The sequence below is a fragment of the Lycium barbarum genome, chromosome 10 (assembly GCF_019175385.1).
Source record: "Lycium barbarum isolate Lr01 chromosome 10, ASM1917538v2, whole genome shotgun sequence".
NCBI classification, from domain to species: Eukaryota; Viridiplantae; Streptophyta; class Magnoliopsida; order Solanales; family Solanaceae; genus Lycium; species Lycium barbarum.
Genome location: NC_083346.1, coordinates 118,043,630 through 118,187,808, shown reverse-complemented (window position 1 = coordinate 118,187,808; position 144,179 = coordinate 118,043,630). Strand labels below are relative to the sequence as shown.

The following is a 144,179-nucleotide window of genomic DNA, read 5'->3' as shown; positions in this document are numbered from 1 at the left end:
GACACTTGCAGAAACAGATCTTCCTAATGCTTTTGATTCTCTCGATAGACTTATTTCTAGCTTCGACAGCAAGGGACTTAGCACAAGAGACATGGTCGCCTGGTCAGGTGATCCAAATGTTACTAACATTTATGGTTATCATTCAAAAATCAAACAAAAATGGGATGTTATAGTAAACTAACTAGCTCTTTGATCTCCAGGGGCTCACACAATAGGACAAGCACAATGTTTTCTATTCCGTGATCGGATTTATGGCAATGGAACGGACATTGATGCCGGTTTTGCAAGCACTAGAAAACGTCAATGTCCTCAAGAAGGAGAGAATGGAAATCTTGGACCTCTGGATCTAGTTACATCGAATCAATTAGGTAACAACTACTTTAAGAACCTCATCCAAAAGAAAGGTCTTCTTCAATCAGATCAAGTTCTTTTCAATGAAGGATCAACAAATAGCATTGTTTCGGAATACAGTAACAGTCCTCGATCTTTCTCATCCGACTTTGCTGCTGCTATGATCAAAATGGGAGATATCAGTCCTCTAACTGGTCAAAATGGAATCACAAGAAAAGTTTGTGGCAGTGTGAACTAGTTCTTCCAATATGAATTATTTCTCTTAATTAGCTAGTCTAAGAAGGCTCTTCTACACTATCTAGCTATGTTGGATTTACTATTATACGACTATATTTGTACGTTTGATGTATTGAAGTGTAATCTCAGTTATTCTTTTTTTTTTTTTTTTCTTTGTTATGTAAGATTGATATTCTTTTTTTGTGCAAATAAAAGGTTCTCGTGTCATGGACGTTTTGTATAAAGCTTCATTTACCTTCTTTTTAACCTTTGCCTTTCCTAAGCATCTGTACCTATATCGATGTCACACCCCTATCAGGAGTATGACGGGCTCTGACCCGTAGGCCGGGAACCACCTGACTTATCCGTTACTTTGAACATTATAAACCATAACTCAAAGAACACCTGCACGCAGAAAAGACCCAACATAGAAATATCCGATCATTCAGCACATATGTTCATATTCGAACCGACAAGGTCGCCACAACATAACGTATATCATAAAGCCGGCAAGGCTAACAGTAAAGTATCAAGAACTCAAAATAAGGCCGACAAGGCCACCAAAATATTATACAACAATATGAACCGGTGGGGCTATAAAACATCTAACTGTACACACACATCTACGAGCCTCTACATAGAATACGATGATCATAAGGACAATACCAAATAGTCTGCAGCTCCGAAGTAAGTGGAGTGCTCATGAGAATCCGCTGATAGAACACCTACGGGTCTGATCCATCTCCCTGCCTACCTGCGGGCATGAGCGCAGCGTCCACAAGAAGGGACGTCAGTACGAAAAATGTATTTAGTATGCAAGGCATGAATAACAACATAATATAGATATGGAAGGTAACATGGAATAAGAGAGATAACATGTACATCTGGATGCCTCATAAGGCGGATGTCATGCATGCTCAGCTTTTAAAAAAAACTTTTTCTTACATACATATATATAATATCATCATCATAACGTACCCAGCCCTTTCGGGACTCGGTGTGTAACGTACCCCGCCCTTTCAGGATTTGGTGTGTAACGTACCCGGCCCTTTCGGGACTCGGTGTGTAATACCAACTGATCAGTGGTTGCACAATAAGTGTTGTACCCGGCCGACTATAGCGCGGCTCGGTGTAGTAATATATATATATATATATATATATATATATATATATATATATATAAAGCATGCATGAGATCCAAATAAAAGCTACAACTACTTCGGAGTGACGTAAGGTCGGTAACCTCCGATTTTCATTATGTAATTATCATCATCGCTATATCTCACTTTGAAGGATCAATTATTATAAGGTGAGATCAACAACAATGAATAAAATCGAGAAAATCATGAAATAACTTCAATAATATCATAATAGTATTAACATCATAAGCTTTGGAATTTCTAGAATTAAAATCATCATCATCATAATCATCATAGAAACATTCTCATCTTTAACATCGTCATTCATATTGTAAAAACATGTCCGTTGTTGTTGTCATAAATGCTTATAGAAACATAAATCTTTGACTCGGAAAATAGGGACATTTTGGAAAATATTTATGGATTATCAAGAAAGAAGTCATGCCTTTGAATCATGAACTCTATGAATCATGAATTTCTAGATTTTGAGAATAAGAATATTCTTGGAAAACATTTATGGATTCACATAAAGGGATCATGGGACATTTGGAAAACACCTATTGGATTCATAAGAAAGGAATCATGCCTTTAGAAGAAAGGGACTAGCCTTAACATACCTGGAAGATAACTTCTCGACTTCCAACTTACTTCCTGTCTTGCAATTCACTTTAGATCATTCGTAGCCTCGTAATCGACATATACAACCATTCATACTATTGTTAGGATCTTCGTCATACGCTGGTCTTAAACTCTTAATTTAAATTCATTTAGAATCTGCCGAAATTCGGGCAACATCTCCCCTGTTTATATGCTTAGCTCGAAATCACAATCCAATAACCAACAACAACAACAACAATACCAACATTACAACAACATTATCAACACCAATAGGCTCCATAAAACATCTCACACGATGTTTTCCAAGTTTCTCAACTATCCAACTTATTATACGACTATGTAATAATTTTATCTCCGTAAATAAACTGAAATTAATATTAATAAGGAGAGATTCATACCTTATTCTTTCAAAAGCAGAAATATGTTCAATATTTACTTTGAATCCAAGCCAATTCCGCTGCAAGACAATACTATAATCACAACCGCACGTTACTCGGACCTCGATTAATACTTCGTCACTTAAAATTACTCAAAATCCTCACTTTTGTGATGTATATTTGCTCACTTATGCTTTCTGATTTTTCTGGAATATTTGAGAGATTTTTATGACCAAAAAGAGGGATTATAACCCTTTTATAAGTGGGTAAAGTCGGTGGCACTGTAGCAGCACTGTAGCAGCGCTATTTCTGCTCTGTCAGCTGAATTTGTAACGTACATAATTCTCTACTCCGATGTCGTATCGACGAGCAGTTTATTGCGTTGGAAACTAGACTCGACGAACTTCATTTTAGGCTTTTGAAACACCTTAAAGCTCCCCATATACCTAGACATATACCCCTCCAAATTTGATCCAAAATTCTGTCCTTAATTCTGCCAACTTGTTTCAAATTTTTGACAAACTTATTTTCGTTGATTTGCTTGGTCCTGGAATCTTCCACAACTCCCCCTGCATTATATTTATCATTTATTATACTTGATAATGGCCATGTTCTTGTGTTTCAAAATAGTTTTTCCCGATTACGACTTACGAGATCGTAATTCATCATTTACTTCATTGTTACGTACTTCCCATGGCTTGTACCTTCCAAAACATCATGGGACGTCTCCGATACTCCATTACTACGGTGATGTACGTGGCATGCTCATGCTCTGAAAGTGCGGGGTGTAACAATCGATATGTATACTTATTTCTCTTAGATAATTGGGTCGTCTTCCAATTTTATTTCTCTTACATAATTGTTTTGAAAATCATGAAATTTTTTTAATCCTTTAAAATTCGAGTATTTTTTTTTAAAAAAAATTAAAACCAGGGAAAGTTCGTAGGGTGTTGTACATATAATAGTGAGCTACAAATTAAAATAGAAGGGGATTTAGCCTGACCTTTGGTACACAACACAAATTGTAATAACACAAAAAAAAAAAAAAAAAAAACAAAACAAAACAAAAAGAAGAAGAAGATGATACAAATGTACAATAGCTTGCCTCCAAGAGACTAAGGATTAAATTAACTACCAAAAAATTAGCCTTGTCATAAGTAAGTGGGCCCTTCAAAGGCGTTGGTCTTTAATTTTTGCCCCACAAATTGTTGATCTTTAATTTTTGTCCTTCACTTAAAAAGGTGGCCGAAAACACCCCGAGGTTTTAGGTTTGAATCCCCACTCAATAAAAAAAATCACAAGGCATAAGCTCATATGAAATTATGCCTATTTGCTATGTAGTTACATAGAAACTATACCGGACACGGCAAAGGTTTCTATGTAACTACATAGAACCTATGCCTCAAGGCATAAGTTTATATGAAACTATGCCTATTCGCAATGTAGTTACATAGAAACTATGCCGGACACGGCAAAGATTTCTATGAAATTACATAGAACCAATGCCAATAGGCATAGTTGCGAAATTAAGGCAGAACTTCATTTCCACGAACCTTTGTCGGACAAGGCATAGATTCTATGTAACTTCACCCGAATAGGCATAGGCTCATTGAAACCTATGCCTTGCGAAATTATTATTATTTTCGACTCTGCTGGGGATCGAACCAAAAATCTCTGGTGCGAAAATGATACTTTAGCCCACAATTTTTTATTAAATGAGAAGTAGGGACAAAAATTAAAGACCAGCCAATTGAGGGGCAAAAATTAAAGACCAGTCTATGAAGGGAAATCCACGCAATGTTTTGTACCTAAATCGTATACTAGATATTTGTCAACTATCCACTTGAAGGAAAAAAAATAGCTGTTGGAATGAGTAGAAGAATTCCTCTCCGTCCAGCTGTGTAGTACGTAGCTAATTTTGCCAGACCATCTGTTATTTGATTTGCTTCTCTATAAGATTTTGACAGATATTTGGTCCAAAAGTATTTTTCAATAAGAGTTCTTAATTTCCATTGATGCCTTTCGGCAGTTTGGCTAACATGTTGTTTTTTTTTTTTAGTCATCTCCAACTTGGAGAGTGCCTTTCTTTTATTCATAGCAACATCAGCCCAAAACAATAGGGAAAGCAACCCCCTGCACCTACTTGATGGAACAAACTCCATCTCATGTAAGTAGGATTTCATCTAAATATCACAAAAAATCTATGTTTGAGTAGATGATACATCTCCTCAGTTCCATAGAGACATCAGGGTACATCAAACAGATAAGTTCTATACATTGTTCTATGCACATAAAAGGAGTTTTTAACTACAGATTTCCTGAAAGAGGTTAATTGCATCTTGTCAACCCTGACATCTCCTTTGGTAGTTTTTGGGAGATCCTGGAAGCTGTTCATGCAAGTGCTACATCCACTACTTAGTCCCCAATTTGCCAAACTGTCTGCTGCCCTATTGCATTCTCTGAAGCAGTGTCTGATGCTTAGTTGTATAGCCTCAAACATATGTTGGATTTGTTCTATGGTGTCCAACAGTGGCCATGGGGGCTTATATTTGTTCAAAATCCAATCCACCAGACTCTTTGAATCACTTTCCAGCTTGTTTACTGCATTATTCAGACACCACTCCAAACCAATCTTAAGGGCTATAGCTTCAGACAAGTTGTTTGTGATATTGCCTAAGTAACTGCATAAGCATATATAAGATCTCCTCTTTGATTCCTGACTAAACCACCTCCTCCACTTGGTCCTAGGTTCCCTTTCGAGCAACCATCAGAGTTCAGTTTCAGTGTACCAACTTCTGGAAAATGCCACTTCACAGCAATGGTTCTAATCAGAGGTTGTGAATTCTCAATAAACTTCAAAAAGCTGTTCCATTCCATAAATGGAGGGATATCTTTATATTGCTTGTGTGTGATCATAACAATCTGTTGATAAGAATTGTTGATGATTTTTTATCTTGACATATTGAGATTCTCAAATCTGCTTTTGCACCTTTCTTTCCATATTTGCCAAATGAGAATGCTTGGAATTATTTGCATTACCATGCCTTGTATGGGATTTTTCTCTTTTGTAAGCCACCATGATATCACTCTTTGCTTGATGTTCCCATTTCCTTAATGCCAAAAAGCTGTGTAAAATGCTACCATATATCCATGCTGATCATGCTATTGTTGAATAAGTGCTCATGTGTTTCTTGATTACCAGATCTGCAGCATGAGCAATTGGAAGTTAGATGTATATTAATTCTTTTTAAATTATCATCAACTGCAATTTTTCCTCTAAAAAGTCTCCACATGAAAAAAGAAATTTTAAAAGGTAATTTCTTATGCCACATGTTTTTGTTCGAAAGAGATGACAAATGAGGTTCTCGGGTTACTTCCCTAGCTGATTTACAGCTGAAGCTACCATCTGCCGTGATACTCCAAATAGGAGAGTCCTTGATATCCTTAGAGTGGATCTTCACTTCTTGAAATCTATTCACCACATTCATAGGCAGAATATTCCTCAGCTTGTCCAAGTGCCACTCTTTTTCACTAATGTATAGATGGATAGGGTTGTTAATAGAAGTATTAGTCCCAGTGGATCAGATGATCCACCTTGTCTCTGATTTTCATAAGTCTTCTCCAAGTGTGAGAATGGGTGTAATTATATTTCCTAGCCATAGAATGTATTCTTAAAGAATACTTAGCTCTCATGAACCTAGTCCACAGAGACTCTGGTGTTCTAAAGATCCACCATAATTTGGCTGAAAAGGTATCTGCAATCTCTTGTAAAGATCTCACACCTAGACCTCCTTCATCTGTAGGATAACAAAAGTTAGACCAAGAGGACCAGTGGTATTTATATTTTCCATCACATTGCCCCCAGAAAAAGTTAGCAAATATGCTTTCTATTTGTTTAAAAATAGTTTTAGGAGGCATGCAGATGGAAAGCAAATGAATAGGAATAGCAAATAAGACATGTTTGATGAGAATCATTTTGCCACCAGTAGACAAAGTCTTGCATTGCCAAGAGTCTAATCTTTGTAGGATTTTGGTGGCCATAAAACTAAAATATTGAATCCTTTTTCTTCCAACAAAGATTGGACAACCAAGGTAAGTTATAGGAAATTCAGCTCTCTGGAAATTCAGGATTCCAGCTACAATGTTGATCCTTTTGTTGGAAATGGAACTGTCCATCAGGAAACAGCTTTTATGCATACTAATGATTTGTCCAGAGTTTTCCTGGTATTCTTTAAGGCAATTCATGATCTTGGTCAAAGTATAGGATTTCCCAGAGGAGAATATAATAATGTCATCTGCATATGACAGGTGATTGATGGCCGGGCCATTAGAATGCATGCTAAATCCATTAAATTTGTGATCATCATACAACTTATTAAGCTTTCTTGATAGAACCTCTGCAGCAATAATGAACAAGGAAGGTGATATTGGATCACCTTGCTTGACTCCCCTTTGTGACTTGAAAAAACCATTTCTCTTTCCATTAATGTTGATAGAATACCAAGCATTTGACATCAGATTCCATTTGATGAAAATCCAGTGTTCACTAAAACCCATCTTTCTCATAATAGCACGTATAAAATTCCAGGAGATTCTATCATATGCTTTGTTCATGTCCAGCTTTATTACCACATTACCTCCCTTATTAGGCTTCCTGATCCCATGGATAATTTCTTGAGCAAGGAGAACATTCTCCCCAATTACTCTACCTTTCATAAATCCACTGTGATTCTGGGAAATGATGTTTGGAAGGATTTTGGATAGTCTGTTATTCAGAATTTTGGAAACTAGCTTATTAGTGACATTACTGAGACTAATAGGTCTGAATTCTGAAAATTCTTGAGGGTGTTGCACTTTTGGAATCAATACGAGTCATGTACTGGTGAAGTATTTTGGCATTAGAGATCCTTTAAGGACATCCTTGACCATACTAACCATGTCTTGTTCCACAGTTTTCCAACAACTCTGGAAGAACAAGCTTGAAAAACCATCAGGGCCAGGTGAGCTATTTCTATCACTACTAAAAAAACGGAAAAAACCGTTGACAAAAACCGACGGGAAACAGACCTTTTAAGGTCCGTCGGTTTTCATAGCCTCGCTTTTGGAAAACCGACGGACCACGTCGGTTTTTTCCGACGGACTGCGTCGGTTACGTAGTCCGTCGGGTTTTATTCAAAAAATTTAAAAAAAAAAAAAAAAAAAAAAACCGACGGACAGAGTCGGTTTTATTAATTTCTGATTTTTTATCTTATATATAAATAATATATATTTTATGAAAAAAGCGACGCACTGCGTCGGTTTTTCATATAAATTTTTTTATTTTAATTAAAAAACTGACACAGTGCGTCGGTTTTTTTTATAAAATTTAAGAATTAATTTCCAGAAAACCGACGGACTGAATCGGTTTTCTGGAAAATTTCGAGCATGCAAATCATGCATTTTCTGCAACCACACCTGCATAGAAACCAGTACCAAAAGTTGCTCAGAAACCAGTAACAAAAGCTGCTCAAAACTAGCATTAAAATGCTCCAAATCAATTCTAAAAGAGCTACAACACATAAAATAACCCTAAGTAATAATAAAACACATCAAACACTATCTAAACACATCAAATACGATCTAAATAGACCTTCAAAGTTCAGAAATATTTAAATGTCCAACCAATTCTAACTTTGAATTCTCAATAACAATTCTAACTTTAATAACTTATGGATTCTAACTTTAATTCTAAAAATTGAAAAGTAAATCTAGTTAAATAAAGTCTACATTTTAGTTTTGAGGTTATAGAAATATTATAACTTAATAATTCTAACATAACTTAATAATTCTAAGTTTGAAAAGCACAATTCCAACCAATTCTAAAAATTGAAAAGTAAATCTAGAGAAATAAAATCTACATTTTAGTATTGAGGTTATAGAAATACTATAACCTAACAATTCTAACTTTGAAAAGCACAATCCCAACCAATTCTAACTTTGAATTCTCAATAACAATTCTAACTTTGATAACTTATGGATTCTAACTTTAATTCTAAAAATTGAAAAGTAAATCTAATCAAATAAAGTCTACATTTTAGTTTTGAGGTTATAGAAATATTATAACTTAATAATTCTAACATAACTTAATAATTCTAACTTTGAAAAGTACAATTCCAACCAATTCTAAAAATTGAAAAGTAAATCTAGAGAAATAAAATCTACATTTTAGTATTGAGGTTATAGAAACACTATAACCTAACAATTCTAACTTTGAAAAGCACAGTCCCAACCAATTCTAACTTTGAATTCTCAATAACAATTCTAACTTTAATAACTTATGGATTCTAACTTTAATTCTAAAAATTGAAAAGTAAATCTAGTCAAATAAAGTCTACATTTTGGTTTTGAGGTTATAGAAATATTATAACTTAATAATTCTAACATAACTTAATAATTCTAACTTTGAAAAGTACAATTCCAACCAATTCTAAAAATTGAAAAGTAAATCTAGAGAAATAAAATCTACATTTTAGTATTGAGGTTATAGAAACACTATAACCTAACAATTCTAACTTTGAAAAGCACAGTCCCAACCAATTCTAACTTTGAATTCTCAATAACAATTCTAACTTTAATAACTTATGGATTCTAACTTTAATTCTAAAAATTGAAAAGTAAATCTAGTCAAATAAAATCTACATTTTAGTTTTGAGGTTATAGAAATATTATAACTTAATAATTCTAACATAACTTAATAATTCTAAGTTTGAAAAGCACAATTCCAACCAATTCTAAAAATTGAAAAGTAAATCTAGAGAAATAAAATCTACATTTTAGTATTGAGGTTATAGAAATACTATAACTTAACAATTCTAACTTTGAAAAGCACAATCTCAACCAATTCTAATTTTGAATGATCAATAACAATTCTAACTTTAATAACTTATGGATTCTAACTTTAATTCTAAAAATTGAAAAGTAAATCTAGTCAAATAAAGTCTACATTTTAGTTTTGAGGTTATAGAAATATTATAACTTAATAATTCTAACATAACTTAATAATTCTAACTTTGAAAAGCACAATTCCAACCAATTCTAAAAATTGAAAAGTAAATCTAGAGAAATAAAATCTACATTTTAGTATTGAGGTTATAGAAATACTATAACTTAACAATTCTAACTTTGAAAAGCACAATCTCAACCAATTCTAATTTTGAATGATCAATAACAATTCTAATAACTTATGGAATTTTAACAAAAAGCATAATCCAAAAAAAAAAAAAAACTAGTCAAATAATTAAAGTATACATTTTTGCACATATTCAACATCAATAATATTACAAAGAATGATAACTAAGCTAACACAAATACATTGACAAAGAACATGAAATATAGCACAATCTCAAGCCAAAAAAAAAAATGACAATTAAACTAGTCAAATAAAGTTTACATTTTTTTCACAAATTCAACATTAATAACATTGCAAATGATGTTTAACAAAGCTAAATAGATTAGCATTAGGCCTAAAATCTACAAATAAAACTAAAATTGAAAGAATTTTAAAAGCCCTAATTTAAGAGAAACTAACCTCAATTAATTAACTTCAAAACGGGTCTGGGGTTGGTGGGGACGGGCTGCGCAGGCAGCGGCACTGGGCGGCAGGGAAATGGGTGGCGGGGATGGACGGAGGGGAGGGGGGCGGCGGGTAGCTAGGGTTTGAGGGGAATGGGAGTTTAATTGGGAAGAGGAGAAGAAATGGGTATGAAAACCCGTCTGGAATAATGTTTTTAAAGAAAAACCGACGGACAAAACCGACCCTGTCCGTCGGTTTTTCCCGCACGTTTGACCAGATTTGACCCAAAAATTAAAAAAAAAAAAAAATAGGAAACCGAACCTGTCCATCGGTTTCCTAAAAAAAAATTGTTTATTATTTTTTAAAAAAACAAATTGAATTGCATATTAGTTAAAATATTTTTAAAAATAAAACCAACGTCGTCCGTCGGTTTTATATTAATTATTATTATTTTTTTTTAATAAAACCAACGTGGGACGTCGGTTTTTTTTGGCGGATATATAATTTCAAAATTTTGCAGAAAAAACCGACGTTGTCCGTCGGTTTTTTAATTAAAAAAATAAAAAAAAATTAGAAATACACAAAACCGACGCACTGAGTCAGTTTTCCGTCGGTTTTTCAAAGAGACGCAGTCGGTCGGTTTTTTGTCAGTCGAATTTTGCCAGTTTTTTAGTAGTGTATCAATATCAAACATAGCCTCCTTGACTTCCTCATTAGAAATATCACCTGTAAGCATCATGTTATCATCATCATTGACCATTTTAGGAATACAATCCAGTATGCTGAGGTCAATATATGTATGATTTTGATAAAAAAAAGGTTCTGATAGAAGTTTACGGCAGCATTAGCAATATCTCCCTCATCTTCTATCCAATCTGTTCCATTCCTGATCCCGTGGATCTTCATATGATGTCTCCTACCCCTGACCACAGAGTGAAAGTATTTAGTTTTTTCATCTCCTTCCAACTGCCACTTAAGATGGGCCTTTTGCCTCCAAAATGTATCAACAATCTTAAGATGAAGAACTAAATCAACTTTAGCTTTATTCAGAGCCATTCTGTCATCTTGATCCAATGAATTAATATACTTATCCTCACAGATCTTCACCTGTTCCTCTAAATGGCTAGACTTGATGAAAATATCACCTATTTTGTTCTTTGACCACTCACTTAGAGCTTTGCTAACTCTTTTAAGTTTTTGTTGTAATATCCAAAAGGAATTTCCTTCAACATACTGATTCCATTGATTTTTCACAATATCCTGAAATCCTTCCTGCTCAGCCCAGAAATTCAAGAACTTGAAGTATCTGATGGTGTTAGAAGGCTGATCCGTAAGAGTAATAAATAAAGGACAATGATCAGAACTCACTCTAGCCAAATGTTGGACAGAGATAGAGGTAAATTTGGCTCCCAATTCATCATTAGCAACCATTCTATCCAGCCTTTTCCATATGATTTCTTCCTCCTTCCTTTCATTACACCATGTATATGGACTCCTATTATAGCCCATATCTGATAAACCACAATCAGTTAAACACTATATAAAGTCTAAACTTTTACTCAACTTATGAGGCACTCCCCCTATCTTCTCATTAGGATCCAATATGCAGTTAAAATCTCCACAGATCATCCATGGATGATTTATAGCGGAAGCAAAAGCTCTCATATGTTCCCATAGCTGAATTCTACTTGATGATCTGGTTTTAGCATATACAAAAGATATAAAAGTTCCAGAATCAGCTGGACTAACACAGACCTTGCAAGTAAGCATCTGAGCATCATTTGCAAACACATCACATTTCACCTCAGAGCTCCAAAAGATCCAAATTTTATTACTAGAATTCACAAAACATTCTTTCATACCAAGTTTTTGTTTGTAGAAATCAATCTTTTCTTCTTTGACAAAAGGCTTCTGTACGGCAACTAAAGAGATTTTGAACTGTTTTATAAAAGTTTGAAGTCTTTCAGTAGCAGCTTGGGACTTCATGCCCCCTAATATTCCAGCAAATCACCTTAATCATTAAGGATCTTTTTGGAAGGATATTTTGGAATCTTTGTTTGGCTTCTTGTCATGTGAGCCTTCTGGCCAGTTTTCCTTTCCTGTTGTATAAATAAAGGCACAAAGTCTGGATCTTCTTTACTACCAGACTCACTTCTTTCATCACCTTTATTCTTGGCAGTTTTAATAGAGTTGCAATCCTGATCTTCATCCTCTAGTTCATGAGAACCATCAGATGAATCATCAGAAGTGTTTTCTTCTGTGGAAGCTCCTTCTGCCCATTCATCAGTAGGATTTTCGTTTATGTTTCCTTCTTCCCCAATATTTTGTCCATGATCAGAGTTGTCAAGGGCATCAAATCTATTCTGATGCTTTTCTATATCAATGCCCCTTATGTTACTTCCTTCCCCTGATTCAAAGCGTTTCCTACCTTTTCTCTGTGAATTCTTTTTCCCCCTGCCACTAACAGTTTGCCACTCCTCTTGAAATAGGACTACTTGTAGCTCATTGGATTTCTGAATATTGTAAGTAACTATTTTAGGGATCTCTTTGTGAGTCTCTACTTCCTCTAGAGTTTCCTCTTGCTCAACACATAGATTAATACCTTCATCAACATCAATAGTATTGTCTTGCATAGTATCAGAAGTAGCTATGACATTTTCAATAGTGGTGCATATCATTTGCTTATTTCCTCCATCATCATCCTGCTTCATAGTAGCCTTCTCAATACTGTTCACCTCAATGTTCTCAGCAATCATACTCTCATCTTCCTGATTTAGACTCTTATCATTTTCTTGATTGTTTATATATGTTGCAGGATGTGGCTTGTCCACTCCAAAGATTGCACCCGTTGGCTTGAAAGTTTGTTTAGGAGGTGCACTCTTTCCTCTATTCTGCTTAGGTGGAGCACTCTTTCCCCTTTGGAATTTATCAATAATATTTCTGTGAGCCATTCTACCTCTTTGATTAATCTGTTTCTCCTGAGCCATTCTATATATATATATATATTTGATTAATCTGAGCCATTCTATATATATATATGTGAAATTTGTCGATAATATGTTGCTAAATAGTCTGTACCTAACAAAAATTTTTGCTAATCCGTCACTAAATAGAATTAGCGATAGATTTTATTGCTTAGCCAGAAGATGTAAGTCGCTACTTCCTAAATTTTCTTGTACATTTATTAACCTCCAAGAAGAAAAAGAGATTTTAAAAGAAGGACTACTATGCCAAACCATGTTGCTAATCCTGTTAATTTGTTTGTGTTCTCTCACAATATGCCAGGACTCCTTTCCCAGATTGTCCCAACAAAAATTATAGTCACACGCTTGTATCTTGATCATATTGCTTTCAACTTAATTGGCACTTCATACTTAATTTTTTATCCTTTTATACTTCAGAAAAAAATAGTCAGTTAAGTATAAAAGGATCGAAAACCAGTTAGGACGTTTCTTACTATACATGTATCAATTAAGTGTTCAGAATAAACTTTGATCGATAAGCAAAAATAGTCTTGGAATAAAAATTTAGTACCATCTTATCCCACATTTGGTTGGGATCAAGACACGGGATAACTACTCCCGGGATTAGTTTTCCCAGTATTAGGGTGTTATTTTATCCCACATAGAGGGTGGAATAACAATCCCGGAATAACTAATCCCGGGATTAGTTATCCTGGGATAACTTGTTCCCCAACCAAACGAGCCCTAAGTGTATCAATTAAGTGTTCAAAAAAAACTTCAATCGAAAACCTTGAGGGCTTGTTTGGTTAGGAAACAAGTTATCCTGGGATAACTGATCTCGGGATTAATTATCCCGGGATTGTTATTCCACCTTGCATGTGGGATAAAAAAACACTATAATACCGGGATAACTAATCCCAAGATTAGTTATCCCGAGTTTTTATTCTAACCAAACGTGGGATAAGGCGGCACTAAATTTTTATCCCAGGACTACTTTTGCTTATCCATCATACCAAACGAGCCCTAAGTGTATCAATTAAGTGTTCAGTATATACTTCGATCAAAAAACAATTAGGAAATTTCTTGTTCAGAATATATATATATATATATATATATACACACACACACACATACACACACACATACATACATACCTACATACATACATACTTCTTTAAAATTTCTAAAAATTGCTTTCATCCTGTTCAAAATATACTTCTATAGATGAAAGCAATTTTTAGAAATTCTAAAGAAGTGTGTGTATATATATTCTGAACAAGAAATTCCCTAATTGTTTTTTCCAATAAGGAAAAGCAAACTTGACATTTAGAAATAGCTTTTATATGAAACCTTTAGAAATTCACTTAATGTTATCGTTCTATTATCATTGCTTTTTTATTTTGGGTTCTGACATTTAAATATCCTTGATTAAACGACTATTTGAGTCTCATTAAATTATTGTCTAGGAAGCTATTTTATTCTTGGTATTTTCATGGTCCTATTAGCTTCTAATGGTGTGTTATAAGAGTGCAATTAACATTATTAGTGGTTTCATTAAAAATATTTTCAAATAACTAGAAAAATATTTTCACTGAAAATCTTTTTTTTTTTTTTTGAACCCCAGGGAAACCCGCAGCCGATATCCTTCTAGTGCGCACTGGGTAACATGCTCATTGTTCAATAGCTCGCAAACCACTTAGGAGATGTAAACCGCACTAGACAAGCTCGGTGTGACGAACTTTGACTAAGAAGGCTGCTGGTGAGGGGATTCGATCAGAGGTCTCCCACGTGAGAAACGACTCACCCAACCAACTCAGCCACGGGTAACTGAAAAAATCTTATACCTATAATAATAGAGCAAAAATCAGTAAATGATAGTAATATGGTGAAGTTACGTTGTAAATCATAATCAGTGTTAAATCATTATTATCTTATTTATTACAGACTCTATATTATAAAATTTCTACCAGCTCCTGGCTCCTTTGTAGGGGTGGGCGTTCGGTTTTTCGGTTCGGTTTTTTCTGTTTCGGTTTTTTGAAAGTGGACACCGAACACCGAACCAAATTAGTTCGGTTCGGTTCGGTTTTTTGAAATTCGGTTCGGTTCAGTTTCGGTTTTTTAATTCGGTTTTTTTTTTTTGCATGGACCTAAAATGAGATATTTTCTGCTTGTAAAATGGACTTTTTTTAAAATTAAAAATGAGCTATTTTATTGTTTTTAAGTATATGCTTACCGATTCTATAATGCGAAGATGTAAGCTAGATCATGCAATACATAAAGAACGAAAATGTACACGATGGGGGAAAAGAGAAAAAGTCAGTAGAAGCTTAGGATCAACACCGAATATCTAATTAATTAAGCTTCTATTTCAGAACCAGTCCAAACCTTGCTCAATTGTTACACCATCCCTCTGTCGTTAATAAATAATTAACATAAAGGTACTATACATTTTAGAATCAGTAGTATCCTTGGAAAAGTATAACTAGAACTATTCATAGCAATTAGCAAACATAAATAAAGTATAACTAGAAGGGGTGCAGCAAACTGAGAAAACTGGAAATTGGAAAAGACATGAGCAATTAGCACTGTAGCAGCAGCACTGTTCGGTTAAACCGAAAAACCGGTGAACCGGAATCGAACACCGTACCGAAAAACCGAAAAACTGGTGAACCGGAACCGAACACCGTACCGAAAAACCGAAAAACCGAATTAATTCGGTTCGGTTCGGTTTTCGGTGTTTATGCCCACCCCTACTCCTTTGAGCTCAAAAATCGAAAGGAAGTTAAGAAATATCACATTGGTGTTGGTAAAATAAACTAAAAGATCACGTTTCGATTAAGAATACTAAATTCAATACATGTACGAAGCTTATGATAGGAAAAACACACCAAAAAAATGGAATAACACTTTGTTGTATTTTATCCGTAAGAAGTGAAAAATGATCGGGTTTATCTCAAAGGCGAATTTAGGAAAATCTACTGACCGTTTGAGTTATTGGATTCAAATTTAATTTAATATTTTCACTTAATTAGTCAATTTTTTACTATATGTAGAGGATCTAAGTTTAAACTATTGGGGTTCGACCGAGTCTGTTGTTTATATTGTACATCTGCCTCTGATTCGACTTATGTACATATGTAGAGGTGTATTTATGTATGAGATTGTGGGTTCACGTGTACTCATGCTTTTTTTTTTTTTTCTAAAATGCTACAACTTAAATATACACGTGCGCGCCAAGCCAAATGATCCTATGGTACAATGATTAATTGATTATTAGGTGTGCCTCTACAAGCTAGTAAATTTGGGAATTTGAAAAAAATGGTATGCATTTACCTTAAATTCGTATTTTTTTTCTACAAATAGAATGTCTATGTAATAATATTTTTTTAATTTATTTATTTAAAATGTTAGACTCGTGAAAACTAATAAGCAAATGAATTTGGAGCTTAGATGGAAAAGACAATATTAAAGCACACACCTACGTAAAGAAAACATGATAAAGACAAAGTAAAATGATTCACTTTTTAGAAACAATAGACTGTATTTTGCTAGCTGGAAAAGGAGTACTTTTCCTAAATAAGTATCTTAAGTACCATTGACAATTGACCTTTGACATTTCAAGTTATCCTCTCATTTTTCAAACAATTCAATTTATCCTTTGTTTTCAAACATTTCCTTTAATATTATCCTTTGACTTCCCTTTTCATGCTAAAACTCGATTACTAATAATTATAAACTAGATATTTAATCATTTGAGCGAAAGGTACTACTCGCCTAAATCGAACTGGATTGATTATTAATTTATTTGCTGAGAGTTAATTTGTAAAGATTTAAACAGAAATCACATCCAGAAATCTTTTTACTGGATTGATTATTAATTTATTTGCTGAGAGTTAATTTGTAAAGATTTAAACAGAAATCACGTCCAGTTTTTTTTTTTTTTTTTTTCACTTTAAGTATTTACATATTACATAGATCATAACGGATATCTTTTGCATTTTGAAAGGACTAAAAAGTACTGACGAAAATACTAGTTATACTTTAATTAATTCATTTGACTATTGCAGACTATCTTTTTCTGTGAAAAAATATTATTAATTACTCACTGCATTCCAGTTTATGTGTTATCATATAAAAAAGGACAGCCCGGTGCACTAAGCTCTCACTATGCACGGGGTCCGAGGAAGGGCCGGACCACAAGAGTCTATTGTATGCAGCCTTACCTTGCATTTCTGCAAGAGGCTGTTTCCACGGCTCGAACCCGTGACCTCCTGGTCACATGGCAGCAACTATATGTGTTATTATATCTTCCTCTTTAATTTGTTTCAAAAAAATGCCATCTATATATTATTAATTTTGAACTTATCATTTTACCCTTGATGATATGGTTTATAGACATACAAATACACGTGACTTGTTTTAGACTACAAATTTTAAAATTCATTTCTTTTTATTAAAGCCCACGTTGAGTTTAAAAAAAAAAAAGGGCCGACTGGTGCACTAAGCTTCAGCTATGTACGGGGTCCGGGGAAGGATCGGACCACAAGGGTCTATTGTACGCAGTTTTACCCTGTATTTCTGCAAAGGGCTATTTCCATGGCTAGAACCTATGACCTTCTAATGATATGGCAACAATTATACCGATTACGTCAAGGCTCCCTTCAGATTGAGAAGGAAGGAGTACGCCAAATATCTTCAGCTTCAAACTGAATCTCAAAGACAAATCCTTTTACGTTAGATCTTTTCTATCCTAAAGGTACAAAATAAAGCATGATGAATTCATGCAACTGAACAAGATTTGGACAACGTCAAAGCACCACATTTTAAAATGTCGGAATAATGTTGCCCATTTCAACATTAGCTGTTAGCAGAATTTTTTTTTTTTTTTTTTAAAAAGTAGAATTTTGCAAAAACTTAATATGCAAAGGATTCATCTGAATCTCGTACGTAATTTTGGCTTAGATCTTATATACTCCCTCCGTTTCAGTTTATATGAACCTTTTCGAAGTACAAGGGTCAAACTTTATAATTTTACCATGAATTTTGACATAGATTTTTTAAGTTTGTAAAAATAAAATTTATATATGTAAAAACTTCATAAAAAGTATTATAAGTCACGATACTTTATGATTCAAATAATTTAGAAAAAATATAAGAAAAACATGGTTAAAGAGCCACATCGAAGACTCCCCAAATAGTAATGGGTTCACATAAATTGAAAGACAGAGTATGTATTAAAAGCCAAAATATTTTTTGATATATAGTATACATCTTATAAACGAGTACTCCAAATACTCCAAATCAATCTTTCACAGCTACGGCTGCTATATTTTCTCTTCTTTTGTTTTCATGCATGCAATGCCATGCACAGCACTCTGCGACGTTCTACGATAACACTTGCCCTAATGCACTCAACACAATTCGGACCAGTGTCAGGCAAGCAATTTCAAGTGAACGTCGCATGGCTGCTTCCCTTATTCGCCTTCACTTTCATGACTGCTTTGTTCAGGTTTATTTATTACAAACTCTATATTGTGAACTTTCTACCAGCTCCTGGCTCCTTTGAGCTCAAAAATCGAAAGGAAGTTAAGAAATATCACATTGGTGTTGGTAAAATGAACTAAAAGATCATTGTTTTGATTAAGAATACTAAATTCAATACATATACGAAGCTTATGATAGGAAAAACACACCAAAAAGAGGGAATAACACTTTGTTGTATTTAATCCATAATTGATTATTAGGCGTGCCTCTACAAGCTAGTAAATTTGGGAATTTGAAAAAATGGAATGCATTTGCCTTATTTTTTTTCTACTAATAGAATGTCTGTGTAATAATATTTTTTTATTTATTGATTTAAAATGTTAGATTCGTGAAAAGTAATAAGCAAATGAATTTGGAGTTTAGATGGAAAAGACAATATTAAAGCACACACCCACGTAAAGAAATCATGATAAAGACCGGGTAAAGTGATTCACTTTTAGAAATAATAGACTGTCTTTTGCTAGCTAAAAGGAATACTTTTCCTAAATAAGTATCTTAAGTACCGTTGACAATTGACCTTTGACATTTCAAGTTGTCCTCTCTTTTTTCAAACAATTCAATTTATCCTTTGTTTTCAAACATTTCCTTTAATATTATCCTTTGACTTTCCCTTTTCATGCTAAAACTCGATTACTAATAATTATAAACTAGATATCTAATCATTGGGGCGAAGGGTACTGCTCACCTAAATCGAACTGGATTGATTATTAATTTATTTGCTGAGAGTTAATTTGTAAAGATTTAAACAGAACTTACATCCAGAAATCTTCTTCTTCTTCTTCTTCATCTTCTTTTCTTTAAATATTTACATATTACATAGATCATAACGGAATCTTTTGCATTTTGAAAGGACTAAAAATTACTGACGAAAATATTAGTTATACTTTAATTAATTCATTTGACTATTGCAGAATATCTTTTTCTGTGAAAAAATATTATTAATTACTCACTCCGTTCCGGTTTATGTGTTATATATATATATATGTTACTAATTTTGAACTTATCATTTTACCCTTGATTATATGACTTATAGACATACAAATACATGTGACTTGTTTTAAAGCACAAATTTTAAAATTCATTTCTTTTTATTAAAGCCCGTGTTGAGTTAAACCAAAAAAATGTGGATTGGCGTACTAAACTCCCGCTATGCGTGGAGTCTGGGTAAGGGTCGGACCACAAGAGTCTATTGTATGCAGTGTTACCCTGCATTTCTGCAAAAAGGCTGTTTCCATAGCTAGAACCTATGACCTTCTAATGACATGCCAGTAATTTTACCAGTTACGTCAAGGCTCCCCTTCAAATTGAGAAAGGAGTACTCCAAATATCTTCAGCTTCAAACAAAATCTCAAGGACAAATCCTTTTACGTTAGATCTTTTTTATCCTAAAGGTACTAAATAAAGCATGCATGATGAATACATGCAACTGAACAAGATTCAACGTCAAAGCACCACATTTTAAAATGTTGGAATAATGTTACCCATTTCCACATTACCGGTTAGTAGAATTTTCTGGAAAAAAAAAGTAGAAATCTGCAAAAACTTAATAGTCAAAGGATATGTTTGCTCATAAGGTCTTTCCTTTTTTCACCCTCGGTTTTAATTTATAGAAGTTACATATTACTTCCGATTATACCCGAGGCGGATCTCGGGAATTAATATGCAAAGGATTCATCCGAATCTCGTACGCTAGTTTTGGCTTAGATCTTATATACTTTTTTCCGTTTCAATTTATGTGAACCTTTTCGGAATATAAGGGTCAAACTTTATAACTTTGACCGTGACTTTTGACATTGATTTTTCAAATTTGTACAAATAAAATTTATATATTTAAAAACTACATAAAAAGTACTATAAGTCATGATACCTTATGATTCAAATAATTTAGAAACAAAATAAGAAAAACATGATCAAACAGCCACCTCGTAAACTCCCCAAATAGTAATAGGTTCATAGAAATTGAAATAGAGAGATTATATATTAAAGCTCATTAAAAAAAAGTATAAGTAATAAATTTTGAACTCAATGAATAGATGGAGTAGTAGAACTCCGAATCCCAACTCATAAAATTAAAATATGATACAAAGACAATTAACCAAGCCAATATTAAAGAATAAGTCAAGGTATCAATCGAGATTTTCTAGTAGCATAGTAACGCGCAATAGCAGCCATTAGTGACCATAGAACTTTTGTACTCTTAAAAACTACGTGTTTCAGTGCCTATAAATTGAGTCCCTTGGGCACCCTTTTCCATCATCTTCATTTCTACTAATCTTTTTCTTTTATTCTTTTATAAAAGCCAAAATATTTCTTGATATATAGTATACATCTTATAAATGAGTATTCCAAATCAATCTTTCACAGCTACGGCTGCTATACTTTCTCTTCTTTTGTTTTCATGCATGCAATGCCATGCACAGCTCTCTGCGACGTTCTACGATAACACTTGCCCTAATGCACTCAACACAATTCGTACCAGTGTCAGGCAAGCAATTTCAAGTGAACGTCGCATGGCTGCTTCCCTTATTCGCCTTCACTTTCATGACTGCTTTGTTCAGGTTTGTTTAAAGATTACGTCCTCTGATTTCCTTGATCAGTTGGTTTGTTTTTTCAACTAATTAATGATTTACATGGTGTTATTCGATTTAGGGTTGTGATGCTTCGATCTTACTCGATGAGACCCCTTCAATCGAGAGTGAGAAGACTGCCTTGCCAAATCTTGGGTCAGCAAGAGGTTATGGAATCATAGAAGATGCAAAGAGAGAGGTGGAAAAGCTTTGTCCCGAGGTGGTTTCTTGTGCTGACATACTCGCTGTCGCAGCACGAGATGCATCAGCTGCTGTAGGTTCACATAATTTGTTTCTCCAAAATTCTCTTGACTGCAATAACGAAATCATTATACCGGTTAAATTAATACGTATATATATTATTATACTATAAAATGAATTAGTAATCCTATGCGAAAAACAATATCAGGTGGGAGGCCCTTCATGGACAGTAAAACTTGGAAGGAGAGATTCAACCTCGGCAAGTAAGACAATTGCAGAAACAGATCTTCCAAATCCTTTTGACCCTCTGGATAGACTTATTTCTAGCTTCGGCAGCAAGGGGCTTAACACAAGAGACATGGTCGCCTTGTCAGGTGATCCAAATATTAACATTTATGTTTATCATTCAAAATTCAAACACCAACATAAAATTTTATATGAAATTAATCTACTCTTTGATCTCCAGGGGCTCACACAATAGGCCAAGCACAGTGTTTTCTGTTCCGTGATCGGATTTATGGCAATGGAACAGATATTGATGTCGGTTTTGCAAGCACTAGAAGACGTCAATGCCCTCAAGAAGGAGAAAATGGAAATCTGGCACCTCTGGATCTAGTTACACCAAATCAATTAGATAACAACTACTTCAAGAACCTCATCGATAAGAAAGGTCTTCTTCAATCAGATCAAGTTCTTTTCAGTGGAGGATCAACGGATAGCATCGTTTCTGAATACAGTAATAGTCCTCGAGCTTTCTCATCCGACTTTGCCGCTGCTATGATCAAAATGGGAGATATCAGTCCTCTAACTGGTCAAAATGGAATCATAAGAAAAGTTTGTGGCAGTGTGAACTAGCTCATCCAATATGTACTATTTCTCTTAATTATTGTAAGAAAGCTCTTCTACACTTAGCTACGTTGGGTTTTGTATTATTATACAAAGAAATTCGTATGTTTGATGCATTGGAGTGTAATCTCGTTTAATTCTTTTTCCTTTTCTTATGTATGAATGATGTACTTCTTCTTATATGCAAATAAAAAGTTCGTGTTCCATGGTGCAATGCTTCATTTACTTCTTTTTTCATAACCTTTACCTTTCTTAAGCACACACATATATATATGGTGCATTAGCTGTATACTTATTTCACTTAAATAATGGAGTAGTCTAAGCTTTAAAAATCATGAAATTTCAGAGCCTCAAAATTTGAGACTATTATGGTGATTCGAAGATATTATTCTTGATATTGGAGCTGGAGGCATTATCAGGGATAGTAATGGGCGGATCATCATGGCTTTTGCAAAATTTCTTGAAAAGGAAAGCAGTAATCTAGCAGAAGGAAAATCATGGCTATCAAAGGAAAAATGGTGCATCTCTAATGACTATAGAAACATCATTTTGGAAAATGATTCTCTCATCATAATCAACATGATAGAAGGAAAAATCAACATTCCTTGGCAGTTACAAGACTATTAATACAATAAAATAATTGCTCTCTCAGACAAACTACATTGTTTATATAATGCATCTGCCCTTGATTTAACTAATATTCCCTCTGTTTCAATTTGTTTGAATCTATTTTCTTTTTAATCCGTACCAAAATGAATGACCTCTGTCCTAATTTGAAAATAAATTCACTTTATGAATGATTTACAGCTACATTTTCAAGGCTTATTTTGAATCACAAGTTTTGAAAGTCTTCCCTCTTTCTTAAATGTCGTGTCCCATCAAATGGGTTCATATAAATTGAAACGGAGAGAGTATATACATATGTATGTTTGTAATTTTAAAGACAGTAAACGTGTGTCACATCCTAAAGTATCCCTAAATGTAATTGGCACCCGGCACGTGCTACCCGCAAGGCGAATCAGAATTTACTACACACTTAGCATATGTACACACTAAGAGAAGATAAATGTAAGTTCAAACACATTTAATAATTTAGTATGGATTTGATTATTCAAATAAACCCATAAATAAATTATGAAAGTATAATGATATTGGCTAAAAAGTATATATTTCAAGTACATTATCGCCTCATATCTTGATTATCGCTGTGCGGTTTATGTATTATTGGGTTACTTTGAGCTTATTATGTGTTTTATGTGTTTAGTAAGTGCTTGGGATTGGAAAATCCACAAATGAATGAATTGACATGAAATTGAAGCAAGAACAACTGAAGCGAACGGAAGGAGGTCAACCTTCTCGCTTCGCGAGCCAGGCAAGCATGCTAGTGATATTAACACAAATCAGCGAAGTCGTGCCAAAAACGTCCCCATAGCGTGCAACTGCGGAACATTGGCAAGATGGTGCTCGCCAACCTCCTCATAAAACGATCCCATAGACGTGCGACTTCTGTTTTTCCTGTCAAACTTTGGACGGGCCTAAATGATCTCCAATAAAACGTAGGTCATATAAAAGTCCCTAACGACATATTTTTTAAGAGGGGAAATGCACAAACACATTATTTTGGAGGCAAGAACAAGCATGGAGCGGAAGCGACGAGATTCGGCTTAGAGTTCCAATTTCTTCCATTATTTTACTTGTTTATTATGGAATTCTATGCTATGTTCTTAAACAATATTATGAGTAGCTAGATTCCTTATCTAGGGTTTTGATGGAACCTTTTGTAGGATGAATTTTTTATTATGTTTTTATATAATTGAACCGTTGAATTTTTCTACTTGTTCAACTACATGCTGATTTCAGTCGATTGAATGGATATCGATTGACCGTGCCTATTTAGTATGTTTGAGAAAGAATGCATAGTTAGGTTGTTGTTGAACAACGTCACTCCTAGTTATATGAGAGATCAATAATGTGGGTTTAAAAGCGGGGTTAGAGATAACGAAACTTTGATGTGGTCATAGTGAACGGTGAGAAATTGCTAGCTAGAGTAGTCCGAGAGAATACGTCTAGTAAATTATTGTGATTGCTCGAGAGAGAATTATGGTAAGTTGAGTGCTCATGATCCGTAGAGAATAAATCTGCGAGATTGTAGATAACATTGGGATTCTGATAATTGAGAAATCATAACCCTAGACCTCATTAATCTTGTTTTCAACTTCATCCTCTTTAATTGACAATTTTTATTGCTTTATTATTTATTAGTTAATTAGTTTAAAATAGAAATCTTAATCTTTATAATTCAAAATATTATTCGAACTTTTTTTCTTAGTAATACTGGACATTTGTCGCTAATGTTAGTTCTCTGGGGGATTCGACTCCGGACTTATAGACCGAATTATATTTACAGCAACCGCTATCCTTTTTAGGACTAGAATTGGACGTGATCATATAACCAAACCAAATAGATGAAACTCTAGTCCAAATATCAATCTAAAGACTACGGAGTATCTAAAGAATTACAAAAGTCTCAAAGTCAGGTGTGCAATCCCCCCCCCCCCATCACCACCCCACCACACCAAAAAAACAAAAGAGCAAGTTGGTGCTCACCTCAACAACACGATCAACTCTAGCGAAATCATCACCCACCAACTTTATCATCAACAACAGTATATGCATAGACATGCAGGTAATGAATGAGTTATACATAAATATAACCTAGTAGGATCCTCGACCCACTCCGTTGAATACTCCTGAAACAATTGTTAACAAATACAAACATAACAACAAACATAGAAATAATATGCACAATAATTATATGCTTATATAATAGGTAAGTTGATTCTAACTAGACTAATTAAATCATTCAACAAGGGCAAACCACATCTCATATAAATTTATACGAAAGACTTATCATACTCAAAATAGTTAAATACTTAGTAATCTTAACGTTAACGCCAATTAGATTGGCCAGTTCCAGAAAACCTAGAAATCAATAGGAAAAACTCAAGTCTTTTAGCTACCCATTAGCACTCATTTAATTATGTCAAAAATTATTCTACAGACTAGTGAGTAGGCCTGTACTTCGCGCGGTAATAGAAAAAGTTCTTTAAATTTTTAACATAATTATTTTTATAATAATGAAATATTACAATTATATATTTTAAAGAAACGCCTTATTTTTTTTCAATTCAAATAAATTAGATTAGATGTGTGTGTTTCTCTAAAGTAAAATTTTGTATTAATAAAATTTAGGTGAAGATAAATTTATTTTCTTTAAAAAGTATGTAAAGGAAGAAACAAACTTGAAGAAGAATACGTCAATATTTCGTACTTCTAACACTGTCTCCTTATTTAAAATCGTAGAAAAGCGAAAAAACTAAAAGGTAAAAATGGAATAAAAAATAAAATTAGATCTTCCATTTATTATCTGCCCTCCTCTTTTGTGTTATATCCTTTTCATATTTGAAAATTAAAAATAACTAAAGACGGATTCTTGTGAAATATACTCCAACTAAAAATTAATATTGAAAATGACCAACAGCAGATTCTTATGAAAAATTAGAAATGTTGAGATAACCCAACATAAAATGAATCATTTAGCAACGTCACATAGTCAAGTAGTACATATCAGTTTTTTAATCTTCTATATTTCTATGATTGTAACATTTGCCTTTGTTATATATTTTTGTTAACATATGATTATGAAAAGAAAAACTAATCAGAATTAAAGAATTACTTTGTAATTGCACCATAGTGGAGTCCCAAAGGAGAAAATGTGTAACATCGTCTTGCCACACTAATTCATGAAAACCTCTCACTTTATTGTGCACAACAAACTTGGTCATTAGGAAGATGTTGTCAAGTCTTCTTTTCAGAATGTATATTGTGCATTGAGACACATGAAATGTTAAGCTTACAAAACAAATATAGTCAACGGAAGCTTAAATAAAAAGACAATTGTTGAAAAAAGATAGAATAATACTTTTACATAACTTCTTCACTAACCTCCAAAGCTCGTGCAATCGGTTTGGTGACAGCCGCTACAGTTGGCCTGCACTTTGATGGCATATTGAGATCTTTTATAACTGAGGAGAATTTTAAGATATTTCTTAGTAATAGTTTATGCAAAGTAATGAGCATAGTTCAGTGGTAGCAAACTTAAGGCCATATATGCTTATTTGGTAGGGGCGAAAATTAAAACAGGCCTTTCAGTAAGTACCTTTTGTAGATGTTCGATTTTTTTTTTAATAAATAAATGATTTGATGTGAATGTGCCCTCCAAACGTGGGAACATTGTTTCAATTCCAACGGCATCCAAGAAATCTCAACAATTGATGGGAAAAACTCCCCTGATGTTGCAGGACTACGTCATCGAATTCTAAAAGAAGCTCATTACTCTCGGTATTCCATTCAGCCAGGAGCAACAAAGATGTATCATGATCTTAAGCTAATGTATTGAGGGGTTGGTGTCACGACCCAACCCCGTGGGCCGTGACTAGTGCCCTAACTGGACACCCATACTCATTCACTTACCAAATTGACATATCAAAGACTTATTCATATTTAACATACGTTATTTAGCACATATACTGAGAACAAATATCATCTTAAGCGGTCACCTGTAACAGAAATATCATACAAAGGCCGGAAGGCTGGCGAAATACACATCGCCCGAATATATATACATATACAAACATATGGGTCGTTTCAGCCATAATAGCAAACGGGACCGCTTAAGGCATAAGTCACAGACATAACCGAACAAACATGACCCATGACCCACATATATGTCTACAGGCCTCTACAAATCATAACAGAACATGTGACGGGACAGGGTCCCGCCGTACCCCAGATAGTCATATATACAGAAACATGTACAGCAAAAGATATGTACCAAAATATGGGCTCCAGATCAAAGGGAGCACTCCAAGGTAGCAGAATATGTATCCTACACTGGCGGGTCACCAGAACAAACGTCTGTACCTGCGGGCATGAAACGCAGCCCCCGAAGAAAGGGGGTCAGTACGAAATATGTACTGAGTATGTAAAGCAGGAAATATAACAAATAAACTCATAATCGGAACCGGAAGTGTAGAAGCATAACAGACAGAACTATAATCAGAATCGGAAGTACTGGGAATACTTACCTCATGCAAACATAAAAATACTTACTTTCACACCCTAACATGCATGCAAGATCATATGCAGAAACAGATCATAGATAACAGATAATAGATCCCGGCTCTCCAGCGAGGGACGCGGTAATAGATCTCAACCCTCTTAGTACGGGACGCGGTGGACAGACAGATCATATGCCATCCTGGCCACCATCCCCATATCATCATATCATATACATAAACAGAACCCGGCCCGCACATCGAGGGACGCGGTGAACAATGTAGTGGAATGCGCACGATAACATATCCTGGCCCGGGCTCAGCGAAAAGGCATATTGAGGCGTCCACGAACAGATTGATGAGAAACCATATGCATATAAATCTCTTTCTAGACTCGATGAAGCAATCCAATCGACAGATCAGTTCGAAGGAATCGGACAATAGTCATATCGATTTTCTTTCGAACAATGTTCGGAAATATACCAACTAGAATATTCGAACATCATAAATATGTATCAAGCCATATGAAATAGCTTATGGAAGTCAAAGAGGTTAGCCATCCTAGTGGCTCTAAGAGTTAGATTTTTTTTATAAGCAGACATATACATTTTCGTTCATTTCAAAAGAGTCATGCCAAAAGAAGGAAAGGTAGGCTTTACATACCTCACGTCGTTCAAGAGCTCAGTCCATCCAAGAACTTCCACAATTAATATGATAAACCTATAATCGTAAGAATACGCACGTGACTTAAGAAGGCCTTCGTATATCATATATATTAATTGATGACTTAATTCTAAAACAAAACGGGCAGCATCTCCCAACTTGGTATATCAGCCCAACAACAAATAAATCCCAAAAACACAACATGCATGTCCATAACAACTTCATAATACTCTATAACGAGCGACAAGCTCGAATTACAATCCATATACTCCATGGCACCTTTTCGTATGTTTTCTTCTTAACCTTAAAAATATTCTCAATATGATAAGGGAATCATTTACCACAAATCTTGGCTTCATATCATATATTTACAGCAAGAAAAACAGCCCACAACTCCAACTATATCAATTGACAATTCTACTCGTAAGTTCGCCTTTATTTCATCAATTCCTATATCGATACTTGTATACACTTCTTTATTTTTGTATATACATAGTATAACAACAAGCAGGATAATAATAGCTGCAGCAATTTCACGATATTCCAGCTCACTAAATAATTTATAATAACCACCAAACAGTCCATATGATAACAATAACCATTTATCCGATTTCCCGCAATTAATTTCGTAGTTCTCGTCTCCCAATTTAACTATGACCTGGACGAATTTAAATATATCTAGTAGAGGAGAATTCTTTCCTCATTTGCCAAAAACTCCTCTCCTTCTCCTCTACTTCACTTTGAAGAAATTCTGAATTTAACAACAAGACAAAATAGAACAATGAGATTGAAGGGGTATACAAAAACCTATATGTTATCCTTGGTAAAAAAAATATTACACTTCGCTTCTTTAAAATTGTAGCTCATGTTTCTGTTTTGGGTGTTGAACGAAAGAGAAAAAGAAATGTTGTCCACTGCTAATCTTCCATTAACTAGCGTAAGAAGAAGGTAAGAAATGTATATCTATCCTTACTATTTTAGATGAATTGGTGTTGTCGTGAAGATATGTGTATATTTACACCAAAGGAATATAAGAGTTGTGTAATATGTAGTGGGCATGTAGTGGATTGTGGGGTCTAATTTAAAAAAAATAAAAGCCCCTATCTTTAAAGGCCACCTACCCGTTTTCATGCTTAATCATCTTCAGCAACTTTGCCAAGAAAGTCACGTGTCAAGCATAGTCAACAACTTAATATTTAACCCTTTTTCCATTAATACGTCTACTATGCCACTAATAGCTATCCAATTATAGTCATTCATTTTTTGTCTTCCACTATAATTCTCCTCGTAATCAATCCCACACATAATTAATTCTTTGATCTCAATTTACTTTAATACCAATTATTTTAATATAAAAAGTAAAATCATAAGACATAATTTCATACACTAATATTTTGATATTTCTTTGAAATACATAAATTCTAAAACTTTTGTTATTGAAATATCATATCAACTTAAGACATACACGTATTTCACAAAAACTAATACATCTAGAAATTATGTTTGTCAAATTATAATTCTTCCTCAACCTAACATCAAGAGTACAAATTATTGTACTATCAATTCTCATAATGGAAAAAGATAGCTTTTCATAAGAGAAAATAATTTATGTACCCATAACAAATAAAATCTCATTTCTAAATGTCCTCATACCACACATATAATTAAAAATGTATCCCAGAAATAGTAACAGTAATAACTATAGAAAATCATACTTATCAAATATTTACTAAAAGGGGTTTACTTAAAAGAAAATACCATATCAAGACCATATATAATTGTTTCAAAATGCATCAAATTTATTCTGTTACTAATGACATTGAACTCGTACGCTTTCCAACTTGTGAAAACGCGGGATGTAACAGTTGAAATGAAGAAAGACATGACAGAATTTGTAGCTCAGAGTCCAAATTTCCAACAAGTGAAAATTGAGCATCAAAAGCCAGAAAGACTGTTACAGGTCATGGAAATTCCAACCTGCAAATGGGAAGTGATTAACATGGATTTTATTGTAGGATTGCCTCTCTCCCAACGCAAATATGATTCTATATGGCTGATCGTGGCCAGACTGACGAATTCAACTCATTTTCTTCGAGTCAAAACCACATATTCGGCAGAAGATTATGCAAAGTTGTATATTAATGAGATAGTGCGATTTCATGGTACTCCTATGTCTATTATTACTGACAGGGGAGCATAACTTTCAGCTAAATTCTAAAAGTCTTTTCAAAAAGATTTGGGTGCTCAGGTAAGGCTTAGAACAACGTTTCATCCACAAACTGATGGGCAAGCCGAACGCATCATTCAGACCTTGGAAGATATGTTAGGGGCATGTATGCTAGATTTCGGTGGTAGTTTGGATGACCACCTAACTCTTATTGAGTTTGCATACAACAGCAATTATCATTCCAGTATTCAGATGGCCCCGTATGAAGCTCTATATGGAAGAAAGTGTATATCCCCAATTGGGTGATTTGAAGTAGGAGAGGTGCAACTAATAGGTCCGGAGTTGATTGAACAAGTGGGGGGAAAGATCAAGGTTATCCGAGATCGAATGTTGACAGCTCAAAGTCACCAGAAATCTTATGCAGACAACCATCGACGAGACTTAGAATTCCAAGTTGATGATTGGGTATTCCTGAAGGTATCACCGATGAAGGGCGTGATGAGATTTGACAAGAAAGGAAAATTAAGTCATCAATACATTGGACCTTATAAAATTGTCTGCAAGATAGGCCAAACAACTTATGAACTGGACTTACCCTCATATTTTGGATCAATCCATCCAGTTTTTCACGTATCAATGCTCCGTAAATGTGTCAGAGATCCTACTAGAATTGTGCCAGTAACGGATGTTCAAGTTACAGAAAAGTTAGCTTATGAAGAGGTACCCATTACCATATTAGACAGGCAAGTACGGATGCTTAGAAATAAAGAGGTAGCCTCAGTTACGGTCTTGTGGCAAAATAATAAGCGAGAGAAAATGACTTGGGAAGCGGAATAAAACATGAAGTCCAAGTACCCACACTTATTTCCACCCCCGTAAGAGGTTGAAGATTAGACGCCATTGTCCCCAAGTATGCAGTGTTTTACTTTGATTGCTTTTGAACCGTGTGTGTCCATGTTGTATGTTATGGTATTGTATCCCTATGTGGCAATGTAATTTTGGGTTGCTGTGACAGGATGGCAATGCCTTATTACAGGAAAAACTCTGGCAAAATTTCTGTAGAATCCTCGAGAGTTTAACATTCGGGGACGAATATTCATAAGGGGGGAGAAATGTTACACCTTGAGAATTTCTGCGTCGATTATGTCATAAGCAAACTAATGTAAGTCCAGAGAGGCTATGATACCCCTATCAAGTTAAAGAAAGACTTTTGAGAATCATTAGGCGCGTACCCTAAAGGTTCTGAGGCTAATATAATCAAAGAAAGTACTTTTCGTGAAAGTTTGTTGACTGGGCAGAGATACGGCCCAACATACGGACCATGAAAGTGACATACGGACCATCTGTCATGTCTGAGAGGCCTAAAACAATATCAGAGAGTTTTACAGAATTTTGACCGACATACGGACCGTAAGTATGACATACGAACCATATGTCACCGTAATTTTCTATCGATGGAAAAGTTCCAAGTTACATATATTTGGCCCACTTAGTTTTTTTCCTATTTTTCATCACCAACAGACCCTAAATACTTCTAAAAAACCCTCTACACACCTCTAGAACCTTCTCCACACTCCATGTACATAAATCCAAGGCAAATCAAAGATCAACATCATTAATCCAAGGAAATCAAGTGCAAGGAAGCTCTTTAGGATTGCTAAAAGTCAAGAATTTCTTTGGAAGAGGAGCTATGGTTTTCTTCAAGTGAAGCATTTCCATTTAAAACCCATTTCTACACAATCAAAGGTGAGTTTTATGATCATTTCATATTATTTAGAACATTGAAGGTTTGAAAGACTTGGAGTATGGAAAAAGGTAGAAAATGGATTACAAGTATAAGAATAGTGGTATTCTTGAATAGTAGTTTGACATGGATCATGATTCTTGAGGTAGTATGAGTGAAATCTTGTTGTAAATGATACAAATGATGTTAAAGAGGTATTATATGAGAACTAATACGATGTTATGCCATAATTATGGTCATGAATCATTTTGGTAAGGAATTTTGGGAATTGAATAATATCGAACTTGACAAAGTTATTGATTATGATATTATGAATGTTATTATTGATGTTAGGAGTTGTTATAGCATATGGAGGAAGTTGTAAAAACAAAGGAGATGATGCCTAATTTTCATTAGCTTTAGCTTAAGCCTAAGCATGTTCCAATTATCTAATCTTAGTACGAATTCTCTTGAAGGTGGAATCGTTAACCTTGGAGAAATGCGTTTAATTGATAAAGTTGGAGAGACGTAAAGGTATGTAAGGCTATTCCCTTCTTTTTATAATGCATGATTCATATTACATGACTTCCTTTATTTTTTCCATGACCTTCTTACATTTTGGAAACTATGAGCCCACGTTTATAAAGAGCTTTTCATGAGATAAAGATACAAGATATGTTATGAATACGATAATGATGATGATGAGTCTAATTCTAGAGATTCTAAAGCTTATGCTATGATATAAATATAACCCTTATACGACTCTTTAATGTTATTCATTGTTGCTAGAATCACCTTATAACGCTAGTTCCTTCAAGGTAAGGCAGGACGATTATTACTATTCGATAATGGAATCGGGGGTCCTCGACCTTACGTGACCCCGATAGAGTTATAGTTTGTATTTGAGTTCTAATGCACGTTTTGTGATAAGTAAATGATGGTAAGATTTCACCGTGCCTACATGTCCGGACATGTCACTGCGAAGGCGGGCTGCATATTATTACACCATGTCTCCGCGAAGGCGGGCTAGATATGATTACACCGTGCTTAAATGGCCAGACATGTCACCCCGAAAGCGGACTGCTTATGATTACACCGTTCCTAGAGGGCCGTACATGACACCGCTATTGGGCGGTATGCGATGGTTACCTAGACGCAGGTTAACAACGATGGTATATGCGATATGCATAATATGTGTTTTCCTTTAAAGGTCAAGCAGGTTATATCTTCGTCTTATGTTTCATGATGTTCTTTGTGGAGCTAGTATTATTCATGTCGTACATACTCAGTACAATGTTCGTATTGACGACCTTTCTTTTTGGATGATGTGTTCATGCCCACAGGTAGACCAGGAGGCGGCCCAAATTCCTAGGAGCTACTCAGCAGATTTACAATAGCACTCCATTATTACGGAGGTGCCATTTTGATGCATTATTTTGTGTACATATATTTTGGGAATGACGGGGTCCTGTCCCGTCCGTAAGTTTATTACTCTAGTAGAGGCTCGTAATGCGTACATGTGGGTAGTAGATGTTCCATGATGACTACGTTATACTGTTGTATATTAATTTTGTAGTCGTGAGAGCTTATGTATATAGATATGTGTTGCTTTAGAGATTATATATGTTCAGGTTAAGTAAGATGATTAGTCTAATGAGTGGTGCTCGATAGCCAGCTCCGGGTACCCGTCATAAGCCCCTAGTCGGGTCGTGACACCTATACAGGATTCACGGTCAAAATCTGATAGTATTTAATAGATTTTTTTTTTATATATATATATATATATATATATATATATATATATATATCAAAGAAGATGAACCTGCTGCTAACATACTATATGTGTAATATGGCCTTCATTTTGATATAGGTATAAGACTATTAGCAAGAATCCTGGTGAAAGATTGAATTTGGGCACCAATTTTTAATATATGTGGTGAATACATTTGTTCATGACATTACTCATGGCATCACAAACTTGGAGACCAAGTACTTCTTTCTATAAATAGAAGAGTATTCCATAGTTGAAGACTTGCCAAACAATTTGAAGAGCTTTTCTTTCTCTTTGTATTTTTCTCTTCTTTTAGAATATTATTTTAAGAGAGTTGTGTGTTGGGAAAGACTTGTGTGAACCCTTTTTTGGAGTGATCTTGTGATAAGTCTGTCAATTGGGCCGGGTTAGCCCAGGATCGACCCACCTAACTCAGCCCATAATCGGCCCGGCCCCCTAACCTGGTAAGCGGATGGTGTGTTGGGCTAGTGGAAAAAATTAGGGGGATGGGCCGGACATGCCATTTAGCCCGATATCCCGACCCACCAACAGCCTAGATTCTAGCCCACAGGGGGCCCGGACCATCCTACTTCAAATTAGTTATTTAAAAAAAAAATCATAAATATGCATTTTTACATATATATGACAGCTTTCGTAACTTCCATCATTTCTTCTTTTTTCTCCTATTTGCTGAAAAAAATAAGTTGGTAACACAAAAAATTATGGCGGTTGAGAAAATGTCTTTTCGTGAACATAATTCGAGAAAATTAATATAATAACACTATTGAGCATCATGGATATTATTATAAAAATAATCAATTATAAAAAGAAAGATAGTTATGTCAAAATGTTGTGTCATCAGTCATCCCTACTAATACCTGAGTTTACAGAATTGTTGAAATGAAATAAAAGGATCAACTCACAGAGAAATTGGAAGACAAATTGTGATGAAGTACGAAATTATAGAACAACCAATGTCTAAGATCTTATTAGTTTCAAATATTTTATATATAATAATAACTAAATATTTTTTAGCATATTTGAAATGTCTCCGCCGATGATGGAGAGGTGACAATCAACACCTGACATTAAGACTTAGGATCAGATGAGATAATTAAATTAAGAACTTTGGTTTAGTATCAAAACTCATGTGCATTGTTCCCATTTAGTTACTGCATGATTTCATTTCAACCCTTTTTTCGGGTTAAAAATATTAGTTTACTTATAGCAAAAAAAAGTTCCTAATTTATGTATATCTTGCATATGTTAATAGTATATTTGCGGCTATTTAAGTGCTAAAAATTATAAAAAGTTGAGAATGTGATACAAGACTGCATAAGTAATTTAAAATAAAACTTCAAACTCAAATTGATAACATTGCAAATTCAAAACATACAAACTTGAACGGTTAACTTATTACAAATGAAAAGTTCAAAACGCTAGCATCGATGGAAAAATTTAAAGAAGAGATAAACTTCAAAGTTTAATTTTGTGCCTTTTGTCCAAGTGCCTACGTAACAGACCCGTACCCCCAAAAACCGGTTCGGACTTATGGAGATATATTTGACCACAATATTGACATTTAATATGTTCCTCATTTATTCGCTCAAAATGCAACCACACCGGACTTAAAATTGATCTTTGGACTGGAGGAGGAGGTGGAAGATTATCATTATCTATTAAATTTAAATTTTGAAAGTTCAACTTGGAAGTAGGAAAGAGAGAGAGAGAGAGAGAGAGAGATTTAGATTAGTAGGAAATTTAGGGAAAGAGGAGAGTAGGGACTTGTGAGATAATATGGAAAAGACTGAATGATATTTATAGATTGAAAATAGGACTAAAGTATAATTTAAGGAACTTGATGGTTAAAATAAAGTTGACAACAACTAGATTTTAAAGTATCAAACTTAATAAATTTTAGTATTAGAATTTTTTTAATAATTAAAATTCGGCCCAGCCCACTAACTAAAACTAGACTTGGCCCGGTCCAGCCCACTTTGTACCCCTACTCGGGTAGGGGTCTGGGTCGGACACCCCTGTCCTTCCTCCAAACCAGCCCCCAACCTGGCCCACTAACTATGGTCCGGCACGACCCAATGTGACCCGCATTTATATGGCCTGACTCGGCCCGGCCCAACTCATTTGAGAGGCTTATCTTGTGATGTTATTCTCTTGGGATACTTTTGGAGTAATTAGAGTATTCACTCTAATTTTGTACTCTTTATTGTACTCTTATTAATATAGTGAAATTGCTCCTCTCCACTTGTAGACGTAGGTCACACTGACCGAATCACGTTAAATTTGTGCCTCATTTTTTTCTTTGCTTGCCGTTGTTATCAACTTACTATTGTCATTATAACGTTGCTTGGCTAAATTCCGTATTACCCGGGTTCTCGATTCTAACAATATGTAAGACCACTGACAGGCTTTGAATGGGGATTTGAAGAAAGAGATGAAGGTTCTCAGGAGTGGATTTGAAAAATGCCCAGATCATTTGAAAAAAAAGGATGCGCCAGTCACGCATCCTAATTGGTGAGCTCATACCGGTCATAGTTTTGTTCTTTGTGTTTACGTGAACCTGTAACAGAACCTCTAGATCCACCCCTGGCCTAAATTTATATTTTCTAGAGAAACAAACTAATAATCGGCTAAGCAATTGGATTCGATCGATTTTAATGTGAATATTTTTTACACATTAATGTGAATATCCATTCACGCCTCTAATCTGAATATTTTTTACACAATTAGAGTGTGAACTATGTGGGTTTATTGCATACAAGATACATCGTGGAGTATGAAAGACTTAGACGTAAAGTGACCTTGATAAACTTGATATAATATTATTCTCCAAATACAATAGATATTAAAATTATGGGGTCTTTGAAATCATCAAAAGAAAGATAAACCCATCCAGAGTTTCAGAAATCCAACATCTAAAGCCTTCAAGAGGGTTTCGATGTAAATTCTTTTCGTCTGCCTAAATATTGGTGGACGATTTTACTCTATCTATACGTGTGCTTACCTAATGAATTTATATTTATATATAATATAAAGTTAGACATATACAAAATGATGTAGCATCTCTTTTATAATCACAAAATATCAAAAACTCTTTTGATTCTTTACTTCTTATCGAATTTAATTCTTTGCAGAGAGTAATTAAATTATAGCGCTATTAATTTGGAGCACTAGAAAAGAAACGGACATAAGATGTTAATTGTAATAAATTCATTTGATTACTTGGCGTGATTCCAATTGAATTAAGAGTGGCACGTATTATTCCAATTTAATTAAGAGCTAACAATTATAACTTTAATAATATTTCATTTCAGGTACCAACAAGGTCGGAAGCAACATTCATTTTTTTAATTGATTACACTACCAATGCATATGCAACTGGTAAAACGGAAGCTAGAACATCATCATCAAAATAATTTTAAAAAGGAAAATTTGTATATATCCACCGGCACAAGACTAGAAAGACCAAGATGTAAGAAGGTCATGCATGACACTTTCTATCAAACTACTAAGAAGGGGATTGAAGCAGTAAAAGACAAACTAATGGGTTATACATCAGAACCATTTCAGCACTTATAAGAAAGGTAAATACTTGGTTCCAATTTACATATGCATAAGCATCTTCCTTAATAATGTTTCATTGGTTGTTATTTACATATTTCTTATTCACAAAAAAGTATATAAATAAGAAAATACATGAGTATGTATCTCAACTAATTATTGTTTCTACCTATGAGCTGATTTTCCATACACAACGACTTATTTGTTAATGATTAGGGAGGGAGTGGAAGTTTGCCAAAGAACCTGAGGAGCCTTTTGATATTAAAAATAAATCTGATCACCAAAAAGGAATTCTAGTAATGTCATACGGTCGAAAGACAATGTCATTGAAGGGCATAATATAGGACTGCTCACCTGCGTAAAGACATTGAATTAGTTCTCAGTGGAAAAGGTCTCGAGTCAAGGAAGAAAAACCAAACTCTGTCAGTCAGACCTCCTCAGAAATACGTGATTTCGCCTTTCCAACCAATTGATGCATATGCTTGGATGGAGAATCACAAGCAGCTGATATCCTGAAGATCGTGTGCCACATCTATGATACTTCTTGATTCTGTTTAGAGAATTCTTTGGCTTTCGTTTTATTTTACGCACTTATACGGGTAAAATTGGAAGAGATGTGGCCAATTATAATTATTGTGGCGCTCCAATAACGGAATAAAAAACTTTTTTACAATCGTTGCTTAAGATATACAAAATATTTAAAAGGATTAATCTTCTTTGTTAAGATCTGATCTTTCGATAGATTTGGTACTATTATAAATTGAAGCTACGCTGAAATGTTGGTTAGCGATACTTCCATATGGAGGTTATTATTTTATGGACTTAGTCTTATATCTTTCTCCAATAGTTTTCATAATTATTATATAAGTGTATTTCTCGTCACTGTACTATAACCACTGTCATAGTACTTTTGGAATTCGTTTGCCTTTTTTCTTTTCCTATTTTAGCACCTTATGGCTATTAACAATGTTGTCGACTTTTTGCAGAATTCTAACTGTGCTTATATTGCTGAGGTAATATAATAGTTCTGCTTTAAGTCATGGCGATATTGTCTTCATTTCAAGTTTAAGTTATATTATATATTATCAATGTAAAAAATTGTACAGGTCACCAAATGGATATTGATTAGTAATTTTTCTTAAAATGTGTGATTTGTAATTTTTAAAATGGAAAAGACCCATATATGCCCGTCAACCATACGAAATTGCACGTATTTGCCCGTCGTTTAAAGGCCAGTTCACTCATGCCCCTAACGTTACAATATGGGCTATACATGCCCTTACACTAACAGAACCCATTAAAAGGTCGGATCCCTCTTTTTTTTTTCTTTTTTTTTTACCCAAACCCGCGATCCGCCCTAAAATTAACCCGACTCCCACAAAATATAACCCATCCTCCACTTTATTTTCCCCTCATTCCTTCTCTCTCTCTTCTGTTAGTACGACTAGGGTTTTGGCACCGCTTCAGATCGCTGTGATCAAAGAAGGGTTGTTGTTGCTGTTTTTGGTGGTATTAGTTAAGGTATGAGTTTCTATGCATCTATTTCTCTTTTGTATGTTGGTTAAGGTTTTTTCGAACTATTTGTGTGTGGGTTAGTTTAGGGTTTATATTCTATGCTAGAATCAAGTAAAGCATTCTTCTTTATAGTTGCTTATTGTCACGATCCAACCCGCCATGACTGGCACTCACACTAACTCCTAGTGGGCTAACCAACCCATAAGTCATCTATTCATTCAAGTCCATTTTTATATTAACCAATTCAATTAGTTATTAACCATTCAAGCACAAGATCAATCAAATTAGGTCATGCCATAAACAATGAAGTAAATGCGGAAGTCCTAACTATTACAACCCCAAAATTCGAAAGTCACCATACAAGAACTCTAATCTAAAACATGTCTAAGGAATATAATCTGTCTAAATAAATGACCAACAAAGTCTAGAATTAGAAATAGACATCATAAAAGAAAATCTTTGGGCGGCCTGGAATGGATAGAAGTTCACCCTAAATCTGTCAGCAATTGCCTCAACGCTAGATATGAGGTCGGGTAGTAGTCTCTAGATCAAAATCTGCACTCAAAAGAATGCAGCAAGGTAGTATTAGTACTAACACTATGTACCGGTAGATATCATAGGCCGACTAAGATTATTATTATGCATATCATAAAAATCAATAAAATAAGCAGGCCAGCCAACAACACGAAATCAATAATCCAACAACAAGTCAACCGAGGATATTACAAATCAAGTCACCCAGAGATATCAAGAATCAATCAACAGAAACAACAAACGGGAACAAGTCTACCAACAATAACCATAACTTCGTTGTACACACATGCTAACTGATGTCATTGCTCAGTAGTCATGACCTATAGGGGACCTATGGTGTCCATGTACCACTCGTTTCGAATACTCATCGGACCCGAGCCATAAATCCTCCGCTCCAAAAAGAAACTCAGACGCGGTCCATATCATATGGAACTCGTTTCCGGAACAAACCTTAGACCACGAGCTCATAATCTAGATCACATCTCCTTTCGATCAAATGTGCCTTTTCATATATCTATACATAATAGTATTTCTTGCCCGCTCAAATCATCATTTTGTATCACAATTTCACCGAGAAGATTATATTAACTTATCATCACAACAACATCAACTGTAGGTTCAATACAATGAATAGTGGTATGAAGCCCACATAGTCACTCATCAATTTCAAATAGGAGTTCAACCACACACACATCATCCATGAAGACTAGACATGCCTTCTCCTATCGAATTCACGACACATACAATCAACTAATCAAAGTTTAACTTAAGTAAACCGTAACGTATCAAACGTAGAACTGGAACAACACGAATCACTCCGGTACAACTTTTCCCTTTTGTAAAGCCTCGAAACGCTCAAATTCTAGAAATTAGATGGTCAGTGAGCCATACTTACTCTAGTCACAAAATCAATTCAAGAACACCCTTCCCTTTAGCCTCATTCTCGTGGGCAAATGATTTCTAGGTGTAAAATAACCTAACAATGGCCTTAGTAACCACTAACCATCAATCTATAACAATATTTGATCAACACATCAATTACAAGCAATTCCCATGGTCAAGCTACCATTTTTGTGAAACCCTAAGCCTCAATTCACTTAGTTCCTGAATCTAATGGTTTAATTCATGATTGAGAGGAGTTAACCCAAGCCATTAGATGATAAATAAATGATAGCAATCATAGCCCATCAATTATAGAAGGTCTATTAGGCTCTAGGATTACTATTACTAATTCGTCATTGAAGACCCATGAAAGGGATGATAATCATGAAGATGATATGTAATGATTGAAAGGGATGGATGAGACTTACCTCTCACGAATGTTCTTGCCCTGGCTTGGAAATTCGCCTTAAGTGCTTGCGGGGAACTGTTTTGGAGTTTTATGAATAAAGAATTCGAAACTAAGTGTTTAAAACCCGAAATTTTGCTCCTGTCAACCACTACGGCAGTCTAATCACCGCTGCAAATATCTCGCTATAACGACCGAGTGCCCACTATAGCGGACCGAAAAAATCCCGACCTCCGCTATAGCGGGCCAAATCCCGCTATAGCGGCATCACCAGAGCAGGACATTACCCGCCACCGCGGACACAACGAACACGATAGACCGCTTGTAGCGAGGGGCTCACCACTATGGCAGTGCCGCCGTAGCGGTATCTACCCCGCCGCAGCGGTACCATTGAGGCAGCAAGTTCGCAATTTTTTTTCAGTTTTTCACTCTACCAACCAATATTTCATCTGAAGCCTCACAAACACAAACAACCATTCCCATAAACATAAAAACACCATATGAATCCACCCGTGGCCTCAAAATTTCCAACGGAATTCTAATTTTCTACGTCACCCCCCAATGGACTCAACACAAGCAAACATCAATCACAAACAAGTCAAGTTTTCCATTTTTAGACTTATACAATCTAGCTTTTATTAGCTCGTTCTACCCTTGGAAAGGTTCTATTGGGTGGGGTGATCCTACATTTTCTATAATGATCGGGAGGGTCGTTACACTAAATACCAATTAAAATATCGTTCATCCCCGAACGGACAAAGATCTGAAATCTAGGAAAAGTTACCTGGCGCGACAAAAAATTGAGGATACTTTCCACGCATATCAGATTCTTTTTTCCAAGTAGCTTCCTCCACCGGGCGGTTCTTTCACTGAAATTTCACGGAGGCTATTTCCTTGGACCGCAACTTGCGAACATCCCTATTTAACTCATACGTCAAGTTTTCATCTAGAAAAATCGAATCCCAATAGATTATGTACAAACCATCGCAGTGGTACCTCTTTAACATCGCAACGTGAAATATCAGATGAATTCCTGATAGACCCAAAGGTCAAGCCAACTCATAAGCTACCTTCCTCACACGCTTGAGAATCTCAAATGGCCTAATGTACCTCGAGCTAAGCTTGTCATTCTTTCCAAACCTTATCAAGCCCTTTATGAGAGAGACCTTCAACAATACTCGTTCTCCCTCTTCAAACTCAAGATCTCGGACCTTATGATCCGCTTACTCCTTTTACCTACTATGTGCTGCTAAAAGTTTCGCTTAAATGACCTTCACCTTCTGTAGGGACTCTCTCAGAAAATCAATACTCCAAGGTCTCACGCCAAACGCATCAAACCACCCAATAGGAGACCTACACCTCCTTCCATACATTGCCTCAATTGGAGCCATATTAATACTCGAGTAGTAGGTATTATTATATGCAAATTCAGCCAATGGCAAGAAGTGATCCCAATGACCACTAAATCCTATCACACAAGCCCGAAACATATCTTCAAGAACTTGAATAGTCTGCTCAGTCTTCCCATCAGTCTGAAGGTGGACATAGCTCCCATACTAGCCGACTTCTTGCTCAATGCGTCAGCCACTATATTTGCTTTAATAGGATGATACTAGATGGTGATGTCATAATCTTTCAGCAGTTCCATCCATCTCGACTGTCTAGAGTTCAAATCCCTCTAAGTGAACACATGCTGCAAGCTGCGATGGTCAGTGGACACCACACAAGTAATGCCTCCAGATTTTCAATGCGAACACCATCGCTGCCAATTCTAAGTCATGAGTAGGATAGTTCTTCTCATGCACTTTTAACTACCGAGAAGCACAGGCAATCACTTTCTTTTCCTACATCAAAACAGCACCCAAACCAGAACGTGAAGCATCACAATAAACAAAAAATTCCTTGCCTTCCACTAACAATTCTAGAATAAGTGTTGTAGTCAACAATGTCTTGAGCTTTTGAAAGCTCTCCTCATACTCATTGGGCCACTGAAACGGTACGTTTGTATTAGTCAAGCAAGTCAAATGAGAAGCAATAGAGGCGAACCCTTTCACAAACCGACGATAATATCTAGCCAGACCTACAAAACTACGGATCTCGATCACTGATGTGGGCCTAGACCATTCCCTGGCTGCTTGAATTTTTTGTGGATCTACCATAATACCCTCTTCGAAATCACATGCCCTAAAAAGGACACAGAAGATAACCAAAATTCACACTTGTAGAATTTAGCATACAACTTATTTTCTCACAATACCCCAAGAGCAATCCTTAAATGTTTCTTATGCTCCTCCTTACTTCTAGAATGCACCAGGATATCATCAACGAACACTATTATGAAAGAGTTTAAAAATGGATTAAATAAACTGTTCATTAAATCCATGAACGCAGCTGGACATTTGTAAGCCCGAAATACATAACCAAGAACTCATAGTTTTCATAACTGATCCTGAAAGCTATCTTAGGCATATCCTCTGTCCGAACCTTCAAGTAATGATACCCTGACCTTAAGTCAATTTTAGAGAACACAGAATCGCCCTTTAACTGATCAAACAAGTCATCAATATGGGGGATGGTATACTTATTTTGGATAGTCACCTTGTTCAGCTGACGATAATCAATATATATACACATAGACCCATCCTTTTTCTTAACAAACAACACAGGAGCACCCCAAGGAAAGGCACTTGAGTAACTAAACCCTTTACTCAAAAGATCTTGCAGTTGTTCTTTTAATTCCTTGAGTTTTGCCGGCACTATCCTATAAGGTGGAATAGAGATAGGACAAGCACCACGGTCTAAATCAATTCAAAAATCAATGTCATGGTCAGGTGGTATACGTGGCAAGTCCGCAGGGAACACATCCCCAAACTCACGTATCACTGGAATAGAATCAATAGATGGAGTATATGTACTGGTGTTATGGATACTTGCCAAATAAGCTAGACAACCCTTCTTTACTAGTTTCCTAGCATGAACAAAGGATATGACTTTCTTAGGGAGGGGACTAAGGTTACCCTTCCGCTCAAGTCTAGGAGCCCCGGGCATAGCTAAGGTAACGATCTTAGAGTGACAATCAAGAATGGCATAATGCGTGGACAACCAACTCATGCCCAAAATGACATCGAAATCTACCATATCTAGGATCATCAAATCCTCCCAAGTACTATATCTCATAAACGTAATCGCGCAAGAAAGGTAGACTCTATTTACCACCACCAAATCCTCAACCGGCGTAGATTCATAAATAGGGGCATCAAGAGTATCACACATCATATCCAAACCCACAACAAAATATGAAAACACATATGAAAAAGTAGAATTCGAATCAAATAAAACAAAAGCCATCCGGTCATAAACTGAGATAGTACTTGTGATGACAGCATCGGAGGCCTCAGTCTCGGGTCTACTTGGGAAAGCATACAAATGACTGCGCCCTCTTATAGCCTGTGAACCACTGGGATTATCCAGTCTGAGCCCCTCCCCTGCCGAGCAGTTGCCCGCCTCTGCCGAGCAGTTGCCCTCCTCTGCCTGCCTGAGGCCCGCCTCGGTTAGGTTGGGCGCCACTCTTACCCACGGTGTAGCCGTCCTGCCTTACCGGTGCACGATTCTTACCTCCTCTATCTGGTGCAAATGGAGATCGGGGAGCCTGATACTGAGTCCCCTGTCCACCTTGTCTGAGCCTAGGGCAATACCTCCAAATATGCCCTACCTCACTACACTCGTAACATGCATGGTCCAGCGTAGGTTGCTGAACAGAAGCTGATGAAGCAATATAACCCCTATGCTGACTAGAAGCCTGATAATTTACCCCTGATGGGCTCCCAACAGACAACTGCATAGCGGACTGAACTGGACATCCTGAATACACCTGTAAACTTTGACCCCTCGAGAAAGAATTACTAGAATTCCCACCCCTTCAGGCCTTCTTTTGTATCTACTTTGCATGACTCTCCTGTCTAATTCCCTCAACAGCAAGGACGTGCTCCACTACCTCCTGGAATGAAGCCCTAGTGGCTACAAACTGAAGAGTTGATAGCTGAAGTCCAGTGTTCAATACCTTCATGAAATGCCTGATCTTTTCCTCTTCAGTAGGCAGCAACTGAAAAGCATAGCGGGACAAGGAATGAAAACGAAACTCGTACATAGCAACAAATGAGTTTTCGCTGATCAATATTAGCAAACTCATCCTTTCTTCAGTCCCTTAGAGTGTGGGGGACATACTTATCTAAGAACACTAAATAGAATAGACCCCAAGTCAACGGAGGTGACCCAACTGGCCTGCACTCCACATATGCCCTCCACCATAACTTGGCATCACTCAAGAACTGAAAAGTTACAAACTTCACACCATACTTGTCCACAGCCCCTATCTTATGGAGCCTCTCGTGACAGTCTATAATGAACTCGTATGCATCCTCTAACTCGGTACCATAGAAGACCGAAGGTTTTATTTTAATGAACCTCCAAAATAAATCATACTCCTCACCAGTTATTACCGGCCCTGCAATTGGTCTCAGAAAGGCCTCAAAATTCGAAACTTCATCCAAGCGAGGTGCCACTGCTGCGGCATACTGAACTCCCGGAGCCTGAACTCTATCCGGACCTGGGGTTGCTACCCCTCCGCCCCTACCTGCTGGAATAGCTGCTATAGCCCCGACTTGTGTTAATCCATGCAACCAATTCAGCACCTGCGTCATCGCATTTGGTATACCAGGAGCAACTGCAGCACCTGGCGGGACTGGTATTGCCGCTGGCTGGAATGGTGCGGCTGCATCTCCTGTGGCCTTATTAGGAGCCATTAGAGGCACGGGATCAACTACTATAAGAGAAAAGGAACATAGAAAAAACAGGTTAATTCTCTGGAAGAGAAACAAAAAGGTTGTTGAAGATTTTTACTGTCATTGTTTAGAAAGTTTTAGGAAGGAGAAGGCATAAAATACAGAGCAAAGTATTGTGATTTGAGTTCTGATACTATGATAATTAGTTTGTGTATTTCACTATTAAAAATACACTAACCTCATTAAATTAAAGTATATAAAATTCACGAATCCCCCAAAAAAATGTCGAGAGGTAGAAAAAAAATGTGAAAAGATTTTAAAAAGGATAAAATCAAAAAAATGAAACAAAGAAAGTTCGTATAGAGTTCTTATGGAATAAAGTCATAATTATAGTTTATTTAAAATTTGAGATGAACTAATATCAAGAATTTAAATTCATATAAAAAAACAAATAATTAAAATTTTGAATTAGCTAATTGGAAAAAGGATTCCATTTTATTCTTTTTCAAATTCTTCACGTTGCTAACCTTATTTTTTAAATTGACAGAACTCTTAATTATATAAATTTATTAAATAAGAAAAATATTAGTGGTGAAATAAATTAGAAATAAAACAAAGTCGATTATAGTATAATGTTAGATGTCAAATTGGCAAAATGCAAATTTAAAGTAACATATTCTAAATGAATTATTAATGTTATTTGGTACACCTATTCTCACAAATGAAAACTTACAATATTCCTTTGTATATTAAGCTATTTCACTACTAAATTCATATGCATTATGATGAAAAGTTAAAAGTTAAATTTATCGCTAATCCTATAAAGCGACGGATAAGTAACGAATTGTCAAAAACGTTTAACTTTAAATAATTTAGCAATAGAATAAAGATGGAGTTTGTAGCCGAGTCCAACTTCTTTTTATAGTGTGTGTCGTCAAATAAGATATCCATTTTATCCACGCGCAAAGCGCGTACTCTAGAACTAGTTACTTTAGTATCCCCCGGTGGAGACCAATAGCACATTTGAGACAACTTTTTTTTTTTAAAAAGGATACAAAACTATTTGAAGACTTTAGTAGTGTTAAGGTTGCTTCTTATGTTAATTTTCTTTCCAGAACAATTATTGTTAATACTGTTAAAAATATAAAGTAATCTCGACACCTCGAGTATTATTTCATGTCAACCTTACAAGGTCTCTAATATAACGATCATCATCTAGCCTGTAGTAAAGTTTTAGGTCCACGATCTCTCAAGAACTCGTTGAACTACTCACCACAAAAGAATTTGAATTTGTGGAGATTGAAAGTTGCAATTCGAGGAGGTTTTAGTTCTCGCTAGTTGTTAGAAGAGGATAAAACTTTCGCGAATTGCAACTTTCAACCTCCACAAATTACTCACTTTTTTGTAGTAAACAGGTCACAACCTCATATTAGATTATACTTCATCAGGTTAAAAAAGAATGTCTACTTAGTCTATATTTTTTTTAAAAGTACATGGTGTGACCATAGAAGAAAAGAAAAAAGAAAAAAGGACCCAAAAAGGCCCCATTTTAAGCAAATGATCCGAATTGATCGTTCCGCACAAATTAATGTCAAGCGCTAACCCAACCCATTCACTATTTATGGCGATTAAAGTCACCACAAATCAAAAAGTCGCCACTAAAGATCGATGAAAAAAATTCATATTGAGCCTTCAAAAAACTCCCAAAACATGTATAATATGCGTATAATTATTAAGTATACATTAATTATATATTTATTAAATAGAAGTTACACACCAATGATATATTTTCTAATTAAACGTTGATTATATATTTATTATACACAAATTATACAACAATGATATATTTCTATACATATAACTTTAGGGAGACATATTCTATACCATAATGATATACTTTCTATACGTATGATATATTTTTTTAATACGTATACTGTTGTGATACATGTTCTATACAACAATGATATAGTTTCTATTTGTATCATACATTTTCTATACATATACAATAGTGATACATATACAACAATGTTGTTGTTTATACACACATGTTGAAACTAGTTGAAAAATGGCTAGAAAATAGAATTATTTGAAAATGTTAAAAAATGACTTTTAAGATTCTTGGGCTACCAAGTGTCAATAGTTTCACCCGACTGGCTATTTGTGTCCTTTTCCCTTTATTTTTTTATTCAAAAAGAGTATCCACCTATTAAATCAAGAAAAAATTAATATTGCTTTTTCAAATTTAAACTTATTAAGTGTTAAGTGATCAAATCTCAATACCTATTTAATCAGGGGTATTTTATTCAAAATTTCCTTTTTTTTGAAGTTAATATTTTTTTAAAGAGTGTGCAAATAGCTAATTGAACACTCTTTTTGAACCGTAGAGATCATAAATTTAGAAGATGGATAGAATTAAATAACTAAAAGAACACACCTCGATCGAGAAAAGAAATATCACGATGAGGTTTGGCCACCTCGTGAACTTAATTAAGAGAGGCAGTCCTTATTCTATGGATTGATCAACTTGCTTACTTGACATATTTGATATCGACGTATCCTCAAGGTAGCTGGCAGTATTAGGTTAAACGCCTGATTTTGCACGTAAAGTTGTCTGGTGACTATTATACGTATATATAAGGGATAATATGTAAGTTTTGTAGTCCTCTTATTGACCATTCATATTGCACAAGTGTGTTCCAATTGCACATTGGTTGGTTAATTCCAATTTTTAACACTAATTATTTTTCTTAAGTTCGTTTGATTATCTCTTTAATTTGTATATTGATATTGTAATAAATTTTTGTGCTTTTCTTTCCCTTTACTCCTTCAATTTTATATTATAGAGCAATATTTTTAACTTTTATACTTAGTTCAAAATAAATATTACTATTATATATAAGGGATAACTAAGGGGCTTTTATAGTTCTCACAAAAGTTTTCAATAAAATGTCAAACGTTTCAATCAATTATTTCTAGGTCCTAATCTTATTTTTTAGAATCAAATTTACTTCTGTTCTTAAGGTCTACTTTTCAAAAACTGTCGAACCTCCTACCTCATTTTTTCTATTTTTTGGTTTTATATCTGGTGTCTGGTATTCGCATTTGAGCCCGATTAATTTAGATAATTTGAATTGTATAGCCCGGGAAAGCACTCCCTCCAAAGATTTTTTTCATACCCTGGCTCGAACCTGTGGCCCCTAATTAAGGGATGAACAGCCCCATCCGCTACACAAATTTTGTATTTGTCTTAAAAGCTCATTAACTATGTATAGATTATTAATGAACAAAATAACTTGTAAAAATTAGGATTCAGAACTCATGACCGTCAAATTCTGACTCCGCATTTAATTTGAAGTAAATAATTTCATCAAAATGAAAGTTAAAATATTAAAGGAGTGCAATGAAAATTTTGTTTTATATATTAAAAATATACTTATATGAGATTTAAATATTACTAACATAAATTATATTTCTTTAATTAAAATATTTATTTTTATATATTGAGTAAGTCCGAACCTCACCGAATTAATATAAGAAGAAAGACAAAAAAGTGAAAAATTGAAAAAGGGAAAGATATAAAGTAAAAGTGTCAAAAATATCCAAAAAGTGGATATCCAAAATATCCCAAAATATCTCAAAATATCTCATGTCCTGTTTCTCTATAAATAGGATGCACAGATGCAATGTTGAAAGAGCAGAAGGAATAGAATCTGATATCTCTCTACATATTCTCTCTACATATTTCTTCTGTGTATTTACTTCATAGCTTTATTTTATAACACGTTATCAACACGAGACTCTGTTATCTCGAGCAAATACTTCAAAACCTCAAAGGTATTGATTTCTTCGTTTTCCTTTACTAATGGCAAATCTTACTAAATGTGAATTTGTAGCCTTAGATATATCCGGTAATAGATATATGTCTTGGATTCTTGATGCCGAGATTCACCGTAATGCGATGGGTCTGGAAGACACCATCAAAGATAAAAATGAGGCATCAAACCAAAACCGTGCTAAGGCAATGATATTCCTCCGCCGTCATCTTGATGAGAATTTGAAAATGGAATATCTCACGGTTAAAGATCCTCTTACGCTGTGGAATGATCTGAAAGATAGATATGATCACCTGAAGATGGTCATACTTCCACAAGCACGTTTTGATTGGCTCCATTTAAGGTTCCAAGACTTTAAATCTGTTAAGGCATATAATTCTGCAATGTTTAAAATTATTTCTCAATTGAAATTATGTGGTGAAAATATTACTGATGATGATATGCCGGAGAAAACATTCTCCACTTTTCCTGCCTCGAGTATGCTCCTGCAGCAGCAATACCGAGAGATGAAGTTCAAGAAATATGCTGAACTAATCTCACATCTTCTAGTGGCTGAACAACATAATGAATTACTGATGAAAAATCATGAAAGCCGACCCACTGGTACTACCCCATTCCCTGAAGTGAATGAGGCAAATTTTCGCCATTCTAGGCGTGGAAGAGGTCGTGGCCCCAGTCGTGGTCATGGTCGTGGTCGAGGAAGAAATTTTAATCATGATTCTCGTTTTGCACCATATAATACCCTTCACCACCAGCAGTGTAAAAGGAAGGATGAAAAGCATGAAGTTGTGCAAAAGAAAAATTCAGAAAATAATTGCTTCCGGTGTGGAGGAAAAGGACACTGGTCACGTACCTGTCGGACGCCAAAGCACCTTATTGAGCTATATCAAGCCTCCCTCAAAAAGGCAGAAAAGGATGCCGAAGTAAATTTTATTTCTGAAGATAATGTTGAGCCCATGCATCTAGATGTGGCAGATTTCTTTGAAATCCATGAAGGAAAAATAGATCATCTGATGATGGATCTATATTAAATTAGATATTTCATACATGTCGTTTGTATTAGCTAATGTGGTAATGTTTCCATATATAAGTAACAAAGTGTGTGAAATACTTTGTCTAATCAAAATATCTACTTCGATGTTTACTTTGCCTATTTTTTTCGTTTTGAAGAATATATGGAAAATCCTCAAATATTATTTGGATCAATGACAAATCATGAAGATATTTGTGTGATTGATAGTGGAACAACGCATGCTATATTCAAATATGAAAAATACTTTTCTCACTTGCGTAGAAAAAGGGGAAATATTAATACAATTTCTGGCAATTCGAAATTAATTGAAGGCTCCGGAAGAGCTACTGTATTTCTACCTAAGGGGACGAAACTTGTTATAGAAGATGCATTATTTTCTTCTAGATCCCCAAGAAACTTGTTGAGTTTCAAAGATATCCGCCGAAATGGGTATCACGTCGAGACATTAAATGAAACAAATGATGAATATCTTATCATTACAAAAAATATCTCCGGCCAGAAATATGTTTTGGAGAAATTACCAACTTTGTCTTCTGGCATGTACTATGCAGAAATTAGTACAGTGGAAGCACACTCAATCGTAAACCAGAAGTTTAACGATTCAGGAACTTTTGTGCTTTGGCATGACCGAATGGGTCATCCTGGATCAATAATGATGAGACAAATTATTGAAAATTCAAAAGGGCATCCACTTAAGAACCTGAAGATTCTTGAAAGTAGTGAATTTTCATGTGTCGCTTGTCATCAGGGCAAATTGATAACCAGGCCATCACCAATGAAAGTTGACATTGAATCCCCTGCTTTTCTAGATCGTATACATGGGGATATATGTGGACCTAGTCACCCATCTTGTGGTTCATTCAGATATTTTATGGTTCTACTAGATGCGTCTTCGAGATGGTCTCATGTATGCCGCATATCGTCTCGCAACCTGGCGTTTGCGAAATTATTGGCACAAATAATACGCTTAAGGGCACACTTCCCAGATTATCCTATAAAGGCTATACGTCTTGATAATGCTGGAGAATTTACATCCCAAGCTTTTGATGATTATTGTTTATCAGTTGGGATAAAGGTTGAACATCCTGTAACACATGTTCATACCCAAAATGGCCTTGCTGAATCATTTATTAAGCGTGTGCAATTGATAGCAAGACCATTACTTATGAAAACACGGTTGCCTACAACCGTCTGGGGTCATGATATTTTACATGCAGCATCTCTTGTTCGTCTTAGACCGACTCATTATAATAAATACTCCCCGTCACAATTAGTATTTGGTCATGAACCAAATATTTCTCATCTCCGAATCTTTGGCTGTGCTGTATATGTGCCTGTAGCACCACCACAACGCACTAAGATGGGCCCCCAAAAAAGGTTAGGAATATATGTTGGGTTTGAATCACCCTCCATTATTCGCTATCTTGAGCCATTGACGGGAGATTTATTCACTGCCCGATTTGCAGATTGTCGATTTGATGAAACAAATTTTCCACAATTAGGGGGAGAGAGAAAATAAATCAAAAGAGAAATTGCGTGGAGAGTTCCATCACTATCTCATTTTGATCCACTTACCCCTATATGTGAGCAGGAGATCCAGAAGATCATCCACTTACAGAAAATAGCAAATCAAATGCCAGATGGATTTACTGATTTGAAAAGAATAACTAAGTCGCATATCCCTGCAGAAAATGTGCCTATTCGAATTGATGTTCCAAAGGGACAATCTACTAGTGTCATAGCCTCTGAATCTCATCCACGCCTGAAGCGTGGTAGGCCATTGGGCTCCAAGGATAAAAATCCAAGAAAAAGAAATACAAACAATGATCAGAATGACACTATGAAAGGATCTCATGAAGAGATTCAAGATCTGATTAATTCTGATATTCCTGAAGAAATTAGCAAACCCGAGACTTCAGTGAGTGAAGAACTGTATCGTTCGAAAATTGTGGTGAATAGTATTTTTGCATATAATGTTGCACTAAATATTATAAAAGGCAATGAGGATCAGGAACCTCAATCTATCGGAGAATGTCGACGAAGATATGATTGGCCAAAATGGCAAGAAGCAATTCAATCAGAATTAAATTCACTTGCTAAACGTGAGGTTTTTGGACCTGTATTTCAAACGCCTAATGGTGTAAAACCAGTTGGTCACAAATGGGTCTTTGTACGGAAAAGAAATGAGAGAAATGAAATTGTGCGATACAAAGCACGCCTTGTTGCACAAGGATTCTCTCAAAGACCCGGCGTCGACTATGAAGAAACATATTCACCAGTTATGGATGCTATAACATTTCAATACCTCATGGGTTTAGCTGTCTATGAAACCCTTGAAATACATCTTATGGATGTGGTTACAGCTTATCTTTACGGTTCACTTGATAATGAAATTTATATGAAAATTCCTGAAGGATATAAAATGCCTGAAGCATTTGGTTTAAAGTCTCGGGAAATGTATTCAATCAGATTACAAAGATCATTATATGGTTTAAAACAATCAGGGCGTATGTGGTATAATCGCCTAAGTGAGTACTTGATAAATGAAGGATATATAAATGATGCTATTTGTCCATGTGTTTTTATTAAGAAAACAAAATCAGGGTTCATTATACTTGCTGTTTATGTTGATGACATAAACCTCATTGGAACTCCAGAAGAGCTCCAAAAGGCGATTGAATATTTGAAGAAAGAATTTGAGATGAAAGATCTCGGAAAGACAAAACTCTGTCTTGGTCTGCAAATTGAACATTTCACAAAAGGAATCTTTATCCATCAATCTGCCTATACTGAGAAAGTTTTAAATCGGTTTTACATGGACAATTCGCATCCTTTAAGTACTCCTATGGTTGTTCGCTCACTTGAAGTGAGCAAAGATCCGTTCCGACCTCAGGAAGAAAACGAAGAGCTACTTGGTCCTGAAGTACCATATCTTAATGCAATAGGTGCACTTATGTATCTTGCTAATGCTACAAGACCTGACATAGCATTTTCTGTTAATTTGCTAGCAAGATATAGCTCTTCTCCTACACGGAGGCATTGGAACGGGATTAAGCATATATTGCGATATCTGAAGGGAACTAGCGATATGGGTCTGTTTTATACTAACAAAGGTAGTACAGATCTTGTTGGTTATGCAGATGCAGGTTATTTATCTGATCCACATAAAGCTCGATCTCAAACGGGCTATCTGTTTACATGCGGAGGTACTGCTATATCATGGCGATCAACCAAGCAGTCCATTGTTGCTACTTCTTCAAATCATGCTGAGATAATCGCTATTCATGAAGCAAGTAGAGAATGTGTGTGGTTGAGATCAGTGATACATTTCATCAGAGAAAGATGTGGCTTGAAGTGTGATACAAAAATACCAACAGTATTATATGAAGATAATGCTGCATGCATAGCTCAATTAAAAGGAGGTTTCATAAAAGGAGATAGAACAAAGCACATTTCACCAAAGTTATTTTTCACACATGATCTCCAGAAGAATGGTGATATTGATGTGCAACAAATCCGTTCAAGTGACAATCCTGCAGATTTGTTCACTAAATCTTTGTCAACTTCAACTCTTGAGAAGATGATATTCAAGATTGGAATGCGAAGACTCCGACATCTGAATCTTGGTCTTCGTCAGGGGGAGTGAAATACGTGTTGTATTCTTTTTCCCTTAACCAAGTTTTGTCCCATTGGGTTTTCTTGGTAAGGTTTTTAATGAGGCAACTCTCAAAGCGTATTATTAGATATGCGCACTCTTTTTCCTTCATTAGGACTTTTTCCCACAGGGTTTTTCCTAATAAGGTTTTAACGAGACACATCATCTATTAATGGATATCCAAGGGGGAGTGTCAAAAATATCCAAAAAGTGGATATCCAAAATATCCCAAAATATCTCAAAATATCTCATGTCCTGTTTCTCTATAAATAGGATGCACAGATGCAATGTTGAAAGAGCAGAAGGAATAGAATCTGATATCTCTCTACATATTTCTTCTGTGTATTTACTTAATAGCTTTATTTTATAACAAAAAGAGATTTTTTAAGTTCAAACGTAATTAGTTGTGTTAAGTTTAATTGGAAGTGACACATGGATAATTTAATTTACTTTTAGCCTTGTTACCCTCAAGCGCTTCACAAAAAGTGACTAGTGTACGAAAAACTTTACAATTCATAAATATGACATGGTGTGTGTGAGAGTATTTTATTATAATTGTATTGTGGGGCCCATCACTTTATGCTCTTCCTTCTCTTTCTTCCTTCTTCCGGGTTTTTTTGTCATTTTCTTCTCCTCTTTCTTATTTTTCTCATTTTTTCATTAATTTTAAAACCAATTCTATTATATGTAGATCAATTTTTTTAAGATATTCTTCCGTTCTTATTATTTATATATTAAATTTTTTTCTTAAAAAATCAGTTAAAATCCGTACAAGTTTAAAAGAAAATAATTGGCACTTCAAAAAAATGTAAAAATTGATAACCAAAAATGAATACAGGATGCTTTTAGAAATAAAAACACCTTAGGAAATTTAGGAATTCTTTTTTTCCTTTTCTTTTGGTATATATTATTCAAAGTTGCTACATTCTGTACCTGAGAAATTCAAAGATCTAAGTGCCATCAAAGTAGACCTTGAATTTAGTGGTGTGCAAATATCGATTTAATCGATAAACTAAACTGAAAAGAAAAAAAGTTATTTGTTAACAATCTATTTGGTTAATGAATTTTTAAGTTTTATGGACTACCGACTCGATTTCAAATTTTATGTTCTATTAACAGTAAAATCGATAACTCAATGAGGACATAAGATCTTACTAAAATTACCTTTAATAAATATGTTTTAGTGATATTTTCTCAGTGAAAGATGTGAGAGGCCAAACCAATTGTGTTTGAAGACAATTGGTTTAATCGGTAAACTGAACTAGTAACGTGTTTGAACCTATGTCCTTATTGGGTTATCGTTTTAACCGTTAATAGAACATAACAATAGAAATCGAACCGGTAGTCCGATAAAATTTAAAAAATTATTAACCAAATAGATTGCTAAACCAATAACGTTTTTTTTATGTTCAGTTTATCGGTTAAACTAATTTTTGGAAACCCCTAAATTTAGGGTCCTACTTTGATGACACTTAGGACTTTGAATTTCTCGGGTATAGAATATAGCAATTTTAAATTAAATATATACTAAAAGAAAATTATTATGTAGCAACTTTGATTTGAATATATATATATATATATATATATATATATATATATATATATATATATATATATATATATATATATATATATATATAGAGAGAGAGAGAGAGAGAGAGAGAGAGAGAGAAAATTCCAATAAATTTCCTGTTAATAGAACTTAAAATTTCAAATCGAGCTAGTAGTCCATAAAATTTTAAAAATCATTAACCAAATAGATTGCTAAACCAATAACGTTTTTTCTGTTCAGTTTATCGGTTAAATCGATTTCCGAACACCCCTAAATTTAGGCTCTACTTTGATGACACTTAGGACTTTGAATTTCTCGGGTGTCGAATGTAGCAACTTTGAATTGAGTATATACTAAATTAAAATTCTTATGTAGCAACTTTGAATTGAATATACACACAAAAAAAAAAAACAATAAATTTTCTGTTACTAGAACTTAAAATTTCAAATCGAGCTAGTAGTCCATAAAACTTAAAAAATCATTAACCAAATAGATTTCTAAACCAATAATTTTTTTTTTTGGTTCAGTTTATCGGTTAAATCGATATTTGCACACCACTAAATTCATGGTCTATTTTGATGACACTTAAACCTTTGAATTTCTTGAATACAACAACTTTGAATAATATATACTAAAATTTAAAATAAAAAATCCAATAAATTTCCTAAGTTGTTTTTACATTTAAAAATATCCTACATTCATTTTTTATTATCAGGTTTTACATTCATTTTTTTTTTTTGGAGTGCCAATTTTATTTTTTTAAAACTTGTAGGGAGTTTAATTGATTTTTTAAGAAAAATTGAACAGCTAAATAATAGATCGAAAGAATATCTTAAAAAAATTGATCTGCGTATAATAAAATTAATTTTAAAATTGATGAAAAAAAGGAACATGAGAAAAATAGAAAAGAGGAGAGAGAAATGACAAAAAACGTGAAAGAAGAAAGAAAGAGTACAAAGTGGTGGGGCCATAATATAAATGTAATAAAATACTCCTTCACACATCGGGTCATATTTATGGGTCACTCATTATAAATTTTTTCGAATAACAATAATGAGGTAAGAGATTACCAGCAAAATATAGAATGATTTTTTTGGAATAACTTTAAGCGGTCGTTTGGTTTGAGGTACAAAATGAGTTATGTCAGTACTAATTTTTATATCACGTTTGGTATAAGGTATAAATTTATCCCAGAATTATTTTATACCTTGTACCAAACGTGATATAAAAATTAGTGTTGGAATAACTCAACTTATACCTTCTTAACCCACTTATACTAGGATTATTTTATACCATCTTTCAGATGGTATAAAATAATCTCAATAGATGGGATAAATTAGTCCCGGGATTGTAATCCCAGAACTATTTTGACTAGCAACCAAACGACCACTAAGGGTAAAATATACTACCCTTCGGTCCTAATTTATGTGGCATCACTTGAATAGGTATGGAGTTTAAGAAAAAAAAAACTTTTGAAATTTTTGGTTCAAAACAAGTCTTAATTTTTTTTTCTTTTTAAAAGAGAACTAAAACAACAAGAAATTAGCCCGAAGCTAAGCAATGGAATGAGACTCCAATAACATCTCCTGTAACACGCGAAAAAATGCTAAAAGACACTCGTAAATATCATTTAAAGCGAGACTCTTAAATATTTGTCTGACGGTATATCATCTCACAAAATTAAATTATTTTTAAATATAAAAATGCGACATTATTATTTTTTTATGGCATAGACTAAAAAAAATATGCCATATAAATTAAAACGCAATAGATAATACATTTTATCATCTATTTTTAGTGGTCTAGAACATTAAAGACAAGAGGACACTTCATAATTCTTCTCCTTCACCCACCCCGGCCCTCTCTCTATTAACCACGATGCCAAATTTTTATATTATAAAATATTATGGAGTCTTTATCAAAGAGAACTAGGCTTCCGCAAATATTGAAGTTAGAAGAGAAAAGATGGTTCCTTAACTATGATAGTTGTCACACCCCATTTTAACCCCGGAGAATTAAAGTTAGAAGTACGACATATTGGTGATTCCTATTTATTGTGTGTGTTATGTTAAGGAGTCGCCACCTAATTATTTATGGTGAATTAGGACACCTAAAGTTTATTAAAGTTATGTTTAAAGTTAACTCTGTTTAAGGTCTGCGAAACTTAAGATTCTAGGTAAGGGTTCAATTAGTCTAAAGGGAAGGTATTAGGCACCCTTTAAGACCCATTAAAAATGGTTAACCGACCGGACTAAAAATTAATTAGGCTAAATGTAAATATAGTATTATAGAAAAAAGGAAAGCAGTTTTGTAAGTATGGCTAAAGTTATAAATAGATATGTAAGAATGTTATTTAAAATAGAACTTGTAGAAAATAACAATTTGTATAAAAGAGTACTTTTAATGCTATTTTGAAATACGATTTATAAATGTCGTCAAGGTTTTTAAACGAAAGTGTAATAGTGTTGTTTAAAATAATACTTGTAAAAAGTGTAATAATTTGCGTAAAAGAAGGTTCTAAATGTTAAATAAGACTCAAAAATATTGCTAAGGCCTTAAATGGAAAATATAGTAATGTTATTCGAAAATAAGATTTGTAGAAAAATAGGATAATTTGCATGAAAGAGGACACTAAGTTTTATTTAAAAGTAAAACGTACGAAATACTATTAGTTCAATTATGGCTATTCAAAAGTTGTTTTAACCAATACATGTATCAAGTTTTGAAAAAAAAAATAAAAAAAATATATGTTTATGTGAATGATTTTGAAATCAGACTTAGTATTTTTTTTTAAACTCGATTGGTTCAATCATGCATTTAAAGATAATCGCATGCCAATCTTAAACCATTGTGTCATGTAACAAGAATATCAAACACGCATCCAAAGAAATCATTCAACACACATTCAACAAAATAATAAAAAGAGTGAAAAGTTGAAAACTTTAAGAGGAATCGCCATGGGCGAGCTTCAAGCGAATTTCATCGCTTTCTTGTTGTAGGATGAGATTAAGGAATAAGGACATATGTCGACTCCATGCACGGGTAATGTATTAATGCCGAGTTTCATTTTTTGAAACTCCGTTTTGAGAGAGTCATGATTTATGACTCCATTTGCTCCCGAAGTGTACATGCGAAAAAAAAAAGATAAAGATTAGAATCTACTTAGTCCCAATAAATAGAACAATCGAAACTGAATGACAAGCACATATTAATGCTTCATGCGTTCAAAATAATTTCGAGAAGCCTAATAAATAGCCTCCATTATACAAAGCTTACAACAGTTGCTTATTCCAAGTAAAGTCTAGGCTTATATTGCACAAAGAACGATTTTAACTCAAGTCACAGAGGGGTTAGAAAAATTCATGTATCCAAATAATAGCATATCCTATACTGGTGTCTATGATATTTCTTGAAACATTTAATTGCTTGTGAACTGCTACATATTTTTACAAATGCCCAAACGAATTCATGTTAATATGCAGTGTTGATTTCTAATTATAAACTCCTATTTAAAGTAGTCCGAGCATTACACAGACATCTTAACATGAAAAATGAATGGTCTCATTTTGGAAAAGCAACCAAACAATCATTTTAACAATCTTTTAAACATGCAGGGTTATGGAAACTGTTGCAAAACTAAACGCAAGGTAATATAATCCTATTCTTACGAAACTAAACAAAACCATAACACTCATGCTTCACATACATATTTACAAAGGAAAGAACAGAAGGTGTTAAGTGTACGAATTCAACTTGGAGGAAAATAGTGAATTATTAACTATTGTGAGCTTAATCTTTGTAGAGAAATTAGATTACTTAAACATGGAGGAAAGGATGGAGTATTTCTGAACCAGCCAGTAAACTTGAATCAATGCCTAAGTCATTTTTAGAAAGAAAGAAACAGATGAGCCTAATCAAATACTTGACCAAACATTTATAAAAAAAGACTAGTTTGTAAAAATGAGATCAAGGTAACTAAATCTTACAAAAGTGAAAGGTACACTCCATTACGATGTCGAACATGAAACATGGATCTTATGCATAATCTAACAGCCCAGCACTAAACAACTCATACCAAACTCACTGAGAAAAGCAAAATATACTAGAAAAGCCATACACAGATCAGGTTTCAGTCAAACACTTCAAATTGGGAACAGGAAATAAACTTCAACAAATATGCGTAGCACTTAAAATGTGCACTCATATACACAGAATTATATTGAGAAAAAGGGAAGCAACACAATGCAAACAACATATTTTATACTACATGGAAATTCATCCAGCAATAACAAACTATAAGAACAACAATACAGATAGGGATTTTGTATGGCAATAGAACCAAAGATCACTAAAACAGGACAAAACTAATCACACAAGGAACATAAAATTAAATGCTCTAAATAACAGGACAGAACTGAACAAAAAAAAAACAATGGCACAACGATATCAACACAACATCGAAAATAATAACACGAAAACAGAACTGAAAATACTAATAACATCACAACCAAACTACAAACAGAGAAGGATTAGGGATAATTACTAACATTATTAAAACCGAAACTAAACTAACACTGAACATGGTATAAAAAAAACTACTTTTGGCTTATCTATACGCGTACGAACGTACTAATAACATACGAGTAAGCTAACCAAACGGAGCATATAGCCACATTCTATATCTTACGAAATAGTGAGTCCAAACTGAGCAGCAATTAACTTAAATGTTAAACAACACACAAACACAAATTAAACTAAACCCGCAAAAATACCAAAAATAAAGAGAGAGTAAAAGGTTTACCGACCTTTTATAGGTGCAGTGAACGGGGCGTCGATGGCCTTGAATCTACTCTCGAACGCGAACGAACCCGAACCCGAACCCGATTAAAGTAACTAAAGTTTCAAAACAAAAAATGAAAATAGAGTAATTGTTGGTCGCGGCTAAAGTTCACCGGAAAAGGAGTGGAAGATGGTATCCGTTCCCCAAATCACTGGATCATCCCCTAGAATCTGAAAAAAAATCCATCCTTTAGGCTGAATTCCAAGAAAAAATGTTTTTAAACAAAGTTGATGAAAACTGTTCTTTTCTCGGAAATTTGAGGTGATTAAACTTGTGTTTTGTGGGGAGATTTTTTGTTTCCCCATCTTCCCTTTTTTTTCGATCCCCCGTCAACGATCCAAGCACAACAATTTATAGGGTTTAAGAAAGGAGGGGGAGGAGCGTACGAGAGAGAGGAGCGGGGGGGACAGAGAAGAGTGGAGGCGGCAGAGGCGTGGGGGTGGCAGAGAAAGGAGTGTCGGGTGAGGAGAGGAGAGAGGAAGGAGGTGGGGAGCACGATGAAGGATAAAAAAAAAAAAAAAAAAAAAAGATGACAAAGGAGGCGGAAGAAAGAAGAAGATAGGAAAGAAAGAGGGAGCGGGTAGGTTTAGGGAGAATAAGAGATTGAGATGTAGTCCAAAAAAAAAATATATATATATGTGGAGCCCATTAAAGAAAAAGTGGAAGAAGAAATCAGATTGTGGCGTGGTGAAATGAAGAAAGAGGAATGCTGCAAAGTTTTTTTTTATTTATTTATTTATTTTCTCTTTTGTTTTTCTTTTGGGGTAGATAGCTATTATCAAGAATTTCCCCCTTGTAAAATAATGTTTTGATGAAATAAAAATTATAATACGTTGTTTTAAAATACGAGCTTCAAAATGAGTCCAACATTGATATACTTCCGAGCAATTGCTTATGAGATGAAAATTGTTGATTTTTCCTCCTCTATTTAATTATTTTGGGCTTCCAATTTAATGACTGGTATAATATATATTATGTAAAGACAATAAATAATTAATATGTAAAAAAAAATAGATATTTTATAAAATGTTGTCTTGTAATTAATTTAACGAGTCCAAACTCGAAAAAAATAAAATGATGACAAAATCATCTAAAATTTGTAGTAAAGTGATACATGTAATGTAAAAAATAAAAGTAATGATATTAGTAGAAGTGGCAAAAATATTGTGAAAATAAAGTATTTAGCTCGTCAGTAAATTTAGAAAACCGAGTAAATTAAATAGGGGAGGGACAAAATTGGGTGTCAACAATAGTAGGTTCAAAATAGTTTCTTAATTATACACTTAACGGTTTTAGTCCTTTAAGTTTGTTACAAGTTAATAAAAATGGTCCCTTAACTATGAGAATATGTTCAAAATAGTCCCTTAACTATGCACTTAACGGTTTTGGTCCTTTAAGTTTGCCATAAGTTGACAGTTTTAGTCTCAACAAAATATTCATCGAACTTTATTTGTTAGATTTGACGAGAACTATGAAAAAAAGAGCGGAAACGACCAACGTCCTACAGACCAACGGAAGTCCATCGGTTATTTTTGAGGAAAAATGAGCGGAAACTATTTTAAAAAAAAAAGAATCACTACACTGGAAATATTTAGTTTTCTCTAGTTTTCAGTAAAAACGAATCTAGTGTATTTTACTTAGCGAATGGACTCCCTCGATTTTAATTGACAGGATCTGTCGGTCTTTGTGCCCCGAGACACTATTTTTTGACATTATCAAGTATGTAGGTTTTTCCTCAGTTTTTTCCTATAACCGACTAACGTTCATCGGTTTTGTCCCGAGTTATTTGACTGATCTAGAGTTCTTACTATTTTTTATTTTTTTTATATAGTTCTCGTCAAATCTAACAAATAAAGTTCGATGAATATTTTATCAAGACTAAAACTGTCAACTTATGGCAAACTTAAAGGACCAAAATCATTAAGTGCATAGTTAAGAGACTATTTTGAACCTACTCTCGTAATTAAGGGATCATTTTTGTTAACTTGTAATAAACTTAAAGGACTAAAACTATTAAGTGCATAGTTAAAAGTCGAAGCATTTTTGTCCTTTTCTCGAGAAAAGATCATTCTCTTTCTTGTTCAGAATTAGTATATGTGATAGAAAAAACAAAATAGGAAGAGGTGTTCTTATATACACCACAGAATTCCAAGAGCTATCAGCTTTTGCAGAACGTGCTCTTATAAATTAGACCTATTTATATTCAACAACCAAAAAAGAATAATCAGACTAGATTCATTCTCACACATGGCTACAATGGAAATTCCTGCATTACTAGTCATAATTTTCATAATTTTCATCCTGATAATTAGAAGGAATAAAAAAACACTGAATTATCCTCCTGGAAGTTTTGGATGGCCATTTCTTGGAGAAACACTGGACTTTCTTCGAGCAGCCAAAAAAGAAGGAAAGCCAGAAAAATTCGTCAAAGACAGGATAGAGAAATACAAGTCTAAAATATTCAAGACTTCATTAATGGGGGAGAAAATGGTGGTATTGGGTAGTGCTAGTGGGAATAAATTCTTATTTAGCAATGAAAATAAGCAAGTCACTGTTTGGTGGCCTGTAACTATTAGGAGAATTCTAGGAAGTTGTTTGGTTACTACTGCTGGAGAAGAGGCAAAGCTTATGAGGAAGATGATTTCTTCTTTTACTAGTCCTGATGCTTTTTCAAGACTATATGTCAAAACCATGGAAGTTGTTGCCCACGACCATTTTAAGAATTATTGGGAAGGTACGTAACACTTGCATTATTCAGTATTTTAGTTTTGTTTGAGATTTATTTGGTCGTTGAAAAAGTCACTTTCTCATGCTAGAGAAATTAATTTTATTTTTACAATATAGATTGAGACGAGATTGAATGGAAAAACATTAAGGGCTTGTTTGGTACGAGAGATAAAGGAATAATTAAATTTGAGATGAGTTTATCTCCTAAACTAAGCTTAACAATTCTTGTGTTTAGACTGTAGAGTATGAAGTTCAAACTTCTTCGTCATAATTGGTTTATTCTCCTTTTTTTTTTTCTAAAATAAAGGTGGCATGTTAGTGTCGTTTGGTCGGTGAGTGAAAAGGATATTTATTAGCTAGATATATATCTTCTCTGTTTTAATTTATGTGAATCAATATTCTTTTTAGTCAATTTAAAAAAGAATGGTCTTTTTTCGAATTTGGAAACTATTTAATTTGAAAGTCTCATTTTATTCACAATAAGAATTTTTTATAGCCACGCAAATGTTATTACATGTTTAAGATCAAATTGTTATGACATGTTTAAGATTACAAATTTCAAAAATATTTCTTTCTTTTCTATACTTCGTACCCGATTGCATTGATTCACATCAATTGAAATGGATAAAATATCAAAAATTAAAAATAATTATTAACAACATATAGAGTATTTTGATAATTTTTTTGAGTTTCGAAAGATTAATAATAGTATATAGAGTTTACTTGAAGCATGCGAGGGCAGATCTAGGGCCCGCCAAGGGTGTTCAACCGAACACCTTAATCAAAAAATTACACCGTATATATAAGATATTTTTTTAAAAAAAAATTACATGTATAGAATTTGAATACCCTGAATATAAGAAAAGAGGTTTCAGTGATTTAAGGGTTCAAAATTTACTTTGAGGTTCCATGTTCAAATTTCATGCACTATATTTTTATTTTTCGAACTAGTAAGATAGTTGTAAGAAAATAAATTTTGCTGATAAGTGAAGGATGCCATTTTTCTGATAACCAAAAATCAGAAATTGATTTTTCATGGAAAACATTTTCGTTAAAGCAATAATACAGCCTAGAGTAGGCTCCAGTGTTGGGCATTCGAGTTGATAAATACCAATGCCCTGAATGTAAAGACCAACCGATATAATTAGGGGTGGGCATGGTAAGGTGTGATAAGTATTTAAAATTTCCGTACAGTAATTTTGATTTTTGGTTTCTAAAATTACTATATTGTTACTGTATCAAATTAATTCAGTATGGTTCGGTTTCGCTATTTTACGGTATGGTAAATAGGTATCACAGTTTGTCCGACTTCGACTTACATATACTCATATCGTGGAGAATTATGACTTCCTCTACTTGAGAAATGTCTCAATTATTATGTACTAAACTGTCTTACATAGAGGCGGATCCACATGGACGTGCACTCCCACCCTTTTGGAAAAAACTATATATATGTTTATATACCTTGAGAAATTAGTATATATTATATATATATGTGTATATACCTTGAGAGATAGTATATATTTAATTGTGCACTCTAATAAACGAAAGTGTCTTTGCGGCATGTTAGTTGCAACTGTCGCTTCCTTTACATGTCACTCCGGATCGAACTCGAATGTTACTTTTAATTGTTTTTTTGAGCCTATTTTTAGGAAAACAATAAGCGTTAAATGCCCAAATTCGAACATGCACTATCGCCGCATGTTGCACAGCCTTAGCCACTGAGCTATCCCTTTCATTTGTTTCACTGTATTAAATTTTATTTATTACACATATTTGACCTATATATATACTTGTATTTATGCTTTTATTGAGCCAAGGGTCTCTCGGAAACAGTCATCCTACCTTGGTAGGAGTAAGATCTGCGTACATTCTACCCTCTCCAGACCCCAAGATATGGGATTTCACTGGGTTGTTGTTGTTGTTGTTGTTGTTGTTGTTGTTGTTGTATATATACTTGTATTTTCGTCACTGCTACGCTATTAGTGACCAGTCCGACACGGTATTCCCTCAGTCGCCATTAAAATTTTATTGGCGTTTATGTTAAGATAATGGTGCCCCTGCCGTCTTAAAATCCTGGATCCGCCTCTGGCCTTACACATGTAAAAATATTCAAAAGAAAGTATAAGTAACTCCCCTCGTAAATCAATTACGCAAAAAAAGACATTTAAATCAAGATAGAGTAGTCAAAGTTTCAATGTTTAAACAATTAGTTTCTAATAATACTAGTTTATATATTTGTTAGTATTATAATACTAAGATATATGAATTGTATATGTGATTATATACTTTGGTATAATATTCGGTATTTCAGTATTTTCTTTATGAATACCGAATAGCTTATCGAATACCAAACTTTTTAAAAATGCATACCAAATACCATAATACCGAAACCGCGATATAAAAAGTTTCGATTTCGATATGGTAATCGGTGTTTACCATACCATGCCCACCCCTAGATATAATAGTTATCATGGTATTTAATTTAACCATTGGCTTTTGTGGTCTATATTTATGAAGGTAAAGAGAAGGTGAAGGTGTTTCCTCTGGTCAAATTATACACTTTCAAAGTGGCATGTCATCTATTCATGAGCATTGAAGATGACAATGAAATTGAAAGGCTTTCTGCACAGTTCCACATTTTCTTGAAAGGACTTATATCACTCCCTCTATATTTACCTGGTACAGCATTTTACAAGGCAGCTAAAGCTACAGATGCTCTTAGGAAAGAATTATTGCAAGTTGTAAGAAAAAGAAGAGAAACCTTGAACCGAAAGGCAGCTTCACCTTCACAAGACATATTGTCTCATTTGCTGTCTTGCCCAGATGAAAATGGAAAGTTCATGTCTGAACTTGTTATTGTTAATAACATTTTGTTACTGCTCTTTGCTGGCCATGACACTTCATCTGTCACTCTTACTTTACTCATTAAGAGACTCGCAGAGTACCCTCAAGTTTATCAAAACATTCTGCAAGGTCAGTTTGGCCATCCTTAATTTCATATGGCCTCTTTTTATATACTCCTCTGTCCCAATTTATGTGAAAGTGTTTGACTGGGCATATAATTTAAGAAATCCGGTGATCCTTAATTTCCTCATAAAGTTTTTTCATGTTTGTCCCGTTGGCCGAAATTAATTACGGACACTAATGAAAATATACAAAACATGTACGTTGATTATGTATATGCATATATATTATATGTATATTTACGTATATGATTATGTATATTTATGGTTAATATACAACACATATACATTTTCCTGCTATTTTTTATCCCTTTTACTATGTTACTCGGACTTATTAAAAATGTCAGCGAGTGCATGTCGGTTATTGGAGGATCTGACACGAGTGTTGCAACACTTTTGGTGAGTCCGAACAACATAAGCCTTTATGGAATTACCTTATATATATATATATATATATATATATATATATATATATATATATATATATATATATACTGTCAGTACCTTATATATATACTGTCAGTATTTATGAAACAACTCTTATTTGATTATTTCTTGATAAGCAGAGCACATTGAGATAGCATCGGCAAAGAAAGAAGGAGAGTTTTTGAGTTGGGATGATATACAGAAGATGAAGTATTCGTGGAACGTAGTATCTGAAGTTATGAGACTGACACCACCTGTAATGGGGGCTTATCGAGAAGCAATTGCGGACATAAATTATGAAGGTTATCACATCCCTAAGGGGTGGAAGGTAAATACTAAAATTACTCTATGCTTTCATGCAGTACACTTCGCAAGTTGCATGCATGAGCTTTCAACTAAATTCACAAAGGATCTAAATTAGTACTTACAATGTAAACTCTTTTTGTGAACTTACTTCATCGTGTGTTAATTGATGTTATCATAGAAATTCATCTCCATTTATCTTATGAGTGATCTGACTATAGAAATATTTTGTATATCGTGAGTGCATAGAAATTAAACTCATTGACTACGTTACTTTTGTGTCGGAACAGTTCTACTGGAATACTTCTTTAACGAGTCTGGATTCCGAGATTTTCCCCAATGCGACGAGCTTGGAACCATCAAGATTTGAAGGAGCCGGACCTGCACCATATACATACGTTCCATTCGGGGGAGGAGCTCGAATGTGCCTAGGGAAAGAGTTTGCTCGACTAGAGATTCTCATATTTCTGCACATCTTAATCAGGAAATTCAGTTGGAAATTACTCATTCCTGATGAGAAAATTATATATGATCCAATGGCTACCTTTGTTGAAGGACTTCCCATTAACCTTCAACCTCACAATTCTTGATTCAGATTTTTCTTACCGATACACAAGAAGCGTTGTCAGCCACATAAGTAACAAACCCCCTTTTGTATTTGATGTTGTATAAGAATTGATTAAAAATTACTCCCTGTTTCATAACAAGTGGTGTTTCAGGCTTTTTATTTTATTCCAAAATAAGTGATGGTTTAAAATTTTAAGAAAAAATTGATCTTATTATTTCAAATTTAACCTTATGGAGTAGTTTTTTTTTTAAGAAAAGAGGTCAAAATATAGGTAAAATTTAATTAGAGTTAAATTAGTAAAAACACAAATTTTGAGCAATTCTTTAAGAGGTGTGCATAAACTAAACCCACCACTTATTATAAAACGGAGGGAGTACTAGAAATGATGAATGACACAGCCCTTCTGCATTTTTTTTCCGTGTAGAATAATTGAAAAGGCTTCTGTCAATTTATCCATGATAAAAAAAAATACGAACTGATCCGAAGTGAAATCCCTAAATCTAGTGTGGATAAAGAGAGAATATTCAGGAAGAATAGCTAGGATTTTGAGAGAACATAAGCTACCCAACCACACCTTAAACGTCTTTATAAAGTCGTCAACATCGTAACTTTGAATTAGTATTACAAAATAATAGTACCTCGTTTCAATTTATATGAATCTTTTCGAAGTAAAGGATCAAATTTTATAATTTTGACATAGATTTTTCAATTTTATAAAAATAAAATTTATATATTTAGAAACTACATTAAAAGTACTATAAGTCATGATAATTTATCATGAAAATTAAAAGGTCCACATATGCCCCTCAACTATATGCAATTGGACGTATTTGCCCGACCTTTAAAGATCGGTTCATTCATGTTGCTAATGTTACAGGGCTATACATGCCCTTACACTAACAGAACCCATTAACAGGTCGGATCCCTCTTTTTTTAATCCAAACCCACGACCCGCTCCAAAATTAACCTGACCCCCACAAAATCCTCTTTTTCCCCCTCATTTCCCTCTCTCTCTTATGTTGTTAGTACGACTAGAGTTTTGGCGCTGTTTTGGATCATTCTGATAGAAGAAGGGTTGTTATTTCCGATGGTATTAGTTAAGGTATGAGTTTTCATGCATCTATTACTCTTTGTATGCTAGTTAAGGTTTTTTTGAACTGTTTGTGAGTGGCTTAGGTTAGGATTTATATTCTATGCTAGAATCAAGTAAAGTATTCTTCTTTATAGTTGTTTATGTACCTTTATATACTAAAGAACACATATTTGGTCAGTAAAGATGAGTTTTTTTTTTATGTGTGTGATCCTTTAAAGTTGATGATGTTTTGGTATTTGTTTATGGCTATATTTACTGATGTGATCCCCCATTTGTGTCTTTTTTGTATTGCTTCCATGTGTTGTCCGTGAAAATGATTTGAGAAAGTGGACTTGGTCTTCCACCATAGGGGTAATTGGGTCGTTTCACAAGACATAGTTAATAAAAAGTTGATTCACACTTTGTTTGGTTGAAGCTTGTATGATTACTTATAAATCTTTGTGTGAAGAATTTATAAAACATTGTGAGTTTAGAGTTGTAAAACAACTTCTAGTGACTATCCCCTCGAGGAGGTATCACTTGGTTGTTGATAATGATGGTATAAGGACTCTACAATGCTTATTCTGTAAAGAATTCAAGGCTATTAACTTCTTTGTTATTGATGCATCTGAACTAAAGGTCTTTGCCCAAAATATTACTCGCTACACAGAAACATTTTCCATAGACCTTGATGTAGCCTCTGAATGTGAGCATAGCCGTGGGGTTAGTGATGAAGAAAAATCAGATGATTCTGAATCTGATTCTACAAATCTTGAAGGGATTAGGAAATAAAGATAGAGGTTTGTAACTGATAAGTTAAAACAGCTTAAGGATTTATAGCTAGGTATGACTTTCAAGGATGTGAAATGAAGCTAAAACTTCAGTGAACTTTTATGCAATGGTCAATAAGCGAGGGTTAAGGTTAAAAAAACAGATAGAACTAGGACTAGTTACAAATGTCAAGATGGTTACCCCTTTAGATTGTATATGTTAACAGATAACAAATAGAACAGCAGTTCCTTGAAAATCAACACCTTTATTGATGAACACACATGTCAATCAGCTTTTAAGAATCCTAGGGTTGATTAGAATACTTTGGCTCAGTTGATTAAGAGAAAGGTTCAATACATCCCAAGTACAAGGTGAAAGACATGAATGGGAAGTTGAAGAATCTTTTTTAATTAAATGTGACACAGACTAAGCTCAAAAGTGCCAAGGGGTTGGCTCTTCAGAAGTTAGAGGGAAGTTTTCTTGATGATTACAAGAAACTTGAGGCTTATGGGCAAGAACTTAGACAATCTAACCTTGGCACTGATGTTGTGATAAATATATCAAGAGGTGCTCTTAAAGAAGGTAAAAGAAAATTTCTGAGGACGTACATATGCTTCAATGCATTAAAGAAGGTTTGGAAATGTAGGCTAATACCATTGATTGGTATTGATGGTACATTTTTTAAGGGTAGATATAAGGGTCAAATGTTAGTGGCCCTTGCTCAAGACTCCATGAACCAATTTTATCAACTTGCTTTGGTTGTGGTAGACAAAGAAAGTTCCATGACTTGGAGGTTTTTTGAGTGTTTGAACCTTTCTTTGGAACTAAAAGATGGACTAGGGGTGACTTTCATCTAAGATATGTAAAAAGTAACATTTTTAGTGTTTTCTTTACTATGCAGTTTTTAATTTTTTGATTCGTATTAAATTATTTAATGTTTGTTCATATTTTGTCATAGGGATTGATTGATGTTGTGAAGAATACATTTCCTCAATCTCACTATAGGTTTTGTGTGAGACACATTAAGGCCAATTTGCAAAAAAGTGGTGAAGTGGACAAATGAAGAAGTTGATGTGGTGGTGTGCTTGGAGCACATACGAATAAGAGTTCAAAGACCATCTAAGAAAGTTGGGTGAATTATCTAAGGATGATAATCATTTTGCTGCCAAGGATCTCTTACACTTTCCTCCTCAAGCTTTGTGTAGAGCATATTTAGACACTCAGTGTAAAACTGTGATGGTTGACAATAATTTCACTGAATCATTTAATTTATGAATTCTTCAAGCTAGAAGCATGCCAATCATCAAGATGCTGGAGGAAATTAGGATAAAGGTTATGAATTTGTTGGTTAAAAATATAGATGAAATCAGTTGAACTCCTTACTGTTTAGTTAAAAGTTCATTATTGTTTGATTTTTTTGTTTACCATAATCTATTATTTGATTGTATTTTAACAAGAAATGGAAGGGTGACTTTAGTCCAGAAGCTCTAAAGTTGTATAATGATTACAAGGCAATTGCTCATTATTGCAAGGTTGAGTTTAATGGTGACTTTGTCTATGAAATATCTGAAGTGATGATAGGCATATTGTTGATCTTTCACAGAAAAGATGCACATGTAGAGTTTGGGCAACTATTAGGAATCCCTTGCCCCCATGCTATCAAAGCTACGTTGTATGACAAGGTATCAAATTAGTCTATTTCAAGGTGTATAATTTTTTGGTTTTAAAGTTGTATCAACTTAACTAATTAGTGGTATTTATTGGTTTTGAAGGGCTAAGCTGAGGATGAAATACACTAGTTCTACAGCAAGGAAGCATATTCCTTGACTTACAAGAACAAGTTGCAACCTGTTAGAGGACAACAATTCTAGAAAATTACTGAAACTCAAGCTATGGATCAACCTGACATTGCCAAAACTATGCGCAGGTCTAAAGTCAAAATAGTTAGAGTAGCTGAATAAGAAAGGAAAAAGAAGGGGGAGTGAAGTCTATCAAGAAGAGGTATTGTTATGACATGCAGCAAATGTGGTGATGAGAACCACAATGCTAGAGGTTGTTACAAGGTAAAAGATTATTTTAATTTCTCTCTTCAGCATTTATTCTTGACAAATTCTTACCTATTTATCATTTGATAACAACAGAATGTTAGTGGAGGGGATTCAAGTAACGGAAAAGTAAAAGAATTCCTCAAACATTGCATCATCCTCCACACAGCCACCATAAGACTTTGATGACTGGTCGGAAGAATTTTTCAACCACGATGCTGCAACTGAACCAATGACACAAGGCTTTTCTCAAGCCACCACACAAGAATCACAAGCCTATGGTCCAGATATTGGACATGAGGAAGATCCAGTGCTCAGGCCCTTAATTGTCTTTGAATCACAGGCAAGACTGAAGGCAAGAAAGCCGCAAGTGAGGCGAGCAACTGGTACAAGAAGAATTTAGTGAGGCCACCAACTTGTGACGCTGACGAATGCATAGCCTTCTTTGTTAATGCAAAGGAGGAGATCATAGTGATAGACTAGACCTCCGTGTTTCTTTTTAAGTATTTTCTTTATGAAATTTCTTTTTGAATTAAATGAAAGCAATCTTGGTTTAGTATGTGTATGAAAATCAGTTTTGCAAGTGTTTGTGTGAATGTTTTGATTATGAAATCTAATGTGAATGCGTATAAACTTTGGTGCTCTGTTTTAGTAGATGTGTAGGTTTTCATGTTTGGGCTACTGCTGTTGTGAAGCTTCACATAGTTAAGGGCAGATTTCTTTAGATACAGATAGTGTAGGGACATATGTAATTCTGTAAAAACAAAATTGAGTACAAATTTTTTGGGCTGCATATCATGTTTATCTATTTTTAGGGCATTGGTCTTTAAGTCAAGTAACAATATGGCACAAAAAAACACAACTACAAAAGGATCAAATTTAAGGCACACATCAAAACATTTGCGACTGAACCATTACATTACAATATGGCATAATGGAACAAGAACATGAAGGCACAAAAACATTAAGGATCAAACTTTCATTCCATTACATTGCATCTAAATAACATAACTATAAAAGCCACAAACCAAATGTTCGAACTATTACATTGCCCTACCTTACCTTACATAATTTTTCAAATCTTCCCTCACAACATGTAACAGAACACAAACCAAACAAAGCTACCTAATAATACAAGATAAACTTTTCCCCACAAATTCCAAACACTTCCATCAATAGAAGAAGCATCAACCGGCATCCACTACTTCTTTAAAATCTTCATTACCAATATAATAAGAAGTCTCAAGCTCATCCACTACATCGTTAAAAGTCTCCTTATCGATAGTTGAAGAAAGTCGATAAGGAGACTTTTAACGATGTAGTTAATTTTAGGGCGGGTCGCGGGTTTGGGTAAAAAAAAAGAGGGATCCGACCTTTCAATGGGTTCTATTAGTGTAGGGGCATGCATAGCCCATATTGTAACGTTGGGCACATGAGTGAACCGACCTTTAAACGACAGGCAAATACGTGCAATTTTGTACAGTTGAGGGGTAGATATGGACCTTTTCCGTCTTTAAAATAAGACAAATTATCTGTCACAAATGGTTCTAAAGTCATACATAACGAAGCTATGAGCGTACCCACACAGAAATGCCTATACCTATAACAGATTTTTTAATTATTTATAAAAATAAAAATGAAAATGAAAATGGAATTCATATAAGCTCTAAGTCTAATTAAAAAACAACTATTCTTGTGATTTTATCAACAACTAGATAATGTTTTGTATGACATAATCTTTATGATCATCTATTTGGCTACAATTTATGAAAGATTTCTAAATTCAATGACAATTATAACCACGCGAAGCGGGAAATATTCACTAGTTAGTCAATAAGTGCACAAACTACCCTGGGCAGCACAAATTATGAAAATAATATTAATACAGTAAGAATTTTGCATTTATCTAAGCTGCCTGTGGTGATTGGTGATGTAGAAAATAGTAAATGAGAAAAGTTCCACCTGAGGACTTCGAAAAACACAATCAAGATGTGGGAGCCATTGAACATGTCCACTGTGTGTTCACTCTGCCTCAGTCACAAAGTAGTTGCAATCAATTATATGAAATACTCTATACATTCGACTCTATGAAGCGCACGTTGAACACCACATACAGTACTTTTGAACACTTTCTGCTTCATATGCAGTACTACTAGGTAGAGTAGCTTTTCCTTGCTCCAGAGGAGTTTGGTATTGGTAGAGTCGCATTCAACCCGTCTTTTTGCCCTTTGGCTGGTAATCACATTGGCCGCGAGATGCTTACTATTTGCCGAGGTCACTGCTTCCTTCAGAATCAAAGAGCTTAAACTGCTTAGTTGATTGGAAGGAGCAGGAAATATAAGAGTATTACAACATGAGAAGTAACAACACCCGCTCTTCTTAGCATATGTCACTGAAATTGAAACCAATTAAGGTTGTAACCAACCATTATAAAAATCAAAAGAAAATGAACAAGCAGAAACGATAACAGAGAGTGCACCGACCTTTTATCGCTATTCTTTTGAAGCTGGGCAAGCGAAACAGCAATTTTAGCACCGACACTGGCATTATTTTTCACGAGCGCGATGTCTGGAACTTCATTAAAGAAACTAGAAAGATGAACTGAAGGATGATTTAATTCAGGTGGCATTTTGGAAATAATTAATAATAATTTATTGAGAAATTTTTCTTTCTCCATCAAGATTTTAATGAATGATCTGCAAACTAAACGTTATTAGCAACATCAGATAAGGATACTTGAAGACAGAGATGCTCCACCAGTAAGTTCATTGACTCATGCAAGCAAGAATGGAGTTTCAGCATTGCCAATAATCTTCTTCTCTCTGAGTTTTCAATTCCATCCCCATGTTAGTATGTGGAAATAGGCAACGAGTTGCAAAGAACCATGTACTTCCGCAAATAAGAGGATTCGGCAGAACACTTACCGTGCTTCTTGGAGAGCTTGCTGTATTGCCGACCCAATCAAACTTCCAGAAGCGGAATGCTCCTTTGGAATGGGGACTGCTATCAAGATTCCACTCTTTCGCTCAAGTCTTATGTTTGCATCTATAGTCAAAGTTAGAGAATACAAGTAAAAATGCTAGATTTTACAAGTAAATGAATGAAGGATGAAATAGGTTCAGGGCTGCTTGCCAATAACTCTAGCACAATGTTCTGGCGATTCTGCTCGAGCAGGTGCCTATGTTTTATGGCAAAATATCACCAATGAGAAAACATGATATAATGTTCATTATAAATATAATTAAAAGATATGATCTCATGTTAACTGAAATTATATGAGACTGCTCACAAGTTATCGAAACATATTGCAAAAGAAAAGAAGTAATCTATTCACCTATGCTAATTAGTATGAAATATCCTTTTTTTTTTTCTTTTTTTTTTAGGAGACATAGTAACAGTTGTGTATATTTTTTGACATAGTATGAGTTGCGTATATTTTTTGACATAGTATGAAATCATTTTCTTCTGAACCACCTTCATTCCCAATAGTCAAGGGAATGAAAAAATTGTAAGAAGAAGAAGAAGAGACGAACCCACCTTTTGACCATGTTAATGTTTGGTGTTGACGAGCATCACATTTCAGCATGTAATAATGTTTGCTCCTTTTTTCCTATACTTCACTTCACAATTCAGTATAGCAATTTACTCCCTCCGTTTCATTTGATAAAGCGGTGCTTACCAGGTATGGTGTTTAAGAAAGTAGGGTAAACTGAATAAATATACCATACCAAAGGTAGTCCTAGAACTTGTTCTTAAATATGTCATGACATTCCTATGGCTGTAAGAGTATGTCATTAGGGTAAAATGAGAGGTGTCAAATAAAAGAGTTCCCAAATATAAAAATGTTTCATTCTTTTTTGAACATACCAAAAAGAAATGAGTGGACATAAAATGAAAAGATGGAGTACTACAGAAGAAGCTATAAGTTATTATAATTCCATTACCAGCTTCTCATATATTGGGAGGGTTTCTATGACTGTTTCAATAGTCCACTTTGTTTGTTCAATGAAACTTGTAAACCACGCTAGTTTTACAATTGTTCCCCTTTTATAGTGAGTATATAAGATCTACTGTACTTATCAAGAGCCTGACAGGAAATTCTTGAAACATTGAGACATTATAAACTATATGGCTCTCTCACTTTACTCTTTCTATCTCTCCTCAATTATCCTTAGCCGAGTAGCAGACAGACCATAACATATTTTGGCATTTCTGTTCTTCAAAATGTTAGTTTCCACAATCAAAGCCAGAATCAGGCTTCTAAGTTTGAGAACGCGGTAACATTTTCCTAAAAACATTGCTGACTGTCCTCCATTTTTTTTATTTTTTTTTGAAATTGGTAACATAGACTGTCCACTACTCTTTACACCTTTTGTGAGTATAGGGTATTTGGTTTCAAGGGTTTAGCCTGAAAAAGGGGTTACTTGTAATACTAAAGAACGAATGCCAGAAGAGGGGTGTCACTGTATTTTTCTCTAACTGTAACAAGTAAAATGGTTTCGACAGAGCATTTTCGAACATCTTTTTGAAGCTCCTCTCTTACAGTGGGATCTTAGTGCATACATGTCCTCTTTTACATTTTGTGGAACATATGCGGTACTAATGCAAAAAACATCATCTTTTCTATCTTTGAGTGGAACAGTTGGAAAGGATCTATATGATCGAAACATATAACAGGAGTTAAATCATAGGATTAATGACAAAATGTGAACCTTGTAGCCACTAGTTTGTGTGAAAAAAGCAGGGAACTCATCGGTTTTATAAGCTGCAACAGTAACTCTTTGAGTTTCCTGTAGGTCAAGATAGGAATAGAAATAGTTGAATTTCCAAGTCATCCATTATCATATACAAGAGATCTGAAGTTGGATAAGAAAGTTGGTACAAACCAAATATTCAAGTGTTCGAGGAATATCTAATATCGATTTTACACCAGCAGAGATCACAGCCACAGGAGTATTTCCAAGCTCAGTAAGATCAGAAGAAATATCCATTGCTGTAACTAAATGCATAAGAACTACTCATAACATAATAAATAAGAAAATAAATGAAAACAAGAGAAGAAAAGTTGAAAGCTAAGGAAGTTGCTTATTTCATTACGAAAAGTATGCTACTTTACACCGCTGATCACTACCAGTCTGTACACTAAAATGCCCTTTACATGCATCTTGTTCTCCATTCTTGATTTTATTTATCAATCAAATACTTGTTTGCTAACTCTTTGTCATCAAATGCTCAAAGTAATTTGGCAAGCCACCATTCTAATTAACAAATTAGATACTACCAAGCAAAATGCATAACTCTAGCATCACCACAGAGACAAAGCACCAACGCACATATATAAGCATCGATTTACTCACTGTTATCTCCATGTCTATGAACTCCTCCAATACCACCGGTCACAAATATTGGAATACCAACCTACAAGATACGTTAGATTTTTTGTTGAAAAAAATCTGGATGACATCAGGAAAACAAACGTATTACTAGAGAAATCCAATATGAATGCAATCATCACCATTGAAGCGAGATGCATTGTTGCAGAGACAGTAGTTGCTCCATTCTCTCTGCCTGCCATCTAGAAAAGAATACAAGAAACAATAACTTAGAGAAAACTTAGTTTGACAGCTTTGTGGCAGCTTCCCAAGAATATTTTATAGGATCCTGGGCTCCTGGCAGATATCCAAACATATGCTTCGACACTTTTGAAAGAAAAAATTAAAGAGGACGCATATAGATAGCCTTCTATGGCTTAAACAAGTGAATAACAGCAGATGCCAGTCAAGACAAAAGGTAGAACCAAATATAACAATATCCAGAAGATTGCACGTCAAATACTGTTACTTATGTGCGAAAGGTTACCATTCAACGGATATGCAAATAAAAGACGAAAAGAACCAAAAGAAGATAGAACACTTGCATGAGTAAAGTGAAAACAGTCTTTCACAACAGCAAATGAGAAACTAGATACGCTTGTTTTTCCTACAAAGAATACTGAAAAACATGTCTTAACTTTGACCGAATCAGATGTGAAAAAGTCATGAAGCAAGTGGATATTTATCTCTTTGATAGTAACTAAAATTTTTGGATGAAGTAGACAAAATCCACTATGATCTTAGGGTTGTTAAGGTCTCTTCTTCTGAGTTCACTTCCACTCTGTATTGTGATACCTTACCTACAAACTAGTGCAGTCAGACGGTTAGGTAGGCATGTTGAATACAGGAAACAAATAATAGACTGAATATTATTATTTTTAATAAATAGTGGTGTTCGGGCCAGATTATCTACACCTCGATTATATTACTGGGTACTTGCTACCTCCCACTAGTACAGAAACCGAGTAACTCTTCCACTAAAGCTTTGGCAGATGGGATGAAGTCACCAAAGCTTTTATGCGTGGATTGAGCTTCAAACTCTTTATCTTCCATGGTTTTCATCACTTCATTGACAGCTAGGCCACACCTTTGATGCTTAATAATAGACTCCGATAGTGCAAATCAAGAAAGTGTGTGACATCGGATGTCTTCTTGGTTCTTCCTACCCTACTCATTATAATTTTTAGCAACAGCAATGCCCATCACATTCCACTTTACTTAAATTACCAACATTATTATTCTTCACTCTTTAAACCAAAACTAGAATATTATAATCCCCATCCAGGATGGAAGTTAATGAATTATAATCAACAGCAATGCCCATCACATTCCACTTTAGTTAAAATACCAACATTTTTATTCTTCACTCTTTAAACCAAAGCAAGAATATTATAATCCCCATCCAGGATGGAAGTTAATGAATCATAATCAATAGCAATGCCCATCACATTCCACTTTAGTTAAAATACCAACATTATTATTCTTCACTCTTTAAACCAAAGCAAGAATATTATAATCCCCATCCAGGATGGAAGTTAATGAGATTCATTAAGGGGACTTGTTCATAGATTGTGATGATAATCATATTCATTGCTGTGATTAGCCACTGATAAATCCCTCGTAGGCTTATATGACAAGAGAAGTAAGTTTTTAGTAGAGGGGTAGGCAAATTGTCATAGTGATATGGGTGGACTTATATTAAAAGGCTAGTTTAAGTTTGAGGCGAAAAACGTATTAGAATCTTGAAGAAAAGTACTTCACAAGAATTGAAGCAATCATATCATAGGTGGAGGTTAGTGGTGTCTGATTGGGAGAGCATGTCTAAGAAGTGAAGGAAATTCTAGTGGATGGCGAACAAAAACCAGGCTTCTGGATTTGATGCATTCAGGACAAAACCGTATAAGGTAATGATCAGTTCTTTTCAGTGTGAAGGCTGATAATACACGATTCGCACAATTAACAAGTGAGAAGGCAAGCTGTTTGAGCAAAGAGCTTTTTCATCATCTTTGGTATGTTTTTTCTGAAAAGAACAAAGAACTAAAAATGTTTTAAAAGTAAAGAAACAAACCTTCTTTTCAAATTTAAAAGCCACGCTTCCTCAAAATACTTAAAACTGTGGTAAAGTTTGGAATAATCAATAAATAAACACATTTTGTTATAATAAAAACTGTCTTCCTAGGAATATTTTGGAACTGTAACAAGGGAGTGTAAAACAAACAAGATAGTGCAAGCTGTGATGGAGTATATTCGTAAACTAGTATAGTCATCATCAAGGGGCACATAATTCTGCCAGCATACATTACAAAACAAGCCATTTGTGGCATGCTATTTTCTCTAGGCCCGTGAAGCTCATTCATGTCACATCTCGAGATTTACACACACACACACACACACATATATGTATATTCCTTGAGCTAGTGAAATTTAAGTTTCAGCAGTCAACAATATTTTAACAAATATGATAAAGGCAAACAGGATATAATAGCCCAGATTAAATCACATAGTTTGATTGACTTACAACAAGTGCAATGTCTCTACTAGCAGTTTTCCGAGCTTTACTACCAAGATGTGCTAGATTCTCTAGTTCTTCAGTAGTCAAGCCTACCATGAAGAATATAATTCATGGTTAAAACAGTTTACATGTCACTACGATTTCCCTTGTTAAAAGAAAATTAACACAAGAATAAGACAACTCAGAAATAACCTAAAGTCATGCAAGTATTTGAAGTTTTATCATTTTAGAAGTTCACAAACTTTGAGCCAAGAGTATCATATAAAACTTGACAACCAGTCAATATGACGTCAAGAGTATCATATAAAGTCATGATGATCAGTCCTGACGGCTGTTAGTTAGTAATGACGTCAATATTCTCGAGATTCCGTGTTCTCATCTATTACATTTCTTCACTTAGTGTAAAGTTTAACTAATAATTTATCAAATATTCATAGCTGCTGTAGAACATGAAGTCCTGGAATTCATTAAGTACAAGATGGAAATGGTTCACAGCATAGATGCTCTCAAAAAGGTTACTCTCCATGCCAAATTGTTCATCTTCACATTCCATTACAAAAAGAATCCACTCCATTCAAACTGCTCATCTTCACATTGATAGAAACTGTCCAAGTAAGTTGGAAAAGTCAAAACTTTCAGACAACTGTCAGATACTCATGGAATATGCATCAGCCATATGCCAGTGCTGGAATATGATTGACCATAGAAGTCAATGTACATTAATTTAGCAGTGTATATTTTGAGGAAACACAAGTATTTTGTAAAAGTTTCATTTCTTTCATAAGAGAAAGATGTTAGAGTTAAAGCACTCATCAATTTAATTGAGCTACCAAAAGTCTAAAGTTAGCATGAGTATGGAGTAAATACATAAACGGATAAGACATAGACAACTTGATCTCTATTGATAGTTAAGATGCATATTAAGTCGAGCTCAGGCAGAGTGCCATGAATTCTTTGGACACTTTAAGTTCAGGAGAGATGTGATGAACTTAAGAATCCTGGAAATCAACCCCACTTTCGTGCCAAAGTACCTCCAACCAAGAAAAGAGAAAAGAACCCAATAAAACGAAGTATCAGATAGACACCCATGCATGGTATGCCATCCAGAATAGCTATAGTGGCAGGTACAGCTCCATGCTCCCTCACAATGACCTCCAACTCTTTTGCTGTCTCGAAATTCTGAGGATATGGCATTCCTGGAAACAGCAATAAAAGCCATAGTTGGAACTACTATCAATAAAACATAAATGAGAAAGCAATTTCATCTCCTTAAGGCTAACTAACTTAATAAATGTAAGGTTAAGTAAGGTCAACTACTGAAATGCATTGCCACAAAGTCTGAAGTCTTTGCACACAGTCTGTCAGTATGTTTGATGCACAATTAGTCCGCCCGATTGATGAGGTAACACACTGATCATTCAAGTAACACGTTATTTTTGCTGTATGAATGTAAAGCAGAAGTCTCCCTCTTTTGCTTTTCTATTTTATTTGGGAGAGCTTGGTGTGGGTAGGAAGAATGGAGATCAGAAGCGGACCTACTGCATAAACAGTCGGTTAACCAGACCCATAGCTTTAAGCTCCCAATTTATATATTTATATACGTGAAAATCCATTAAAGTTGGTAAATTTTAAGAAAACTTAACGAACTGATTCAAGAGAGCAATGGATGCATAGACATTTGCTCCTCAAGCCTGTTAGAACTCCGAAACCATTGACTTCTCATCGCACAACTGCCCCTCAAGGAGAACAAGTAAATTTATTTCTAAATTTTAGCTTAACATCATTTCTCATTCATATTTCCATTACATTCTGTTCTCAACTTCCTCGCGAAGTACAAAATTATCTTCAGTAATACATTCTTTAGATTGTAATAATAATTAGCACATAACTTTTTCTTTTTTGATAATCGAGATATTCTTAATGGTCAGTGGCACACGATTTGAAACTCAGTGGACAATGGGCCCACCCCTCTACTCTTCTCTACGATGGCCAGTGGCACATAGTTTGAAACTCAATGAATAATGGGTTCTCCCCCCTTGACTCTTCTCTACGATAGCTAGTGGCATACAATTTGAAACTCAATGAATAATGGGGCCACCCCTATATTCTTCTCCACGATGGCTAGTGGTAATACAGTTTGAAACTCAATGAATAATAGTCAGCCGCTCTACTCTTCTCCATAATGGCTAGTGGCACACGGTTTGAAACTCAATGAGTAATGGGCCCACCTCCTAGTCTTCTTCACAATGGCTAGTGGCACACAGTTTGAAACTAAGTAGATGATCGATCCACCCCTCTACACTTCTCCACTTCAATGCAAGGTTCTCCACTTAAATGCAAGGATTTTGCCATCGGCAGGCATGATTCAAACCCGTAATGTGTGCCTAACTCACACATCACAAGTTGCGCTCTTACCACTGGTGCTAATTACTAGCACATAATTTCCCTACAGTTGTACTAATAACAAATAAGACATATAAGCAAAACGATTAAAAAAAATGAGCAAGGAGGTCAAAATCTTCTCATACCATGAGATATTATAGTCGATTCCAATGCAACAATCGGGCTTCCATGTTTTAATGCTATGGAAACCTCCGGAGATATCTTAATCCACCCCAAATTTTGACCATTAAGGCCATGCTATAAAGGATGAACATGTAAGTAAGTAATTCACCATAAACTCAAGTTCAATGTTCAAAAAAAAAAAAACAGTTCCTTTGCCCCAATATGTGTGACACTTTTCGTTTTTCGAGAGTCAAATAAGAAAATCTTTCGACCGTAATTTATTCATAGGCCCTTTAAATATTTTAATTGTTAATTCTTGTGACTTATAGTACTACTTTTTTATATAGTTTCTAAATATATAAATTATTTTTAAAAAAACTTAAAAAAAAAATCTCCCTCCAAATATGACTTGTCCACTTTCCTTTTTTAAAAGTCAAACTATATAAACTTTGACCAACATTTTAAGATATATTTTTTCACCAAAATAATATGAGAATAATTGCAACTTGTAGTATTTTCGTGAAGTTTTTGAATATCTAAATTATAATTTAAAATATTGAATTGAACTAATCCAATTTAGCTCCGAAGATTGATTCTCAAAAAGCGAAACATAACAACTAATATGAAACAGAAGGAGTATGTCCGAATTCACAGGTCAAAATAAAGAGGTTTGACTTTTGAAACGCAAACTGTGTCATATAAATTAGGAGAGAGGGAGTACTTTTCTGCAACTGTAAATTGAACAAAATTTGTTGGAATTAAGGCATTTGCAATTTCATTAGTATTCTACAATCTCAAACCCTGTTTTTTAAATGCCAAAAAGGGTAATTAGTAGTAAGAGAGAGTTTAGCGGTTACCTTAGAGGGAGAAGTTGCTGAAGTGAAGTGTCTACTAATGATTGCTAATCTAGAATTACGTGAAGAAGCCATAAATGATTAAATAACTTCGATTTTGCAACTTGAATATACAATAAGGGGTCGTTTTTTGGCTACTAAAGAGACATTAATTTCTGCATAACTTAAACCACGTTTTGTAGCTAGTTTGTAGCTAGTCAGCAAGTTAGTTATTCAGGTATAAAATTAATATATGATGTTTGATTTAGAAATTAGAAACCCGCATAATTAAGAGCCCCTTTGGATTGGCTTATAAGTTCATTTTGTGCTCGAAATAAATTTAGATAGCCCAACTTAATTTTTTTTGAACTTATAAGCTGTTTTTTTTTTAAGCTAAGCCAAACGGGCCCTAATACATAAATAAGTTACGAAAAAATTTATGTATTATTTTACGCGGTATAGAAGATGTAATAATTAGTTACATGAATAAAAGTTGAAATGATAATATTACCCTTATGCCCACCACTTAAATACTTTGCTTTTCTGTGCAAACAATCAAATCCACTATTTTTATTTCTTCTTAATGATAGACTATAGAAGGATATAATGCTTATACTGAACAAGATTTGTTGAAATTAAGACATTTGTAATTTCATTAGTATTCCAATAATCTCAAAACCTGTTTTTGAATTGCCAAAAAGGGCAATTAGTAATAAGAGAGAGTTTAGGGGTACCTTAGAGGGCAAGGGGCGGAGCCAGCCCTTTGGGTATGGATTCGACCTAACCCAGCAAATTTTGTCCGAATCATATATTTGTATTAAAAATTTTGTCAAATATGTATAAATTATTAATTAAAAACCCAATAATTTTAAAGAATTAAAATTTCGAATCCTGACTTCGACTATGTTAGAGGCAGAAGTTGCTGAAGTAAAGTGTACTAATGATTGCTAATCTAGAATTAGGTGAAGAAGCCAAAAATGATTAAATAACTTCGATTTTGCAATTTGAACATACAAAATTGCCGGTTATTAGCAGCGTCTTCTACTCTGTCGAGTAAGCTGACAAGTCCAACTTGTTAGTTGTTACTATACCTTTTTATTTCACAAATTGACGAATAAAATTTCATAGATAGCCATTTTCTGGATTTGTAATTGAAAAATAGTCCCAACTTTGTTAATAATTTAATCCATGACAGCGTCAAAAGATTTCGAATTTACGAATGTAAAACTCCAAAATACTCCCTCCTTTTTATTTTTACTTGTTCACAATATACTTTGGCCGTTTTTTAATAATTACTAATAATAAAGTGCTTATTTATTATAATATATTAATTGGTGTAAAGTCTCAATATATTTGAGAAATGATTTAGAAATAAATAACTAATATTAAGGGTAAAATAGAAAAAAATTATTTTTCTCTTAATATGCTAAAGTGGATAAGTAAAAGTGACGTAGGGAGTAATATTTTGTATGAAATTCAAGATGCAGCCATGATATTGTATTTTATTTTAGTTCGATGTTCATGAACCATGACAATACTGGGAGAAATGGAATTTTGGTCCTCTATAAAATCTTCATTTTTTATACATAAGAGATATGAAAAAAACACATAAGAGATCTGAAAAAGACATTTTCTTCTATTCAAATTGTAAGAGGTCAAGAGATCTTATTTCCTCGACAAGACTCTGACTTTTTAGGTAGAAATGGTTATTTAGCTTACAACATTTTTTAGTTTTATGACTCTTTTACAAGAAATCTTCATTTTTTACACATCAGAGATTTGAAAAGAAACACACAAGAAATCTGAAAAAGTCATTTTTCTATTCAAATTATAAGAGGCCAAGAAATCTTATTTCCTCAATTTTTTACTTGTTTAAGTTTGAAATACATATAGTCGAGATGTTAGAAGGTGCCATAGATGCAATTGTCATGGTGTTCCGCATTAAAAGTAGGGAAAAGGGTCAAATATACCCCTTTACTTTAGTTTATTGGCTAACTTTACCTTCCGTTAACTGAAGTAGTCAAATATACCTCTTTCGTTATAAGTTGGGACCAAATATACCCCTACCGTTTGCAAAGTTTCAAAAATACCCTCATTTCTAACATATTTCCACATAAACAAGTCTAGTCATTGAAATTGGGTGACATGGACGCCACATGGCATTTAACTTATTCTATGTGATGCCTACGTGGCAAATTTTTTAAGAACAATCTGAAAAATTGATTTTTCTAAAAACAAATCTGTTAAAAATGAATTTTATTAAAAATCTGATTTTTTTTTTATTTTATAAAACCCGCTTCTTAAAAAAAATCTAGAAAATTGAAAATGATTTTTTTTAAATCAGTTTTTCAGATTTTTTAAAATTAATCCAGATTTAAAAAAAAAAAAAATAGGACATCTTTTTTAAACAAAAATACTTTACAGTTTTCCAAATTTAGAAAAAAAAAATCATTTTCCAGATTTTTTGAGTATAATATCCAATTTTCGGGAATATGTTTTAAAAAAATGGGTTTTAATAAACAAAAAAGTTTCAAATTTTTAATAAAAGACATTTTTTTCATATTTGCTTTAAAAAAAATCAATTTTAAAATTGTCATGTAAGCACCATATAGAATAAGTTGAATGTCATGTATCGTCCATGTCACCTAATTCCAATGACTAGACTTGCTTATGTGGGAATATGTTAGAAATGAGGGTATTTTTTAAACGGTAAGGGTATATTTAGCCCCAACTTATAATGGGAGGAATATGTTTGATTATTTTGACTAATATGTTTGATTATTTTGACTAACGGAAAACAAAATTAGCCAATAAACTAAAGTAGAGAGTATATTCGACCCTTTTCCCTTAAAAGTAACTAAAGGGGAAAAGAGCTTCGAGACAGATTAGAGGAGAAAGCCCTACATGGTGTTCCGCATTAAATTAACTACTTTTCAATGAATTTTCAGATACGGCTATTTTCAAAGATCAATTCAAAAAATGACTATTCCATACAATTTTAAAATTTATGAATGAAATAATACAACCACTAATTTGAAAAACAAAACATCACACAACTAGCGTCAAGAACATGTTAATAAACGTTTCATTTGCCTGGATTATTTCGAAATTACAAAGACACTTCCGTCCCAGGAGAAAATAAAATTGGCAACCTTTTTTCTTCGGTCTTGAAAACCATCAAGGGCTTGCAACAAAAGCACTAACGAGGAAGTTATTGTTATATACGTCTTTCTGCGATTCCCGAGATGGAGGAGCACTAAACATTTCTATTTTTACTTGATTGGAGAAACTAACAATACCTCTTCGGAACCCAACCATAAGGTGCACATACAAGAGAAAAAGAGATCAGATTTAGCATTACCTATAAAGCACGTTTATTATGTCCATGCCCAAGAATTTAGCTCATTTTTAGGGTGAGTGGGTAACCACATAAAGCTATGCAACTTTGCTAGCTGCTTAAAGTTGTATGGAGAACAAAATGATGACACCTATGAAGGAGAAGAAAGAAGGGATACAAGATCTTATCCAATTTGTCTAAGCCTCGAGGGGCAGAGTAACCTGATAGGTATCCGATTGAGAATAGTCAAGGTGAGCGAAAGCTTGGACCTGCACTAAAAAAGGGCTTGCCATACAACAATAAAAACACAAAAAAAAAAAAAAAAAAGTCGAAACACAAGTTTTGTGCGAGGTAAATTGGCAACGGGAAGAAAAGGATCATGAGGTTTGCTAAATGACTCACAGAGCTCATATTGTTCACCGTCTCCAAAAAAATTCTTAACAGTACGAAATCAAGTTACAGCACTAAAATAGAGTAAGTTATGTAGATGCAATTCCATTTGACTAATAATGAAAGCGACTAACACCAACGAAGAACTGCTGGTAATACAAAAGTAAATAGAAAACTCTCATTGTTGTCCAACCTCAGCTTTCTTCTTCTGCCAGAGCCTATCAAGAGCACTATCGGCATCTCCCTGCAGAAAATATTTTCATGTCAATTGCATTAGCACACAAGATGAATGTCGAAAGCAAATGAACAGGATTCTAAGAAAATAACTCCAGCAAGAAGAATCAGATAACCATGTGCCTGAATCATAGCTCCAAAAATATAAGTGAGAAACATCTTTCTTTCGGTAACAAGCCTTTGAAAAGGGATAATAAAACTAGTTGACTGCCATCCACCAATATAGGCAAAGAGTTAATACTGCAACTAAAGTATACAAAGATCCTTATATCAATAAAGATTTTCAGTTTCTGTTTGGCAGAAAGAACGGGACAAGAAAAACAGTGTCGCGCTGAGAACAAGCTACCTAAAATGAACTGCAACAAGGAACTAAATATGCACCACAACTTCAGGCTAGTGAGCCGTGTAATTGGCAACCATTTCTCCCTCACATGATGTCGTGCTTTTTATAAGTCCATGAGACACAACCAATAGTTCAATCTTAGAAACCCCAATAATTTGAAAGAAAGAACATGAACTGTTTGGCATAACTCAGAACAATCCTAAGGTAAAATTCCTTTAACGTGATATTCAAAAGTAACAAAGAATATTACCTGGGCACGAATAAACCCACAGAGAGCATAAGTGGTGAACTGTCCAGTGTATCGGCCAAACTCATCCAAATGCCCAACATTGAGCTGCACAGATGCATGATCCTTGGAAGTGATCAGCCTGTTAGTGGCAGAGCTGCATCAAAATAGCACATTAATTATCTAAATAACCTAATATACATCTTCATTATATAGATGAACACGGCAAACTGAATCTAATCAAGGCGCAAGGAAGTAAGAAATACATACCACTTCCTAGGGATGTAAAGGTCCATGTTTTGTCCCTCATCGTTCTGCATCTTGACAATTGCTTTACACGAATAGACTTTAGAAGTGGAAAGCTCCTGGGTTTAAGAGGGGAAGCAAATCAAACTACAAGTCACTAACAAAACAGTGTCTTTTTTTTTTCCATGTGTTGCGAACCTACATTAGGCCACTCACATTTCCATAACAGATTGTAATACAGAAGCAATTCCAACAATTTTGAAGGCATCCACAAAAGTGAAACTAATTAAAACTTTGACCATCCAACTCAACATGATACAAGTTAGAATCAAATGAAAAATATCAAGAGATTTCAGAAGTTCGACTCACTTGAGAATTAAGAGATACGTAAACGGAAACATTATAGGTGTGGGATGTGTGAATACAAAAGTTGGCTTGATAACAAAAATATAACCTCAAAAGTTTTAAATTTGAATAATTTAAACATGTACTCTATCATTTATCTTCACAAACAAAATTCCAAATTAGTCACTTATCAAAAAAAAAAAAAGAAGTTCCCCACGTGCATACAAATTTCTCATCCAGAACAACGAGCGGTGACATTATGAATCATACTTCCTGTCCTACTTTCCTTTTTAGTCTGTTTAAAAAAATGTCACTTTCTATATTTAGTATCTCTTTTAACTCTAACATCCCAATGCCATATTTAAGACCACAAGATTAAGGCATTTTCGTACATCATACGCATCTTTAGTTTAAAACAACAATATTCAAAAGTTCTATTCACTTTTCTTAGGCTCTGTGCCCAGTCAAACTAAGACCCGTAAAATATGAAAGGATTAATTGACAACAGGACATTATTGGACAAACATGCTGAAAATTAAAGTTATAACCCTACTCAGACCAATTACACTGCAAAGCATACTACTTTAAAACACAATCAAAAGATAAGACAGCATTCAAATACAACATCTGTTGCGAAATCAATTAAGCTAACATAAAAATGAATCACACATTATTTATCCAAAAAATAAAATAAAAAAATAGAAATACAAATAGGCATAATAATATATAATAATAAAAAAGCAAATCCATGATTTGGTGAACGAAATTGTACCTGGAAAGTAGATAGTGACGACGCCGATGAATGTGCTTTGGGAGAGAAAAGCAGGGACTAAAGCTTAAAGGCTTATGATAAAACCCTAAATTTGCATGGAATGACTTAAATAACCCTGATTGTTTTGTGTAATTACAAAAACCTATGCTTGACCTATCCGGCCCACGTTAATTAGAAAAGACCCGTTAAGAATGGGTCATTTGAACTTTTGTTCCTATTTTGTGTTGGTCTTTAATTGATGTCCCTCGTAACAAACGATTTTTTTGCGGGCCATAAATTTATATTTTTACATTATAATATTTCACAAGTTATGTTCCTCGTTAATAGTGTCCCGCTAAGCAAAAGTTTAGTTTTGAAGGGCAAAAACTAAAGACCAGCCCTTTTGAAGAGCAAACCGTGCAATTTCTACAAGAATTTGGGAGAAATTGACAAATAGTCGTGTTTTTATAGTATTAATAAAAAACAAGGTACTAGCTATTACCTTAAAATTTAATTAAAGTATAATCATTCTTCCAAAAAAAAAAAATGGGGACAAAATATAAGTGAAATTTTATCACACTTTGTTGGAGTTGAAATCTTGAAACTTCAACATAACTCGAGGCGGAGCCAGGATTTGACGTTTATGGGTTCGGGATTTTAGTTTTGAAAGTTACTGCGTTCTAAATTAATAATTTGTATATGTTCAATGAATTTTTTTAATACAAATATAAAGTTTAGATCAAAGCTAGTGAGTGCGGCCGAACCCGCACCCGAGGAGCTAGTTCCGCCCCTGAGCATAACGTGATAAAACTTCATACTTTTAAATGTGAAACTTTAGTATAGTAACCACTACGCATGCTTTTCGGAGACATTTCCTTGAGTTCTTGTACTTCAAATTGCACTAAATTTTGAAAAGTTCCTATATTTTAATTTAGCACTATGATCCTCCAAATAATCTTTCTTTACTTAAAAAGTAATTAAAATTTTAAATAATTTTTAAATGCTGATTGAAACGTAATTAGCGTTCAAAAAGTGGCTATTGCCCATTTCATCCTTCAAAAGGTAACGTGTTAGGAGTACAAACTAACTTCTTTTTTTTTTTCTTTTTTTAATTTCTCATCCGGTATCGGGTATTCACATTGGGATCCGACTAAATCCAAATTCGCACGAGAATATACCACATTAGGAGTAAAGCGCTCCCTAACAAATGCGACTCCGTACCAAAAGAACTCAGACTCCTAGGCATCTGATTAAAGATGAACTAACTTCTTATTTTTTCGGCACACAATCCATATTCTCCTTATCTGATATGTAATGTCGCGTCGATGGATATATAGAGCCTGCCAATATTAGGCGAATAATATTTAAAATTCTAAATAGCCAAGCAAAAGTAACCATTCGAGTTAATGACAACGAATTTTAGCTCCCATAATTCTCTCCTTGATGAAATATTGCCTAGTATTTACGACATCACTTCTTTCACATAGAGAACTTGGTCTGCAGATTTCTTGCTTTAAATATTCACACTCGATAGCTTTTATCGTTTTATTTTGCATCGTCCACATATGGCTTTTTTCCTATTAAAAAAATTAAATCGAACGAAACAAGCAATTTCCAAAAATTAATTATATTTTAGATTACAATTATCCTCTGGGGAGTCTCAATTGGCTTATCTTGACTCTTATTGAGCAAAATTTCAACTTACATATTTTTGTTGTGTTTCCAACCTTTAACATATACGAAATTAATCAATATGAATGCTGGAAATACAAAAAATTTCCGCTCCAAACAAAAGATAGTTACAACCTTTTGTAAAATTTTACATATATGAAGTTACTCAATGCGAATGCTGGAATCGTAAAAGCTTTCGCTCCAAATAGGGGCGGACTAATATCAAATTTGCAACTAGGCTTATGGTTGTTGTGGTTCCTTTTTTTTTTTTTTTTTTGTAATTGTTATTTAGTCCAAAACTCCATGGACAGAACGGAAAAGAATCATCCCAGGCATATCAAAACAATGTTCATAATTATCAGGCTTAAAACAATGTTTATAGTTATGAAAAGCTTAAATTGATTCTCAGATGTCTATATTGGTCCGTCACTTTTTTCGCATAGCCAACAATCGCCAAAAAATAAATGATAGTACGTCATATTTTTTCCAAGGCATGTGAATTCAACCACGATAAACAGAGTAATACCACAATCGAATCACAAAGTGATTGGTTCTTTGATCAATCCAAGTTAAGTTTTTGGATTAAATTTTTACTTTTTGTGAATCAATTCATCCTGTTTCAACTTATGATAAATATTTTGCCACAAAAAAGACCATACCATTTAAAAAAAGAGAATCATTAACATTATGAACACATACCACCAGCTTTTTACATAGCCATAACTTCAAAAAGTTACTAAGGAGCCGTTTGGGCATGACTTCATCTCATGAGATGAAATCATATTTGGACATAAAATTTGAATTTTTTAAGTTGCAGTTTTTTTTATAAATATAAAAACCCCACAAGTTGTGAAAACCATCAAAATTTTCCCAGTTCTTATACAATCTTACCACATGAGTAAATCATAGTTCATAACAAAATTAATACTCTACTAGAAGACCTTTCTAAAAAATACAACATCAGTTGATCAAACTTTGGTTCAATAAAAAGAAAATTTTAATATGAATAGTAATGTAACTACTCTTTAATATAATCCTCTCACATAGTAAACATGATTGGTAAATATATTTTACCAACTTGCAGATTAATATTTAATACAAATGGTTAGTAAACATGATTGGTAAATATATATACCAATTTATGGGTCTTTATTTTACAAAATATAAACGTATGGATGATCAAATTTTACATTTATATTTTTTGAAATCATAATTTTAAATGTCAAATCATATCTTTTTGGATGATTTGGGATTTCATCATGAGATGAAATCACATATCCAAACGATGATTTCATCTCATGTCCAAACACCTACTAAGTCGATATAACACTGAAATCCACAATGACACAAGAATACAACAACTATAAACTTTCCACCGCACACAAACTCAACCCTTTTCACTTATGATTTTTACCTCTAAGTTTAACAAAGTACTTTCTCCGTTTTCCCCAACACAAGTTGATTTGGAACAACTTTACTATTCTCATACTCTGCAACTACCTATGTCTGTTCATCAATCTGCTTTGTTAAATCAGCTCGACTCATCTTCTTCTCAATTCTCGCTTTTTGTATAGCTCACCTCACATCCACCGGCACTTTTTCAAGTGCCGCCGGTTCCGCCACCTCATCTAGCTTTCTAGCGTTAACACTAGCAGCTACCGCCTTTTTTATTCAAGGCGACGAAAAATTTGCGGTAAATTTTTTTAAGTGGAAAATTTGTCAAGCCAAATTTTAAAAAAAATAAAAAGCTATATATATCTTGATTAATCATATCATTAAATTGACTCACGTTTTACTTAATTGGAATAAATTGCTTTTATAAATAATAATAAAAAAAAGTCCACATAAATGATATTTCTGAAAATATACATCGAGCCCGAAATTGACTGAGTGACTTTTCTAGTACGAAAAAACAAAAAACAAAAAAAAATCGAATAACTGAGTGATTGTATGAGAATTAACTCCGAAAAGGGCCATACCATTAACTAAAGAACGGAACCATCACCATTATGAACGCATATACCACTAGCTTTTTACGTGAGTTCGGAGCCTAAAGGATATAAAAATACACGGTTTTTACCAAAAGGAAACGTTTAAAATTTATTATACCAAAAGGGGTATATCGTGGGCTGATCCACGATATACCCCATTTTTTTTTTTAAATTGTCAGACAAACGAAAAAAAAAAATTATTTACAAGTATAAATTGTATAACGTGGACTGATCCACGTTATACAATTTATATTGTATAACGTGGATCAGTCCACGTTATACTTGTAAATAAATTTTCCAAAATTTTTTTCCGTTTTCCAAATACTCACTCTATAAGACGTTGTCTAGATTTAAATCATATTCGGTTATGTTTTTAATAAAAAAAAAATATTGATTTTTTAAATTTTTAAAGCATGATTAACTCAAATAAATATTTTAACACATGCAAATAATTAAATGTGTTATATATGCGAACAGAAATAAAAAATTAAATATAAGTTAAATAAACGTCACACATTAACTGAATGGTAAATGTTAAATTACATACTAACTATTAAACTGCACAAGACATGTTATATATTCTTGAAAGAGTACATAAAGAAACAACAATTGTACAAGTTAAGAAAAAACATAAAAACCAACAAGCAACAACAATTACTGATTTCTATCGGGGCAGCGATTCTTGTTATGACCTGTTTGCTTGCACGTACTACACTTTCTAGCCATGCGAGCAGGAGCTATATCCATTTCATTCCTCCTTCTAGTTGTACTCCGCGCTCCTGAAGTTCGCTCGTATTCAGTGTTTGCAATTAAACTGAAGGGAGAAGGTGGCCAATATGCCTCATCACCCAACGGTGAAAAATTTCCACTGTACGTTTGCTTATAAAACCTGCAACTGTAGTACTTGCTAACATAGGTCTTTGGTTGAATTCCGCGAATATCACAAAATTTAATTGCATGTGAACATGGCATATGGTAGTTTCTCCACTTTCCACACGAACATTTTTTTCCCTTCGGCAGAGACTTTATGTATATTTCCGCCCTTACCTTCGTGTGCAAATGTTAGAATCTCAAAGACCCCTTCAGTTGCATTGTATTGTGCATGTCAGTATGTTTTAGGGACCTCTCCCAGTATTCATCAAACTTCTTTTCAACAGCGCGCGGCCAAAACTTTTTATCCGCAATCAACAAATCAGCAAGGGTGCTTCTCTCAACAAACCGATAACCAAGATTTTTAAACGTATAACGGACCATGGCAGTAACTGGCAATCCACGAGCTTTCTTTAATAAACCGTTGTAAGATTCGGAGACATTCGTTGTCATAGCCCCCCCACCTATGACCGTTGTCCTTATGCAATGTCCATTTTTCCTCCGGAAGAGCTTTTAACCACAAATACGCTGGAGATGACATTGTTTTGATTTGTTCCATCCTCATTTTATACTTCTTCTTCTGGTGCTCTGTAGCCGCCAACCACATTAGCTTCTCAAGGTCACTACTGAGGAACTTTTTATTGAAGTTGCTTTTCAAATGTCGAACGCAAAACCTATGGTGTGTGGATGGTGGTTGTAACCAATCATGTGTTTGGACACATTGCATGATTCCTTGATGACGGTCAGAAATAAGTCCAATTCCTTGTCTCTCACGAACAATATGTCTCCACAACAACACAAGGAACCACGTCCAGAACTCAAAGCTCTCACGTGCAACAATAGCATATGCAAGTGGAAAAATGTTATTGTTTGCATCAATTCCAACAACAATTAGCAGTTTCATCTCATACTTACCGTACAGATGAGTACCGTCTATTGAGATGACAGGCCTGCAACTTTTGAATCCATCGATGCTTGGTTTATAAGCCCAGAACAAAAACTTGAAGATGTGTTCACCTTGCATTGTAGTTGATTGGTGCTCCCACTCAACAACGGTCCCCGGATTGAAATATTTTAAGGCAGCCATGTATCGGGGCAATGTCTTGAAAGAGGTTTCAAAATCACCAAATACCATTTCAATAGCTTTCTTACGCCCCTTTTGTGCTTTTCTATAACTAGGAGTAAACAAATGCAATCCTTTTATTTTTTGCTGAACTGACTTAATACTGATGTATGGATCGACCATAATATATGGTATCAACGTAGTAGCAATTAGGTGACTGTTCAAATTGGAATGGTCCTTTCTGTAATCATCCGTCAGACAACTGTGGTGGAGATCCGCTTTGCCTGCCTTCCACATACCACTTGAAATTTCTCTAAAACGGATCATCCACTCACACCCCAACATATGACGCTTGCAAATAACCCTCCAAAATTTACCTTTGGACTGATCACAAATGAACTCTTTATTTTCTTTGAGACAATATAGTCTCACTGCGCCTTTCATTTCCTGCTTGTTCTGAAATAACATACCTAATTGCATAGTACAAGAAAAATTATCAACCCCTTAAAAATGGTCCAACAAATAAAAAGAATATTCATTGTCACCATACTAACCTGATCTGATAAATTCAGGTTTATTACAATCCCAAAGTGCAGATCGAATTGGACCGTCATCTCTCATGAAGGCAAAATCATCCGGGCCTTCTTCTATGTTGTCCAAATATGGAATCGCATTAGAATGGTAGCTAACGTTACCATCACTCGGAGTAGTAATGTCTTCATAAGAATGACCATCACCATCAGATGAGTGATTATCGTCTGTTTCTGTGTGATCTAATGGGATATCACTATCTGACTTATCGGAGTGATCATTAGCTACGTCGTTATTGCTCACAATTTGTGTGAGCTGAGTCAACACGGGGTTTTCTTCAAAATCGTTACACCTACATAAATAAATAAAATTAAAATTTAAAAAGATTATATTAACCCCAAGGACAAATTAAAAAATAAAAAATAATCAAAATAACATGCCGATTACAAAATGAAAAATAAAAATAAAGTTATATTATAAAAATAGTACATGAGAACAAAATAACATGTTGTATTCTTTTTATTTTCCATGGATGAACAATGAAAGAGGTTAGTTAGAATTTGCAGTATAATAATTTACATAGTTATCCTGAAAGTTATATTATAAAATAGTACATGAGAACTAAATAATATGTTGTATTCTTGTGATGGTTAAACGCACAAAGACATTGAATAGAACGTAAATGAGAAAGTTTTCATAAAACATCGTTATATTTACCTTTCTGTAAATGACTCTACTTGAGTAGGGTGATATCGAACTATACTCCCGCCATCTAATTCAGTTGTATCTGGAGCACTACTCGGTCCAGGAATATCACAGCTCTGCATAGTCCAACCAAAGTTATGTGACTGACTACCAACTCCTACCATTGTTTCTTGTTGAAGTGTACCTCTTTGAAGCCCAATATTCATAGCGGGAAGATACGTAGTACCCCGAATATCAAACTCATCGTCAATGGGTGCTCCAACATTAGTAGAGCGTTCAACAGTTGCATACATGTCAAGTGTGGCTATACTGATATGATTGCTAAATATATCAGGACTTCGAAGAAATAACGATAAGGAGTCATCGTCCGAAATAAGAGTTTCCTCGTAAATGGAAAATCCCCTAGCTGTAATTGATGTTGGATATCGTCCAGTGATAACCACCGAAAGATTTGAATCAGATATGGCCATTTTGCTTATGAAAACATGTTGTAGACGATCGTATTTGAGGGAAATTGGAAACCGTTGTACGGCTTCCGGACGACGATTATATCTAACTGAACCTTCTTCGTACACAACTTCCCCACCCCAATATAAATTAACTCTTACATAATTTTCCGCCATATGTTTTTCAACAGAATACAGAAGTAGAAATTAATGGAGAGTGCAAGAGAGAAGTTGAGAGTTCGTAAAAAATGAAGTCTACAATAGAGAAGTGTAGAATTCAGTGAGACATACAAATCTGTGATTTTATATAAAACTAATGATTCACGGATTTTACTATTTGATTTTACGCAAAACACACTTGATTTGACGATTGCATGGCAGATTCGACGATTTTACACAAATAAATTTACAAATTATTGATCGTTTTTACTTTTACAGCAGCATGCGTGATTTGACGACTGCAACGATTCGCGTAAAAAAAAATTCTCGAATCAATTACCAATCAACAATATGTTCATATTTTGTAAAACGTTAATGATTCACGGATTTTTCTATTTGATTTTACGCAAAACACGCTTGATTTGACGATTGTATGGCAGATTCGATGACCGCATGTATTCTGCGATTTTGGAGGAAAAACGTTAGCAGCCAACGTTTTACAAAATACGAACATATTATTGCAAAACGTTGGCCAGCCAACGTTTTACAATTCATATTATTGCAAAACGTTGGCCAGCCAACGATTTGCAATTCATATTTTAAAACGTTGGCCAACAAAATTACACTCCAACGTTTTCCAATTCAATTTTGTTGCAAACTTTACACACATTAAATATGCAGAAACGAGGTGAACCAGAATTGAATAAAAACAGACAGAAATTGGCAAATAAAAACAGTAACTTTTCCATCTAAAATTGAATTCAATAAAATTTACATACTAATACTTCAACATGAAGTTACCCACTATACAATAAAAATTTAATTTTTACAGTGTCCCTTTTTCCCCCCCGTGCCACACCGAGTTTGACGACGCTCTCGTTTTGATCTACGTTGGTGAACCTCCTCTTGTATCACACCTGTATCCTGTAAATGCCATAAAAAAATTGATTGTCTACGTAAAATCGGGCAGCATCTCCCCTGTAACAAGGAGTTCCTCCAATACCATATACCAACACAAACAACCAAAGCAACCAAGACAAAACACCACATAACAACCACAAGTCTAAAAAAAAATTGAATTAAAAGCTAACCTGTGGCTCTAAAGTCTGTACATCCGGCACAGGAATGTGTGAGGATCCAACATCAAATGCCATGGGAGACTATGCAAAATAAATAATATAAACACATAAGGTAGCCATTACTTTAAACAAGATACAAGCTATTTGAGTGGTTAGAATACTCACATCGGTAAAACTCAGTCTCCTCCCAATTGAAGAGCTCTATCTAGTGAATGCAGGTAAAGGCCCGTCAGTCATCCCATAAGAGCTGCTTGTCTGACCACCAAACTGTTGGGCCATAACTGCCAGGCTAATAGGCCCAGACGATGCGAATGCCTGAAAAGGCCCCTCACTTCTAATTACCGCTGGTGATTGAACCTCCGGAGCAGACGTCGATGAGCTGGACATAAAATCTATTATTGGGTGATATGCATCATCATCTGCATGCATCGTTGAGCTGGGCATATCTTGATCAAAACGAACCTCTTCCTCATCAACCAACTGGTGATCCACGGGAGCTCGACCCCGTCTGTTACTTGATTGGCGTCCTCTACCACGCGCCGCAGGTCTTGGTACATTAGGATGTTGATGACGAGGCACTTGCATAGTAGGCGGCTCAACATACTCTGCCGGTGGTGTATAATATGGAGCGAAACTCAACATCGTCCCCAGAGAGGCAGCAGCCATGGACTCTGTATTAATGTGGCTAAACATCTCTGCTATTTCCTTCACTTCATTAGACTTGGTTGGATCTTGAATAGTCTGCTGAGCCAACCTGTATGATTCTTGATGTCCTAAAGCCTAAAAAAAAATCGAGATTTGATAGTGGTCTAAGACACATATAAAGACATCAAACATCTAATGGAATGTAATGTACGTACCAGTGCCTCATGCCTGCCTGCCATGTGTTGGTATCCTCTATCCACTTTATGCGCAGGATTTCCTATGAAAGTGCGCGAGTGACGTCGATACCAACAAAAATACTCTGATAGTGACTCTGGATCTTGAGTTTCATACTCGGCCAGAATTAAACTATCTCGACGATTTCCCCACAAAAAGTCTGTTTCTGTAAAATATTGTTGATCCTCCACTTTTATAGCATACCGCTTATCACGTTTGTAATGAAAAGGATCAATCTCTGCACATGGACCCGGAATATGTTGCTTCCTACCAAACTGTCTGAGAACGCGGTCTACCATGTGCCACTCTCGATAGATCCCACAAATAAGGGGAACCTTCGCCATCCAAATATCTCAGCCACGCAGACACCACTCAGGGAGTCTATTGATGATGGCCTCTGAATAAGGCTGCCACACAAACTACGATAGAAAGAACATAAATTACACATAAGCGTAACTATTCTATCAAAACGCCATTAACAACCATAATTATGATAAAATACCTGGCCATCTATTAGGTTGTCCAATACATCCCTACATATGGGTAAAACATCACGTGCCTCATTTTCGTGGGATTTACGATGAGTCCACCTTCGTGCAAGAGCCGTGTGTGGCGGAAGAGCCCTGCATGGTGGCTGCATCGGTATAATGCGCTCCCAAGCCCAAACCTATATTAAAAAATAAAAATAAATACATAAAAACCTTATAACTATCAAATAGGACAACCAAATAAAATTATATAATTTTAAAGGTCACGTACCTGCAATAAGGAAATGAATCCACACACATCCTTGACTTTCCTCAACGAAGCACGGCATAAACAAGTAAACAAATATGACAATGCAGCCGCTCCCCAAGCTTGTTCATTCATTGCTCTAAGGTCACGCATGTCAAGCAAATAATCTAAATTAAGTAAGTCACCGGACTTATCCGGAAATATCGTGCCGCCACAAAGCCATAGCAAGTACAACCTAACCCGCTGTTGCACATCAATTTCTGGGGTCTGATTTGTAATATCATCTAAGCCTCTAATATATTCAATTAATTTATGTACTTCTAACCTACTAACACCATTAAAACAATCCAGACCGGGTGCCCAACCAGTAAGCTCATGGATCAATTGTTGCCACCCACCAATATCTATATATCTAGCATTAAGATTATTCAAGGGATAACCATACAACCAAGCCAAACATGACCTCGATATCTTGTAATGTGATGGTCGCCTCACCTGTACGCAGATGAAAGGTGTGCATCTCAGGACGCCATCTCTCTATAAGTGCAGTGATGACTGCCCAATCATATGATACACATCCTACCTCTATTACTCCCCTAAATCCACACATGCCAAAGTAGTCAAGGATGCGAGGATGAAAAGGATGACGCCTCACATGCTTCCAAAATTCAGTATCCGCGCGGCGAGGAAACAGGCATCCGGTCGGTCCTCTCAAGGAACCATCCCACACAGCCTCTGATCGATGCTTCTCCTGGAGTGTTAACACATCGTACACTTCTGGCCCCGGATGTACGCATACCCGTGGAAACTCCATACCTTATATAAAAAAAAAATGAAGTCCAGGTTAAGTTATTTGGAGTAACTCACTATTAAAAAAAATATATTATATAAAAATCCATACCAAAATATATTGTATAACAATCCATAACAAGATATATTGTATAACAATCCATAACAAAATATATTGTATAAAAATTCAAAACAAAATATATTGAAGAAATTACAGGTTCTGCAGTCATAAATTACTATGGTAATGCATAAATACATCAAACAAAGCAACATTCACAAAAAGGGAGGAAAAAAAATTCGATTCTTTATGACACATTTCACAATTCTTTTTTCTTGTACCGAAAATGTCATCATCGGTCTATTATTGGCAATATCCACAGTTCCACAATGTTTTAAGATAGTGATCTATACTTGTAAAACGTGGATTGATCCACGTTATACAATATATTTTGTATAACATGGATCAGTCCACGTTTTACAAACATCCACAAAACTAACAAAAATATCAGCAACATAACAATCCCTAACAAAATATATTATTTAGTTATTCAGATCTTTTATATAACAATCCACAAAAATAACAGCAACATAACAATAAATTTCTTCAAAAGTGCTACTAAACAAATCGGACCTTTTATATAATAATGCTTCTAACAATCATATTTTAAGTTCAAATTAAAATAACACAAATAACATAAACGTATTAAATAACACAAATAAAAAATAACAATTAAGATATATAGGACAAACAGATCTATATCTATTATAAATATACAATATTATATGAGTTAGAAAAAATACCTCAATTTAAATAGCAATAATAGATAAAGATGAAGAAGTTGCTTCAAAAATTAGATTGTATTGCAGGGTTTAAAAAAAAATAGAGGAGAAGGAAAAGGAGAAGAAGATGGAGGTTCTGTAAGCAATGGAGGAGAATGGAAGAGAACGAAGGGAATGAAGCGGCGGAAGATTTTAGGGAAGGGAACGAAGGGAAATATTTTAGGGCAAAAGGATCAGTCCAAATATACAATATAACTTGTATAACGTGGACTGATCCACGTTATACAATATAAATTGTATAACGTGGACTGATCCACGTTATACAATTTATATTGTATAACGTGGATTAGTCCACGTTATACTTGTAATTTTTTTTTTTTTTCGTTTGTCTGACAATTTAAAAAAAAAAAAAATTGGGGTATATCGTGGATCAGCCCACGATATACCCCTTTTGGTATAATAAATTTTAAACGTTCCCTTTTGATAAAAACTGTGTATTTTTATACCCTTTAAGCTCCGGATCCCTTTTTACATAGCCTTGAGTCCTTGACATACAAGGAAAATCTAGAAAATGACACAACAACACAGCTACTATAAACTTCCCATTATACACGAACTAAACACTTCTCACTTGTGAATTTTTACTTTTGACCTTTTACCTCTAAGTTTAACACCAAGCAATTTCTCCATTTTCCCTAACACAAGTTGATTAGGAATCGCTGTGCCATTCTCATACTCACCAACAACTTGCGTCCGTTCATTAATCTGTTTCGCTAAATCAGCTTGACTCATGTTCTTCTCAATCCTCGCTTTCTGTTTCGCTTGCCTCACATCCACCATGCACTTTATCATAAATATCCAAAAGTTCTCTACAATCTCCATTATGCAAAATACAGTTAGCACTATCTCTATTTATAATGCTCTCTCCGTTTTAATTTATTTGTCTGATTTTGACTTGATATGAAATTTAAGAAAAAAAAATTTAAATCTTGTGATCTTAAATTAAATACCCGTTTAGCCACGAGAATGATTCACGTTTTTTGAAATTTATTAACTTTATTTGAAATAAACGTTTGTCCTTAGAAATTTCAAATAAACTTGAAACTGTATTTGAATACTAAAAAGCAAAATCTTTGTTCATTTTTTTACACTTCAGGTTAATTCAAACAACAAAATATTTTTTGCAAAACCTATAATCAAACACAACTCGATCTTCAAACTCCAACTTCAAAAATTCCAAATAAAATGAAAAATATTCGATTTCTACGGCCAAACACTACTAAAAAATACGCAGAATACACCAGAATGCTCTTTAATTTTGTGTCTTAAACATACCACGTAAACAATTGAAAACAACCGTTGCCCAAAAAGGAAAAATGGTATTTTCTTAAAACGAACTAACGAACAAAGTAAACTAAACAAATTGAAACATAGAGATTAGTACAAAATTTACTTTAATCCAAAACATGAAAGTTTATTTCTATATAAATTTGACTATAAATCTTAACTAGAGCTGAATTAAAATACCAAATGATATTAAATTTTAATTTCCTACATCTTTGAATTGTTTTTTTCCAACTAACTTGTGCTATACAGGTTAGCGGGAATATAATACCATACCGGCTTAAAATTTGAACATTGAGTGAAAAATGAAGCTAAAACTGATGAAATTTTTCTTTTTTGAAGCAAATATTGAACCACTCAGGTATTTAATCTGAGTGACTTTTTTTTTGGGGGGGTAAAAATCTTGAAAAAGAAAAAAATTAGTGAGATCATTAAGATGATTGTTTTTTTTTCTTTTTTCTTGTTTTAAATAGTTGTGCTTAGTCCACAACTCCATGGACGGGCTGAGGTTTCAGAACATCAATAGATGCTAAGTTGGTGCGTAATAATTGGTTCTAGGTGTTTATATAGGTCCATTAGCCCTTTTCCATAATGCCAACATTTCCCAAAAAAATGATACGTAGATAGTTTATTCAGAACATATGAATTGATCATCATCACGATAAACAGAGTACCAAATTATAATTGGATCAGAAAGAAAGAAGTAGTGATTAGTTGTTTAATCAAATCAAACTTAAGTTTTAGGGTTAAACTTCTACCATTTTCCATTCTACCAGTCGATTTCACCCTGTTTCAACTTAAAATAAATATATCGCCATAAAAAAGACCATACCATTAAAAGAGAGAACCATTAACATTATGAACACCTACAACTAGTTTTTTACATAGCTCTAACCAGAAAAAGTTACAAGGCAATTAACACAAGGAGAATCCAGAATACAAAAACTATAAACTTTCCATCTTACACAAACTAAACACTTTTCACTTGCGCTTTTTACCTCCAAGTTAACACCAAGCATTTTCTCCATTTCCTCAACACAAATTGATTGGGCATCGCTTTATTTGTTCATTAATCTGCTTCGCTAAATCAGTTTGGCTCATCTTCATCTTCTTTTCATCTTCATCTTCTTTTCAATCATGGTACTTTCTCAAGTCTCGCCGGTTACACCGTCTCATCTAGCATCCTAGCGTTGATAACAGCGGCCGATGTCGCCTTCCTATTCAAGCCGGCATTGAATTCCGATAAATATTGTTGATGTGGAAATTTTTAAGTTTTAATCAAATTAGTTATTTGTTTTAAATAATCTTAAATTGATTCATTTGCCAGAAATTGATTAAAGGTGACTTTGTAGGTGAAATGACAATAATGAGTGATTTTCTATCACAAAACAAAGTTTAGTTCAATCGCTCTCTGAGATGATTACCAATAATTATCATTAATGATTGAGATAAGAACTATTAATTGAGATTAGTACGCCATTAAAGAACAAAAACACGGACATTATGAACACATACAACTAGCTTTTTACATAGCTATAGCACCGAAATCCTTACATCTCACAAGGAGAATCCAGAATATATAACACAAGAATACAACTATAAATCTTTCTCCTCACAGAGAGGCACACTTTTCACTTGTGATTTTTACCTCTAAGTTTAACCCCAAGCACTTTCTCCATTTTCCCCAACACAAGTTGATTAGGAACCGCTTTACCATTCTCATACTCCGCAACAACCTGTGTCCGTTCATTAATCTGCTTCGCTAAATCAGCTTGGCTCATCTTCTTCTCAATCCTTGCTTTATGTATCGCTTGCCTCACATCCACCGGTACTTTCTCCAACGCTGCCGGTTCCGCTGCCTCATCTAGCTTCCTAGCGTTAACGGCAGCAGCAGCCGCCTTCTTATTTAAACCGGCATCAAATTTCTTCACTGTTTGAACCTGTAGTATAAATTTTTATCCGAATCCAGTAACTTTTATTCGAACCATATATTTGTATTAAAATTTTTATTAAATATGTACAAATAATTAATTAAAACCCAATAACTTAAAAAAAATTATACACTTCTCTCCTTATTTGATCATCCGCGTTTGATCATGAAAATTTTAAATTTCACATATAAATTAAAGTTTCAAAACACCTAAAATATTATTTTCACTTTCTATAACCAAATAGAATTAAATCTTCAAGTCCAACTTCAAAATTTCAAAATAAAGCGAAAAAATATTTGATTCCGATGACCAAATGCCTACTAAAAATATGCAAAATGTATCAAAACGCCCTTTTACTGTAGACATGTGAAAAGTTGAAATTAATGAGCTGTCAAGGAAAAAACCTATTCGAATTAAAAAAAAAATAAGACAAATAAATTGAAACAGAAAGCAGTACAAAATCTATTCATATAATATAAGACATGAAACTCTATCTTCATATAAATTTAATGATAAATTTTAACTAGACATAAATTAAAATACTAAATGCTATCATCTTATAATTTCCTACAACTTTGAATTATTTTTTCCGACAAACCTGTGCTCCAGTTCGCAATGCCTGGTTAACTGCCTTGGGATCCCTCAGGTCTTGTGCCTTTGTCTTTGGCTTGTGCAACACGACTGGTTCCCACTCTTGTTTTAATCCACCTGTTGATCGCATCGGCATTTTTGATCAACCAATAAATTAAAATGAATGTAAATTGTGTTTAATTGTAATGAGTTATGGTTTTTGTTTAGTTGAATGAATTTGGAATGGTGAGATGACAAGGAAGATGAAGGCTTATATATAATGGTATGGGACTCTGGAAGGTTCTTGTAGAATGTGGATGGTTTAATAAAAATGAAGGGTGTCTGGAAAGTTCTCTTCAAGGTCGGTTATTTTTTAGTCAGCTTAAACTTGTTCTCCAAGGATATTGTTTTGAGGGGAAATAGTTTCGTATATCTTGGAGTCCACACAAAGTAGTTGTAAAAATGATTAATTCATTCGTCATAATTTATGTGATATAATTTAACTAGACATGAAATTTAAGGACCTGTTTGGTCATGAGAATTTTTCACTTTTTTTCGAAAAACTATTTCAATTTGAAAATCGATGTTTGGCCGTAAAAAAAGTTGTATTTGAAATTTAAAAAATACCAAAAAAATTATTTTCACTTTCAATACACTCAAACAACCAAAAATATTCTTTACAAAATTATAATAAAACAAAACTCCATTTTCAACTTTATCTCCAACTTCAAAATTCTAAATAAAGTGAAAAATATTTGATTTTCATGGCCAAATGCCTACTAAAAAATAAAAGAAGATTTTTAAAACTTATGATATAAAACAAGTCATAGACATTTGTGTGACTGTATATTATTTCATTAAGGACAAAAAGAAAAGTTAAAGTTAAATTATATCTAAATGTAAAAATATATCATTCTTTTTAGAATAAACTAAAAAGGAAAGTGTAGCAATAAATTGGGACAGAGGTAGTACAATCTCATTATTAGACTGATCATATAAGGTTAAATTTTAGTAAATAATTTTTATAAAAAAATTACTTTTAATTTATCAAAATAGATCTCGATGTACTTGGTGACTCAATAAAAATAGCTAAAGACAGAGCCATAGTTTTTAGTTTTTAGTTTTTAGGTTTTGAATCATAGCTTTTTGTTATTTATTTGATTATTTGATTTTGAATAGGTTATTTGTATATATTAAATGAACTTTTTAACAGAGATACAAAAATTGAGCTAAAATTATTAAGTTTAGTCAAACTCATAACCACCATTATAACTCCACCTTGAAATATATTTAATTTCTACACTCCCTATAATTTTAGGGAGTAAACTTTCTAAAAGTCACTCATGTATTAAGAATTGCCTACAAATATTACTTTTATTTTTTTTAGCACTAGAATATCACTTACTTATTACTATTTTCCTCAAAATATGCTAAACACACAAAAATCCTATTTTCTCGTAGTAGCATGCTGTGTCACATAAATAACTACTTTTTAAAAATAATGTAGGGATAATTTCAGATACTTCTTTATGATTTAACTTATAACACTCATTTCTCTCGTGGTTTCAGATATTACACTTACTTTCGTTCTTTTTAATATTTTACAACCAAACTTATTTAAATTATAATCTTTCAACAATATTCCTAAAATACCCTTTTGGGGCACTAATAATTAAATACTCTTAATTAGACTTGTTACTGGATTAATATTTCGTTCAAGTTTCCAGTCTTGTTTTTCAACTTTATCAGCTTTAATTTGGATCCAAGAGACCAATCAGCCTGTAGAAACCACAAGAAATAATAAATATATATCAAGAAAGTCCCTTTTCTATAAACATTATATTATATAAATGATTTAGGCGTCCAAAAAATATAGTTCGTACTTCGCCTACACTTAAATTATTATATAAACATTACGTTGATCTAACATGAGATAATACACTCTTACGCTCTCAGTTTGATAAATATTTTGGACTAAGAATAAAGAAGAAATCATATTCAAATATAAAAATTATATGATCTAGATGTATGTACCTGAAAATATTTCATTTCTTCAATACTAAACCGTAGTTACTTATAATAAAATATTTAAAATACTCAATTCCTCATATCTATTTCCTTTTGAGCATCTGTACATAACTTTATTTGACAAAAAAAAAAAATTATTTACCAAAAAAAAAATATTAACATTTGGTAGGTGTTTAAACTTCAGAAGTCTACCCCTAGAAATGTTTTTTGCCGTATAGCTGCTAAAAATGGAATTCTGCTCAGGCTCATCAACACTCTCTACAGCTTGAATGAAGCAGCTCGTTTAGCTTGTGCATCTGGTGGAGGTGGGTTCCCACCTGATGGATTGGACCACTGGACCCTGGCAATTCTTCATTTATGCAGACTGAAATGCCCCCTTATGGAACTGATCAGTCAGATATACTTAAAAGTAAGAATGGAGACCGTGTTTTGCCATCTGAAATGCAGGAACCTTCGCATACTTCAGCTTCACATTCACCAGATTCTCCATTTGTTCGACAGGATGGTGAGAGACCTCGATAAAGTAATGCTACAATGGAAGCTTCAGGTCTGTCAAGATTGCCAGATGGAACATCATTTGATTAATTAGGGAATTTAGTAACAAAAGATCGAGAAAGCCTAGACAGATACAAGAATGATCTCTCTCGAGCTGAGATTGACCTTAGACAGAAAAGAGGTGGCAATACAAGTAGAATATCAACTGACAGGGTATCGAAACAGATGGAAGGGGGATCATATGGGTTTCCTGCTTCAGCAGCTACTCAGCAAGAGAATGTTCGGCCCCTTCTTAGTTTGTGGAGAAGGACCCCCATCTCGCCATTTCTCGGGTCAGCTTGAATATCACAATCTTCCTGGACTGGAGAAGCATGAAAGTATACTCCCTTTTCTACATGCATCTAATGAAAAGAAAACCAATGGTTTGGACTTTTTGATGGCTGAATTTGCAGGTAATGCTTCAGCTGCTTGTTTCATTTGTTGCCTTTGCTGTAGAAACTGCGAACCTCCCTGCCTCTCATTGTAATTGGAAAAGAATTGAAATGTTTGTAATACTCTTTTCTTACAAGGCATTGTCTTCTGATTAGCATCAAGCAGATTCTTGTTTTCATCTTCTCTATTGGGTAGGATTTCTCTAAATGCTCGATTGATGGCTGAACAGAGATTTCTGGACGTGGAAGGAAAAATACTAACCTGGAGTCATTGCCTAGAAGTCCACATAAAGCTGCGACTAAGAAAGTTGGAGGGGCGGCTTCTACTGATGGAATTGCTTCAACTTCTGGACTTGCATCACAGACTGCATCAGGTGTATTGTCTGGTTCTGGAGTGTTAAATGCTAGACCAGGAAGTGCAGCATCATCTGGAATACTTTCACACATGGTTCCCCCCTGGAATGCTGATGTTGCAAGGGAATACTTGGAAAAGGTAGCAGACCTTTTGCTTGAATTTGCTGCAGCAGACACAACCGTAAAATCCTTCATGTGCAGCCAAAGTTTGCTTAGCCGTCGTTTTCAGATGTTTAATAAAGTAGAGCCCCCTATTCTTCTTAAGTTACTTCATTTCTCGTGAAAGTTTCTGTGCTTCAATGTTTTTACTATTATCACATAATTATGCTCATGATGGTTCCTTTCTTTTATTTTCCTTTTTGTTTTTGTTTTGTTTCTTTTTTCAGCTATTGAAATGCATTAATCACCTTTCAACAGACCCACACTGCTTAGAACATCTCCAGCGAGCAGATGCAATCAAGTATTTGATACCCAATCTTGATCTCAAAGAGGGTCCTCTTGTGTCCCAAATACATCATGATGCATTTAATTCACGGGTTATCCAGAGTGCCTGGTGATGCATACGTTTTTACAGTGGAACCAAACATGAAGTACATGATAAATTGTAATTCTCCCAGTATGTTACTTATTTACTGGTAACAATCTGCAATGATAAACAAGCAAGTTAGAGAAAATGAAAAGAAGAAACTAGAAAAATCTCTCTCTACCGTTAGTTTATTATTCTGTACCCAACAACCTGTTTTCAGAAAGAAAAAAAGAACAATGATCAGTAATTGCTTCAAAGTTGAAATATCCAGAAGAGGGAACTGTAAAGTAGTATATTAATCTTATCCAGAATTACTAAAAATAACAATAATAAAAGTAGGTTAATTGCAGTTCTAAAAAAGGTAGTAGAAATAATTACATTTTTATTTGTGGGTATCAAAAGAAAAGAAAGAGAAATAAATATCACATGCTCATGGTAGGAAGATGAAAGGAAACACAAATTATAGCTTAGTTTGAGCTGAAAATATCAGATAACAAAGAAATGCTTGCTTTTGACTCTATGGAGAAGACAACAATGTTGACATTGGCCAAGCTAATAAGTAGTTTCTGTCTATCTTGCTTTCTTATATGACCTTTTTACTGCATGAGTGTGTTAAGTTTTGAAAGCCTATAGCTGTGGCTCTTGGACAAGTCAACAGAGGGAACAACTGCCCCCACTCAACAATAGCCGGACCTGCTGTTGCTGTTTTGTTATTTTCTTAGTAACAAGTGCTTGTCTAATGGCTCATAAATCAGAACCATACTTTGATCTAGATACAGAGGAAGATCTCTGTTCCTGGTATAACTTTTGTCTTATCGTGTTTCAGTTGCGACATGATATCTTAAGTCTACACTTGCGCGATGTTCATGGATCGTTTCTTTCCTTATTGCTTTGCTTCAGGTTCTCCATGCATTGTTCAACCTCTGCAAGATCAATAAGAGATGACAGGAGCAAGCTGCGGAAAATGGAATTATTCCACACTTGATTCATTTTATAATGACCAGTTCTCCATTGAAACAATATGCATTACCTCTTCTATGTGATATGGCTCATGCATCACGTAATTCAAGAGAGCAGCTCCGTGCTCATGGTGGGCTTGATGTATACCTGAGCTTACTTAAAGATGAACTCTGGTCTGTCACAGCATTAGATTCCATTGCTGTTTATTTGGCACACGACAACGAAAGCAGGAAAGTGGAACAAGCTTTGCTTAAAAAGGAAGCCATACAGAAAATGGTCAAGTTTTTCGAAAGCTATCCAGAGCAGCATTTTCTGCACATACTGGAGCCTTTCCTGAAAATTATCACGTATGTCATTTTTCGAGTTTTTACTTTGCCTGCTTGCTGCTTGCTGCTTGCAAATGTTGTGTGGTTGTCTTTGTTTAACTTAAGTTAATGAATATGCCTACAACTGAATGACATCCGGAAGCGTGGTTGGTTGGAACGAAAGGAAAATAATGGTAAGTTTGACCATTTTTGGCTTGGTAGTAATTTAGCTGGCAAGACTCACCTGTCAAAAGAAAGCAAGTGCTTCTGGCTAGATACATTTTTGGAGATCTTGGTAGATGCCCTCTTATCGAGCTGATATATCTTTTCACAGCTTATTTGACTTTGAGGCTGTTTTTGAGTAGTCTCTAAATGGTGTCTATTGTTAAAGCTAGTTAATGATTGAAGCTAGCTAAGTTGGTGTGAATGAGAAATGGAGGGAAAAAAAAAAAGATAATGGAAGGAAAATGAAGTTCAAAGCAAAGTGAGTCTTGTACCACATTGGTGGTAGAAAGGGAAAGTTATGTGCTTATATTAGAAAGCACTTCCTCTAGCTCTTAAAGGGTCAAGAAGAGGGACTCCCCTCGCGCCTTTGTCGTCGCTCGGCTTCGGATTTGGATGATCTGATTGATTGAAATTATTTTGTTATTTCTGCCGTAAATTAATTAATAAAAATTTTTAAGGAAAAATTAAATTTCCCAACGTTCTTATTTTTTCGGAAAAGGCATGGCCTTTCCGAACAGCCACCAAGCTGAGGCAATGCCTCAATTTTCGACTACTGAATTTTTCACTGCATCTGCATTCTTTCACAAAAATAAACTATCAAGTCTTCGTGTGTTTTCGTTGCCATATTTGAGTTCGCCGAAGTCGTAGGCGTTTGAGGTACCGCCACTCCTGCGACAGGTACATCCGTTTTATCCTGAGAGGAAATAATCCGCAACTTCGGGTACAGTGAGGGGGTTAAATTCCTTAAGGACACACAGTGTATTCTGTGGTCTCGGATGTTTCTACATTATTTTTTTTTTTTCTCCCCAACAGTTTCTGTTGTTTTCGAAATTTCTGTTTTTTCCAGTTTCTGTTTTTCCAGTTTCAGTTTTTTTTTTTATACTGGTTTTGAACACGGGAGATAACACCCACTAGATGAGCAATGTACTCTCAGTGCTTCTTTTTGACCCATCTCAATATAGGGAGTTAATTCCTCAAATGGTCATTGAACTTATAGAAAAGTTTTACTAAAGTAACTTTTAAATTTTTTTGGACAATAAGATTATCAAATTATGTCTTTGTTTCAATAAAGTAAATTAACCCATTTTTAGACATAAAACCCCTTAACCCATATATAAATTATAAAACTCATTACCTAGGCACAATGTTTAGATACTCCAAAATTCTTGTTCAAGTTTTAATAATAAAATAGAAATATTCAAATAATATTTCAAGCTATAAGAATAAAACACTATAATCGTTCAAACTTTAAGTATGCTATAAGCTGATTTTCTTTGTTATATCAACATCTTTTGAACTATTCTGATATTTTTCTATTGTTCAAAGTCTGAAGTTAAATATTTTACTGAATAGAAGTGCTTGGACATAATTGAAACACATGAGATGTTATATAAATTCATGATGCATGTAATTATTATTTTCGGTTTTTATATATATAACGACGTCGCAAAAATGAAAACACTTTTACAATTAGTTGTATATATGCTTTCTAAAAATATAAATGTTTACATTAATTGTAATCCACTTATTTATAAAACTTAAATAAAATCAAAATATTACAAGTTCACCTCCAAGAAAATAAAAGCACTAAATATTTTCTTTTATTATTGAAAATTTTATATATCGAGGAGAATAATTTACAATCAGTTAAAAAACCTATAGTTAAGCTTTGTGCTCAGTTCTATTACCATTCAACTGTATCCTCTTATTGTCCACTGAGTTATAGTTTTGCAATATTCTGAAATTATCATTCAAATTGATATTTCACATTTTGAAAGTAAAATAGAAATATTCAAATGGATTTTATAATTTAAAAATGAGTTAAGGGGGTTTTTATGTCAAAAAATGGATGGTTTTACTTTTTTAGAAATATGGATATAATTTGATAACTTTATTGTTCAAAAAAATTCAAAAGTTACTTTAGAGGGACTTCCTACAAGTTCAATGACAGGAATTGACTCATATAAGTAATACTTGTTTGAATTCCTGTTGTCCACTCTTTGTATGAATAATTAACAAGCCCACATAGGACAACAGAACTTGTCCACTCTAGTCCTGCATGTTGGATATACCTTATTGACTTTTTGTTAAATAGCTTTTCATGGTATATTGTTGATTTCTGCTTTAGTGCAGGAAATCATCTCGAATAAATACAACTCTTGCTGTCAATGGATTAACACCATTGCTTGTCTCTAGACTTGACCATCGAGATGCTATAGCTCGACTGAATTTGCTCAAGTTGATATAGGTGAGAAATTATTGCTTTTGAGTGGTTCTATTATGGTGTTTGCGACTTTCTAGAGCGTCTCAGTTGATTAAATGGTCTTCACTGTTTTCCCCATTGGTAACTTTCTGGTTACTAATTCTTCCTCTCGCAATCAGTTCTATTTTATAGAGGGGACCGTGTTGCAATAGCAACAAGTGACATATGATATACTTGATGAACGCCTTCTACCTATAAACTCTCTGCCCTATCCCTTCTGTGACTGGGCAACCTCTTCTAACGACATGAGATTGTCCTTTCAAGATTTAAGTTTCAAAAGTTGTGTGTTTATCAGCAGCACCTGGCAACATGAATGGTAACTAGTTTTTGTTAAAGCATATTGCTGATGAATTAATCAAAATATTTTATACCAGGCTGTGTATAACACCATCCGCGTTCAAAACAACTTATTGTGGCGAATGATCTACCTCAAAAGCTTCAGAATTTGATTGAAGAGCGCAGATATGGACAGTGTTCGGGTGGCCAAGTTTTGGTCAAACAGATGGCAACTTCTTTGCTTAAAGCACTCCACATAAACACAGTTTTGTAAATTATCAGATGGCTATTTCCCTGTTAATTATCTGTATATTTTCTTGGTTTCATGTCTGTAATTAGTCTTTTTTCTTAGTTTGCATTATTTGTTGTGCTTCGGGTGTTTTTAAGCCCTCAATCCTCTTTTCAGTGTAATTATATCTTCCCAGTGTCTACAAAGTGAGATGCGAATATCGAGCTTGTGAGCCACTTTGATTTTTCTTTCTGAGCTATGGACTAATTCAAGTAGCTTTATTTGTACATTGTGCATTTCTTAACAAATACTGAATCATCTATAAGTGGTTAGAATTACATCCATTTTTTGTTTCTTCTTGAAGCTGATAAATTATCAAAAACGCTTTTATGTTTCTAGATCCCTTTTTAAAGAGTTGCACAAATACAGTGAGTACAATAAAACTTGGAATAGAACATCTGTTATACACCTCTATCACTTAACCATGATTGTTCAATATACTTATTTGATGGTAAGCGAACAAGAAACTTGCTCAATCTGTCAATTGAGACCATATAAATTATAATTCAGTTGCATTTTCAGATCCAGTTCTCTTTTTTCTTTCTATTTCTAATTTTTCCACTAGGTCAGTCTTTCTGTTTCTAATTTTTCCACTAGGTCAGTCTACCTGTTCTTTGCACCAAGTTTCTTGGATGCATTTCTACGTCAATCGACCACTTGACTAAAATAAATAATATGGTTTAATGTGAATACGAGCATGAGAAACTGATTTTAATAAGAGGCATGCAACCCGGCTCAGCTGCTCCAGGAATTCCCCCCCCCCCCCCCCCCCCCCCCCCTTTTTTTTTTTTTTTTTTTGGTGGGAGGGGATAGATTTGAACCCTTAGTGCCAACTCAGGTCTGTCTGCAGACTGGGACTACGAGATTAACCTGATCGAACAAGATAAAATGTTACAACTTCTCTTCATCCCATAGAGGTCGAAATAGAACGGAAAAATATGCACATTGTCACCCAACTTTCAAGAAAAAATTCAGACACCGATTGTACATCTTAAAGAAAACAAAATTAAAACACAACCCATGTCCAATTCAGCAAAACTCGTAACAAACTTGATCAAGCCTACGCTAAAAGAGATCATCCATAATACACTTTGCAACAAAATGCAGCACAAGAAAGCCAACATGTCACATAGTACCAATAAATAGAACATCCAATTTCTCGCCATCACAAACTTGAATCCTTGGGTAAATACAAACCACTCAGAAGGCAAACCAATGCAACCACACAGAAGCATGTTCTGAATCCTCCAGTCTTTTATATCAAATCGGCCACGTTCATGGGCATTTCATCAATCTGGGTACTGTAGTATTGCTCTATGTCTCTCAGAATTTTAATGTCATCACTCTTCACAAAATTTATAGCAACACCCTGCACCCCACAATGTAAAAACAGTTAATCACATGAATGAGAGAGTAATGGAAGAAGTTCTTTTCATAGCAATTTGTAAGAAAGGTTGAAATATCTGGAAGGTTCCCAAGCAAATAAATGATTCCGTAAGATCTGCTAGCAGATTTGTTTTATACGTCATAATGAACAATAATCAGGAGGATATTTAAAGCAAGTAGAGTAAGTCTAGTGAGCCAATTGTCAATAATTGAGATTTTCTTTTTTATTAAGGAGTCAATAATTGAGAGAGTAAACAAAGCAGTTTGCATAGTGCTCTGTCAAAGTTATTAGATTAGAGTTCCTTCAGCAAATGGAATTGCAAGAGATTGCTTGGAATATGAGGCCTCTGTCATACCACCCACAATTAGGTCTTTGCCTGTAAAACATAAGGCTCTATAGCGACGCCATTGTTTAGCTGTAATTTTGAGTTGGGTAATTATATTCATCTGCTAAACACTGTACATTATACTAGACAACATCGTTAAAGCTTTTGTAATAATATGATGAGCTAAAGTTGCTGCTCCACATGGGCACAATTGTCATAGTGAGCAATAAAAACAGAAGACGACAAAGTGAAAGGTTATAACAATTAAAGGATTGATTTGCCAGGAAAGACAAAAAAAAATACCTTTCGACCAAAACGACCAGAGCGACCAATGCGATGAATGTACAGCTCTCTATTGTTTGGAAGGTCATAATTGATCACCAGAGACACCTGAAATTGATACGGTCAGCAAAATGTAAGACGGCAATGTGCTTTGTCACTGTAGATAATACAACATCTTTTTGAAAACCAAAGATAGTTCAGCAGAAACATTCTCCTAGATGGGGCAGCCAAAGAGACAAAAGAAATACGAATACTCAGACGGCAATGTGCTTTGCCACTGTAGGTCAGGATATCGAGTATAAAGTAAGTCAACATTCTACCCATTGTTGTATTTGTAAATCATATTCACTGCATTCTTATCCTTGATAGGAATAATCAGGTATACCGAAATGCATTTGCTGTAGGAAAATAGCTTCTTGACTGTACACAAGGTTATCAAATATCAGATAATGTATTTGCATACAAGTAAATAGCTGCTTGATTATACCGGAATGCATTCTTATCCTTGATAGAAATAGCTTTTTTAACCTTCAAATATAGAATATGTTGTGACTTACTCTATGTAAAGATGAATACTAAAATACTAATGAATATGTAGTTGCTTGAATAATGAATACTAATGTGCTTTGCCACTGTGGGTCAGGATATCGAGTATAAATTAAGTCTAACACTCTTAACTTTCTGAACAAAATCTACCAGCATAAACAACCTCATCTTTACATATATTTCAAGGACAATTAGAACTCTCGGGTAAAACAAATTACCCCTCCTGCTTAGGTAAGCTTGGATTGTTAAGACTTAAAAAGATTCAGAAATTAGTAATAGCTGCTTACGGCCAATACAATTAACTAATCACAAATTAGAGAACTGAACTAGGGTGTGCAGGTTGTGAAACAGTAAAGGACATAGAGCTTGCCTGTTGAACATCCAGCCCCCTTGCCCAAACATCTGTTGTGATTAGAACACGAGTCGTGCCACCTCGGAACTCAGCCATAATAGCATCTCTCTCCTTCTGTGGCATATCTCCGTGCATAGATGAGACTGTAAAATTATTCTCGCGCATCTTGTTAGTTAGCCAATCAACCTGTCATATTAATCACACTTCCTTTAGAAAGACATGGTACAAAAGCAAATGCCCTATTTGTAAGGGAAAAAAAAAAGAAAGAAGAGATTTGGGAATAAATTGCTTGGTTATCTCCTCAAACATGTTGGAAATTAAATGGTATCTGCAAGTAATTCAAAAATGGGAAAAAAGTAATTCGTACTCCCAATAACACATTTACATGTATTCTAAACCTTTCCATAATTAGAATATCCTTATTTTTTAATCAGGATGTGCTATTCACATTTTCCGAAGGTTGCCATTCTTACACCCCCCCCCCCCCAAAGGTGGGGTGTACATATTGTATGCTCCTAACTTGTTGGAAATATACTCGTTTTTGGAGCGATAAAGTGACTTTATACCCAAATTCAATCTTTTGTCGAATGACATAGCACTCTGATTCTATATGCTTTGTTCTTTCATGAAACACTGGATTAGAAGCAATGTGTATTACAGCCCGGTTTTCGCAGATCAATTTCATTAGCGCATTTCCTCATACATTAAAGTATGGTGACTAAATATTTTTAACTTTCTTCACCGATTACTACAGACAACTACATTCACCGAAAGGGACTCTTTAACATATAACATAATGATTTCAAACTCTGTCCAATTACTCACAACTAGAAAACCCAAAAACAATCAAAGAAAAACTCCTAATAATCCAGCATCTCTCATTTAAGGCAACAGTCCACTATAGTTCACTTGAATTATCAAAAAAGAAGTCCACTACGATTCACTTGGGAGCCAAAGAACCAGGTGACAATGTTACCTTTCTTTTTGTGTTGCAGAAAATAACAGCTTGGGTGATGGTGAGGGTATCATAAAGATCACAAAGTGTATCAAATTTCCACTCCTCTCTCTCCACTGCCACAAAGAACTGCTTGATACCCTGCAACAATACAAAAAGAAAAAGAACCAACATGAGGAAAGAAATTCAAATGAAATTATTGCTTCAGTATCATCGTGACACTTCCTCTGCTTTTCCTGTGTGGGGGCGACTGTGAGAAAAAGAACGGCTCAAATCATCACTTGCCTCTAGAGTCAATTCATCACGTTTTACAAGAATCCGAACAGGATCTGTCATAAATTTGCTTGTTATCTCCAGAATTTCATTTGGAAGAGTGGCAGAAATCAGTACAACCTGAAGAGTCAATACATATATGTCAAATGTTTATATAAGTATCCAGAAGAGGGGGAGAGAGAGAGAGAGAGAGAGAGAGAGAACACGTCTAATGCTTAAAAGCACAGCGGAAGAATCTAATGAAAATTTCAGTTCCATTTTGTAGTTGGGGGGGAAGGGCACAGACCATCTCTCTTCCTCTATAGAGCAAAGAATCATACATAACAGCAAAAGAGGGCTCTATACCAAGAAAGCAAAAACCAGACAATTTTCATTCCCATCTTTTTCCTCAAAGAAAGTACAAGACGTGCAAAGCTAACAGGATTCCTGATTTTCTAAACTACTACATCACACAGTTAAAAACAGAAAAAGCAAATCAAACGTAAGGAATATACAGAAAATCTGTAGACATCAGTAGGCCGCATGCAACACAGAATTGCAATTCAGGAAACACTATCAACAAAGAGTGATCAATGAAGGATCAGTAAGGAGCTGCACAATGCATAAGATTCACTGGTGGGTAGCCATATAACAAAATTTAACAGCGTACGGACAGTTCTAGGTGAAGATTCGTAATACGACTTGATCATCTTGAACAATAACTTTTTGTAGAAATAATCACCTAATAAGCAAGAATGGAAGTCTTTTTATGAGTTTATAAAAACAGTGAACTCACCTGAAGCTCTGGTGGAAGATATCTGTAAACATCATATATCTGATCTTTAAAACCACGGCTCAACATCTCATCAGATTCATCCTAACAAAAATCAGAAGTAGTGTAAGACCTCACATATGTCAATGGAAAAGTAATAAGCCGAAAAAAGAAATTCAGCAAACAAGCTAAATATGAAGGTAAAAAGCCATAAACTTACAAGAACCAATAATTTGATGGCCCTAGTTCGTAAAGTTCTCCTTTTAATCATGTCACAGACTCTTCCAGGAGTTCCAGAGACTACTTGTACTCCATGCTCTAGTTTTCTGATATCTTCACCCACGCTTTTGCCTCCAATACATGCATGTGCCTGTATGTTAATGTAATCTCCAATAGCCAAAATCACTTTTTCTGTCTGAGCTGCAAGCTCCCGCGTAGGAGACAATATCAATGCTTGCACCCTAAGAAAAAACATGGGCAATCACCCAAAATTCTTAAGTGATCATGAAGGGGCAAACTGCAAACAAATTCTGAACTTTATTAGTGGCCAAGAGGAAATAACCACTTTTAATCCAATAGCCCCACTTCCTTATTATATTCTAATAAAAAAATACCGTGGTCGAACTTGACTCACAATGAAAGAATCCCTCAGGGGTGGATGCATATCAACAAGTGCATCCGCTCCCAATGCTTCTGCTTGAACTATGTTTATGTGCACACAACTACATCAACTGCTACTAAACCTCAACCCAAACTAACTGAGGTCTGTTACATGAGTCGGCTATATCGATTCCATTCCATTCGAATGCTTTCTGCTTGAACTATGTGGGCGTTTGGCCATAAAAATTATTCACTTTTTTCCGGAGTTGTATTCCGGAATATCAAAAACAAGAAAAACTTGTTTTTCAAAATTTTTTCACTTTTTTACACTACATTTCACCAAAAACTACAATTTCAGAAACTATGGCCAAACACAACTCCAACTTCAAAAATTCCAAAAACAAAAGTGAGAAAGTTTTTGGTATTTATGGCCAAACGGCACCTATATTTATGTGAACACACACAACTACATCAACTACCACTACCTCTCAACCCCTAACAAGTTGACGTCTGCTTCATGAGTGGCCTATATCAATTTCATTCCATTCGAACCATCAATAACCAAAAAAAAAAAAAACACACACACACACTCTTTCGGATTAATTGAAGGATAAATGCTATTATCCCTACAAAAAATTCAAAAACCTAACCCTAAAGAAGCAAAAAGTAAATGAAAATACATACTCGAAATTTTTGGTATAACAACTTGGCAAACAGTTTGGTCATCATGGAGGTTTAACACACATTTCGATTATTTGAAGGTTAAATATGCTTTGCCAGATATCACAAGGACCAAAATCAGAAAACACCTAATTTAGGGACCAACAATGCTATTATCCTTACGATTTTTTTCAAACCCTAACCCTAAAGAACAAAAAAAAAGGTGAAATTATGAAAAAAATACAAGTTTTGAAAATTATTACGACATTATAACCCGGAGGGCTCATACATAATGTATCAACCTTGTCTAAAGTGTATAAAAGGTGTTTATACACAAATATGAGCTAAATCAGGTAACCAACTCAAAAGTATGGGCCACGTAGCGTAAATATTTTCAAAAAATAGACATAGAGAGTAATTTTCTCAAAAAATAAAAGGGACTTTGAGAACAACTTGGCAAACAGTAAGGGCAATCATGGAGGTTTTTCAAATACAACATAGTTCTTGCATAAAAGGACTAAAAACATACGTTTCCATTAAGCGAAGGTTAAATGCGCTTCGTTAGACATCACTAGGACCAAAATCAGAATAAATCTATAATTTAGGGACCATAAAAGCTATTATCCCTACAAGAAAATTCAAAAACCTAACCCTAAAGAACCAAAAAAAAGGGAGAAATTTTCAAAAAAAAAATTCAGCTTTTGAAAATTATTGCAACATTATACATAATGTATCAACCTTGTATAAAGTGTATAAAAAGTGTTTATACACAAATATGACCTAAATCAGGTATCAAACTCAAAGTATGGGCTACGTAGCGTAAATATTTTCAAAAAATAGACATCGAGCGTAATTTCCACAAAATAAACGGGAATGAGAATAATACTCGGAATTAACAACTTGGCAAACAGTAAGGGCAATCATGGAGGTTTAACACACGTTTCAATTAATTGACGGTTAAATGTGCTTCGTAGATATCACAAGGAGCAAAATCATAATATACCCATAATTTAGGGACCAAATATGCTATTATCCCTACAAAAAATTTCAAAAACCTAACCCTTAGGAAGAAAAATAAAGAGAACGACAATACATACTCTGAATTTTTGCTATCAACAACTTGGCAATAGTAAGGGCAATCATGGAGGTTTACACACGTTTTGATTAATTGAAGGTTAAATGCACTTTGTCAAACGGACCAAAATCGTAATATACCCATAATTTAGGGACCAAAAGTGCTATTATTCCTACCAAAATTTTCAAAAACCTAACCCTAAAGAAGAGAAAAGGCAATGAGAACATTATGCAACATAAAATACTACGCCAAGTAGCCATATTTCAGTTTATATAATATAATACAACACAATACCTTGTATAAAGTGTATAAAAGGTGTTTATACACAAATATGAGCTAAATCGGGTAACAAACTCAAAGTATGGGCTACGTGGCGTAAATATTTTCAAAATTAGACATAGAGCGTAATTTCCCCCCTAAAATATGCTAAAGCGTGTAAATAATTTCAAAAAATAGATATAGAACGTAATTTTCCCCAAAATAAAAGGGTATTTGAGAATACATACTCTGAATTTTTGGTATCAACAACTTGACAAACGGTAAGAGCAATCATGGATGTTTTTCCGGTACCAGATTGGGCTTGAGCGATGACGTCACGGCCCGAAATAATAGGCAATACGGCCCGTTGTTGTATAGCTGATGGTTTTTCAAACCCGTATTGATAAATACCTCTTAAAAGATCATCTTTAATACCCATTTCAGCGAAACTTGTTATTGGTTCAACACCTTTTGATGTTTCGAAGACTAATCTTTCTTCTTCCATTGGTGGTCTTCGTCTGTTTGCTGGAATTACTGAACCTGTTGCCATTGCTTCCATGGTGTTTGATGAAATGCCACACAGAAAAAAAAGTGTTTTTTGTGAGAGATATAAGAGAGATGGAGAAGCCCTAATTTGTATGTTGGTATGATTTTTATGTGAATGGGCTTAGAGGAACCGACTTAGGTTGTACTTTGTGGAGTAATATTTGTACACCTGACCCGACCCGACCCGAATTGACCACTTCTCTTTAATTGATGACCTTTTTAGTTTGAGATTTTTCTATAATTAGAAATAATTAACGTTGAAATTCCCTTTTTATCTATAAGGAAATGATTTACAGTCACACAAATTTTAAAAGTCATTTTTTCTTAAATTTTGTGTCAAATCGAACAGTGCCATATAAAATGAGACGGAACGGAATTCTATAATTAATTACTCTCTTTGCTCCGATTTATGTAGCACAGCGCGGATTTGTGGGTCAAACTTGTTATTTTGACTGTATTTTGAATTTTATGACATAAAATTTACATATTCAGAAACTACGTAAAAAAAATTGTAAGTCACAACTCATAATAATTGACAATTCAAAATATTTTTAAAAAATCGTGTTTAATGAAATACTATGCAGAAAAAACATTGTATTTTGGTATGGATTTTATGTGAAGGGACCGACTTAAATTGTACTGTGTGAAGTATTATTTGTTGTTTAAAAATAATCTGTATAAGTCTAAATAAAGTTTCTGAATCTGTAAAACACTTAGTAAAAGCAGATTACACAATCTGTAAAAACTATAAACCAGTAAATTACAGAAAATGGACAAATGAACAGAAACAGTGTTAGAAAAAAAAAATATATTCAGAACATAATCGAGCCCACTTAGTTCAAAGTGTGTCCTTAAGGAAATTATTCCCCTCACAGTACTCGAGGTTGATGGAATATCCCCTCCCAGGATAGAACGATTATCTTACCAAAATAGTAGTACTCCAAATTCTGGTAGCGGCGAACCACTCAATGGCAGTATATCACACAGAAAAGAAAACTTGTAAGAAGAGTAGAAGAATAGAGGATTTCAGAAAAATTCGTGAGTAATAATCTGAATATTAACTGGAATTTATAGCCATTAACGCACTGGTTGGGAAAAGGTTTGCACCTTTTCAGAAAGGGTTGCAACCTTTGAGAAAATGTACGTTTTAAAAAAAAAAAAAAACGGAGGGAAATTTAAATTAATCCGGGGAGAAACGGGTCGCGGGTCAGACACGCGGATCCGGGTCACTAACGGGTCAGAATCTGGAAATAATTAATTAATTAATTAATAATTAAATTAAAAAGCCGAAGCCGAAGCCGAAGCCGAGCCGAGCGAGCGACGACGACGGCGCGTGGGGTCCTTTCCCCCTCAACCCTTTTAGCAACTAGAGAAGGTGTAATGTAATATGTACACCTCTCTTTTTCTCTCTTTTTCCTATGTGGGACAGATGCTTTAACCAAAGCACAAGGAACCTTTTACATTTCGCAAAGCAAAAAAAAAAAAAGGACCTTTTATATTCCCTTCACTTTTCATCCCATCATTTCCCATTCACCAATATCAAAAAACCCAACATTATTTGTACATCAGACCCGACCCAAATTGACCGCTTCTCTTTAATTTATTTAAGTAGTACTGTAATTAATTAATTGACAACTAATTCATTCATACCTTGAAGGCTGGAGGATAAAGTTGTAGTAATGATTTGGTTTGTGCAATGTCTTTTTCGAATCATTTGATTTGGCAGACCAGTTATACAAAAATATTGATGATAATGTAGTGTCAGTTTAGCCTGTGAGCATCTTAACTAATTACAGTGTAATACTATTATATATTATTTATATAATCATCAGTAACTTCATTCATTGTCTAATTTAGTTATACAGATTTTTATATAACAAATATTAATATTTAGATTATTATGTGGATATATAAGGAATTAGAGTTATTCGATAGATGATAATGCAACTATGCAAGTTATTTTTATCCGTTCTTTTCGAATCAGTTAATCAATGAAATATTCTTATGTGAATATAATATAAGCGTTTTTATGCTGCTTATTTTTAAAATAGTTTTATCTTTACATAGTATTTCTTCGATCTTTTATATTTGTTGTTTGAAGATCTTGCATAATCATTAATTAAGAAAATTGTTCAGTAGTATTAAGCTTAAAGACTAATTTCTAAAATTGTGAATTATTCCTCCTCAATTAATTTGCAACTATTTTAGACCAATTTGTTTGAGTAAATAAAGCAACAAGTAAAAAGTTTATCTCATTGTGTCTCGCATAAGATCTATATTAATTATGACACAAGGTAACCACTATTAATAACTAGAATGTAATCTCATAAACATCAGGAGTAAAATTGGCATACATCTTGATGCTACCCTCTTCAAACTCCACTTGTGAGATTCTATTATTGTAATGTAATCTCAGAAACCGAAACACTACCTTAATTTCCGAAACAGAAAAGGGCCTAAACTACCCTTGAACTATTAGATTTGGCGCAAAAATGCCCTCCATCCACTTTTGGGGCCTAAAATACCCCTGACGTTAACCTTTAGGTTCTAAAATACCCTTATTTTTTAACAGACCCATTTCATTTATTATGTGACATCCTTTGATTGGTTAGTCATATAATTAACTAAATCTAATTAATTCCCAGTCCATTTAACCCGATCCACCAACTAAACCTTGACCCCCCTCCCCAAATAAATCCCTAACAAACCAAATTGAAAAATCCTATAACCCGTGCATTTCATTACAAATCAGCCTAGTCTCCTTCTTCCTTTTAAATAAAGGGAAAAAGGTCAAATATACCCCCTCTACTTTAGTTTAATAGTTAAATATAACCTCTGTTAGTCAAAGTAGATAAATATACCCCTTTCATTAGTCAAAGTAGATAAATATACCCCTACACAAATATACCCCTCAGTCAACAGAATCCCTAATTCCACCATTAACCCGATTTAACTTTAAAAAACCCATGCCCGACCCGCAAATTAAATTCTTTCTACCTAAATATACCCACCACCACTACAACTGACCCAACACAACCACCACCACCACCACCACAATCAGTAAATTTTTCATAACCATCCTTAACCACAACCCCAATTGTTTTGTGCCTAAAACTTCAAGAGATTGTTGATTTTTAGTTTTTAATTTTAGATTAGAGGACCGTTGTTTAGAAAGGAGGCTTGTGGCAGTGATTTTCTAGCCTTTTTGAGCCTAAAGCTTTCTTTTTTATTGATTTTAATGTTGTTAGCTACCTAAATATGTGATACAGTGATACTTGATGAAATTTATCTTAGTTTGCTACAAGCCAAAGCTCTCTGTTGGATACCTAAGTATTTTATAAAGTGTGAAATATTATAATAATCATGTTTGACTAATGACAATCATGCTTTCTCTGGTATTTTGCATATGATATTCAATACTGTATTAAGGATTTAATGTATTTACTGAGATCGAATGATCTTTTTTGTTTTGTTCAGTGATGTCCGAGGACATGGTTAAGGATATATGGTTATGAAGAATTTACTGGTTGTGATGGTGGTGGTTGTGTTGGGTCGGTTGTAGTGGTGGTGGGTATATTTGAGTGGAAAGAATTTAATTTGCAGGTCGGGGCGGGCCGGACATGTTTTCTTTTTTAAAGTTAAATCAGATAATTAATGGTGGAATTGGGGATTCTGTCAACTGAGGGATATATTTGTGTACTTTCTTTAACGGAAGGGGTATATTTATCTACTTTGACTAACAGAAAGACTATATTTATCTACTTTGACTAACAGATGGTATATTTAACTATTAAACTAAAGTAGAGGGATATATTTGACCCTTTTCCCTTAAATAAATGGTTTTGCTTAAATATTTGGATTGCCGAATTCTCTCTATTTCTAGTATTATGTAAAGCAAAACTTGGAAACAAAATTTGAAAGCTAGTTACTTCCAATTTCGTGCAACTATTTATGCTGGTACACAGATGGGAAATAACTAAACTTGCATTCAATTTTTTTTCCCAGGTTTACTTTACCTTAACATTCCGATTTCCTGCTACTATGTAGGCTGGTACACAAATGGGAAATAACTAAACTTGCATTCGAATTTTTCCCCAAGTTCTAATGTACCCTCTCCAAACTCCATTGGGAGTAAGATCGGAATACATTCTTGATTCTACCCTCTCCAAATCCACTTGTGAGATTTTGTTATTGTAATGTAATCTCAAAAACCAAAACACTAACTTAATTTCCAAAATTTTATATCAAAGACCAAACATCCTTGCATTAATCATGAAAACTTTTAATGTTATAACCCGGATATTGCATTATGCGTGATTTGCGCCTTAAGCCTATAAACCAATACTATATTATGTAAAAGTTTAACGTTCCACAGCCTGTTCCTCGTACGATCAAATAGCAGAATACTATTTTAATTTTTAAGACAGTAACAAGAAGCTGCAGTTTATTCGAACACAAACATGTGAAAGCCAAGACCAGTACGAGTAGTAATAACTTCAGGAAGCACACAAGCATTTATCTACATCAATAGTTCTTCACAGCTAGTTTCTGATTTTCATAGGGGCAAAGTCGATTGCTAAATAGTTCTTCCCAAGCCTACAAGCAGAAGCACTTAGGACAGCATGTAAAACATCTTTCAAGCTCCTCCAACTTGTCTCTTCCATGAATCCTCAACGATCAATTCATCGACTCCCCAATCTTCATAACTGGAATAAAGAAAAGGTAAAGATCAATGATTAATGAGAAGAGGCCTGCGATGATGGAAGAGAACAAAAAAAGATTCTTAAACACAAAAGTGAAGTCTTGCCTTCGGCCAGGCAGGTATCGACGAATTGTGAAGGGTATCTTCTTTTCTCGGAGCTCTTTCATTGCAATCTTTTAAAGCAAATGGACATTAAGGAAGATACATCAGACATTATAATTCAGATAATCTTGATAAGTCACCGAAAGAAGATAAGAAGTAGAATAAAAGAACAATCTTTACCTCAAGAGGATCAGTTTCACCCTCCAACTCAACCATCACAGGAGCATTCATGCTACATGAGCACAAAAAGAACTCACCATGTTATGAAAGCCCAAGTGTTTCAATGTTCAAATACAACCCCTACAAAGAGGCTAATTAGGGAAGAATAGTGCCCGGACCTGATCTGGACTGCTCGAGTACCCAAGATTCTTGCACGTTCATATTTTGTCATATACTTGGATGTTTTCCGAGGTCGCTCCACAGGCTCTTGCTCTGGATTTTCCTCACCTTCCCCCAATAGGGGGTCTGGTACGTCCTCAAGGTTGCCATTTTCTTCTTCTATCTCTTCTACTTCCTGACAATGAGACACATAATGTTTGATAATTAATATAGTTATGCAACATGAATTACATTCAAATACTGAGGAGTATTAAAAGAAATTATCTTACATCAGGTTCGGGCTCTATGGGCTCATCCTCGTATCTGCATCAATATAAACAGTTAAATGCCTAACATATATAAAGGAGACCAAATGACCTTTCCAACAGACAACATAATTCATCTTCACAGTAACTAAATAAGCAAGGGACGACTACAAGAACCCAGTAGAATTATAATGCTTAACCATAAAAGACAACTTCTTGTAGAACTAACAAGGTCGAAACAGCACTAATGCATAAGGTATGTGCCGGCCTCCAACACTAGATACCAGAATCCCCAGAATTTTCGACTTCATGGTGCCACACGATGCATCTTCTGAGGCATGTGCATACAAAAGGTTTGCAAAACTCTAGCGAGCAAACTTCAACAGTTCACCTTTAACTCCTTTAGCTAATTGCGCCCCATGACTTCATCTCAAATAAAACTCAATTCACGTCCAAGAAGTTACTAGACTTCGTGAATGGTGGCATATTCCATTATGCGATTAGCTATTAATCATATTTCGAGCAGTGAAGGAAAGCTCCTACAACATCAAAAGCCCCGTGGTGAAAACCACCCACACTGCTGCCCCTCTTTTCCCATTCCCACTAGTGAATGTTCTCGTTGCAGCTAGTTAACCAATGCAGGAACATCTAAACACTACAATAAAGCTCCAAAATTGCTAAGAGATGTAGTAATCACTTTGATCCAAAGAGATTATCTATATTTATTTTAAAAGCATGAATATAAATGTTGGTTGACCAAAATATCCTTATATTGAACAATTTTTATACCCTTAATAAGTTCTAATCCTATTTTGAACATACTTCTTTAACCTAATACCTATAAGAACGTTACGAATATTTTTTTTAGACTTAACCTATTACAACTAAGATAGACAATACCTAATTAACTTCCAAAACGTCTTACTATAGAGCATATTTCCGTAAATACTACTAGATGGAAAAAGACTTGATTATTCCCTCTGAGCAAATATTTGTTAGTCTTTCTATTGTAAGATATATATCTATATTTAATTGCATCCTCTAAGATGGACCACCACAGAGCACCTCTCTACCTTATCCTAAAGATCCTTCACTAAGACTGTTCACATGCAGCACAAGTATTTCACACTCAAAAAAAAAAGTAGGCTCAGAAAAAATTAAAAAAGTGGCAGTTCTCAAATGTTTATGAATTTTGCTAATACATATTGGCCCAAAATATATGCTTCTTTTTTATAAAACTGAGAAATCCACTTTCTCCAGCTTCAAACTCATGACTGCACCTACCAAACATCCATGTTTTATCGGCAGCAAATGGTTTTTACAATGTTCGAGAGTTTACCAAGACCGGTCAGAGGACCAACCTACTTGACAAATAGGAAATCGCTTCGTTCGGAATCAGACAGCTAAAGGCATCAGAAATCCACTTTGATCCACCCTGAACTGTATAAGCTATAGTATTCTTTCATTCTTTTACACGAACAGGTAGACATATCCAGTGGCGGAGCCAGGAATTTGGCGAAGGGTGTGCAAATTTTTTTCTCACTTATATTAAGGGTGTGTAAAATTAAATATATACTCATAGTAGCTAATATTTAACCTATGTACACCGCGTAATTTTCCGACGAAGGGTGTGCACCTGACCACCCTTAACCTAAGGTGGCTCCGCCCATGGACATATCGATTAGGGATTGGTACGCCTATCTCTCAAATTATACTCCCCCAACCCCACTCAACCGCCCCCCCCCCCCCCCCCCCACACACACACACACAAAAAAAAAAAGACCCACCCACCCAAACTTTGTTCTTGTTCTTTTTGCTGAAGTCAATAAAGGGATACAAGTACTATGATTAAAAAAAAAAAAAATCCCTACATACAAGAGTCCCGAGTCTCTCGACCAAAAAGATCACTTCTTTTCATAATTAACTGTAAAACCTAGGCCCTAGTACACGAACAGCTAAATCCCAATACTAAATTCTACACATATAATAATCATACAACCAAATAAAAATAATTCACGACAGTGGCTGAGCTATAACAAAACCCAGTCATTTTAGCACAGAAACAGTCTTCATATTAAGAATTCACTTAATATGTCTAAATAACTTCATTGATAACTCAAATAAGCAAAAAGAATTATGATCAAGAACCCAGAAACTTAATATACCTTATTGATCAGGACAACTATGTACATACTACTATAATAATCCGTTTATACTCAACAGTTTGAGGCTTACTAACACCAAGAATAACAACACAAAAAAAGAAAGATGCAAACCTTTTATGAAGGAAAAAAAAAGTATATAGTGAAAAAGAAAACATTACACACATAAAAAACGTCCATGAAAAAATAAATGGTAATAGTACTTACACTCCGTCCATATCATAGTCTTCATCTGCCATTTTTTATTCCACTTGAGAGCTCAAACCAAACTGTAGGGGTGGCAATAGCAGAGGTGTGAAAATATACCAAGGCTCTGTGGAAATATATAGAGTTAGGAGTAGGGGAAATATGGAATATATCGAACTGTGTAGAAGTTGTCCTCTTGAAACTAGATGTACAAAACTACCCTTATAAGTCTTTGCAAATCACTTTAGTTTGTGGTCCGGTCGCTTTTAATTGTTTATTTTTTATTTTGAACGCTATTAAAAATTAATAAACGAAATTTATATTTTATTATAATATTTATATTAATTAGTGTATAGTCTCAATAAATTTGGAGAATAATTTAAAATTGATTAATCTATATATAATATAAAGCTAGGCATAGACAAGGTGATGTGACACCTCTCTATGGTCACTATTGATATTTATCTTTTTTGTCAATTTTTTGACATTTTACCTCATTTTTCTAATTAAAATGAAATATAATCATGAAAAAAAAAATCAATTCAAGCATTAAAAGGTTACTTATTGCAATTAGATGCTCAATGTTCAATTCTTTAATCATGGAGAAAAAGGAACGCATACCGTCTCCATTTTGGGGCAATACTGATAAGGCCTTTTCTTCCAATTTTTTAGTATAATAGCTCTCATTAATCACTGCCTTAACTTGACCAACTCAACACTATTCTAATATGCATAATTAACCTGATGAATATGAAGAAAAGAAACGGCAAATATCAAAACATAAGCTTTTAATTACAATAATTATAATAAATCCATCAAACATGTGGCAGAGATTATGGAGGAGAAGAAGAGTTGTGCAAGTTATGGAGGTTGGCTATATATCAGCTTGTAAAATTGTTGTGTCTCGGATGTAGCATCTAAAGGAAATTCTCAACACCCAGCAACAATGACTTCAAACTTTCTTTTGTTTTCGCATGTTGAATTAATTAAATATATATCTTATGATCTTACTTCAAAGATACAACACCATCTTCTCCATATTTTTACAGCTTCATTGGTGGCTTTTTTGCAGCCATGAAAACAGAACAAAAATTATCAGGTATCGCTTTTTTCCTTCATATTTATTTCCTTCTTGGGGTTCAATTGGATATGTATTTAAGTTATGTATTCAGTTAGAATAAGAAATTTTGCATATTCGATTATTTTTACATGTTATATCGTGTAATTTATTTTATTTTCAAGATTACCAAATCTTATATGATCACTACTAAAAACAGGGAAATCGAAGGTCAAAACCAACGAAGTAAAACCGAATTTGACAATATCGGAAAAGAATGGTTTGGAAGATAAACCGATAGAATCCGTCAAAAAATCCTGAACTCCAGTGTAACTTCCGTCTTTGGTCAGTGTCTTTTTCAAGATCGGAGGAGATCCTTGGGAGTGGACGTGGTTTAAACCGAGGGAGACCATCGGTTGTCTAAATATATAAATTCCGGTTTGTATATGATAAAAAATATATTTATATACAATGTTTTTTAGTATAATATGTTTATATAGGTGGGGGTTATGTAACTGTATATTCTTGAATGAATACTAATAAGTTGATGTCGACTTCTTTCCTGCAATCTTCATGGACTAAAGTGGTAGTACGAAGATGATTGACTATGAGGAATAAATGGGAGGAACTTCATTCAGATCGCATATTCGATGGTAAGATTTTCACATTCATTTGAAACTTTTGATGTCAATTCTGTAATTTCTATTCCTGATTTAAATTTAATGAAATAACCATTAATTTCAGGTTCGTTGATTTTTATTGATGAAATAAATCAATAGTAACGGGCAGAGGAGAAAGAAGAGGAATAGTTGCTTTATGTATATGCGGTTATAATGTTTTTTATATTAGTTATACCAAGAGCTAGGTCGAACAAAATAAATATCACATAGAATATAAAATTGTATAATGACATGGGTAATTAGTCAAAAACTTCAGAAAATATAATAAATGAGATTGATAATGATGAAGGCAAAATAAACATAGCATAGAATAGGAGGAGAAAATGTCGATTCTTCAAAATTGGGAAAGGTATTTAATTTTAAAGCAAAATTAGAGAGGAAAAATATTTTTTACCCATAATTTAAGGGATTTGTTTTTCTTTTTGGATAGATCTAATTATGTAAGATGATAAATGTCAAACATTTTTTTTTTTAGAAAAAAGTGATAATAATAATAAAACGGATTAACACTTAAAAAGACTATTTTATAGTATATTCAATTTTCGAATATAGTAAATTAGTTTGTAAAGGTAATGAGATATTTCATGACCGCACGAAGCGCGGTTACATTTACTAGTTAATATTAAAGATAAAATAAAAAATTTATTTTTCTTCATATGTTAAGTAAAAGTGAACGGAGGGAGTACTAATTTTTAGTTTTAGCAATAAAATAGTTTGGTATAAAGTATAAACATATTCATGATGTTTGTTTAGTTTTGATACTTTGTATTGTCTACTGCCAGTCTAGTGATGCCCGTACTAATATACTTTATAATGGTTTTAATTTAAACAAATAATTTGTGTATTTTTTTTGGGCACAACTCTTTTAAGATGATCACTTCTTAATAATGTATTATTCATTAGTTAAGTTTTTTTTAATCACTAATTAGATAATTTATTAAAAGACAGGTATCACATAGATAACTTGATGTTTAGTAACATAATTTAAAGTATACAAAATGATTTAAAACTCTGCTATAATCATAAATTGAAAAGGAGGTTTTAATATTTTATGAATTTGTGAACATTTAATTTCTAATTAGAGGTAGGAATAGCATGTTTTGATATTTATTGAGTAACTACTCATAATTTCACGTGACAATGATTTATGCTAAAACAAATATGGTGATTAAAACCTAGGTTTAGATGAAATTAAAAAAAATGAATTCATTGAAATAAAATTTAAGAATTAATTTAGTCTGTCAATAAGAGCCCGTTTGGATTAGCTGAAAAAGTGACTTTTAAGCATAAGTGCTTAATGTACTTTTTAAGTGCTGAAAGTTATTTTAAAAAACAAAATAGTTACGTGTTTGGATAAAAATGTTTAAAGGATTTTTAGAAGTAAGGGCATTATTGAAATTAATAGAAAATATAAGAGATAAAAAGGTAAAATTATTGGTCAAACTAAAATGGCTTTTAAGCAAAAAAAAAAAAAAGATTGGGGTTGAGCAACTTCTTGATTTTGACCTATTTTAAGCACCGTTTAACTTAATTTAAGTTGTTTTCTATTTTACTAAATATCCAAATAAATTAAAAAATAAGTAGCTTATAAGCTAATTTGATCAACTTATAAGTCAATCCAAACGGGTTCTAATTCATTGATGCTTTGTCTTAAAAGAAAATTATCTTATATGATTTCTGACAAATTAAATTATTTGCAAGAAAAGAAAAATGCTATGATTATTAATATTTAATAATGAAATTAGGAGTTGATCACTTGATAAACATCTTTCTCTTTTCTTCCATTGGTGGTCTTCGCCTGTTTGCTGGAATTACTGAACCTGTAGCCATTGCTTCCCTGGTGTTCGATAAAATGCCACAGAGAAAAAAAGTGTACTGTGAGAGTCTGAGAGATACATAAGAGATTGAGAAGCTCTAATTGTATGTTGGTGTGATTTTTATGTGAATGGGCTTTAGAGGAACCGACTTAGGTTGTACTTTGTGGCGTAATATTTGTACATCTGACCCGACCCGAATTGACCACTTCTTTGTGTCCCAATTTATGAGTTCTTTCCTGTTTAGCAGAGGTGTTCCTGATCCGATTTGACTCGGTCTTTGGTTAAAACCAAATCAAATCAATTAAGTCGATTTATTTGAATATTCAAACCAAACCAAATCATTATAGCATAAATTCTATCGGTTTCAATTTTTTCGATTTTATCAGTTTTATCGGTTCAGTTCGATTTTTACAGTTTTTTTGAATTTTAAGAATGTATTAATACAAAAAATCTTTGAATTAAATGGTAACTAAATACGACTTTGACCGTGATTCATTCAAATCTAAAAATCTTCTTAATTAATTCATTAACTTTATTTAGGTATAGGCCTATGGTTATGGGTATAGGAATTATAGAAACATAACATCTACTTTTCATGATTCTAGTTACCTCCCTACATGTAGTCTTTTGATATTACGCAACTCTTCAGAATTTTTGTTAACTAGACTCATCATGTTTATGAAGCATTAAGAAGAAAACACAGAAGTTGAAACGGAACATGATAAACCGAAAGACAAAGTCAGCTACCAAATCATTTTAAATTCCAATTGCCATTTTCTTCCCTTTAATTTTTGACGGATAAAATGCTAGCTTATAAGTAGTAATTTAGATGGCATGTAAAAGAGGGAACCGTAAAATTGGATAAGGGGAAATTTTTTATTTTACCTTTAGCAAATTTCTTTTTATTTTACCTTAAACTTAAATGGGTTACACTTTTCATTCTAATTATTTGAATTTGTATTGGACTTGGAATGAGCCAAAATTTTCAAGAATATATATTTATCAGTTCGGTTCGGTTTTGGTTCGGGTTTTTTTGGTTTAACACCAAACTAAACCACATATTATCGGTTTTTTAAAAGTTAAAACCAAATCAAGTCAAACCAAGTCGGTTTTCGGTTTATTAAATCGTTTTGACTTGGTTTACTGGTTCGGATTGATTTTTTGATCTCATTTAAACACCCTACTGTTTAGAATGTCTAAACAAACTATACCCCCTCTGTTGTAATTTATGTTAACCCATTTGATTGGACACAAAATTTAAGAAAGAAGAAAAGATTTTTAAGCCGGTAGTCTTAATAAATCACATATGTTTTGTGTACCTATAAATGCATAAAGGTAAAGTGTTTCCAACTATAAAAAGTGATCATTCTTGTTGGCTCAGACTAATAAGAAAATAAGTTCACATAAATTGAAACAGAGAGAGTATTACTTTTCTATAATAATGAAATGATTTATAATAACACAAATATTTAAGGTCTTTTTTTACAATAAAATTTTAAAAAAAATCTTTATTACACTTTGTGTCAAGTCAAACCGTTCTCATAAAATAAGAAGGAGGGAGTACTATAATTAATTAGTCCCTCTATCCCAATTTAGGTAGCACGACGCGAATTTTGAAGGTCAAACTTGTTAATTTTGACCTTATATTCAGACAACGAATTATTAATTTTGATATAAATTTACATATTTAAAAATTACGTAAAATGAATTATAAATTATAATAATTAACAATTCAAAATATAATTAAAAACCTGGTTTAACGAAATGCTATATAGAAAAAAAATGTGTATGGCTGTGTCTACCTTTTAGCCTTTGAAAGGAAAAACGCGAGAGAAAGAAGGAGGAGCCCTAGCTTTATTTCGGTGCCCGATCCGAATTGGCACTTCTCTTTAATTTATTAATTAATTTATTAAAGTAGTACTATAATTAATTAATTAGATTGACAACTAATTCATTTCATACCTTGAAGGCTGGAGGATAAAGTAGTAAGTGGTCGTTTGGTTTGAGGTCAAAATAGTCCCGGGATTACAATCCCGGGACTAATTTATACCATCTGTTGGTACTATTTTATACCATCTGAAAGATGGTATAAAATAATCCCAGTATAAGTGGGTTAAGAAGGTATAAGTTGAGTTATTCCAGCACTAATTTTTATACCACGTTTGGTACAAGGTATAAAATAATCCCGGGATAAATCTATACCTTATACCAAACGTGGTATAAAAATTAGTACCGGCATAACCCATGTTATACCTTAAACCAAACGACCACTAATAGTAATGATTTGGTTTGAGTGGATACAGATGATGCAATGTCTTTTTCGAATCATTTGATTTGGCAGATTAGTTGTCCTGAAATATTGTTGATTCTATAGTTGGGCTAGTTTGAGCACATCTTGGTTAGTTATAATGAAATACCTATTATTTACTACTTATATAATTATTGGGTAACTTCATCGTCTAATATAGCTATACAGATTCTTATATAACAAATATTTATTGGGTGTGCGAACAAAATATCACATTGGTAGTTAAAAAAATGACCTACTTATAAAGTATTAAATACTCTTAATGATGTGAGACTTTTGGGTAAAACCGTGCAGGTTTGGTCCAAACAGAACAATATCACATCATGTCATTTTTTGCGAGGATTGCCCTTTTTTTTGGGGTGATCTTTAAATTTTGCCCCACATATTTGTGGTCTTTAAGTTTTGCCCTTTGCTTGGATACATAAGGTTCTGGGTTCGAACCCCACTTAGGCATTAAAAAAAATCGCAAGGCAGGGTTGGGGGGAGTGTATGCCGGATCCGGCATACAATCTTTAAGGAAAAACTAAAGTTATGCCGGAGGGAGCGGACTTTGCTTTGAGGCTATATATATATATTGTCACGACCCAACCCCGTAGGCCCTGACTAGTGCCCGATCTGGGCACCCAAACACATCTATCAAATGCTATCTCAAATTTTTATCAAACGCATTCAAGTATATAGCAGAAGCCGACAAGACTATATTTCAAATTTAGATAATTTCCAGAAAAATTTCGGCAGAGTTTCCTCTGTTTTACAGAATATCCAAATTAACCCTGCGCACAGATAATACCAACAAAGGCCACATAGGGCCAACAAAGCACATTTAAACATATGCGGACCGGCCGCCGCGGCGAATGGGATCGCCCAAACACAACATATACACACATCCGTACAGAAAAGGCCCCAACCCACAAACATGTCCACAGACCTCTAAACAGACCGACAGAATCATATGACGGGACAGGGCCCCGCCGTACCCATGAACGAATATATATATATATATATATATATATATATATATATATATATATATATATATATATATATATATATATATATATATATATAAATGCACTAACAAATATATATACCAAAAATATAAGCTCCGGAATGAGAGGAGCACTTCCGAATAGCAAAAGGGGGTGTCCTAAACAGGTGGATCACCAGGCTGTGCGTCTGTACCTACGGCATGAAACGCAGCCCCCGGAGGAGGGGGTCAGTATGAAATATGTACTGAGTATGCAAAACAGAAGGTACAGAAATAAGTCTTGAACAGTAATCGAATCAGAAGTATGGAAAATAATACATATCCAAAAATATAAAAATGTTTATTTCCAAAGTATAAATTATGCATAGGGCACAGGAAAATATGGTCGCCCGCCTGTCGATGGCGCCATAACACAGCATAACACCAGAAAGTTTCAAATCTCCGAATCCCCGGCACACATCACAACACAGCATAACGCCAATCACAGCATAACACCAAACATATATGGAACCCGACCCTCGAGCGAGGAGCGCGGTGAACCATAAACACAGCATAACACCGGAATGTATCATAATACGCACGACAACCGAACCGGCGAACGATATCATAGGGCACGAGCGGAGTAGTGAGGAATCATATGCATAAAATCATTATCATAAATCCAAAAGATAAGTAAAATAGCCATATTTGAAATCGGAACAATAATTGCAACGTTCTCTTCCCAAAGTTACCGAAAATACATAAAGGGCGTCGCGGGACCCACGGACGAGTATAGACCCGAACTGAGCCCGCCTATGAAAAACATACTCATTTTATATCATACGAACTCCTACGAAAATTTCAAAGCAATCCGAGCTTTTCTGAGGAAGTTATGGGCGTTTGAACTTTTGGAATCGCTAAAGAACAAGCTTTGAAACCAAAAATCAATTTTCATGAAATCTTTACAAATTATAAACTCCGAGGATATAAGGATCAATGTTATGTCATATGCGCCCAAGAATACCAAGGAAACAAATACGAATCATAGACAAGCTCGGATTTGCGAGAATAGAGTTTCCTAGAGGCTCGTATCATGGCCTACTTTAACTAAGGCATGCCAAAAAGAAAGGTTACTTTACATACCTCAAACGCTCTCCAATATGATCCAACTCAAACTAAGTCCAAACTAGGCTTCGGGCTCCCCAAGGTCTACAAATACGCCAACGAATACCAAACATTAGATAAGGGCATTTAGCCATTCATTCCAACTAATCATTAAATTCTACAGAAAATTCGGCAGCACTTCCCCTGTAACTAGGCCATCCTGAGAATTCAACTCGCTCAAAATCAACAACAACAACCACAATAACCAACCTAGCAGCATCGATAATCAATTCGAAAGGCAAAATAATAATAGTAGCTCTCTTTTACGCCATTCGACAACTTTCCAATTATTCAATTCTATGGCTTACATTCAAGTCACAATATCGTTCATACATTCGATTAGCAACCCAAATCCATACTAACACATTTTTTTTTATGTTGGCCGAAAACAGCCCCCTTAGCCGTGAGCAGCCCCTAAAACCGAAACAACCCTCTTTTCACGTTCCTCGATTTCAATTCATGTTTTGTACCACAATCCACAATATAACGATATCATTCTCATAAAATATACGAATTACATCAAACGTAAAATAAGCCTTAAATCAGCCCCTACATTTCCAACATCATTTTTGAGTCATTAAATGCTCAATTCCAACTAAAATTCATAACGACGACAATTAAAATGCTAAGAGATATTAATTCATTCTTTGACACACATTGGGACCATATATACGGCTACACCCACATCTATAAATATACACATTTAGATGGTTCTAATCTATCTCTTCACCCTACAACAATCAACAAGCTACAAGGAACTAATTTATCAACTCAATCACACAACACAATCATACTTCACACGGCCAACACACCCATCACAAAAACCACTTCCAACATACAATATTTCATGATTTCCATCCATATTAACATGCTACCACATGAATAAAATGTTCACAACACAATAAACAAGATCAAACTTACCTTTCTTCTTCAACTCCACAAAGGGGTTAGGGTTTGCAATCTCTTGAATGAAGGACTTGATCACTCCAACAATGCTTCCAAGTTACTTAGGGACCTTAAATTAGTGGGTTTGTACCAAGGAATAAATTTTGGAGAGGCTAAAAAAATGATCTTGATTTTCCATGTGCTAGCCGAGAGCCATGGTTGGTTCTTCAACTTCTTGCTTTCTTTTTTCTAAGTGTGGAAAAGAATAAAGATGACTTAGAGGTCATCCTTTAAGTGTCCATAAAATATTTATACAAGTCTTTGGCCCACACAATGTGTTGGACCAATTAAAATTGGCCACACAATGTGTGGGACCAACCCATTGCACACGGCCACATAACTTTATTTTTTTGCAAGATTTTTAATTCCAATTTTATGAATTGTGGTCCCAATTTTCCCTAAGTGTTCAATGCCATCAATTTCATATATATAACTTATGTCTCAAAAGAAAATCAACGGTCAAAAGTCCCGACTTCAAATCCCGAAATAATTTTGTCCTTAGCTTATCATAAATAAATCCGGATTATTCCACTGTACAAAAATACGGGTTCTAACATCCTCCCCCCCTTTAGAACATTCGTCCTCGAATGTCAGATTAACCTTACCGGTCATACGACATTTTGGGGGAGTTTCCTTACCAACTATCACAACAATACAATCATTAATCAATGATTCATTTATCAAACAACATAGTTAAATAGAGAATTGGATTACCTGTAGGCTCTGAAAATAAATGAGGATACTTCTTCTTCATATGCTCCTCAGCTTCCCAGGTCATTTCCTCCCGGTTATTGTTCCGCCACAGCACTTTAACAGAAGCCATATCTTTGTTCCGCAACCTTTTTACCTGGCGATCCAATATGGCTATAGGCTGCTCCTCATAAGATAGCTCTTCGGTGACCTGAATGTCATCTACAGGAAAAACTCTGGAGGGGTCACCAACACATTTACGAAGCATAGAAACATGAAATACCGGGTGTACCGCTCCCAAATCAGCTGGCAAATCCAATTCGTAGGCCACCTTGCCTATTTTGCGAATAATCAGATAAGGCCCAATATATCTCGGACTGAGCTTTCCTTTCTTGCCAAATCGCATAACACCTTTCATCGGTGACACTTTCAGGAACACCCAATCGCCAATCTGAAACTCTAACGGTCGACGTCGCTTATCGGCATAAGATTTCTGTCGGCTCTGGGCCGCTAATAGTCGCTCTAGGATCAGTTTCACCTTATCGACCGCCTGCTGGACTACATCTGGGCCAATTAATTGAGTATCACCCACGTCAAACCAACCGATCGGAGATCTGCATTTCCTGCCATACAAAGCCTCATATGGTGCCATCTGAATACTGGAGTGGTAGCTGTTATTATAAGCAAACTCAACAAGCGATAAATGGTCGTCCCAGCTACCCCTGAAATCAATAACACAGGTACGCAACATATCTTCCAATGTCTGAATAGTGCGTTCGGCCTGTCCGTCGGACTGGGCATGGAAGGCTGTACTCAGGCTCACCTGGGTCCCCAATCCCTCCTGAAATGATATCCAGAACTTAGCTGAAAACTGGGCACCTCTATCGGAAATAACAGACACAGGAACTCCGTGCAGTCTCACATTCTCCTTAATATATAGCCTGGCATAATCTTCAGCTGAGTATGTAGTCCTAACTGGAAGAAAATGGGCTGATTTTGTCAGCCGATCAATGATAACCTAAATGGAGTCGTACCTCCGTGGAGTGCGAGGTAAACCTGTAATAAAGTCTATATTAATGATCTCCCACTTCCACGTCGGTATCTCCATCTCCTGCAATAGCCCACCGGGCTTCTGGTGCTAATCTTAACCTGCTGGCAATTTGGACACTAAGCAACGAACTCTGTTATATCTCTTTTCATACCGTCCCACCAATATAGGCATCTGAGATCATGGTACATCTTCGTCGACCCTGGGTGAACAGAATATCGGGCATAATGTGCCTCGCCCATAACCTGTCGCCGCAACCCTGCAACGTCAGGTACACACAATCTGCCTCTGTGAAATAACACTCTATCAGGTGAAATCTCAAACAGAGTCTTCTCCTGTGCCAGAGCTGCATCTCTGTACTGTGCCAAAATAGGATCCTCATACTGATGCCGCTTAATATCTTCTGTAATAGAGGACTCAGCAATACCTCGAACAGAAACCCCAACATCTCCAGAATCAGCCAAGCGAACTCCAAGACTAGCCAACTAATGAATATCGCGAACCATTTCTTTCCTCCCTGATGTCACGTCTGCTAGGCTACCCATAGACTTGCGACTAAGTGCATCTGCCACAACATTAGCTTTCCCCGGATGGTAGAGAATATCAACATCATAATCTTTTAACAACTCTAACCACCTCCTCTGTCGCAAGTTCAGCTCCTTTTGCCTAAAGATGTACTGAAGGCTCTTATGATCTGTATAAATATCAACGTGAACCCCATATAATAATGTCTCCACATCTTCAAATCATGAATGACCGCTGCCAGCTCCAAATCGTGAGTAGGATAATTCTTTTCATGTTTTCTGAGCTGCCGGGAAGCATAAGCTATCACCCTGCCGTGCTGCATCAACACACATCCCAAACCAATACCAGAGGCATCACAATAAATCACATACCCATCTGGACCCTCAGGAAGAGACAGGACTGGGGCCGTAGTCAACTTCTCTTTCAGCAACTGGAAGCTACGCTCGCAAGCATCTGACCACTGAAACTTAGCTCCCTTCTGAGTCAGCCTTGTCAAAGGCGCTGAAATGGAAGCAAATTTCTCCACGAATCTCCGATAATAACCAGCCACTCCTAGAAAGCTACGCACCTCTGTCGGCGTCGTAGGTCTAGGCCAATTCTTTACGGCCTTGATCTTCTGGGTATCCACCCGGACGCCATCAACCCCAATAATATGTCCCAGAAATGCCACTGAAGATAACCAGAATTCACACTTAGAAAATTTAGCATATGATTCCTGGTGCCGAAGTGTGCCAAGTACCGTCCTCAAATGGTCCGCATGCTCTGCTTCTGACCGAGAATAAACCAGAATATCATCGATAAATACAATCACAAACATATCCAAGAATGGTCTGAATACCCGATTCATCAGGTCCATAAATACTGCTGGGGCATTTGTCAGCCCAAAAGACATGACTCTGAATTCATAGTGCCCATATCGGGTCCTGAATGCTGTCTTGGGAATATCAGCCTCTCGTACCCGTACCTGATGATAGCCTGACCGCAGGTTTATCTTCGAGAAGTACCTGGCACCCTGCAGCTGATCAAACAAATCATCAATCCTGGGGAGGGGGTATTTATTCTTGATGGTTACCTTATTCAACTGCCGATAATCAATGCACATCCGCAGCGAGCCGTCTTTCTTCCTCACAAATAATACCGGAGCTCCCCAGGGTGACGCACTAGGCCGAATGAAACCCTTATCCAATAGATCTCTCAGCTGTTCTTTCAATTCTTTTAATTCTGCTGGTGCCATTCTGTACGGAGGAATAGAAATGGGCTGAGTGTCTGGCAACAAATCAATAGCAAATTCTATCTCCCGCTCGGGGGGGGGGGGGGGGGGGGGGGGGAGAGACCTGGAAGCTCATCTGGGAATACATCTACAAATTCATTAACCACTGGGACTGACTGAAGAGTCGGTGCCTCTGCCTCTAAATCATGAACACGGACCAGATGATAAATATATCCCTTTCTGATCATTTTCTCAGCCTTGAGGTATGAAATAAACTTACCCCTCGGCGAAGCTGTATTACCTGCCCATTCTATAACTGGTTCCCCCGGAAACTGGAAACGAACTACCTTCTGCTGGCAGTCAACATTAGCATAATAGAACGCTAACCAGTCCATGCCTATAATAACATCAAACTCTAGCATATCTAACTCTATCAAATCAGCTTTAGTATAACGATCAGATATGATAACAGAACAATCCCGATAAACCTGTCTAGCTATAACAGAATCCCCTACAGGTGTAGCTACCTCAAAAGGCTCTATCGGCTCGGATTCTATCCCAATCTCATTAGCAACAAGTGGGGAAATATATGATAAAGTCGAACCAGGATCAATCAATGCATACACAGATCGAGAGAAAACCAGTAATATACCTGTGACGACATTAGGCGACGCCTCCTGGTCCTGTCGGCTGGCTAATGCATAAATGCGGTTCGAAGGACCGCTAGAACCAGGAACTCCACCACGACCCCTGCCTCGGCCTACTGATGCTGGTGTACCCCGCCCCGCAGGGCGCATAGCTACTGAGGCCAACGATGAACCACCGGATGACCCGGTAGACTGAGTTGCGCTGCCTGCACCACCTCTAGCCGGACAGTCTCTCATCTGATGGCCCTGACGGCCGCAAACAAAGCATGCACCTGTAGCTCGGAAACACTCCCCCGGGTGCTGTCTCTCACAGTAGGAACACGAAGGTCTGGGTGGCCTCATCTGACTGCTGGAACCTCTGTCCAACTGTGAACCTGAAGCCCTGGAGCTCGGGCCTGCCCCTGAATATCCGGCACCCTCAGATCTCCTGCCGGTAAACTGTGGGGGTGTACCCCGTGATGACTGAGAAGGATATCTGCTCTGCTGCTGCTGAGGCTGTCTGCCTCGGAAATCCCCAGAATACCCGAACGATCTAGCCCTCTTGGGCTGGCCCCTATCATCAACTCTGTCAGGCTGGCGCCTCCTGCGTCTATCCTCCATGCCCTGGGCGTGGGCCTGTATACGGGCAATATCCATACCGTGCTGGGCCGCCAATACCAGGCAACTGTCAACGTAATACAGATCCAGCCCCACTATATATCGGTGCATCCGGTCAGTCATGGTAGCTACATATGTGGGCGCATATCGGGCCAGTGAATCAAACTCTAAGCTGTACTCCCGAATCGGCCTGCCCCGCTGCTTCAACAGCAGAAATCGGTCTACCCTGGCGCGCCTCACCTCCGGAGGTAGAAAGTGGGCCATAAAGGCCTCTGTAAACTCATCCCATACAGCTGGAGGGGCACCCTCACCTCTGGACAACATCCAAGACTCGTACCAATTGGCTGCTACGTCGTGCAACCGGTATGACGCCAACTCAACTGACTCTGTATCAGAAGCACTAATCAGTCGCAGGGTCCGCTGCATCTGTCGAATAAACTCATGAGGGTCCTCTGCGGGCTTTGACCCGAAGAACTCTGGGGGGCCACAGGTCAGAAAATCACGGGCCCTCGAACTATCGCGCCTGTCTGCCCGACCATCTCCTCATCCCTGTCTATGAACCTGCCCTGCTACCAGTCGAGTCAATAGTTGAACTGCCTCTCGCAGGGTACCATCGTCCGCCCCTGGCTGGGAAACTGGAGGCGCGGCCGTTGGAGCCTCTGGAGCTAATGGTGTAGCCGCCCCCGACCCCTAGTGGCAGCAACTGGTGCTCCAGACTCCTCTGATGATGAAGACGTAGTAGAGTCTGCTGGCCGGGACGCAATATCACGCATCATCTGAGCAAGGGTCCGAGTACCCTTCTGAGCCCGGCTAGTCTCTCCTACCACGCCCTTTTTCTTCTGGGCGGCTGTCGCCTTCTTCGGAGGCATCACTGAAAGAAAACAACAACGGATCAGAACAGAATCATCCTAATAGCACAGCTCTATCGCACGATCTAAGATTCAAATGAAGGAAACACCCTAAATGTCCCGTAGCTTCCTGTTTATAGATGTGGTGCACAACACACCGATAAACAAGACTCTACTAGACACAGTCTGTAGACATTCCGAGGACAAACCGCTCTGATACCACTTCTGTCACGACCCAACCCCGTAGGCCGTGACTAGTGCCCGATCTGGGCACCCAAACACATCTATCAAATGCTATCTCAAATTTTTATCAAACGCATTCAAGTATATAGCAGAAGCCGACAAGACTATATTTCAAATTTAGATAATTTCCAGAAAAATTTCGGCAGAGTTTCCTTTGTTTTACTGACTATCCAAATTAACCCTGCGCACAGATAATACCAACAAAGGCCACACAGGGCCAACAAAGCACATTTAAACATATGCGGACCGGCCGCCACGGCGAATGGGATCGCCCAAACACAACATATACACGCATCCGTACAGAAAAGACCCCAACCCACAAACATGTCCACAGACCTCTAAACAGACTGGCAGAATCATATGACGGGACAGGGCCCCGCCGTACCCATGAACGAATATATATATATATATAAATGCACTAACAAATATATATACCAAAAATATAAGCTCCGGAATGAGAGGAGCACTTCCGAATAGCAAAAGAGGGTGTCCTAAACAGGTGGATCACCAGGCTGTGCGTCTGTACCTGCGGCATGAAACACAGCCCCCGGAGGAGGGGGTCAGTACGAAATATGTATTGAGTATGCAAAGCAGAAGGTACAGAAATAAGTCTTGAACAGTAATCGAATCAGAAGTATGGAAAATGATACATATCCAAAAATATAAAAATGTTTATTTCCAAAGTATAAATTATGCATAGGGCACAGGAAAATATGGTCGCCCGCCTGTCGATGGCGCCATAACACAGCATAACACCAGAAAGTTTCAAATCTCCGAATCCCCGGCACACATCACAACACAGCATAACGCCAATCACAGCATAACACCAAACATATATGGAACTCGGCCCTCGAGCGAGGAGCGCGGTGAACCATAAACACAGCATAACACCGGAATGTATCATAATACGCACGACAACCGAACCGGCGAACGATATCATAGGGCACGAGCGGAGTAGTGAGGAATCATATGCATAAAATCATTATCATAAATCCAAAAGATAAGTAAAATAGCCATATTTGAAATCGGAACAATAATTGCAACGTTCTCTTCCCAAAGTTACCGAAATTACATAAAGGACGTCGCGGGACCCACGGACGAGTATAGACCCGAACTGAGCCCGCCTATGAAAAACATACTCATTTTATATCATACGAACTCCTACGAAAATTTCAAAGCAATCCGAGCTTTTCTGAGGAAGTTATGGGCGTTTGAACTTTTGGAATCGCTAAAGAACAAGCTTTGAAACCAAAAATCAACTTTCATGAAATCTTTACAAATTATAAACTCCAAGGATATAAGGATCAATGTTATGGCATATGCGCCCAAGAATACCAAGGAAACAAATACGAATCATAGACAAGCTCGGATTTGCGAGAATAGAGTTTCCTAGAGGCTCGTATCATGGCCTACTTTAACTAAGGCATGCCAAAAAGAAAGGTTACTTTACATACCTCAAACGCTCTCCAATATGATACAACTCAAGCTAAGTCCAAACTAGGCTTCGGGCTCCCCAAGGTCTACAAATACGCCAACGAATACCAAACATTATATAAGGGCATTTAGTCATTCATTCCAACTAATCATTAAATTCT

At 34.9% G+C, this 144,179-nt stretch overlaps 8 protein-coding genes and 2 pseudogenes across 13 annotated transcripts; 4 read left to right on the top strand and 6 right to left on the bottom strand.

Annotated features, from left to right (window-relative positions):
* The window catches only part of LOC132614982 (lignin-forming anionic peroxidase-like), a 1,709-nt pseudogene extending 742 nt beyond the window's left edge, over nucleotides 1-967 (top strand).
* Nucleotides 968-21,032: 20,065 nt separating this feature from the next.
* On the top strand, nucleotides 21,033-22,588 carry LOC132614498 (lignin-forming anionic peroxidase). Its single transcript, XM_060328960.1, has 4 exons — nucleotides 21,033-21,318; nucleotides 21,410-21,601; nucleotides 21,737-21,902; nucleotides 21,995-22,588. Exons 1-4 carry the CDS (start codon nucleotides 21,097-21,099, stop codon nucleotides 22,381-22,383), a joined length of 969 nt encoding a protein of 322 aa, XP_060184943.1. The 5' UTR covers nucleotides 21,033-21,096; the 3' UTR covers nucleotides 22,384-22,588.
* Nucleotides 22,589-62,605: 40,017 nt separating this feature from the next.
* LOC132613617 (beta-amyrin 28-monooxygenase-like) lies at nucleotides 62,606-71,954 on the top strand. Of its 2 annotated transcripts, none has more exons than XM_060327718.1 (7): nucleotides 62,606-63,159; nucleotides 65,673-66,128; nucleotides 66,685-66,872; nucleotides 67,138-68,517; nucleotides 70,862-70,940; nucleotides 71,031-71,321; nucleotides 71,400-71,954. In XM_060327718.1, the coding sequence occupies exons 1-4, from the start codon at nucleotides 62,673-62,675 to the stop codon at nucleotides 67,435-67,437; spliced, it is 1,431 nt and encodes a 476-aa protein (XP_060183701.1). In that variant the 5' UTR covers nucleotides 62,606-62,672; the 3' UTR covers nucleotides 67,438-68,517; nucleotides 70,862-70,940; nucleotides 71,031-71,321; nucleotides 71,400-71,954. The 2 variants fall into 2 exon arrangements, with proteins under 2 accessions (XP_060183701.1, XP_060183700.1); XM_060327717.1 differs by having other exon boundaries at nucleotides 70,217-70,940.
* Nucleotides 71,955-73,024: 1,070 nt separating this feature from the next.
* Nucleotides 73,025-82,751, bottom strand: LOC132615031 (pseudouridine-5'-phosphate glycosidase-like). 5 transcript variants are annotated; one of them, XM_060329584.1, is made up of 13 exons: nucleotides 82,550-82,747; nucleotides 81,716-81,827; nucleotides 80,219-80,383; nucleotides 79,194-79,276; nucleotides 76,819-76,878; nucleotides 76,661-76,721; nucleotides 76,190-76,302; nucleotides 76,016-76,093; nucleotides 74,436-74,481; nucleotides 74,228-74,348; nucleotides 74,040-74,125; nucleotides 73,787-73,871; nucleotides 73,067-73,695 (listed from the first exon to the last, which is right to left on the bottom strand). In XM_060329584.1, the coding sequence occupies exons 1-11, from the start codon at nucleotides 82,619-82,621 to the stop codon at nucleotides 74,077-74,079; spliced, it is 960 nt and encodes a 319-aa protein (XP_060185567.1). In that variant the 5' UTR covers nucleotides 82,622-82,747; the 3' UTR covers nucleotides 73,067-73,695; nucleotides 73,787-73,871; nucleotides 74,040-74,076. The 5 variants fall into 5 exon arrangements, with proteins under 5 accessions (XP_060185568.1, XP_060185570.1, XP_060185567.1 ...); XM_060329583.1 differs by having other exon boundaries at nucleotides 73,067-73,588; XM_060329585.1 differs by lacking the exon at nucleotides 81,716-81,827 and having other exon boundaries at nucleotides 73,025-73,588; nucleotides 82,550-82,678.
* A 3,496-nt stretch (nucleotides 82,752-86,247) lies between these two features.
* On the bottom strand, nucleotides 86,248-88,557 carry LOC132615387 (small ribosomal subunit protein eS21-like). Its single transcript, XM_060329992.1, has 4 exons — nucleotides 88,419-88,557; nucleotides 87,326-87,420; nucleotides 87,080-87,212; nucleotides 86,248-86,496 (listed from the first exon to the last, which is right to left on the bottom strand). The coding sequence occupies exons 2-4, from the start codon at nucleotides 87,373-87,375 to the stop codon at nucleotides 86,431-86,433; spliced, it is 249 nt and encodes an 82-aa protein (XP_060185975.1). The 5' UTR covers nucleotides 87,376-87,420; nucleotides 88,419-88,557; the 3' UTR covers nucleotides 86,248-86,430.
* Nucleotides 88,558-97,093: 8,536 nt separating this feature from the next.
* LOC132615072 (uncharacterized) lies at nucleotides 97,094-99,346 on the bottom strand. Its single transcript, XM_060329626.1, has 4 exons — nucleotides 98,551-99,346; nucleotides 98,294-98,458; nucleotides 97,773-98,210; nucleotides 97,094-97,692 (listed from the first exon to the last, which is right to left on the bottom strand). Exons 3-4 carry the CDS (start codon nucleotides 98,133-98,135, stop codon nucleotides 97,114-97,116), a joined length of 942 nt encoding a protein of 313 aa, XP_060185609.1. The 5' UTR covers nucleotides 98,136-98,210; nucleotides 98,294-98,458; nucleotides 98,551-99,346; the 3' UTR covers nucleotides 97,094-97,113.
* A 3,572-nt stretch (nucleotides 99,347-102,918) lies between these two features.
* LOC132615447 (multiprotein-bridging factor 1c) lies at nucleotides 102,919-104,211 on the bottom strand. The gene is made up of 2 exons (XM_060330053.1): nucleotides 103,969-104,211; nucleotides 102,919-103,379 (listed from the first exon to the last, which is right to left on the bottom strand). The coding sequence occupies exons 1-2, from the start codon at nucleotides 104,095-104,097 to the stop codon at nucleotides 103,071-103,073; spliced, it is 438 nt and encodes a 145-aa protein (XP_060186036.1). The 5' UTR covers nucleotides 104,098-104,211; the 3' UTR covers nucleotides 102,919-103,070.
* Nucleotides 104,212-106,134: 1,923 nt separating this feature from the next.
* LOC132615091 (MAP3K epsilon protein kinase 1-like) lies at nucleotides 106,135-107,902 on the top strand (annotated as a pseudogene).
* Nucleotides 107,903-113,016: 5,114 nt separating this feature from the next.
* LOC132613923 (eukaryotic initiation factor 4A-3) lies at nucleotides 113,017-120,201 on the bottom strand. The gene is made up of 8 exons (XM_060328219.1): nucleotides 119,805-120,201; nucleotides 117,184-117,424; nucleotides 116,988-117,068; nucleotides 116,225-116,332; nucleotides 115,961-116,080; nucleotides 115,003-115,170; nucleotides 114,108-114,194; nucleotides 113,017-113,461 (listed from the first exon to the last, which is right to left on the bottom strand). The coding sequence occupies exons 1-8, from the start codon at nucleotides 120,113-120,115 to the stop codon at nucleotides 113,348-113,350; spliced, it is 1,230 nt and encodes a 409-aa protein (XP_060184202.1). The 5' UTR covers nucleotides 120,116-120,201; the 3' UTR covers nucleotides 113,017-113,347.
* A 4,328-nt stretch (nucleotides 120,202-124,529) lies between these two features.
* Nucleotides 124,530-127,983, bottom strand: LOC132615699 (DNA-directed RNA polymerases II, IV and V subunit 6A-like). The gene is made up of 6 exons (XM_060330308.1): nucleotides 127,860-127,983; nucleotides 125,515-125,548; nucleotides 125,245-125,420; nucleotides 125,087-125,138; nucleotides 124,910-124,977; nucleotides 124,530-124,808 (listed from the first exon to the last, which is right to left on the bottom strand). Exons 1-6 carry the CDS (start codon nucleotides 127,889-127,891, stop codon nucleotides 124,739-124,741), a joined length of 432 nt encoding a protein of 143 aa, XP_060186291.1. The 5' UTR covers nucleotides 127,892-127,983; the 3' UTR covers nucleotides 124,530-124,738.
* Nucleotides 127,984-144,179: the final 16,196 nt, after the last annotated feature.

Bases quoted from the DNA above. Each gene is read 5' to 3' on its own strand.
- LOC132614498 (XM_060328960.1), top strand. From the start codon at position 21,097: ATGAGTATTCCAAATCAATCTTTCACAGCTACGGCTGCTATACTTTCT. The intron at 21,319-21,409 runs GTTTGTTTAAAG...TATTCGATTTAG, and splicing joins TTCATGACTGCTTTGTTCAG to GGTTGTGATGCTTCGATCTT. The intron at 21,602-21,736 runs GTAGGTTCACAT...AAACAATATCAG, and splicing joins CACGAGATGCATCAGCTGCT to GTGGGAGGCCCTTCATGGAC.
- LOC132613617 (XM_060327718.1), top strand. From the start codon at position 62,673: ATGGCTACAATGGAAATTCCTGCATTACTAGTCATAATTTTCATAATT. The intron at 66,129-66,684 runs GTCAGTTTGGCC...CTTGATAAGCAG, and splicing joins TTATCAAAACATTCTGCAAG to AGCACATTGAGATAGCATCG. The intron at 66,873-67,137 runs GTAAATACTAAA...GTGTCGGAACAG, and splicing joins ACATCCCTAAGGGGTGGAAG to TTCTACTGGAATACTTCTTT.
- LOC132615031 (XM_060329584.1), bottom strand. From the start codon at position 82,621: ATGGCTTCTTCACGTAATTCTAGATTAGCAATCATTAGTAGACACTTC. The intron at 80,384-81,715 runs GTATGAGAAGAT...TGCTGTTTCCAG, and splicing joins ATCGACTATAATATCTCATG to GAATGCCATATCCTCAGAAT. The intron at 76,722-76,818 runs GTGATGATTGCA...CGTATCTTGTAG, and splicing joins CAATGCATCTCGCTTCAATG to GTTGGTATTCCAATATTTGT.
- LOC132615387 (XM_060329992.1), bottom strand. From the start codon at position 87,375: ATGCAGAACGATGAGGGACAAAACATGGACCTTTACATCCCTAGGAAG. The intron at 87,213-87,325 runs GTATGTATTTCT...ATTTTGATGCAG, and splicing joins CTTTACATCCCTAGGAAGTG to CTCTGCCACTAACAGGCTGA. The intron at 86,497-87,079 runs GTAATATTCTTT...TATTTTCTGCAG, and splicing joins GTGGGTTTATTCGTGCCCAG to GGAGATGCCGATAGTGCTCT.
- LOC132615072 (XM_060329626.1), bottom strand. From the start codon at position 98,135: ATGGCGAAGGTTCCCCTTATTTGTGGGATCTATCGAGAGTGGCACATG. The intron at 97,693-97,772 runs GTACGTACATTA...ATTTTTTTTTAG, and splicing joins CAGGCAGGCATGAGGCACTG to GCTTTAGGACATCAAGAATC.
- LOC132615447 (XM_060330053.1), bottom strand. From the start codon at position 104,097: ATGCCGATGCGATCAACAGGTGGATTAAAACAAGAGTGGGAACCAGTC. The intron at 103,380-103,968 runs GTTTGTCGGAAA...TTTATACTACAG, and splicing joins CATTGCGAACTGGAGCACAG to GTTCAAACAGTGAAGAAATT.
- LOC132613923 (XM_060328219.1), bottom strand. From the start codon at position 120,115: ATGGAAGCAATGGCAACAGGTTCAGTAATTCCAGCAAACAGACGAAGA. The intron at 116,081-116,224 runs GCAAGTGATGAT...GTATTGTTGCAG, and splicing joins GTGATGAATTGACTCTAGAG to GGTATCAAGCAGTTCTTTGT. The intron at 113,462-114,107 runs GTATTTTTTTTT...TGTGGGGTGCAG, and splicing joins CTGGTCGTTTTGGTCGAAAG to GGTGTTGCTATAAATTTTGT.
- LOC132615699 (XM_060330308.1), bottom strand. From the start codon at position 127,891: ATGGCAGATGAAGACTATGATATGGACGGAGT. The intron at 124,978-125,086 runs GTAAAGATTGTT...TTGCTTTAAAAG, and splicing joins GTGAAACTGATCCTCTTGAG to ATTGCAATGAAAGAGCTCCG. The intron at 124,809-124,909 runs GCAAGACTTCAC...TCTTTATTCCAG, and splicing joins CGATACCTGCCTGGCCGAAG to TTATGAAGATTGGGGAGTCG.